Raw genomic sequence first — 144179 nt, 5'->3', positions numbered from 1 at the left:
AACAAAATTCTGTTTCAAATTCTTTGAGTAATGTCCAAAATGTTATTGAACAACTTACAATTTATGAAGCACGGACATTTCGTTGAGTTGTCGTATCCGTGTATCGGACACATTTCAGACACAACACTCATCGACACTCGCTCGTCCGATACGCGTGTCTGCCGTGTCCAACCGTGTCTTAATAAAAGATAAAAAATTCTTCTCCAGACATACTTGGACACACCTAAATACCATCACGTGTCCGTGTGTCCAGCCTTATTCTTAACATGTATTGTTGAAATGAGTTTAGAAATAATATATATTATTATTTATTAAAACAAAAAATATTTTAGATACTTTTATATAGTTAAAAAAAGACATTACAAATAGTTACAAAATTATTTTATATTTTAACAGTAATAAAATATCAAAAATTCATTGTAATTTATCTAAAAACTACTTTATATTTTACAAATATGCAGTATCCCTGTGTCTTATAAGATTTTAAAATTCGTGTGTCTGCGTGTCTTGTGCGTGTCATGTCCGGTATCCGTGTTAGTGTCTGTGCATCATAGCTTACAATACAACCCGTGACACAACTTGTTGAGTAAGATATTCAATCACGTGTCCAAAATAACAAGAACTGAAATAAAACAAATAAATATTGATACATTGATGTATGATCTTGGAAAGCGTCTACAAATTTAGAATTATCCTATCAATCAACAAGATGAAATCAGCAAGGCATATATAAAATTTAGACCATATCAATTTATCATGGATGAGTACTCTCTTTCTGACCTTGAAAGTCATCTTCGTCATTTCAAAACTCATTAGTTTAAGAGTTTTTCTTGACTAGAATATTCGTCAGAAGTGGATGCTACATTTTGTCTTCCATGTTATTTATTTTCTAAAAAATCAAGTCCATTCACAGGAGGATTTTACAATTGGAAAAAAGTGAATAATAGAAAGAATTCTGCATTTTTTTCTCATGTGGATAAATCTCTTAATTATCCTCGTAATATTGTTGTTAAGTCTTACAAAGATTTGCTTAACCAATTATGCCACATTGACAAAGTATTGGCTAAGTCAAGCTCACAACAAGTTTTAAGTAAGGTTGCGAGAATCGGACCGGTCATCGAACCGGTCGAGTGACTGGTTTAATGGTTCAATGGTTCAACCAGAGTCGAACCATGGTTAAACCAGTTTAATTAAATATAGAATAAAATTATAAAAAAATTCAATATATAATATATAATCTCAGAATAACAACTATAGCAAAATTCAAAATTCAGATTGACAGCAAAATAAAAACTCAGCCATTACAACAACTATAGCAAACTTCAGAATGACACCAAATTCATACAGCATTCAATATAATTAAATTCAACAATTCATACCCCTAATTCACCAAAATTCAATACACCAGAATTCAAAATAGCAAAATTAAACTTATATAAAAAAAAATTCAATATAGAAAAATTCAAAATCTAGAGTCCCAAAATTAAACTTATATCAAATTTATATCCAATAAAATTTAGAATTACAGAATGATTAATCTATATAATTAATAAAATAAAAAAATTAAAAAGCAGAAGAAGAACTGCATCTAAACTCAAATATGGACTAAATTTCTCATTGAATAAAAAATTAATTGAAAAATACAAAAACCCAAGAACTCAAGATGCCCGTTGACAGAAGCCCACGACCAGGCCGACAAGCCATTACAAATTACTGAATTAAACAATTACATCAAAATTCAGACTCCAAAATTGAATTACATACAGGAATACAGTAACCATTACAAGTTTACAACAAGTACAGCAAAATTCAGAATCCAAAATTGAATTACATACAGGCATACAGCAGTCATAACAAGTTTACAACAATTACAGCAAAATTCAGAATCCAAAATTGAATTACATAAGAAATAGAAGAACTGAATCAACCAAATAAAGAACTCTGCATTAATTCATATAATTAACTAAATAAAAAAATTAACTAAATTTAAATCAGTAGAAGTTTACATCAATTCATATAATTACCCAAATAGAGAACTCTGCATCAATTCATATAGTTAATTAATAAAATAAAAAAATAACTAAAACTCACGGCGGCAAAGAGGTAGAACAGATGCAGAGAATGCGTCTAGTTTACAGCGGCAGAACAAAACCCCATCGATGTTGACAGAGAAGCTTCTGACGATCAGACGAGCAGACGATGCCGACCAGGAAGCTTCGGAGTTCAGACGACCAACCAACGACACCGCTGACAGCAGCTTCGATCCGCAAGGGTGATTTCCTTCCGCCCATTGGAGATCCTTCTGCCTGGTGATAGCAGCTCTGAGCCGGCGTCAATTGTGGTTGACTGGTAAGGATGGTGGCCTTTGATGGACTTCGATGAAGACTGGAATTTAGAGGCAAAAATTAGGGTTCAGGTGCTGTGTAGTGGCTAGTGAGTGTATTGGGGATTTGGGATGAGGTCTTCGCATAAGGGGTTGGGGTTACCGGGTCGGGTACTGGGTTGAGTGGGTCCGTTAAGTTTGTTTGTTTTTTTACATCAAAATGACGCCGTTTCAGACCAATAACAAAAAATTGGTCTTTGAAAAAACCCGACCAATTTAGCCGGTTTACCGATTTGACCGATTTTTTGTAAGCTAGTTTTGGAGGTCAACTAGACCAGCCAGATGATTGATTCCCGGTTAATCCAGTTGAACACTTGAACCGGCCAGTTCAGTCTAATTTTCAAAACATTGGTTTTAAGCAATAGATTGCATCTTAAAGCCTCTATTGATACCGTCAGATGGTTAATATTTTAAGCTTGTGCTTTTAGGAGACATGATGAGAGGCATGAGTCTCATAATCGAAATTTTTTTTTGAAGTGTTGAAATTTTTGGCTTCTTATAATAAAGAAGTGGATGTTGTTGTCTTGAAGACTGCTCTTCAAAATGCAATGTACACATTGTCTTCTATTCAAAAGGAAATTCTAACATTTTTTTGCTAGAAAGATACAAAATAAAATTCTCAATAAGATTGGTGATGCAAAGTTTTGTTTGATGGTTGATGGAGTTAGAGATGAATCTAAAAGAGAACAAATGGCACTTGTCATCAGATTTATGATAAACATGAATTTGTCAAGGAAAGGCTAATATATATTTGTTTTGCATTATCTCATCACGATATCAACATTCAAAATGTTTGAGATCAAAGATACGATGGGGCTAGTAATTTGCATGGAGAATGGAAAGGGTTACAAGCTTTAATTATTCAAGAATGTCCTTATGCATATTATGTTCATTGCTTTGCTCATCAGTTACAGCTAGCTCTTGTTACTGCGACTAAAAAAATTGTTGATATTCATAATTTTTTTCCAAAGTTTGAGTAATATTGTCAATGTTGTGTGTTCTTCTTGCAAATGCAATAATTAATTACAATCTGTTTATCCAATTGAAATTTCTCACTTATTTACAACTAATCAAATTAAAACAGGAAGGGGAGCTAACCAAATTGGCACATTCAAAAGGTCTGGATATACCAGGTGGAGCTCTCACTTCAACTCAATTTATAGCCTTTTACGTATGTTCAGAACAACAATTTCAGTTCTTGAAGATTTGGCTACTAATAAATATACATATTCTCAACGTAGTGATGCTACTTGTAACACTCTCATTATCAGAATATCATGCTTCCGGCTGCGTCACTCTGATAGCTTGAATACTACGTCGACTTTAAACATATTTAATACTAAGATAGAAGCTTATTAAAACTTAAAACCGTATAATCTTTCCAAAAGGGACTTTTTAGTTGAAAACATAAATATGCACATATAGACCAGATACAATACTTACAAATCATATATATACATAATATTAATTTACAAGCATTGCATATCACAATTCCTATCCCTGTTACAAGATTATAATAATAAAGGCAAGAGAAACATAATATCTAAAACAATACAAAATATCGTGTAAACAGAAAATGAAATAAACTCTTCATGACTTATTCGTCCATATCCTGAAAAGATAGAGCTGTAGAGGAATGAGAACATCGTTCTTACTGGTTCTCACTATAGAGTTAGAGAATTACTATAATAAGATATGTAAAATAAAAATGTGTTCAAGGTACAATGATTGTTGCTCGTCTTATATATCCTTTCCAAAGCCAAAGGTTTACATTCAAAATCTTTTTTAAAAGAGAAATCAGTTATTTCTTCAAAGTCTAAAGCCTTTTCCTTTCTTATAAAATCTTAAAAGTTTTCCTAGATAGTATGAATGACCAACCTCTTTAATGAGCGGATAATTTATGCACTTTTTGCCATTATTTTTAGGTAGTTTTTAGCATGTTTTATTTATTTTTTATTATATTTTCATTAGTTTTTATGAAAAAAATCACATTTCTGGACTTTACTATGAGTTTGTGTGTTTTTCTGTAATTTCAGGTATTTTCTGGCTGAAATTGAGGGACCTGAGCAAAAGTCTGATTCAAAGGTTGAGAAAGGACTGCAGATGCTGTTGGATTCTGACCCTCCTGAACTCGAAGTAAATTTTATGGAGTTACAGAAGCCCAATTGGCGCGTTCTCAATTGCGTTGGAAAATAGACATCTTGGGCTTTCCATCAATGTATAATAGTTCATACTTTGCTTGAGATTTGATGGCCCAAACTGGTGTTAAAATGGCCATCAAAGAATCTTTTCTGGCGTAAAACGCTGGAACTGGCACCAAAACTAGAATTAATTGCCCAAATTGGTATCCGAGCTGGCGTTTAACTCCAGAAAAGGCCTATGCACGTGTAAATCTCAATGCTCAGCCCAAGCACACTCCAAGTGGACCCCAGAAGTGGATTTCTGCACTATCTGCACTTAGTTACTTATTTTCTGTAATCCTTAGTAACTAGTTTAGTATAAATAGCACTTTTTACTATTGTATTTCATCTTTGGATTATCTTTTGATCTTTTGATCAAATTTATGCTTGGCTGGCCTCACGGCCATGCCTAGGCTATTTTCTCTTATGTATTTTCCAACGGTGGAGTTTCTACACCTCATAGATTAAGGTGCGGAGCTCTGTTGTTTTTCATGAATTAATGCAAGTTCTATTGTTTCTCTTTCAATTCATGCTTACTTCTTCTCCAAGATATACTCTCGTACTTAATTCAGTTAAGTCAGAATGAATGGGTGATCCGTGACAATCACCCACTATCTTCGTTACTCGCTTAACTAAGATCCGCGTGCCTGACAACCACAAGTGGTCTACATAATGTTAAACGTAGTCATTGGACGACAGCCGAAGTATAGTCTTTTGGTCTCTGATCCACGGACCGAGTCCATGAGGTTAGAACCTTCGTGGTATAGGCTAGAACCAATTGGCAGCATTCCTGAGATCCGAAAAGTCTAAACCTTGTCTGTGGTATTCCGAGTAGGATCTGGGACGGGATGACTGTGACGAGCTTCAAACTCACGACTGTTGGGCACACTGACAGTGTGCAAAAGGATAAAGAGATCCTATTCTGACACAAGTAAGAACCGACAGATGATTAGCCATGCGGTAGCTGTGCCTGGTATTTTTCATCCGAGACGAGAAATCCGACATTTGATTAGCCGTACAGAAACCGTAGCTGGACCATTTTCACTGAGAGGATGGATGGTACCCATTGACAACGGTGATCCACCAACATACAGTTTGCTATGGAAGGAAGCACGCATGATTGGATGAAGATAATAGGAAAGTAGAGGTTCAGAAGCAACAAAGCATCTCCAAACGCTTATCTGAAATTCCCACCAATGAATTACATAAGTATCTTTATTTTAATTTGCATTTTATTTATCTTTCAATTATCAAAACTCATAACCAATTGAATCCGCCTGACTAAGATTTACAGGATGACCATAGCTTGCTTCAAGCCGGCAATCTCCGTGGGATTGACCCTTACTCACGTAAGGTTTTATTACTTGGACGACCCAGTGCACTTGCTTGTTAGTTGTACTGGAGTTGTAAAAAGTGTGAATCACAATTCCGTGCACCAATTTTTTGGTGTCGTTACCGGAGATTGTTCGAGTTTGGACAATTGACGGTTCATCTTGTTGCTTAGATTAGGTAACCTTTTTTCTTGTTTCAACCTTTATTTTCTTTTCAAAAATTTTTTGAAAAAAAAAATATTTAATAAAATCATGAAAACCAAAAAAAAAATTTGTGTTTCTTGTTTGAGTCTTGTGTCAAATTTTAAGTTTGGTGTCAATTGCATGCTTTAATTTTTCTTAATTTTTGAAAATATATGCATTGTGTTCATCTTGATCTTCAAGTTGTTCTTGATGATTTTCCTTTTTTGATCTTTAAATTTTCTTATTTTGTGTCTTTTCTTATTTTTCTTGTGCATTTTCGAATTGTTAGTGTCCCTAGTACAAAATTTCTAAGTTTGATGTCTTGCATGTCTTTCTTTTGTTAAAAAATTTTCAAAAATATGTTCTTGATGTTCATCATGATCTTCAAAGTGTTCTTGGTGTTCATCTTGACATTCAAAGTGTTCTTGCATGCATTATTTGTTTTGATCTTAAAATTTTATGTTTTGTTTCATTTTATTTTTTTCTCTCTCCTTATTAAAAATTCAAAAGTAAAAAAATATCTTTTCCTTTTTTTTCTCATAATTTTTGAAATTTTGAGTTGAGTTGGTAAAAAATTTTTAAAATTTAGTTGTTTCTTGTTAGTCAAGTCAAAATTTCAAATTAAAAAAAATAAATATAAAATTTTTTTATATCTTTTTAGTAAATAATACAAAGAAATGAAGGATCAGAATATAAAGTAGAGGAATCACAGAGAAAAAGAGTTTACTGGCGTTAAAACGCCAGTAAAGAGGAATTTTGTGCGTTAAATGCTAGAATGGCTATCATTCTGGGCGTTTAACGCCAGTAAAGGTATCATTCTGGGCGTTAAACACCAGAATGGGCAGCATTTTGGGCGTTTAACGCCAGAAATGACAGCATTCTGGGCGTTTAGAAAAACGCCCAGTAAAGAAGGATTCTTGGCGTTTAACGCCAGCCAGGGTATCTGGCTGGACGTTAAACGCCCAAAGAGGCAGTCAAGTGGGCGTTTAACGCCAGTATGACACAAGGGAGGTAATTTTGTTTCCAATTCAATTTTTTTCAAATTTTCATGTTTTAATTCATAATTTTGGATGGCTATCTTTTTCATCCCTTTTAAATTTTAAAATCTTATCTTTTTCATATCATCTTTCATCAATCATATCTTTCTATCTTATCTTTTTCATTTTTCTTTTAATGTTTTCGAAAATTTTAAAACTAATTTTTCAAAAATCCCTTTTCTTAATTTTATTTCATATTTTCGAAAATCCTTGCTAACAATTAATATTTTGATTCAAAAATTTCAAGTTTGTTACTTTCTTATTAAGAAAAGTTCAATCTTTAAATTCTAGAATCATATCTTTTAGTTTCTTGTTAGTCAAGTCATCAACTTTAATTTTAAAAATTCAAATCTTTTTAAATTCTTTTTCAATTCTTTTTCAAAATAAATCTCAATCATATCTTTTTAAAATTTTAATTTCAAAATCTTTTTCTAACTTCTTATCTTTTCAAAATTATTTTCAAATCATTTTCAACTAACTATTTGACTTGTTTGTTTTAATTTCAAAGGAGCTTACTATTTCTTATCTTTTTCAAAACCACCTAACTAATTCTTCCACTTCTAATTTTCGAAAATCACCCACCACTTTTTCAAAATTCTTTTTAATTAACTAATTGTTTTAAATTCTAATTTTATTTTGTTTCTTTTAATATTTTCGAAACCAACTTAATTAATTAAATAAAAATAAAAATATTTTTCTTTTTCCTCTTTTAAAATTCGAATACTCTCTCTCATCTCTTTCTATTTATTTGCTAACACTTCTCTTCTACTCATAATTCAAACCCCTCTCTCTTCTCTCTGTTTGAATTACTCATCTCCTCTTTCTTCTATTCTTCTATTCTTATACTCACATAAAGGAATCTCTATACTGTGACATAGAGGATTCCACTACTCTCTTTGTTCTTTTCTTTTTCATATGAGTAGAAACAAGGATAAGGACATTCTTGTTAAAGCTGATCCTGAACCTGAAAGGACTCTGAAGAGGAAGCTAAGAGAAGTTAAAGCACAACACTCAAGAGAGGACCTTACAGAAAATCTTGAAAAAAAAAGTAGACATGGCAGCCGAACCCAACAACAATGCTAGAGATGTAAGGAAGATGCTCGGTGACTATACTGCACCAACTTCCAACTTCTATGGAAGAAGCATCTCAATTCCTGCCATTGGAGTAAACAACTTTGAGCTTAAGCCTCAATTAGTTTCTCTAATACAGCAGAATTACAAGTTTCATGGACTTTCATCGGAAGATCCTTATTAGTTCTTAGCTAAATTCTTGTAGATCTGTGATACTATTAAGACTAATGGGGTTGATCCTGAGGTCTACAGACTTATGCTTTTCCTCTTTGCTGTAAGAGACAGAGCTAGGATATAGTTGGACTCACAACCTAGAGAAAGCCTGAACTCTTGGGATAAGTTGGTCACTGCTTTCTTGGCCAAGTTCTTTCCACCTCAAAAGCTGAGCAAGGTTAGAGTGGACGTCCAAACCTTCAGACAGAAAGAAGGTGAGTCGCTCTATGAAGCTTGGGAAAGATATAAGCAATTGATCAGAAGATGTCCTTCTGACATACTTTCAGAATGGAGCATCTTGGATATATTCTATGATGGTCTGTCTGAATTGTCCAAGATGTCATTGGACCACTCTTCTGGTGGATCTCTTCATCTGAAAAAACCCTTGCTGAAGCTCAGGAACTCATTGATGTGGTTGCAAATAATCAGTTCATGTACACTTCTGAAAGAAATCCTGTGAATAATGGAATGACTCAGAAGAAAGGAGTTTTTGAGATTGATACTCTGAATGCCATATTGGCTCAGAACAAAATATTGACTCATCAAGTCAATATGATTTCTCAGAATCTGACTGGATTGCAAGCTGTACCCGGCAGTACTAAAGAAGCTTCCTCTGAAGGAGAAGCTTATGACCCTGAGAATCCTGCAATGGAAGAGGTGAATTACATGGGAGAATCCTATGGAAACACCTATAATTCTTCATGGAGAAATCATCCAAATTTCTCATGGAAGGATCAACAGAAGCCTCAACAAGGCTTCAATAATAATAATGGTAGGAGAAATAGATTTGGTAATAGCAAGCCTTTTCCATCATCTTCCCAGCAACAGATAGAGAATTCTGAGTAGAGCCCCTCTGGCTTAGCAAACATAGTCTCTGATATATCTAAGGCCACTCTCATTTTTATGACTGAAACAAGGTCCTCCATCAGAAATTCGGAGGCACAAGTGGGTCAGCTGAGTAAAAGAGTTACTGAAATCCCTCCTAGTACTCTCCCAAGCAATACAGAAGAGAATCCAAAGAGAGAGTGCAAGGCCATCAATATAACCAAAATGGCCGAACCTATAGAGGAGGAAGAGGCAGTGATTTCCAGTGAAGAAGACCTCAATGGATGCCCACTAGCCAATAAGGAAGTCCCTAATGAGGAACCAAAGAAATCTGAGACTCATATAGAGACCATAGAGATTCCACTGAACTTCCTATTACCATTCATGAGCTCTGATGAGTATTCTTCCTCTAAAGAAGATGAAGATATTGTTGAATAGCATGTTGCTCAATACCTAGGAGCAATCATAAAGCTAAATGCCAAGTTATTTGGTAATGAGACTTGGGAAAATGAATCTCCATTGCTCATAAGTGAATTGAATGCCTGGGTTCAGTAGACATTACCTCAAAAGAAACTGAATCCTGGAAGGTTCTTAATACCTTGTACCATAGGTACCATGACCTTTGAGAAGGCTCTATGTGACTTGGGGTCAGGTATAAACCTCATGACACTCTTTTTAATGGAGAAACTAGGGATCTTTGAGGTACAAGCTGCAAGAATCTCACTAGAAATGGCAGACAAATCAATGAAATAGGCTTATGGACTTGTAGAGGATGTCTTGGTGAAAGTTGAAGGCCTTTACATCCCTGCTGACTTCATAATCCTAGACACTGGGAAGGATGAGGATGAATCCATTATCCTTGGAAGACCCTTCCTAGCCATAGTGATGAGTCCATATTTGATGAGATATTTTGGCTTGATTTGAGTGGATTTCATCACATCAACCTACACTTAAGCACCAAAATAGCATACTTTTGTGTTTGATCCCTAAATAGAACCCAAATATGAAAACATGCATTTTTGTGCTTAAATAGAGCAATTTAATTCCACTTTTATTCCATTTGATACCATGACATGTTTGTTGAGTGATTTCAGAACTTAGAGGCAAGAATGGATGGACAAAAGTGGAAGGAAGCATGTACAAGGGAGAACACATGAAAAAAAAAGGAAAAGCACACACAACAACGTGTGCGTGCGTACGCACAGGAGGATTTTCAGCTAAGTGTGCAGACGCACACATCTGTGCGTCCGCACAGGTCCCTGCACGTGGATTCATTAATGAAACATGTGCTGCACGATTTTAGGGGCCTTTGGCCCAATTTTGGAAGGCTTGGATGCTGAAATCAAGTGCTATATGAAGGGAACTTCATGCCATATGAAGAGAGCCATCTTAGAATAGAAAAACACATTTTAGGAGTAGTTGTAGGGTAGTATAGAAAATTCTCTCTTAGGTTTAATTAGGGTTTGTATCATTTTATACTTCAAGTCTTGCTTTTGGATTTTGCAATTTACATTGTAAGTATTTCTTTAATTGTCTCTTTCAATTACGTTACTTGTTCTACACTTTCTTATATTTCCATTTCTCGTGTCAATATTTACATAGTCTTGCGATTTTGGATTCCTAGTTGTTTAATTTGATGGTTGATGGCTTTTATATGTTTGTTGAGTTGCTTTTATTGATTTTGATTATTTATGGTTCATAGCTTTTACCATTTTTCTAATTTTGCCATGTTTTATGTTTATGCCCTCTATGTGTTTGATGAAATGCCAATTTGGATTATGGGGTAATTTCCACCCCTTGACTTGGGGAAAATGAGTCTATGGATTACTAGAGCCATAATGTCCAACATTTAGTGATAATTATTGGGTTGTTACTTGTTATTGTTTCCACTAACGCTAGCTTTTTACTAAGGTAATTAATAAGTTAGCTAGGATTTGTGGATTAATAACAACTATGCTCACTTGACTTATCCTTCGATGTTAAGGGTTGACTTAGTGAGATTAATCCATCATAATTATCATAGTTGTGGTTATGGCAAGGAACGGATTCCATAACTCATCCCAAGTCAAGGTTTCATTTATGTTTTAAATCACATTTTCATCACTTTATAGTCCTACTTGTTTATATTCCATACATAGTTCTTTTATTCTTTTATTAGTTTATTAATTGTAATTTTGTCTTGTTCTTTTATCCTTTTATTGCTTACTTCTTCATTGAAAACACCCCTTACTTTCCACAACCAAAATTGTATGCGCTCATAGTCACTAGTTCCTAGGGAGAATGACTTGGGAGTTGAATACTCTCGGTTTACATTTGCTTTGAATTGTGACATCCTTTGAATTGAATTTGATATTGGTCAATTGTTGGGCTTGGAACTATACTTACAACGCCAATCTTATTTTGAGATAAATTTTGAACCCGCTCTAGGCCTCTCATCACACAGCAAGGGTTGTGATTGATGTGGATAGAGGAGAGTTAGTCCTTCAGTTGAATGAGGAATACCTTGTGTTTAAGACTCAAGGATCTTCTTCTGTAAACATGGAGAAAAAGTATGAAAAGCTTCATCCAATTCTCTCCATACAGAGTCAAGCAGAGCCCCCACATTCAAACTCTAAGTTTGGTGTTGGGAGGCCATAATCATGCTTTGAGTATCTGTGAAGCTCTGTAAAAGCTTACTGTCAAGCTATTGACATTAAAGAAGTGCTTATTAGGAGGCAACCTAATCTTATTTATCTATGTTAATTACATTTTCATTGCATTTTCCATTGTTAGTTCATGTTTTCTTTAGGATTATGATCATGTGGAGTCAAAAAAATAGCTGCAGAATTAAATCAGAATAAAAAACAGCATAAAAAATAGCACACCCTGGAGGACGGGCTTACTGGCATTTAAACGCCAGTAAGGATAGCAGAATGGGTGTTTAACGCCTAGTTTGGCAGCATTCTGGGTGTTAAACGCCAGAATGGGCAGACAGACTGGTGTTTAATGCCAGAAAAGGGTGTCTGGTGTCTGGCTGGCGTTAAACGCCAGAAAGAGGCATCAGCCTGGCGTTTAATGCCAGAATGGGCAGCTGAACTGGCGTTAAACGCCAGAAATGGCACACAGAGGGTGTTTAAACACCAGAAATGGCACACATAGGGTGTTTAAATGCCAGAAAGGTGCAGGGATGAGAAATCCTTGACACCTCAGGATCTGTGGATCCCACGATCCCCACCTACCCCAACTCCCTCTCTCTCATCTTCACACCTTTCCATAACACTCTTCCCCAAACACCATTCACCTATCAAATCCTACCCTCTTCCCCATAATCTCTTCACCACTCCCATCCATCCACTATTCCCCAAAAACCCCATCTACCTTACCATTCAAATTCAAAATATTTCTCTCCTAAACCCACCCCTTTTCACACGGATGCCCTCTCTCTCTTACCCTATAAATACCCCTCCTCACTCCTTCATTTTCACACATCATAACCACCTAAAACCCCCCTTGGCCGAACCATAAACACACTTTCATCTCCTCAATCTCTTCTTTATCTAATCCCTTCTTTCTTCTTTTGCTCGAGGACGAGCAAACCTTTTAAGTTTGGTGTGGGAAAAAGCTCTGTTTTTTGTTTTTCCATAACCATTAATGGCACCTAAGGCCGGAGAAACCTCTAGAAAGAGGAAAGGGAAGGCAGTTGCTTCCAATTCTGAGTCATGGAAGATGGAAAGATTCATCTCAAAAGCCCATCACTAGAAAAAGGATGGAGCAAACAAGAGAGCCCACTCATGGACCTCAACAAGAGCATGAGGAAGTCCCTCATCAAGAAATCCCTGAGATGCCTCAAGGGATGCATTTTCCTCCACACAACTATTAGGAGCAACTCAACACCTCTTTAGGAGAATTGAGTTCTAACATGGAGCAAATGAGGATGGAGCACCAAGAGCACTCCATTATCCTCCATGAAATCAGAGAGGACCAAAGAGCCATGAGGGAGGAGCAACAAAGGCAAGGAAGAGATATTGAGGAGCTTAAGCACTCCATAGGTTCTTCAAGAAGAAGAAGAAGCCACCATCACGAAGGTGGACCCATTCTTTAAGCTCCTTAATTATTTTCTTTTCTGTTTTTGGTTTTTATGCTTTATGTTTTGACTATGTTTGTGTCTTCATTACATGATCATTAGTGTTTAGTGTCTATGTCTTAAAGATATGAATGTTCCATGAATCTTTCACCTTTTTTAAATGAAAAATATTTTCTGAAAAAGAAAAAAAAGTACATGAATTTTGAATTCTATCTTGAAAATAGTTTAATTATTTTGATGTGGTGGCAATACTTTTTGTTTTCTGAATGAATGCTTAAACAGTGCATATTTTTTATAGTGAAGTTTATGAATGTTAAAATTGTTGGCTCTTGAAAGAATAATGATATAAGAGAAATGTTATTGATAATCTGAAAAATCATAAAATTGATTCTTGAAGCAAGAAAAAGCAGTGAAAAACACAAAGCTTGCGAAAAAAATGGCAAAAAATAAAGAAAAAGAAAGAAAAAGAAAAAGCAAGCAGAAAAAGCCAATAGCTCTTTAAACCAAAAGGCAATAGCAAAAAGCCAGTAACCCTTTAAACTAAAAGACAAGGGTAAAAAGGATCCAAGGCTTTGAGCATTAATGGAAAGGAGGGCCCAAAGGAATAAAATCCTGGCCTAAGCGGCTAAATCAACCTGTCCCTAACCATGTGCTTGTGTCATGAAAGTCCAAGTGAAATGTTTGAGACTGAGTGGTTAAATTCATGATCCAAAGTAAAAGAGTGTGCTTAAGAACTCTGGGCACCTCTAACTCGGGACTCTAGCAAAGCTGAGTCACAATCTGGAAATGTTCACCCAGTTATGTGTCCGTGGCATTTATGTATCCAGTGGTAATACTGGAAAACAAAATGCTTAGGGTCACGACCAAGACTCATAAAGTAGCTGTGTTCAAGAATCAACATGCTAAACTAGGAGAATCAATAACACTATCTAAATTCTGAGTTCCTATGAATGCCAATCATTTTGAACTTCAAAGGATAAAATGAGATGCCAAAACTGTTCAGAAGCAAAAAGCTACTAGTCCTGCTCATCTAATTGGAACTAAACTTCATTGATATTTTGAAATTTATTGTATTTTCTCTTTTTTTATTCTATTTTGTTTTTAGTTACTTAGGTACAAGCAACAATTTAAGTTTGGTGTTGTGATGAGCAGATAATTTATACGCTTTTTGGCGTTGTTTTTTGATAGTTTTTAGCATGTTTTATTCATTTTTATTATATTTTCATTAGTTTTTATGCAAAGAATTATATTTTTGGACTTTACTATGAGTTTGTGTGTTTTTCTGTAATTTCAGGTATTTTCTGGCTGAAATTGAGGGACCTGAGCAAAAGTCTGATTCAAAGGCTGAGAAAGGACTGCACATGCTGTTGGATTCTGACCCTCCTGCACTCGAAGTGAATTTTCTAGAACTACAGAAGCCTAATTGGCGTGCTCTCAATTGCGTTGGAAAGTAGACATCTTGGTCTTTCCAGAAATGTATAATAGTTCATACTTTGCCCGAGATTTGATGGCCCAAACTGGCGTTAAAACGCCCACTAGAGACCCTTTTCTGGCGTAAAACACTAGAACTGGCATCAAAACTAGAGTTAAACGCCCAAACTGGTATCTGAGCTGGCGTTTAACTCCAGAAAAGGCCTATGCACGTGTAAAGCTCAATGCTCAGCCCAAGCACACCCCAAGTGGGCCCCGGAAGTGGATTTATGCACTATCTGCACTTAGTTACTTATTTTCTGTAATCCCTACTAACTAGTTTAGTATAAATAGCACTTTTGATCAACTTTATGCTTGGCTGGCCTCACGGCGATGCCTAGGCTATTTTTTCTTATGTATTTTCCAATGGTGGAGTTTCTACACCTCATAGATTAAGGTGCGGAGCTCTGCTATTCTTCATGAATTAATGCAAGTACTATTGTTTCTCTTTCAATTCACACTTACTTCTTCTCCAAGATATACTCTCGTACTTAATTCAGTTAAGTCAGAATGAAGGGGTGATCTGTGACAATCACCCACTATCTTCGTTATTCGCTTAGCCAAGATCCGTGTGCCTGACAACCACAAGCGGTCTACATGATGTTCAACGTAGTCATTGGACGACAATCAGAGTATAGTCTCTTGGGTCTCTGATCCACAGACCGAGTCCGTGAGGTTAGAACCTTCGTGGTATAGGCTAGAACCAATTGGCAGCATTCTTGAGATCCGAAAAGTCTAAACCTTGTCTGTGGTATTCGGAGTAGGATCTGGGACGGGATGACTATGACGAGCTTCAAACTCACGACTGTTGGGCGCAGTGACAGTGTGGAAAAGGATAGAGAGATCCTATTTTGACACAAGTGAAAACCGACAGATGATTAGCCGTGCGGTAGCTGTGCCTGGTATTTTTCATCTGAGATGAGAAATCTGACAGTTGATTAGCCATACAGAAACTGTAGCTGGACCATTTTCACTGAGAGGACGGATGGTAGCCATTGATAACGATGATCCACCATTATACAGCTTGCCATGGAAGGGGACACACATGATTGGATGAAGACAATAGGAAAGCAAAGGTTCAGAAGCAACAAAGCATCTCCAAACGCTTATCTGAAATTCCCACCAATGAATTACATAAGTATCATTATTTAATTTGCATTTTATTTATCTTTCAATTATCAAGAATCATAACCAATTGAATCCGCCTGACTAAGATTTACAGGATGACCATAGCTTGCTTCAGGCCAGCAGTCTCCGTGGGATCGACGCTTACTCACGTAAGGTTTTATTACTTGGACGACCCAGTGCACTTGCTGGTTAGTTGTACCGGTGTTGTGAAAAGTGTGAATCACAATTCTGTGCACCACTGTTCCAATTATAGGTTCATTAAGTCTATGCTGAACCAATTTGATTTTTCATACTTTACTAAACCACAACGCAAACCAATCACGGCCTCCGATCCATCACATAATCAATCACGGCCTCAGGTCCAAACAGCTCAATCAACAATCAATTTACCACAATTCAACCAATTTCAGACACAAACACCAGTAATGAGATTCAAACACAATCAAAGCAGTTACATCAAGTATAGCAATTAGCAGTTAAACGTAATTATACACATAGGCAAACCAATTACAATATACACACCCAAATAATATCATATAGATGCATATGATGTATGCTTGTCCTACAGCTGATGATATCATTTGTCGGTTATACAGCCAACCCAACATGTCCTGGTAGCTAACCATGGACAGAACACCAAACACAGAGCAAGTAGGACAATGCCGCAACCCTTGCATCTTACCCGTGTACTCGGAGCAAGGGGACTACCTCACCCTTGCCTCTTACCCAGGTGGTGTTACAGTTCTCAATCCGGAGCAAACGGTGACAAACTCAACCCTTGCATCTTACTTGAAGTCTCGAAATCTTATCCGGAGTAAGTGGATAACACTACTCCATCTTACCCGGTCACATATATCTCAATAAAAATTCAATTTCATTTTCAAATCCATCCTCAAAATCATTCAATCCAATTTCATAATTCAGACTCAGTTTTCACCATTCTTATTCCTCATCTCTTTCCCAGAGCAAGTGGATAATGCCACTGCCTCTTACCCGAGGTCACACGTCTCATTCATTTACAAATAATCTTTATTGCACTTTCTCAACCACAATTAATTATTTTTTTAAGAAATAAAGCTCAATCATAATTTTCTTCTCGATAATTCAATTCAAAATATAATTCATTATTTTCTTAAATAATTCAAGTAAATAATATAATTCTTAAATTCATAATTTTCTAAATAACCTTTCAAACAAAGTATCAGATTTTATAGAAATTTTGGCAACACCTCCCCTAAAATTTGGATTTTGCCACCCTTTTAGGGTCCCAACCAAACCATTCCGCAACCCTTTTCAACAGGTTCAAAACCAAATCAATTCAAAATCAAGTTGATTCCACAAATTTATATAATTTTCATATCTCATGGAAACCAATTCAAAATCAAATCATTTTCATTGAATCAAACTCATTTCTAAAACTTTAAAGAAACAATTTAGCAACCGTCCAATTAGCAAAACCAAACAACAATCCATTCAAATAAACAATCATATTCATCCAAAATAGTCAGACAATACATAAGACTTATACAATCACTAAAAAGTGTATTTCTCACATCAATATCCATTTATAACAATTCCAAGTTATAAAATTGAGTTTTTAGAAAAACACCCCTACCTCAAAAAGTCGAACACATAAACCAACGCCTTAAAGAAAACATTTTCTCTCGGCTCGCGATTAGCAGCAACCGCAACCTCAAAAACATAAAAGTGACATGTAACAACCTGAACTCGACCCTATATTACCAAATCTCAGAGTCTTTTACCAAATATAACAGAACATTGATTCTTAAGGGTTTCAAAATGAGATTTCTTACCACAACTAAAGAAGAACAACGAAGCCGAATAGCAGCGATTCTGAGTAGAAGCGGCAGCAGCGAAATGGTTGCTCCCATGGTGGCGTACGATAGAAAACTCATAGTAACAATATTCCTAGCACAAACAACCTCAGAAACACTTTCACAGTAACAACAAACTTAACGGACAAGGAAGATCTGAAGCAAGGTTAGAGCTTACCAAGACAGAGAATTCAGTGGTGGTTTCCAGCGGCAGAAGCTCGGCCACGGCGGCGCAACTTCCAGCAGTAGCGACGGCGACGAAAAAGCACCAAAGGCAGCAACAGACGTAGGTTCTCCCTCTCCTATCCTTGACCAAGCTTAACGACAGAGGACGCTGGCAGCGACGGCGACGACGCAACTGATGGCGATGGCTTTACGGACAGCGACTGGCCTTGGCGGCGGTGGGCTCATAGCAGTGACACGATGCTCCTTGTGGAGCCTTCCTCCCTCGCACGCCTCTATTCCTTAGCGATGGAAATGGCGACATGACGGTGGGCTCGACGGCAATAGCGGCGTAGGCGGTAGTGAGACCCAGTGGTGCCGGCATAACCTCCATCTTCTCCCTCGGCTCTCTCTTCTTCTCAGCCCTCCCTTTCTTTCTTTCTTCGAGCTCCCCCTCTGATTCTCTTTTCTTTCTTTTTTGAAGGGTGGTAAGGGTTTCTTTGGGTAAAGGGGAAATTTATGTGTTAATTAGGGTTAGGATTTGTGTATGGAATTGAAAATTTTGGGTTAATTTGAGAACTAATTGAATCCTTAAAATTACCTTAAAATCTTATTTGTTGTATCAAATTACTATTTGGTTTTCACTCAAATACTCTAATTGAAAATATAATTAATTTTCTTTATTCATAAAACTTAAAGTATTTAATTATAAAAATATTATCATATAAAAATTTTATTATTTTACAACTACTAATTTTATAATTTAAATATAGAAAATAATTCAATAATTATAAAATTGGATAAAAATTTTAATTTAAATAGTCAAACCTCATAAATGTCGAATTTCTAAAACTTTAAGTTGTAAATAGAAAAATACTCAATAATTATAGAGTTTGGATAAAAACCTTAATTTATTTCAAATTCAATTAATCAAAATTGCTTCTAATTATCTTTAATAAAATAATTTCTAAAATTAGAGCTGTAAATAAACAAATGATTTGAAATTAGTTCATAATAAAATTTTTCAAAAATTTTGGGTCTTATACTACTTATGCTCTTAAATAAATCTTTTTATCATTTGATTTTGGTTTCTTTTTGCATATGATGGAAAGAAATTATGGAAATCATGGATAAACTTTGTCAAATATTACAACAAAAGGCTCAAGGCTCAAGACATTTTGACACAGGAGCAAATAGAGTTAGTAGGTTAATTATATTAATTAATTATAATAAGGGAATACAAGTCACATATTATTTAGGATAGTGAATTTTGTATTATGTATTATGTAACACCCTACCATACAGAGTCTTATACTTAAGTCATAATTCAGAGATGGCAAGGTATTACGACCTCTAAAATAAAAAAATTAGTACGTATAGTAGTATGAATGATTGATTATAACTAGGAGCCTTTGTAGAAAAAGGGGTAAACAAAAATCGCAACTCGAAAGCACAACACTCCGATCGATAACGTAATGAACAAGGATAACCAACGCGAGATTATATACATACAAAGGAGTGTCAAAAACAGGAATATCAAGACTCAAAATCCGGCTGCGAAGATAACCGGTCTGAGCATAGCAACATATACATATGATAAAATAAGGAAACCCCAAAGAAAACGCAAAGGGACACAAAAACAGAAACCTAATCTCCAAAATCTCCCATAAGAGGAGTCATCATAGTCTGTATTATTTAGTGGAGATAAAAGTATCTAAGCAAAACATATAAACCAAAACATATCCCCGAGAATAAAGGATCTTTGCAAATCCAGAAGTCTCTAGCAGGCTTCAGTGAGAAACCTCACGTCCTGCATCTGAAAACCACAAAATTCGCATGGGTGAGAACCAGAGGTCCCCAGCATGGTAACAGCTTCCACATATATAATACATAATAATAGAGGAAAGCCAAAGGCAATCCTAGAACTTCCTCTAGATAATTCAAAAGCTTATAAACAAGCTAAACCATAAAGGGCATCTGACTAAAGATTCTTCAGTCTAACTAATACTTCCCTTTCCAATTCCTTCAGACCTCCCATCCACCAGCAGGAGTATAATATAGCAAACACAGTTATATCAAACAAGAAATATACAAATAGGAACAATTAAGGCATTTAGACAATTAGCAAATAATATGCAGTCAATTAGGCAATCTCAAACAATTCATATAGTATGCATATGATGAATGCCTGTCCCTAGTGGCTGATGATATCATCTGTCGGTTATAGAGCCAACCCGACAAGTCCTGGCAGTTAACCATTGGATTGTCCCTCTGCCGTGTCTCCCCAACTCGAGTTATACTCAATATAAACTTGATCATAATCATGATCCATATCCATCACCCTCACTGGTGAATATTTGTGGGGGTGAGCTCATCCGGGGCTTTCACAGTGCCTGGCCACCCTGACGACATAGGGTCAAAAGAACTTCAAGTCTCAACCTGGAGCACGTGGTGGCTAGCCACTGCTTTATCCCAGGGAAACTCTCATCTCCGATAATGGAAGTGCAACATTCACAATTCATTCAACATCATATATGCATTTATGCTAGCCATAATCATGGCTTCGCCGTAACACGGCAATAATCTAGCCATCCGGCTCACGGTTAAATCCATAACCAGCCGTTTTATTAACAATCACGACCTTTCGGCCCATGGCATAACAAGCACTTCCACCACCATCCTCCGCCTCTCACGTAATCATCTTTGATCCTCATTGATCATTCATTTTTTTTTGCTTCACTCGCAAGTTACCACATCCCCTAGCTCCTTTTCTAATAGCCAGGCATATCAACATGATTTAAGACATAAGTGGTGAGATCGGAGGCTTAGAAGTATGAGATTTGGCTTTTAAAACTCAAAAATCAACTTTGGAATGAAAACAGGGCCACGCGTACGTGCACTCCACGCGCACGCGCAGATGGCCACAATAACTCATCAGCGCGTAGGCGCCCTTCACGCGGAAGCGCACATTCAAAAATTAGTCAGCGGCGCGCACGCGTCAACCATGTGTACGCGTGGGTACTCTTGTGCCCCAGGCACAAAACTGGCACAACTCTGGCACAACTCTTTGGAAAATAGCTGGGCATTGGGTGCAGCGCATCGGTGCACCCGCGCACATCATGCGCACGCGTGGATGGCGATTTTTAGAAGAACGGCGCGTACGCGCCAAGTGCGCCTATGCGCAGGGGGTCATTCTGCTAAAAATTTTCTAAGTTAAAAACTGCAGAATCCACAGATTCAACCCCCAATCTTTCGACGGACATAACTTTCTCATTTTAAATCGTTTTTCACCCGTTCTTTGAACGGCATGGACATCCCGGATCCAATTTCATTTCTAAACAGATTTGGCACAAAACAGAGATTCGTAGTCCATGTTATGTCCCGTCAAAGTATGCCCAAAAACCATATTTTTCATACAAAACCACAAAGTGCCATTTTCAAAACAAATCATTTTCAATTCTTTTCAAAACCAATCAAAACATGCCAATTTCATCCCCTTTTCATTGAAATAAATCAAAATATGTTAAAGTTAACATCAAGGCTCCTCAACACACACATTGACACTTTATCACAAATCACAAAATCACTATCCCATCCCTTTAACCCACTTCACCCAAGTGGCTCAAACTCAAACACATGGACATATCATATACTCTTTCTCATGCCAATTTTCAACAATATCAATTCCAATAAATCATCATTTTACACAATCAATATCATACTCACCATCAACATGGCTCCACCCACAATTCAACCATAATCAACCATCAAGCATATATCACAACATGCATATTTCTCATACCTCATACCATTAAGGCATCAATAATCATCATCACATATATGACCACATCATATATATCAACCATTCAACAACACCAATAATTCAATGCCTATCTTAGGGCCTCTAGCCTAAGTATTTCCTACCACATTACATATTAGATACGAGAAACTGAGACCATACTTTAGCCGATTTCCCAAGCTCAACCGGAGCACTTCCAAATCACTTATCCACAAGCTCTCAAGGCCTCAACACCTCCAAGAACAGATTTTTCACCACCAAATCCCTTTTTAAGCTTTCCAAAATCACCAATCAAGCTCCAATATTCACACATACACAACCTAAGCCACAATCATCATACCCATACACAACATCTCAATACCCAAATATCATAGAACAACAAATTACACTAGGGTTGAGAATCTTACCACACCCAAGGTCCAAGGAGACAAGATTAACCTTCTCCTTCAAGAGAGTTGGGTCCTATAACATCAAAGAGCCCAAAATCTCAACATTTTTGCTCATAAAACTCGAAAACAAGGCTGGAATTTCGAAGAACAAAACGTGACTTACCTCAAGATTAATTGTATGGGTTTTGTAGAGCTCTCCGCGGTGAACACGTGGCCACAAACGGTGCGGCAATCGGAGCTCTAGATCAAAAGTTATGGTGGTTTGAAGATCAACCAAGGGAGAAAACTTGAGAGAGTGTTCTTCCCTCTTGTGCCTCCAATTTCAGCATGTGAGTGTGTTTAGTGAGGAGAGAGAATGCTGAAAACTAGGGTTTTGGTTTAGTTATGTTGGGCAAAGGGCCCACTTTGGGTCAAGTTGGCCCGGTTTGGCCCGTTCGGTCCAATCTAGGTCCGAATTCTATAAAATTGATATCGAAATTCTCGTCTCAACCTCCTCTATCACATTTAGCCATAAAAATCACATTTTGGGCTTTCTAGAATAAATTCTCATTTATGGGTTAATTAGCCGTTAATTAACCAGATTTTACATTCTACCCACCTAATTGGGAATTTCACCCACAAAATTCAAATGCAATTACCTGAGAATAAATGCGGATAATCCGTTCGCATCTCCGACTCAAGTTCCCAAGTGTGTTCTTCGACACCGCCTCGACTCCATGCCACTTTGACTAATGAAACCTCTTTTCCACCCAACCGTTTGATACTAGTATCATCAATTCTAGCCGGAGCCACTGGAAGCGTCAAATCTTCCCTTAACTGAACCGATTCAGGTTCCAACACGTGGCTAGCATCAGGAGTGTACTTCCGAAGCTGCGACACGTGAAACACGTCATGCAGATTCGAAAGATGAGGTGGTAGAGCTATCCAATACGCCACCGGTCCAATCCTCTCCAGAATCTGGAATGGACCAATGTATCGAGGATTCAACTTCTTTGCCTTAATCGCCCTACCTACTCCCGTGGTCGGAGTAACCTTAAGGAAAACATAGTCTCCTTCCTCAAATTCTAAGGGCTTTCACCTCTGATTGGCGTAACTCTTTTGATGACTCTGCGCCGTAAGCATCCTGTCACGGATTTTCTTAACTCGTTCAGTAGTCTCAGCTATCATTTCCGGCCCCAACAAGCTTTTCTCTCCATCTTCATACCAACATAGCGGAGATTGACATTTCCTCCCATACAAGGCCTCATACCGGGTCATTCCGATGCTCGCATGATACTATTATTGTATGCAAACTCCACTAATGGCATATACCGATCCCAACTTGCCGGTTGGTCCAAAACACAAGCTCTTAACATATCCTCTAGTGTTTGGATCGTCCTCTCGGATTAACCATCTGTTTGAGGATGGTAAGCTGTGCTCAAGCTTAATCGAGTTCCAAAAGCTTTCTAAAATGCACCCCAAAACCTTGAAGTGAAACGAGGATCTCTATCAGAGATTATAGTAGCAGGTACACCATGAAGTCTCACAATCTCCTTTATGTATAACCGTGCTAGCTCTTCGAGGGTGTAAGTCATACGAATGAGTAAAAAGTGAGCTGACTTCGTCAGTCGGTCCACAATCACCCAAATAGCATCAAAACCAGCCCTAGTCCTTGGCAATCCCGACACAAAGTCCATTGTAATACTTTCCCACTTCCATTGTGGAATCTCTAAAGGTTGCAACATCCCGGAAGGTCTTTGATGTTCAATCTTTACCCTTTGACAAGTTAGGAACTTTGAAACATATTCCGCCACATCATTCTTCATACCCGGCCACTAGAACATCGCCTTTAAATCATGGTACATCTTAGTACTTCCCGGGTGAATGGAGAATCCGCTTTTGTGTGCCTCCTTTAAAATATCTTGCCTCAAAGTGCTAACATCCGGCACAATAATCCTACCCTTGAACCTCCATAACCCATCTTTTTCTTACGACACTCTCCAATGTTTTCCTTGCTCAATAGCCGGTAACACCTTCCATAACGCTTCATCATTCTGATGAGCCTTTAGGAGTTCGGACTTAAAGTCACTTGAGATTTCTAATCGGCTCAAACACAAGGTTCCGGATACTTTTCGAGCACCAATTTTTAGACTCTCGAATCCCGTGAGTAACTTCTCCTCTTGGAGCGTCATCCAAGCCGCATATAATGACTTCGACTAAACTTATCCGCCATTACATTCGCCTTTCCCGGATGGTAATTCAACTTAAAGTCGTAGTCCTTCAATAATTCCATCCACCTTCTCTGCCTCATATTAAACTCTTTCTGATCAAGGAGATATTTCAAACTCTTGTGATCGGAGAAGAATTGGAACTTAACCCCATAGAGATAATGCCTTCACACCTTCAAGGCAAACACAACCGCAGCAAGCTCCAAATCGTGCGTAGGATCATTAACTTCATGCGATCTTAACTGCCGTGAGGCATACGCCACCACATTATGATGCTGCATTAGCACGCACCCTAAACCCTTTAATGAGGCATCACAGTACACCTCAAATGGCTCGTTCGGCTCAGGTAACACTAACACAGGTGCAGTGGTCAACTTTTTCTTCAACGTCTGAAAGCTCTCCTCGCATTCAGGAGTCCAAACAAATGGAGTGTCTTTGCGGGTTAACTTTGTCATTGGCAAAGCTATCTGTGAAAAGCCCTTGATAAACCTTCGGTAATAGCCAGCTAAGCCCAGAAAACTCCTTATCTCTGTTACGGTGGTTGGTTGCTTCCAATCCATCACAGCCTCCACCTTAGTTGGATCTACGGCTATTCCCTCCTTACTCACCACGTGATCCAAAAACTTCACCTCACTCTTCCAAAACTCACACTTAGACAGTTTTGCATAGAGTTTCTTCTCCTTTAGAATCTGCAACACGGTCCTCAAGTGTTCCGCATGCTCTTCTTCTGTCTTAGAATAAATCAGTATGTCATCAATGAAGACAACAACGAATTTATCCAGAAACGGACGGAAAACTCTATTCATGTAATCCATAAACATTGCAGGAGCGTTCGTCAACCAAAAAGACATTACAGTGTACTCGTAATGACCATAACGAGTCCTGAAAGCGGTCTTAGGGATATCCTCACCCCTCACCCTTATCTGGTGATAACCGGATCGCAAATCGATCTTGGAGAAAACTCCAGCTCATTGCAACTGATACATGAGATCATCAATCCTCGGCAATGGGTACTTATTCTTTATTGTAACCTTGTTCAGCTGCCTGTAATCTACACAGAGCCGCATACTCCCATCTTTCTTCTTTACCAGTAGCACTGGCGCACCCCATGGGGAGACACTTGGTCGGATAAAATTCTTACCCAACAAATCCTCTAACTGAGACTTTAGCTCGTTCATCTCTAACGGTGACATCCTATAAGGAGCACTTGAGATTGGTCCTGCCCCAGGCACCAGCTCAATAGCAAACTCAACCTCTCGGTTAGGTGGAAACTCATCAATATCATCGGGAAACACTTCCGGAAACTCACACACAACCAGAATCTGCTCTAACCTTTGATCATCACCCGAAACGCCCGCGGTTAACAACAGGATACCCTAACATTCGATCCCAGAACAGTTCACCATCATCGAATTCAGGTAATAATTATTCACCACGACCAGTCTTTCTGTATCCTCCAGCATAAAGTACACCGACTTTGTAGAACAATCAAGCAGAACATGGTTCTTAGATAACCAATCCAATCCCAAGATAAGATCAAGACCGATCATCGGCAAGCAAACTAAATTATGAACAAAATCACACTGCTTGAACCTAAAAGAAACTTCCGGGCATCCTAGCCTAGTTACCATGGCTTCATGGGTAGCATTATACACTTTTAGGTCATAACCTAAGGTTACAATATTCAATCCTAACTCATGGGCTTTCTCAAATGCAATGAATGAATGCGATGCTCTCGAATCAAATAAAGCATTTAAAGTTTGACCAGTCATTTCACAGTTATCTCGGATGAGTGTCTCGGATCCCACGACACCTATAGCTGAGGTGGTGAACATCCGACCAGTCTGTTGTGCTTTCCCAGCACCTTGTTTCCGCTTCTCTGGACAGTTTGGGACCTTATGTCCCGCCTTACTACAGTAATAGCACAAACCCCATCCGGCCATACATGGGGCTCCCGGATGGTGACTTCCACATCTAGCACAAGCTTGCTCATTCTGTGGTTGCTTCCCAAACCTTTTCCCTTGGGAGTTGTTGTTGTTGGGCCTCCTGAAAGAACTTCCCCACTTGAAAGGCAGACCTCTAGGTGCAAAGTTCTTCCCTCGGTTCTGTGGGAATGGTCCCTTGTGATTTCTTTTCTCAGCGGCTGCCTTTTTCACACACTCTTCAGCAATCCTACTCTTGTTTACCATCACAGAGAAAGTTCTGACCTCTACTGGTCCTTGAGCTCTATTTCTATTGTTGCCATGATTGTTTATCCGTTGCCCAAGAGCTTCAGCAATGGCTTGCATCGCAGCAGCCATGTTTTCCAACGTAGTCATAAGGTTCACCGGGTCATTAGGGTTAACCTCCGGTGCATGAGCATTAGTACGACCTCTACCACGGCCTCTACCACGGCCTCTACCGCGTCCACGAGGTGCCATCTAGTTCCTATACACGCCAAACAATTGATATTAAGTTGATCAGTCTCAATATCGGAAGTTCAGTGCTTCAAGTCCCAAATGCATGCTCATGAACTTTTATGCCAATTATATCAAGCAGATATACTAATAGCACATAACACACACATAGAGAATACACATAAGCATAGTCAGTCCATCCCTCAGGCTCTACAGGAACGAACTGCTCTAATACCATAATGTAACACCCTACCATACAGAGTCTTATGCTTAAGTCATAATTCAGAGATGGCAAGGTATTACGACCTCTAAAATAAAAAAAATAGTACGTATAGTAGTATGAATGATTGATTATAACTAGGAGCCTTTGTAGAAAAAGGGGTAAACAAAAATCGCAACTCGAAAGCGCAACACTCCGATCGATAACGTAACGAACAAGGATAACCAACGCGAGATTATATACATACAAAGGAGTGTCAAAAATAGGAATATCAAGACTCAAAATCCGGCTGCGAAGATAACTGGTCTGAGCATAGCAACATATACATATGATAAAATAAGGAAACCCCAAAGAAAACCCAAAGGGACACAAAAACAGAAACCTAATCTCCAAAATCTCCCATAAGAGGAGTCATCATAGTCTGTATTATTTAGTGGAGATAAAAGTATCTAAGCAAAACATATAAACCAAAACATATCCCCGAGAATAAAGGATCTTCGCAAATCCAGAAGTCTCTAGCAGGCCTCAGCGAGAAACCTCACGTCCTACATCTGAAGACCACAAAATTCGCATGGGTGAGAACCAGAGGTCCCCAGCATGGTAACAGCTTTCACATATATAATAAATAATAATAGAGGAAAGCAAAAGGCAATCCTAGAACTTCCTCCAGATAATTCAAAAGCTTATAAACAAGCTAAACCATAAAGGGCATCTGACTAAAGATTCTTCAGTCTAACTAATACTTCCCTTTCCAATTTCTTCAGACCTCCTATCCACCAGCAGGAGTATAATATAGCAAACACAATTATATCAAACAAGAAATATACAAATAGGAACAATTAAGGCATTTAGACAATTAGCAAATAATATGCAGTCAATTAGGCAATCTCAAACAATTCATATAGTATGCATATGATGAATGCCTGTCCCTAGTGGCTGATGATATCATCTGTCGGTTATAGAGCCAACCCGACAAGTCCTGGCAGTTAACCATTGGACTGTCCCTCTGTCATGTCTCCCCAACTCGAGTTATACTCAATATAAACTTGATCATAATCATGATCCATATCCATCACCCTCACTGGATAATATTTGTGGGGGTGAGCTCATCCGGGGCTTTCATAGTGCCGGGCCACCCTGATGACATAGGGTCAAAAGAGCTTCAAGTCTCAACCTGGAGCACGTGGTGGCTAGCCACTGCTTTATCCAAGGGAAACTCTCATCTCCGATAATGGAAGTGTAACATTCACAATTCATTCAACAGCATATATGCATTTATGCTAGCCATAATCATGGCTCCGCCGTAACACGGCAATAATCTAGCCATCCGGCTCATGGTTAAATCCATAACCAGCCGTTTCATTAACAATTACGACCTTTTGGCCCATGGCATAACAAGCACTTCCACCACCATCCTCTGCCTCTCACGTAATCATCTTTGATCCTCATTGATCATTCATTTTTTTTCTTGCTTCACTCGCAAGTTACCACATCCCCTAGCTCCTTTTCTAATAGCTAGGCATTTCAACATGATTTAAGACATAAGTGGTGAGATCGGAGGCTTAGAAGTATGAGATTTGGCTTTTAAAACTCAAAAATCAACTTTGGGATGAAAACAGGGCCATACGTACGCGCACTCCACGCGCATGCACAGATGGCCACAAAAACTCATCGGCGCATAGGCGCCCTTCACGCGGTTCAAAAATTAGTCAACGGCGCACACGCGTCAACCACGTGTACGCGTGGGTACTCTTGTGCCCCAGGCACAAAACTGGCACAACTCTGGCACAACTCTCTGGAAAATAGCTGGGCATTGGGTGCAGCCCATCAGCGCGCCCGCGCACATCACGCGCACGCGTGGATGGCACTTCCTAGAAAAACGGCGCGTACGCGCCAAGTGCGCCTATGCGCAGGGGGTCATTCTGCTAAAAATTTTCTAAGTTAAAAACTGCAGAATTCACAAATTCAACCCCAAATCTTCCGAAGGACATAACTTTCTCATTTTAAATCGTTTTTCACCCGTTCTTCGAACGGCATGGACATCCCGGATCTAATTTCATTTCTAAACAGATTTGGCACAAAATAGAGATCCATAGTCCAAGTTATGTCCCGTCAAAGTATGCCCAAAAATCATGTTTTTCATACAAAACCACAAAGTGCCCTTTTCAAAACAAACCATTTTCAACTCTTTTCAAAACCAATCAAAACATGCCAATTTCATCCCCTTTTCATTGAAATAAATCAAAATATGTTAAAGTTAACATCAAGCCTCCTCAACTCACACATTGACACTTTATCACAAATCACAAAATCACTATCCCATCCTTTTAACCCACTTCACCCAAGTGGCTCAAACTCAAACACATGGACATATCATATACTCTTTCTCATGCCAATTTTCAACAATACCAATTCCAATAAATCATCATTTTACACAATCAATATCATACTCACCATCAACATGGCTTCACCCACAATTCAACCATAATCAACCATCAAGCATATATCACAACATGCATATTTCTCATTCCTCATACCATTAAGGCATCAATAATCATCATCACATATATGACCACATCATATATATCAACCATTCAACAACACCAACAATTCAATGCCTATCTTAGGGCCTCTAGCCTAAGTATTTCCTACCACATTACATATTAGATACGGGAAACCGAGACCATACCTTAGCCGATTTCCCAAGCTCAACCGGAGCACTTCCAAATCACTTATCCACAAGCTCTCAAGGCCTCAAAACCTCCAAGAACAGATTTTTCACCACCAAATCCCTTTTTAAGCTTTCCAAAATCACCAATCAAGCTCCAATATTCACACATACACAACCTAAGCCACAATCATCATACCCATACACAAGATCTCAATACCCAAATATCATAGAACAACAAATTACACTAGGGTTGAGAATCTTACCACACCCAAGGTCCAAGGAGACAAGATTAACCTTCTCCTTCAAGAGAGTTGGGTCCTATAACATCAAAGAGCCCAAAATCTCAACATTTTTGCTCATAAAACTCGAAAAAAGCTGGAATTTCGAAGAGCAAAACGTGGCTTACCTCAAAATTAATTGTATGGGTTTTGTAGAGCTTTCCGCGGTGAACGCGTGGCCACAAACGGTGCGGCAATCGGAGCTCTAGATCAAAAGTTATGGTAGTTTGAAGATCAACCAAGGGAGAGAACTTGAGAGAGTGTTCTTCCCTCTTGTGCCTCCAATTTCAGCATGTGAGTGTGTTTAGTGAGGAGAGAGAATGCTGAAAACTAGGATTTTGGTTTAGTTATGTTGGGTCAAGGGCCCACTTTGGGTCATATTGGCCCGGTTTGGCCCGTTCGGTCCAATCTAGGTCCGAATTCTATAAAATTGGTACCGAAATTCTCGTCTCAACCTCCTCTATCACATTTAGCCATAAAAATCACATTTTGGGCTTTCTAGAATAAATTCTCATTTATGGGTTAATTAGCCGTTAATTAACCGGGTTTTACATATTAGTCCCACATCGTCCACGTTATGAAGGCTTTTCCTTCTCCCACTAGTATAAAAAACTCATGTACCTTTTATTTATGAAATAGAGTTGAAGTTTATTTGAATATGAAATAAGTTGTGTGCTTATTTTTCTCTAGACTCTTTGAGAGTAAGAGGTGCATCCTTACCTTGGCCAACCAAGGTGGGTTTATGGCTATTTTCACCATAATGGGGTTGTTAACCTCGCCAAGATTGGTGGCCCAAGCGACGTCCCGACGTCACATTTTGAATGCTATGCATCTAGTTTCTAGTACAAAGTCATTAATTCAATAGTTAAGAAATGATAGTTGAAAGGTACTTTTAGAAAAAGTTAGCTCTTTCTGCAATGATTATGCTATTCAGATACCTGATATGAGTATTTCTTTTAGTGACATAATTCGATTTCGTCATAAAAAGGATGTTATCACTATTGAACAGCACTACTGTGTTGACATTTTTACTAGCGTAATAGATTTTCAATTGAAAGAGCTAAATAATAGATTTAGTGAGCAAACAACCAAGCTCTTCATATTGAGTACATTTTTGGATCCTAAAGATACTTTCAAGTCATTTATTAGTGTTTGCAATATATGCAATCTTGCAAAGAATTTTTATTCTTTAGATTTTTTTGAGCAAGAGAAGATCCACTTAGATGATGAGTTACAACATTATGAACTTGATGTGGTTAATGTTCCAGATTTTTAAAATTTGTTTACCATTGCTGAATTGCGTCAAAAATTGACGAAACAGAAAAATCAAATATCTATCCTTTAATTGATAGATTAATTCGTCTTGTTTTGACTCTCCTTGACAACAATAACAACTGAATGCGCTTTTTCAGCTATGAAGATTATTAAAGTAAGAATTCGAAACAAAATGGAAGACAAATTTTTAACAAATTATATGATTGTATATATTAAAAAGGAAATTGCTTCAAAATTCATTTCAAAGATGATAATTGATTATTTTAATTCCACAAAGCATCATTGAACAAATTTAAAAATACCAAAATCTTAAAATATGTAATTAGATGTTTATTTTTATATAATTTAATTATTCTTTTAATATATATATATATATCATAAATTATAATTTATTAATTTTTTGTTATATTATATTTTAATTTATTTTGTATTTAATTTAGCGCTCTCTTATGAAACTTCTGATTTCGCTACTGATTAGCAAAACCAGAAGTCCACACTAATCCAAGAACAAAGACACCAACTCAATCCAAAACAGCAAGCATCCCATAGCCTATACACGTAGCAATCAATCATAATTGGTAGCATTGGACTGTAGTTGAAGGCAAAGGTCTATGGATTTGGATATCATGATTCATGATCATGTGATCTGATCCAGCAATTTCAACAACCTGATTAGGGGGATTGTGCTCAATTATCAGAAATTGTTAGATCTTTTTCGGACACAACAAAGACACAATTTACAGAACCATATTTTGTGTGACAGAGTTAGTACTTTTGTTATATTTTCGTTGCTGAATAGTCTCAATGGTTTTAACAACGTTGTTGCTAGATTCCAATCCTATAAACACAAATTGAATAGTTATTTTTATTCTTGTCGTTTTTCAATGTTAGTAAAACTAATAATAAGGGCATGCACAATCAAAATTATACAAATAAAAAATTAAAAATGCAAATAATTAAATAAGAATAGACTTTTTAATTATGTTTTTTTAAATAGAATATTTTCGTTAAAATTTTATAATTATTAGATTATTTAATGGAGGTATAATTAAGATATTATTTATCATGTACCGTAAAAATAGATGTATATCAACAATGTAATTGAAGATATAAATTTATCATTTCTTATCTTGACAAAATCTATTTATATTCCTATAAATATTTATATTTAAACAAAAAATATTATGCGTATAACTTTTATATAAAAGTGATTGATAATAAATGAGAGATGATAAAATGTTAAAAAATGAAGATGTAAAAAATTTATATAGAAAAAGTAATGCAAATATCGTTTCTCTGTACACCTATTTTTATAATATTTTTTCGTTATAAATTATTAAAAATAATTATTTTTTAAAAATCTAGTTTTCATCTTTATTTATAGGAATGTCTGTTTTTTTTAGTAATTAGGACAAGTTTTCCGTATCTCCGGCAAACTCTATATTTTTTATTGAATTCGTCATATTCCCGACAAACTCTATATATATTATAGAGTTTGCCGCACTCCCCGGCGAACTCTATGTAAAATTCGGTGCATTATAAACTTGAAGTGGGACTATTGTCCCCTGTCCTTTTCTTTCCAAATCTTCACCCAATTTTTATTCTATTAGAATTTTCTGTATTCCGGCGTTCGAGAGATTCGTTATTCACAGCATCAGTAGTTTGAGGTTAGTGATTAAAATGTTAGTTTGAGTTATTTTTCTCAGATTAGTTAGAGTTACGTATTATTTCTTAGTTAGTGGTTACATGCTAGTTATAGTTAGAGTTACTGTTTACTTATTTCATGTTATTCGGTGGTTGTTGATTGTTTTTAACATGTTTATTAGTATAAGTTGTTAGTCTATTTCTTAGTTAGTTTAATAAGAAAAATTGGTTTAAGTTGTTAGTCAAATCTTAATAAAATTAAGTTAGAATGTGAGACTAAGTGAGTAATAGGGTAGGGTTGCCTAGGGTTTTACTAAAAGTGAGGTAGATAAGTAGTATTTATCAATACGTTTGTTTACAAATCCCGTTATTGTAAAACAAATGCTGATAACTACATGTTATTTTGTTTAAATTCGTTGTGGTTAGATGGAGCAGCAGTTATTGGGATATGAGGGGACCCTGTACAGATTAGATCAGGTTGAGCACATTGCTAACAGATTTGATCAAGTGGTATGATGATATCCTTGTCGTCTAGCTGTCTTTAATTATGAAATAGTGAATGATGAGTGAGAATTTACGTTGATCTAGAATTTCTCAAAATAAGATCATTTCGTTGCAAGTATAGCTAAATCAACAACCAACTCTCAACATCAAAGTTTAGATATTCAAATACAAAACATAAATTCAGAGTCATACAACCTCGGGTTGTCTTCCCAAGGAGTTGCAATGAAGTGTACAATTATTGGCTATGAGAGAACAAGGGGGATCGATTGACAAGAGAGGCAAGAAGTGTAAATGGCAAGAGAATAAAAAGGCAAGAAAGTAAATAGGCATGCAAGTAATTAAATGAGAAAGCAACTAAAGCAATGGAAATGGAAATTTAGATTGTAAAAAGAGCTCTTGGTGAGAATTGGGTAATTAAGGCTTGCTATCATAGTTGTGGACCACAAACATGGTAATTGTGTGTGGATTAATCCCAATTAGTCAACCCTACATCGTGGATAAGTCAACTAGGCATAATTAATCTCAATCCCTAAGTCCTAAGTCAACACTATTTATGGGTCACTTAGAGTCAAAGGAAACCAAATTAATTAACAATCCTCACACAATGTGGAATGGACATCCACCACTGAAGTTCACCCAAACCACACAATCTAACCTGAATTTCTCCCCCCTTTACATGGAGTGAGGCCTTCTTTGATATAGCAATAATCAGCTTCAGAATGTCCCAAAACTGGGCTCTAGAGGTCCAGAAATTGCCCCCAGCGTTTTCCATTAAGTGAGTCACATGCTGGGACTTGTGCGTACGCACACTTGCTGATTTTCTTCTTGTGCACATGGCTTTGTGGTTATGGTGCGTACGCACAGTGGGTTGTGCGCACGCACACTCTAGTGTGTACTTCTCCTTTATTTTCTTCATGTTTTCTTCCAATTCCATACTTTTCTTCCACTCTTATCAAGCCATTCCAACCTATTACACTTGAAATCACTCATCAAGCCATCAAGGTATCGAATGGGATAAAAGTAGGATAAAAGTGATTAAAATAAGCACAAAATAGCATGTTTTCATAATTAAGCTCAATTAAGGGAGAGAACACAAAAGTATGCTATTTGGATGAATAAATGTGGGTTTAAGTGATGAAATCCACTCAAATCAAACCAAAATATATCGTCAAATATGGATTATTGTGCTATTTAGAGATGACGCTGTTTTTTTGTTTGTTTTGTTTTTAATATTATCTTTCCATTTGGTAGGCACCTCAGATCTTGTGCACCAGACGGAATTTGATGACTAGGCCACCGGAGGTGATTAGGTGATGAGCAGATATTTTATACGCTTTTTGGGCGTAATTTAATGTAGTTTTTAGTATGTTTTAGTTAGTTTTTAGTATATTTTTATTAGTTTTTAGGCAAAATTCATATTTCTGGACTTTACTATGAGTTTTTGTGTTTTTCTGTGATTTAAAGTATTTTCTGGCTGAAATTGAGGGAGCTGAGCAAAAATCTGATTCAGGCTGAAAAAGGACTGCTGATGCTATTGGATTCTGACCTCCCTGCACTCGGAATGGACTTTTTGGAGCTATAGAAGTCCAATTGGCGCACTCTTAATTGTGTTGGAAAGTAGACATCCAGGGCTTTTCAGCAATATATAATAGTCCATACTTTGCTCGAAGATAAATGACGTAAACTAGCATTTAACGCCAGTTCCATGTTCCATTTTGGCGTTATACGCCAGAAACAGGTTACCAGTTGGAGTTAAACGCCCAAAACAGGTTACAACCTATTGTTTAACTCTAGAAACAGCCCAGGCACGTGAAAAGCTCAACTCTCAGCCCCAGCACACACCAAGGGGGCCCTAGAAGTGGATTTCTGCACTATCTATCTTAGTTTACTCACTTTCTGTAAACATAGGTTACTAATTTAGTATTTAAACAACTTTTAGAGATTTATTTTGTACCTCATGACATTTTATATCTGAACTTTGTACTTTTTAACGGGCATGAGTATCTAAACTCCATTGTTGGGGGTGAGGAGCTCTGCAGCGTCTCGATGAATTAATGCAATTATTTCTGTTTTCTATTCAAACACGCTTATTTCTATCTAAGATGTTCATTCGCACTTTAATATGATGAATGTGATGATCCGTGACACTTATCACCATTCTCAATCTATGAACGAGTGCTTGACAACCACCTCCATTCTACCTTCGATTGAATGAGTATTTCTTGGATTCATTAATCAGAATCTTCGTAGTATAAGCTAGAATCCATTGGCAGCATTCTTGAGAATCCGGAAACTCTAAACCTTGTCTGTGGTATTCTTCCGAGTAGGATTCAGGGATTGAATGATTGTGACGAGCTTCAAACTCACAAGGGTTGGGCGTAGTGATAGACGCAAAAGGATCAATGGATCCTATTCCAGCATGAGTGAGAACCGACAGATGATTAGCCGTGCGGTGACATCGCACCTGGACCATTTTCACTGAGAGGACGGATGGTAGCTATTGATAACGGTGATCCACCAACACACAGCTTGCCATAGGAGGAACCTTGCGTGCGTGAAGAAGAAGACATGGGGAAAGCAGAGATTCAGAGGACAAAACATCTCCAAAACTCCAATATATTCTCCATTACTACATATAAAGTATTATTTAATCCATGCTCTCTTGTTCATTTGCAAGTCAATTGATAATTATAATTGATATCCTGACTAAGAGTTACAAGATAACCATAGCTTGCTTCAAGCCAACAATCTCTGTGGGATCAACCCTTACTCACGTAAGGTATTACTTGGACGACCCAGTGCAATTGCTGGTTAGTGGTACGAATTGTGAAAAGTGTGATTTACAATTTCGTGCATCAAGTTTTTGGCGCCGTTGCCGGGGATTGTTCGAGTTTGAACAACTGACGGTTTATCTTGTTACTTAGATTAGGAAAAATTTGTCTTTTTGGTTTAGAGTGACTAGGATTGCATCTTCTATTATTCCTTTCAAAAAAAATTTTCAAAAATGTTATTTTTCTTTATTAGTTTTTAAATTTTTCTTGGAGTCTTTTGTTTGAGTTTAGTTTCATATCTTAAGTTTGGTGTCCATTGCATGTTTTTGTTTTTCCTTAAAAAAGACCTTTTTAAAACACGTTACATTTATAGCTCAGTTGGCTAGAGCATTGTGCTTGTGTTATTGGTAATTCGGTATCTTCTTTTTAAAAATTTTTTAAAAATAATTTTTTTGATTAAATCCTGTGCCAAACTTTAAGTTTGGTGTTCTCTTGTTAATTTTTCTTTAATTTTTGAAAATTTTATTTTGGTTTTCTAAAAATTTTAAGTTTGGTGTTCTATTTTCATGTTCTTGTTGTTCTTGTGAGTCTTCAAAGTGTTCTTGAGTCTTCCTTGTGTTTTGATCTAAAAATTTTTAAGTTCGGTATTCCTTGGTGTTTTTCCTCCAAAATTTTCGAAAACAAGGAGCATTAGTTTTAAAAATTTTAAGTCTTGTGTCTTTTATGTGTTTTTCTCTTTCATCATAAAATTCAAAAATAAAAAAATATATTTTCTAATGCAAATATTTCGAAATTTTCCATAAAAATTCATATTTTAATTTTAAAATTTTATCTTATCATATCTTAGTTGTCAAGTTTTCAAAAAAATCATATCTTTTTTAAATCATATCCTTTTTAAAATTTTTTTAAAATCATATCTTTTTCAAAACTTCCTAACCACTTTTTCTCTCTCTTCATTTTTTGAAAATCCTCATAAAATATTTTCAAATTTTTTTATTTTTATTTTAGTTTTTATTTTATTTTATTATTTCAAAATTTTTTTATTAAATATAATAAAATAAATAAAATAAATCCACGTCATCTCCCTTTCTCCATGGACCTAAGTGGAAATGAACAGTCCAGAAGGACTCTAGGGTCATATGCTAACCCCACTACTGCTTCATATGGGAGTAGTATCTGTATAGCCTCCATCAGAGTCAGTAGTTTTGAGTTGAATCCTCAGCTCATTATCATGGTGCAGCAAAGTTGCCAGTATTCCAGTCTTCCACAGGAAGAACCTACAGAGTTTCTGGCACAGTTTTTACAAATTACTGACATAGTACATGATAGGGAGGTAGATCAAGATGTTTACAGATTATTACTGTTTCCATTTGCTGTAAAAGACCAAGCTAAGAGGTGGTTAAATAACCAACCTAAGGCTAGCATAAGGACATGGAAACAGCTGTCAGAAAAATTTTTGAATCAATATTTCCCTCCAAAACGGATGACATAGCTAAGGCTAAACATCCAAGGCTTTAAACAAGGAGATAATGAATCTCTTTATGATGCCTGGGAGAGATACAGAGAGATGCTAAGAAAATGCCCCTCTAAAATATTTTCAGAGTGGGTGCAGTTAGACATCTTCTATTATGGGCTTACAGAAAAATCTCAGATGTCTTTGGACCACTCAGCTGGTGGATCTATACACATGAGAAAGACAATTGAAGAAGCTCAAGAGCTCATTGATACAGTTGCCAGAAATCAGCATCTGTACCTAAGTAGTGAACCTTCCATGAAAGAAGAGGCTAAAACAGTGACTGCTGAACTCAGTCCTGCAGAACAAGTTACTGAATTCAATCAGCAATTAGATTTTCTAACAAAATAGCTAGCCGAATTCAAGGAGATACTACAAGACACAAAATGGCTAATCTGAATATGGAAGTACAGTTGAAGCAAACAGAACAGCAGTTATCAAAACAAATAACAGAAGAGTGCCAAGCAGTTTAATTAAGAAGTGGGAAAATATTAAATACCTCACTTCAAGGCAGCAGGAAGCCAAGAAATGAACAAACTGCTACCCAAAATCCCTCTAAGGACAGTAAGAGCCCAGAGAGGAATAATTCTGGCGCTCAAATGCCAGAAAAGGGTGGAGAGCTGGCATTAAACGCCCAACCCATGCTCAGTTCTGGCGTTCAAATGCCACAAACAGGCAAGGAGTTGGCATTAAACGCCCAAAGGAAGCTCAGTTCTGGCGTTCAAACGCCAGAAACAAGTAAGGAGTTGGCATCCAATGCTAATCCAGCTTCTAACCCTGGCATTCAAATGCCAGTGAGGGATCAGACACATACAAGTGTTGATAGAAACCCCTCTAAAAAGGCTTCTCCAACCACATCTGTAGGAAATAAACTTGCAGCAACTAAGGTTGAGGAATACAAAGCCAAAATGCCTTATCCTCAGAAACTCCACCAAGCAGAATAGGATAAGCAATTTGCCCGCTTTGCAGACTATCTTAGGACTCTTGAAATAAAGATTCTGTTTACAGAGGCACTTGAGCAAATACCCTCTTATGCTAAGTTCATGAAAGAGATCTTAAGTCATAAGAAGGATTGGAGGGAAACTGAAAAAGTTTACCTCACTGAAGAATGCAGTGCAGTCATTCTGAAAAGCTTACCTGAGAAGCTTAAGGATCCTGAAAGCTTTATGATACCATGCACATTAGAGGGTACTTGTACCAAGAAAGCTCTATGTGATCTTGGAGCAAGTATCAACCTAATACCTGCATCCACTATCAAAAATCTTGGCTTGACTGAAGAAGTCAAACCAACCCGGATATGTCTCCAAATTGGTGATGGCTCCATTTAATACCCATCAGGCGTGATTGAAGACATGATTGTCAAGGTTGGGCCATTCGCCTTTCCCACTGACTTTGTGGTGCTGGAAATGGAGGAGCACAAGAGTGCAACTCTCATTCTAGGAAGACCTTTCCTAGCAACTGGACGAACCATCATTGATGTCCAAAAAGGGAAATTAACTCTGAGAGTCAATGAGAAAGAGTTTAAATTGAATGTTGTCAAAGGTATGCAACATCCAGACACCCCAAACGACTGCATGAGCATTGACATTATTGACTCTCTGGTGGAAGAGGTCAATATGACTGAGAGTCTCGAATCAGAGCTAGATGATATCTTTAAAGATGTTCTGCCTGATCTGGAGGAACCAGAGAGAATAATAGAACCTCTGAAAATCCCTCAGGAAGAGGAGAAACCTCCTAAACCCGAGCTCAAACCATTACCACCATCCCTAAAATATGCATTTCTGGGAGAAGGTGACACTTTTCCTGTAATCATAAGCTCTATCTTAGAGCCACAAGAAGAGGAAGCACTAATTCAAGTACTGAGGACACACAAGACAGCTCTTGGGTGGTCCATCAGTGATCTTAAGGGCATTAGCCTAGCCAGATGCATGCACAAGATCCTATTGGAGGATGACGCTAAGCCAGTGGTTCAACCACAGAGGCGGCTGAATCCAGCCATGAAGGAGGTGGTGTAGAAGGAGGTCACTAAATTACTAGAGGCTGGGATGACAGTCGTCCCTAAGAAGGGTGGCATGACAGTGGTTCATAATGAAAAAAATGAACGGGTTCCTACAAGAATAGTTACAGGGTGGCGTATGTGTATTGATTACAGAAGGCTCAATACAGCTACCAAAAAGGATCATTTTCCTTTACCATTCATAGACCAGATGCTAGAAAGACTAGCAGGTCATGATTACTACTGCTTTCTAGATGGATATTCAGGTTATAATCAAATTGCAGTAGATCCCCAAGATCAAGAGAAAATAGCATTCACATGTCCATCTGGAGTATTTACATACAGAAGGATGCCATTTGGTCTATGCAATGCACCTGCAACCTTTCAAAGATGCATGCTCTCTATTTTCTCTGATATGGTGAAAAAATTTCTAGAAGTCTTCATGGATGATTTTTTAGTATTTGGAGACTCATTCAGCTCCTGTCTTGACCATCTAGCACTTGTTCTAAAGAGGTGCCAAGAGACTAACCTGGTTTTAAACTGGGAGAAATGTCATTTTATGGTGACTGAAAGAATTGTCCTTGGGCACAAAATTTCGAACAAGGGAATAGAGGTGGATCAATCTAAGGTAGAGGTAATTGAAAAATTACCACCACCTGCCAATGTTAAGGCAATCAGAAGCTTTCTGGGGCATGCAGGATTCTATAGGAGGTTTATAAAAGATTTTTCAAAAATTGCAAAACCTTTGAGTAATCTGCTGGCTGTTGACACGCCATTTATCTTTCATAAGGAGTGTCTGCAGGCGTTTGAGACTCTGAAAGCTAAGCTGGTCACAGCACCAGTCATCTCTGCATCAGACTGGACATTACTATTTGAACTAATGTGTGATGCCAGTGACCATGCCATTGGTGCAGTGTTGGGATAAAGGCATGACAAGCTTCTGCACGTCATTTATTATGCCAGTCGTGTTTTAAATGATGCACAGAAGAACTACACAACCACAGAAAAAGAGTTACTTGCAGTGGTTTACGCCATTGATAAGTTCAGATCTTATTTAGTAGGATCAAAAGTGATTATGTACACTGACCATGCTGCTCTTAAATATCTACTCACAAAGCAGGATTCAAAACCCAGACTCAAAAGATGGGTGTTGCTTCTGCAAGAGTTTGATATAGAAATAAGAGACAAAAAAGGGACAGAGAACCAAGTAGCAGATCACCTGTCCCGAATAGAACCAGTAAAAGGGGCGTCCCTCCCTCTTACTGAGATCTCTGAAAACTTTCCAGATGAGCAACTCTTCGCCATCCAGGAAGTACCATCGTTTGCAGACATTGCAAACTACAAGGCTGTAAGATTCATACCCAAAGAGTATAGTGATAAACCCCATTTGTAGGGTTTATCTTGTATTGATTTTAGGAGAGTTTAATACCTTTTTCCCACATTTATTCAATGAATTAGCATGATTTTGTGATTCTCTCCTTATTTGTGCTTAGATGTGAAAACATGCTTTTTTTGGCCTTTAACTTGATGATTTTAATCTCCCTTTGATTCCACTAGATGCCTTGATGTGTTTGTTAGTGATTTCAGATTGAAAAGGCTAGGAATGGATCAAAGAAGTGAGGAGGAAAGCATGCAAAGGGGAGAAATCATGAAAAGCCAAAGAATTGAACTCGCCCATGGACGCGCGCGCGCACCTGGCGCTTACGCGCACTCTGCGAAATGGCCCATGGACGCGTACGCATTCTGTGCGTGTACGCGTCGATTCTGATACTTGATTTTTAAGTGAATATGCACCTAACAAATTCTCAAAGGTTGTGGGGCCCAATCTCAACCAACTTTGGCGTCAAAAATGCTATTTAAAGCCAAGGATTGAAGAGCAAAGGGAGATTCCATTCATTCACACTCATTAGGATTAGTTTAGAGTTAGTTTTAGAGAGAGAAGCTCTCACTTCTCTCTAGTATTAGAATTAGGATTAGGTTTAGTTCTTAGATCTAGATTTAAATTTATGCTTTCTTCTACTTCTACTTCTCAATTCTTTGTTGTTACATTCATCTTCCTCTATTCTTTTGTTGTAATCTCCTTTATGTTGTTTCTATGTTTTGTTGTAGATCTACTCTTGTCTCTTCTATTTTCTTTCCATTAAATTCAAGGTAATTCATAATAATTGTGTTTCTTTTGATTGTTGTTGTTAATTCCTTGTAATAATTGTTGTTAGATTCTATTCTTGTTGTCAATTTGCTTTGCTTTTCTTTTGTACCTTTCAAGTGTTTGATGAAATGCTTGGTTGGATTTTAGTATAGATTTTGTTCCTCTTGGCCTAGGTAGAGTAATTAGTGACTCTTGAGTTATCTAATTCCTTTGTTGATTGATAATTAGAAGTTGCTAATTGATTTGAATGCCTCTAAAGCTAGTTTCTCCTTTAGGAGTTGATTAGGACTTGAGGAATCAAATTGATTCATCCACTTGACTTTCCTCCATGGTTAGAGGTTAACTAAGTGAGAGCAATGGACAATTTGTTGTCACAATTGAAGAGGATAACTAGGATAGGACTTCTAATTCTCATATCTTACCAAGAGCTTTGTTAGTTGTTAGTTTATTTCCTTGCCATTTATAATTCTTGTCTAAAATCTTAAAAACCCCAAATATAACTCACAACCAATAACAAGACACTTCATTAAAATTCCTAGGGAGAACGACCCGAGGTTCAATACTTCAGTTTATAAATTTAGAGGTTTGTTACTTGTGACAAACAATCTTTTATATGAAAGGATTATTGCTTGGTTTAGGAACTATACTTGCAACGAGAATTCATTTGTGAAATTCTAAACTATCAAAAATCTAATCATCAAAATGGCGCCGTTGGCGGGGAATTGCAATGGTGTTATGTTATTGGTTATTGTATATATGTGAATATTGTGAATAGCTTGATTTTTGGATTGCTTGCTAGTTTAGGATTTTGTTTCATTATTTCTTAGTAGTTTTTTTATTTTCTCTTTTCACCATGAATTCTCATTTTGGCTATGAGTGTGATTACAATTATGTTGTAGGTGATGGGAGCTAGAATGAAGATGTGTATCAAGGATGGGACAACCAAAGGTGGGAGGAGCCATATGCATGTGATCAATCCTCATGGCAACAACCTCCACCAATGCACTATGAAGAAGAGTCATTCTATGATGCATATCAATCCAATGGCTATGGTGAATCTCCTTGTGATTTTCAAGAACCATCACCATATGCCTATGAGTTATATCCTCAACATGAACCTCAACCACACTCACAAGCCTATTTTCAACAAACACCTCTATATGACCATGATCCTTACCCACCATACCAACGTCCTTTTGAACCATATAAGCCATACATGGAACCACAATTCCAATATTACTACTCCCAAGAACCACCTCAATATACATCACCATACCCTTACCAAGAAGAACCATCTTCCTATTATGAACCCATTCTCCAAGGCATTGAACCCTCATATCCATCCCAATCCTCAATGGATGAGATCCTTAGCCTTATACTCCAAGGGCAAGGAGAAATGCAAAGGGAGACACTAGAATTTATGGCTACTTTGACCAAGGTAGTAAGCACCTTAGCCTCCCAATGCTTGAGTACTCAAAGAACTCCCATGGTCACATGTGGAGAATTAATTGAAGAGCATAGCATGAAGGAGAGATTGGAAACTCCGGTGGAGAAGAAGGAATGTTATTTTGTATTAGAGCAATTGGAGAAGCCTATGATTATTGAAGAAAAGGAAGAAGTGGTTGAAGACTTAGGAGATGCGGAACCTCTTTGGAAAGCTAAAATCATAGAGAATTCTTCCAAGAAGATTGAATTTGATGTTGAGGAGGAATGTGCACAACCTCCAAAACAAATTTTGAACGAAGACCTGGAGGGAGTGAAGCAAGAATTGAGTTCCCTTGATGATGAAGATCATGCATCCAATTTTCTTGGTGAAGAATCCTTTGAATTTGAAGAACTTTCTCCTAATGAATTTGAAAGTGATGTGGAGGTAGATTTCTCTCAACCTCCCATTTATGACTTGAGTGATGGAGAAGAGTTAGATGAAGTTGATGCACAAAGGATTGAGAATGAAGAAGTTCATGAAGAGGTGGAGATTGACAAGGAAGCAAATAAGGGAGTAGAGCTTGCAAGGACATTGGAGATACCTCTCCCCAAGCCACCACCATCCATTCTCTCATTCAAGTGGGTAAATTCCTTATACTTAAGCTTTATTATTCCCCTTGAATATGGTTTACTTAAGACGGATGGTCAACTTAGACATATTTGTGGCTTTAAGAGTAAAAGGGAGATGGTTAGTGGTTGGAAACATCATTCTAGGTTCATTTTAGGTGGGAGACACCCCACCATGGTAATATCTTTTCATTTTCTCTTTTGTAAATATTTGGTAGAATTAGTCTAATTTCATGTTTAGATTAGTTGGTTGAGTATAATTGATAGTTTAGTATGTTAAATAAGGTTTTATAGTGCTTTGGTAGCTGTTTGAATGTTTGGAACGCTTGGATTGGTGCAAAAACATAGAAAACTTTTGAAAACAGAGCACCATCCACGCACACGCGCATCTGATGCGTACGTGTAATCCAGCATTTTTGACCATCCACGCACACGTTAACCGTACGCGTATGCGTGGATGCCAAAAATTCCCACCCCAGCCAAAAACCCGAGAGTTAGGCTTGCACTGTGCGAAAATTGGGCCTAAAGCACAAACCAATTTGCGCGTATGCACACCTAGTGCGTACGCGCCGTTTTTGGCAACTTTCGGGTTGACGCGCAAGTGCACCATGCGTGCGCGCGCCGATAGTGCCACCTGCCCTCCTGGTACATTTTCCAGAGAGTTATGCCCACGCTTCGCCAACGTTGTGCCTTTGGCACAAAACCACTCGCGCGTACGCGCACATGCCGCGTACGCACCACTCTCGGAATAATCCATCGATGTGGACGCGCCATGTACGCGTACGCGTCACGTCCATTACACCACCATCCGCGCGCGCGCGCCATGTGCGCGTACGCGTGGATGCCCTTCCTTCCATCCACTTCTTTTCTTTTCCTCTTTCTATTTCCTTCCTTCTCCTTTCTTCTTCCCTTCTTCTACCCCTCATCCAACACTCCCAAACACCATTGATAACCATTTATTTTAGTTAACTAGTTAGTTAGTTAGTTAGTTAGTTGATTAGTTAGTTTTAGTTAGTTTTTATTTCATTTTCTCTTTTCCATTGTAAGTGTTGGATTGTTATTCTTGTTTACCATTAATTTATGCTGAGTATTAAAAAGGGATGTTATCTCAACATCATTATGTTTATAATCTTTGTTGGAATCTATTGTTGAGGTTATATTTTGCTACTTGGTTTTGAGTTTTTCATGTTTACCTTTTGAAAAATACCAAGTGATGAGAATTGCCTTCGAGCTTGTAACTCTTCTTGAATTACATGATTTGGCCACATTGTGATTTGAGCCTTATTCTGTGATTAGGCAACCTCTTGATGGATGATGTTGTGCATTTACCTTAATGCATTGTGCTTCTTGTTCATATGCATCCATATGTTTTTAGCTTGAATGCTTTCATGCCTCTTTACTGCTTGTTTTACCTTACAAGTTTACTTAAAGCATTTCAAGCACACTAGAATGAGTAAAGTGCATGCTTCTTTTGTGACATAGCTTTTTATGTTAATGTGTGTTCTACAAGGCGTCCAATCTAGAATTCACACACATAATATTTCTTAATGTCACACTAATTTATTCACTCATTTCTAGTGATTTACCTCATTCCAACAATGTATGCTTCCTTGCTTTTGTCTCTTCTTATCTTATGGTGTTATTTTCTATTTTTCATGAACAATGCACCACAAGCAATAACGGAAGCAAGACTAAAAACACGCAGCACCGGTTGACCTACCAGCTGAAGGTAGCAATTCGGAAAGTCGCCGTACCCCCTTGCCCATCTTTGAGTGCACCGAGGACGGTGCAAACTTTTAAGTGTAGGGAGGTCGTCCGATCGGTCGGCAATTTTAGGTGACAAGTTTCTAATTCCAGCACTTTTGCATTTCATTTTAGGTTTTTAGGATTTTTACTTGCATTTTCTTATTTTTGCATATGTATACACAATAAGCTTAGTCAAAATAATGAAATTTTTCAAGATTTCTATCTATAGGGCATCTCGACTGATTTGAGTGAAAACTTTTTCATAGAACTTGCTTGAATTATATATCTTGTGAATCATGTTTTGAGCTAAGAACACAAGCTTGTGAGATTTGAGCCTAATGGTGTGGTTACATCTTATAACCACTTATTTTTCCTTCTTGTGTGCATTATTCTCTTTCTATGATTGTAATCTTTGATTTGTTTGATTCTTTATGTCCATTATTTTGTGTATTCATGCATTTATATGATTGAGGCAATTGTTTCATTAGCTCACTTACCCAAATAGCCTTACCTTTTATCTTCTATTGTTAGCCAATTTGAGCCTACGCTTAACCCACTTGTTCTTTAATTTAGCACATTACAAGCCCTAAAGCGAAAAAACAATAAATGTCCTTATTTGGATATTTGATTAGCTTAGGCTAGTGTGTGTGAGTATCATTCAAGTGTGGGAATCTTGGGACATTGGAGGAATAAAAGGGTAGTTTTGTATTTTTATTAAAATTATTAGGAATTGGGTACATGCTCATGTATTGATAAAATGTATAGACCTTATGCATTGATGTTCTTGTATATAATTTGAAAGAAAGAAAAAAAATGAGAAAAACAAAAGAAAAGAAAAAAATAGAAAAAGAAAGAAACAAAGAAAAAGAAGAAAAACAGTAAAAAGGGGACAAAATGCCCCAAAGCGAAGCTCAATAAAATCAATGCATAAGTGTTGTGAAATGAAAAGGGATACATGAGTATGTGAAAAAGTGAAAAATGGGTAGTTATGTTAGAACTTAATTGTATAGGATGTCATAGGCTAGGTGGAAAGTCTAAGCTTATCAAAGATTCAAATTCCAACCTCACTTAACCATATATGCATCCTACCTTGACCCTAGCCCCATTACAACCAATGAAAAGACCTCATGATAATTGTATGCATGCATAGAATATATGTTGATTGTTAGAAGAAGAACAAATCTTAGAAAGCATGAAATAGAGGAGAATTGAGTGAATCAACCCTAAACACTTGAGCGAATAGAGTGCAAACACTACCGGTGAGGGTTCGATTGCTCAATTACATGTTTCCACCTATAAGTGTCACTTTTCATGCAAGTTTGTAAAAATATTTAATAGCTCAATTCAATTGTGGTTTGGCATGGTTGTTAATACCTTTGGCCCTTGTGCATATATGCTTCTTGGGAATTGATTCATTTTGACCAAGCAATTGCATTCATTTAGATAGTTGCATTTAGATAGGTTACATATAGTTTAGTTCCATTGAATAAATGCCATACCTTTACTTCATTCTTGGTTTAAGAATGAGGACATGCTTGGTTTAAGTGTGGGGAGGTTGATAAACCCCATTTGTAGGGTTTATCTTGTATTGATTTTGGGAGAGTTTAATACCTTTTACCCACATTTATTCAATGAATTAGCATGATTTTGTGATTGTCTCTTTCATTGTGCTTAGATGTGAAAACATGCTTTTTTGGCCTTTAACTTGATGATTTTAATCTCTCTTTGATTCCACTAGATACGTTGATGTGTTTGTTAGTGATTTTAGATTGAAAAGGCTAGGAATGGATCAAAGGAGTAAGGAGGAAAGCATGCAACATGGAGAAATCATGAAAAGCCAAAGAATTGAACTCGCCCATGGACGCGTGCGCACTCTGCGAAATGGCCCATGGACGCGTACGCATTCTGTGCACGTACGCATCGATACTGATACTTGATTTTTAAGTGAATTCACACCTAACGAATTCTCAAGGGTTGTGGGGCCCGATCTCAACCAATTTTGGTGCCAAAAATGCTATTTAAAGCCAAGGATTGAAGAGCAAAGGGGGATTCATTCATTCACACTCATTAGGATTAGTTTATAGTTAGTTTTAGAGAGAGAAGCTCTCACTTCTCTCTAGAATTAGGATTAGGATTAGGTTTAGTTCTTAGATCTAGATTTAAATTCATGCTTTCTTCTACTTCTACTTCTCAATTCTTTGTTGTTACATTCATCTTCCTCTGTTCTTTTGTTGTAATCTCCTTTATGTTGTTTCTATGTTTTGTTGTAGATCTACTCTTGTCTCTTCTATTTTCTTTCCATTCAATTCAAGGTAATTCATAATAATTGTGTTTCTTTTGATTATTGTTGTTAATTCCTTGTAATAATTGTTGTTAGATTCTATTCTTGTTGTCAATTTTCTTTGCTTTTCTTTTGTACCTTCCAAGTGTTTGATGAAATGTTTGGTTGGATTTTAGTATAGATTTTGTTCTTCTTGGCCCAGGTAGAGTAATTAGTGACTCTTGAGTTATCTAATTCCTTTGTTGATTGATGATTAGAAGTTGCTAATTGATTTGAATGCCTCTAAAGCTAGTCTCTCCTTTAGGAGTTGATTAGGACTTGAGAAATCAAATTGATTCATCCACTTGAATTTCCTCCATGGTTAGAGGTTAACTAAGTGGGAGCAATGGACAATTTGTTGTCACAATTGAAGAGGATAACTAGAATAGGACTTCTAATTCTCATATCTTACCAAGAGCTTTGTTAGTTGTTAGTTTATTTTCTTGCCATTTATAATTCTTGTCTAAAATCTTAAAAACCCTAAATATAACTCACAACCAATAACAAGACACTTCATTACAATTCCTAGGGAGAACGACCTGAGGTTCAATACTTCGGTTTATAAATTTAGGGGTTTGTTACTTGTGACAAACAATCTTTTGTATGAAAGGATTATTGCTTGGTTTAGGAACTATACTTGCAACGAGAATTCATTTGTGAAATTCTAAACCATCAAAAATCTAATCATCATATAGTAGGCAACAATCAAAGAAATTGATCTCGGATGCAAAGTACTATCTATGGGATGAACCATATCTCTTCAAGAGATGTACAGACGGAGTAATTCGTAGATGTGTGCCTAAAGAAGAAGCACAGAAGATCCTCTGGCATTGCCATGGATCACAGTATGGAGGACATTTTGGAAGTGAGCGAACAGTCACAAGAGTTCTCTAATGTGGCTTCTACTGGCCTACTCTCTATAAAGACTCCCGAGAGTTTGTACGTAATTGTGACAGTTGCTAAAGATCTGGCAATTTGCCTCACGGTTATGCCATGCCTCAACAAGGGATCTTGGAGATTGAGTTATTTGATGTATGGGGTATTGACTTCATGGGGCCTTTTCCACCATCATACTCAAACACTTATATTATGGTGGCAGTGGATTATATATCCAAATGGGTAAAAGCTATTGCAACACCCACTAATGATACTAAGACAGTGCTGAAATTCCTCCAGAAACACATATTCAATAGATTTGGTGTCCCCAAAGTACTAATCAGTGATGTGGGTGCTCATTTCTGCAATAAACAGCTTTACTCTGCTATGGTTCGATATGGAGTTAGCCACAGAGTGGCAACTCCATATCATCCACAGAGAAATGGGTAAGCTGAAGTCTTTAATAGAGAACTTAAAAGAATTCTAGAACGGACTGTGATTAACCGTAGAAGGGATTGGGCAAGAAGCTTGGATGATGCTCTGTGGGCATACAGAACAGCATTCAAGACTCCTATAGGGACCTCTTCATACCATCTCGTGTATGGAAAAGCCTGTCACTTGCCAGTGGAACTGGAACACAAGGCCTACTGGGCAACCAGATTCCTAAACCTTGATGCCAAGTTAGCTGGAGAGAAAAGATTACTCCAGTTAAATGAGCTAGAGAAATTCAGACTCAATACTTTCGAAAATGCAAAAATTTACGAAGAGAAAGCAAAAAGATGGCATGATAAGAAGCTGTCATCTAGAGTCTTTGAGCCAGAGCAGAAAGTTCTGCTGTTTAATTCTAGGCTCAGATTATTCCCCGGGAAATTGAAATCCCGGTGGAGAGGACCATATGTGATTACAAGTGTGTCACCATATGGATACGTAGAGCTTTAGGATAATGATTCTGACAAAAAGTTCATTGTTAATGGACAAAGAGTCAAACATTATCTTGAAAGCAATTTTGAGCAAGAATGCTCAAAACTGAGACTTGATTAAAGCTCAGTAATAGTCCAGCTAAAGATAATAGAGAAGCGCTTGTTGGGAGGCAACCCAGCCATTAACAAAGCTTTTTTTTTAATTAAATGATAATTTTACAGGTTCATATTAATTATCTTCAAGGTAAAATAGCAATTGCATAAATTCACAGAGTTACAGCAGGATTCAAAGGATAAAACAGCAAAAAGAAGCTCACTGGTGCGAAAAAGCCAGTAAGAGCTGTTTTGGGCGTTAAACACCCAAAAGAAGCATCTACTGGGCATTTAACACCAGTAGAGATAGCCATCTGGGTGTTAAACCCAGAAAGAAGCAGCTTCTGGGCGTTTAATGCTAGACTTACAACGTCCTGGGCGTTCAGAAAAATGCCTAGTGTTAAACACCCAGACCAAGCACCAACTGGGCATTAAACACCCAAAACATGCAGCAGTGGGCGTTTAACGCCAGGATTGTGGAAGGGAGGAAGTTTTTGTTCCCAACTTGATTTTTTTCAAATTTTCATGTTTCCATCCATAATTTCTTGCATAAACATATTACAAATACTAATTTTTCAAATCCTTTTTCAAAGATATCAAATGTATCTTTATTCTAAGCATAAATCTTTTTTTAAATCCTTTTCAACTTCTTTTCAAATCTTTTTCAAAACAAATCTATCTCTTTTCCCTCTCAAATCCTTTCAACTCATTAATATCTTTTTCAAATCTTCACAATATCTTTTTCAAAACAAATCTATCTTTTTCAAATATCTTTCATATTATTTATATCTTTTAAATTTTAAAGTGCATCTTTTTCCTATCATACTTAGCTTTTACAAATCATATCTTCTATCATATCTTCTTCAAAATTTTCAAAAACCCACCCCTTCCCTTTAAATCCTAGTTCGGCCTCCCCCCCACCTCCACAATTCAGACTTGGCTCTCCTCATATCCCTTTTCTTTCCTTTCTTTTTCTTGAAGACAAGCAAACCTCTAAGTTTGGTGTGTTTATCCGTGATCATTAAACCAATACCCACTAAGATCATGGCTCCTAAGGGAAAACAAACCACTCCAAGAGGCAAGAAAGAGAATATTCCAAAACCACTTTGGAATCAAGGGAAGTTCTTAACCAAAGAACATTCAAACCATTACTACAAAATAATAGGTCTTAGGTCAGTGATCCCGGAAGTTAAATTCGATCTGAAAGAAGATGAATATCTGGAGATCCAAGAGCAAATTTGAAACAGGAGCTGGGAAATCCTAGCTAATCTTGAAACAAAGGTGTGAAGAAACATGGTTCAGGAATTCTATTCTAATCTGTGGCAAACAGACAGGCAGAGATTAGCTGGAACCGCCTTCTATGACTATCGAACTCCGGTCAGAGGGAAGATTGTTCACCTCTATCCTGACAAAATAAGAGAGATCTTCAAGCTGCTTCAACTGCAAGATGACCTAGACTCCTTTAATAGGAGAATGATGAGAACAAATAAGGGTGTGAACTGAAGGAACTGAAGTGTCAGAAGCTATCTCTTGAAGGGCCAAGCACCACACAGACTAAAGGAGCATCCACCTCCCAAAATAAAGGTTGTTGAGTCCTAATCTTAGCCTAAACTCTGTGATAATTGTTCTTATTAGGAATTTACCTTAGAATTTATATATAAGTAGTAATAATTAGTATCTTTATTTTAATTTTATCTCCAATTAAGCTATAATTTATTTTTCTCATCATCATCAAACATGAATAAAATAGCAGATTTTTAGAATTAGGGGGAAATATTTTTTGAGTTTTTAATAAGGAAAATTCTAATTATTTATATGTGGTGGCAATACTTTTTGTCTTCTGAATGAATGTCTGAACAGTGCATATTTTTTATATTGAATTTTATGGAAGTTAAAATTGTTGGCTCTTGAAAGAATGATGAACAAGAGAAATGTTATTGATGATCTGAAAAATCATGAAATTGATTCTTGAAGCAAGAAAAAGTAGTGAAAAAAAAGAATTAGAAAAAGCCAATAGCCCTTTAAACCAAAAGGCAAGGGCCAAAAAGGATCCAAGGCTTTGAGCATCAATTGAAAGGAGGGCCTAAAGGAATAAAATTCTGGCTTAAGCAGCTAAATCAAGCTGTCCCTAACCATGTGCTTGTGTCATGAAGGTCCAGGTAAAAATCTTGAGACTGAGTGGTTAAAGTCGTGATCCAAAGCAAAAGAGTGTGCTTAAGAACTCTGGACACCTTTAATTGGGGACTTTAGCAAAGCTAAGTCACAATCTGAAAAGGTTCACCCAGTTATGTGTATGTGGCATTTATGTATCTGGTGGTAATACTGGAAAACAAAGTGCTTAGGGCCACGGCCAAGACTCATAAAGTAATTGTGTTCAAGAATCAACATACTAAACTAGGAGATTCAATAACGCTATCTGAATTCTGAGTTCCTATGGATGCCAATCATTCTGAATTATAATCTGAGCTAAAACTGTTCGGAAGCAAAAAGCTACTAGTCTCGCGAATCTGAGCTTCACTTAAAACCCTGAGATATTATTGCTTCTTGATTTCTTTTTATCCTATTTTATTTATCTAGTTACTTGGGGACAAGCAACAGTTTAAGTTTGGTGTTGTGATGAGCGAATATTTTATACGCTTTTTGGGGGTAATTTCTTGTAGTTTTTAGTATGTTTTAGTTAGTTTTTAGTATATTTTTAATAGTTTTTAGGAAAAATTCATATTTCTGGACTTTACTATGATTTTGTGTGTTTTTCTATTATTTCAGGTATTTTCTGGCTAAAATTGAGGGAGCTGAGCAAAAATCTAATTCAGGCTGAAAAAGGACTGCTGATGTTGTTAGATTCTGACCTCCCTGCACTCGGAATGGACTTTTTCGGAGCTACAGAAGACCAATTGGCGATCTCTCAATTGGGTTGGAAAGTAGATATTCAGGACTTTCCAGAAATATATAATAGTCTATACTTTGCTCGAAGATAAACGACGTAAACTAGCGTTTAATGCCAGTTCCATGTTCCATTCTGGCGTTAAACGCCAGAAACAGGTTACCAGTTGGAGTTAAATTCCCAAAACAGGTTACAACCTGTTATTTAACTCCAAAAACAACCCAGGCACATGAAAAGCTCTAGTCTCAGCCCCAGCACACACCAAGTGGGTCCCAGAAGTGGATTTCTGCACTATCTATCTTAGTTTACTCATTTTCTATAAACCTAGGTTACCAGTTTAGTATTTAAACAACTTTTAGAAATTTATTTTGTACCTCATGACATTTTAGATCTGAACTTTGCACTTTTTGACGGCATGAGTCTCTAAACTCCATTGTTGGGGGTAAGGAGCTCTGCAGCGTCTCAATGAACTAATGCAATTATTTCTGTTTTCTATTCAAACACGCTTGTTTCTATCTAAGATGTTCATTCGCACTTCAATATGATGAATGTGATGATCCGTAACACTCATCACCATTCTCAATCTATGAACGAGTGCCTGACAACCACCTCCGTTCTACCTTCGATTAAATGAGTATCTCTTGGATTCATTAATCAAAATATTCGTGGTATAAGCTAGAATCCATTGGCAGCATTCTTGAGAATTCAGAAAGTCTAAACCTTGTCTGCGGTATTCCGAGTAGGATTCAGAGATTGAATGACTGTGACGAGCTTCAAACTCACAAGGGTTGGGCATAATGACAGACGCAAAAGGATCAATGGATCCTATTCCAGCATGAGTGAGAACCGACAGATGATTAGCCGTGCAGTGACAGCGCACCTGGACCATTTTTACTGAGAGGGTGGATGTTAGCCATTAACAACGGTGATCCACTGACACACATCTTGCCATAGGAAAAACCTTGCGTGCGTGAAGAAGAAAACAGGGGGAAAGCAGAGATCAGAAGACAAAGCATCTCCAAAACTCCAACATATTCTCCATTACTGCATAACAAGTATTATTTAATCCATGCTCTCTGTTCATTTGCAAGTCAACTGATAATTATAATTGATATCCTGACTAAGAGTTACAAGATAACCATAGCTTGCTTCAAGCCAACAATCTCTGTGGGATCAACCCTTACTCACGTAAGGTATTACTTGGACGACCCAGTGCACTTGCTGGTTAGTCGTACGAATTGTAAAAAGTGTGATTTACAATTTCGTACACCATTAGGCCATATCTCAGACGAGCCGGGTTTGAGTATGTGGCCTACATGGTTGAGTTCGAGCATGAATGGCCACTCGTCTCGGCATTGTTAGAGAGGTGGAGGCCTGAGTCCCACACCTTTCATCTAGCATGTGGGAAGATGACCATCACGCTGCATGATGTGGCATATCAGCTGGGACTCAGGATCGATGGTGATCCTATGAGCGGATGCATAAGTAGTTGGGAGCAGCACCACCAAGGACGGACCATTGAGGACTTTTGTCAGTAGTTACTGGGTGTTGTTCCTGGTGCAGAGGACAAACAGTCACAGACGAAGTGGACTGTCAAGCTGACTTGGTTCCTGAACACTGTCTGCGGAGAGTTGGAGAAAGACGCCACTGAGGAGCGCCTATTGAGGTAAACGAAAGGCTACATTATGAAGCTGATAGGGGGTATTCTATTTCCAGATGTATCTGACCCTCAGGTGCATATCAGGTGGCTCCCCTTGCTGGAGGACCTCGATGCATGTGGGAGGTTGTCGTGGGGATCTGTTGTATTGGCTTGGATGTACCCCCAGATATGCCGCGCCATAGAGCATGGTGTGCGCAACCTGGGTGGTTGCATTAGTCTGCTATTGTCATGTGCCTACCACCGTATTTCCCTGCTATGTCCGGATGGATTTGATACCCATCGGTTTCCGCTTGTTGAGAGGTATAATTTTTTTATTTTCTACAATAGTCCTCTGTTTATTTACTAAAGTGTTTAATATAATATAACTGAGTTGTGATGTTACCTCTTCCGCAGAATTGTAGGTGGGTTCAGCATAGATCGGACAATGACAGAGGTGAGGGGCGCCTTAGGCATTACAGGCGTGTCCTGAACGGCATTGGCATGCTTGCCATAGGTCATAGATATTTATGCATACCCAGTTCAATTTATGTAATGTTTTTTGCATATGAAAATTCAATAATAACACCAAATTGTGTCTTGAAAATAGGTTGAGTGGACACCATACGCAGACCCACAGTTGGAGGCTCTAGTTTCGCATGCGATTGCTGAGGCTGTCCACATGGCGGCTGTTGTCTGCCCGCTGCTCTGCTTTGCCATTGTTGAGTGGCATCAGGTGGACCGAGTCGTGCGGCAGTTTGGTGGCCTACAGCACATCCCGACCAAGCCATTAGACATCGACAGCATGCACGGTATGATGGTCAATTTGGAAGCGGTAAGTGGTTCCCGCACTTGCTGAGGGGATGGCATGATTTATGGGATCATCGGGCCGACCATCGTCTGCACATCCATCATCATATACACCTGCGTCCTTCACTATCGTATATGACTTGGTACCTTTAATAGGCACACACGGAGTTATTTGGTCAGGGTGACCAACACCTAGTGCCGGTGGGGGTAGTGCCAGAAGACCTGCCTCTATACCATCCACCTGCTCCAGAGTTACATCAGCCTGAGGATGGTCACCTCCCTGAGCTGCGACTTCTTGTTGGGAGAGGGAGAGGTAGGGGACGAGGGAGAGCAAGAGGCAGAGGTAGACGTGGTGGAGGTGGAGGGAGGGAGCAGGGAGATGAGCTTCACTGGGACAGGGACCCAGTCAACCCCCCAGGTAGTGGGCCAAAGGGAGTTGGTGGGCATACCTGTCCCTCCAACCCCCTGGGTCATATCACTCTGACGCCGGTTCTAGCCACCAGGCTGAAGTTCCAGAGGTTGGGACTAGCTAGCATTAGCAGCGGGCAGTGCATGGGGATGTCGTACCCAGTTCCATCTACCATTCAGCCCTAGTGATCTCGGATAGCATTCGGACTACCAGCCCATATTGGACATGTAGGACTTGCTCGATGTGACGATCTTGGTCCCTGAGTAGATGTCTGGGTTGATTGATGAGCGGATAATTTATACACTTTTTGGCATTGTTTTTAGGTAGTTTTTAGTAGGATCTAGCTACTTTTAGGGATGTTTTTATTAGTTTTCATGCAAAATTCACATTTCTGGACTTTACTATAAGTTTATGTGTTTTTCTATGATTTCAGGTATTTTCTGGCTGAAATTGAGGGACCTGAGCAAAACTCTGATCCAGGCTGACAAAGGACTGCTGATGCTGTTGGATTCTGACCTCCCTGCACTCGAAATGGATTTTCTGGAGCTACAGAACTCCAAATTGCGCGCTCTCAACGGCGATGGAAAGTATACATCCAGAGCTTTCCAGCAATATATAATAGTCTATACTTTATTCGAGTTTAGATGACGCAAACTGGCATTCAATGCCAGTTCCATGCTGCATTCTGGAGTAAAACGCCAGAAACACGTCACAAACCAGAGTTAAACACCAAAAACACGGTACAATTGGCGTTTAACTCCAAGGGAAGCCTCTGCACGTGTAAAGCTCAAGCTCAGCCCAAGCACACACCAAAGTGGGCCCCGGAAGTAGATTTCTGCACTAAGACTTATTTCTGTAAACCCTAGTAGCTAGTTTAGTATAAATAGAACTTTTTTACTATTATACTAGAGGTCCTTGGGCCTATTTTCAAATTCATATGTCTTTTGTGGAGGCTGGCCATTTGGCCATGCCTGGACCATCACTTATGTATTTTCAACAGTGGAGTTTCTACACACCATAGATTAAGGGTGTGGAGATCTGCTATACCTCGAGTTTTAATGCAATTACTACTATTTTCTATTCAATTCAGCTTATTCTTGTTCTAAGATATTCGTTGCACTTCAACCTGATGGATGTGATGATCCGTGACACTCATCATTATCCATCCTTATGAACGCGTGACTGATAACCACTTCCGTTCTACCTTAGACCGAGCGCATATCTCTTGGGTTCCTTAACCAGAATCTTCGTGGTATAAGCTAGAACCCTTTGGCGGCCATTATTGAGAATCCGAAAAATATAAACCTTGTCTGTGGTATTCTGAGTAGGATTCAGGAATTGAATAACTGTGATGAGATTCAAACTCACGATTGTTGGGCATGGTGACAGACGCAAAAGAATCAATGGATTCTATTCCGACATGATCGAGAACCGACAGATGATTAGCCGTGCTGTGACAAGAGCATTTGGACCATTTTCACTGAGAGGATGGAAAGTAGCCATTGACAACGGTGATGCCCTACATACAGCTTGCCATGGAAAGGAGTATGAAGGATTGGATGAAAGCAGTAGAAAAGTAGAAATTCAGAAGGGACAAGCATCTCCATACACTTATCTGAAAGTCTCATCAATGAATTACATAAGTATCTCTATCTTTATTTTATGCTTTATTTATTATTATTTTCGAAACCTTTATAACCATTTGAATCCGCCTAACTGAGATTTACAAGATGACCATAGCTTGCTTCATATCAACAATCTCCGTGGGATCAACCCTTACTCACGTAAGGTTTATTACTTGGACGACCCAGTGCACTTGCTGGTTAGTTGTGCGAAGTTGTGACAAAGTGTGATTCACGTTTGAGAGTGCTACCAAGTTTTTGGCGCCATTGTTGATGATCACAATTTCGTGCACCAAGTTTTTGGCACCGTTGTCGGGGATTGTTCGAGTTTGGACAATTGACGGTTCATCTTGTTGCTCAGATTAGGTAATTTTCTTTTCAAAATGTTTTCAAAAATTTTTCAAAACTTTTCTTCTTTTTCGTTTTTTTTTCCAAAATTAATTTTCAAAAAAAAATCCAAATTTTTTTTATAAAATCATAAAAATCAAAAATATTTTGTGTTTCTTGTTTGAGTCTAGAGTCAATTTTTAAGTTTGGTGTCAATTTCATGTTTTAAAAACCTTTGCATTTTTCGAAAATTCATGCATGTGTTCTTCATGATCTTCAAGTTGTTCTTGGTATGTCTTCTTGTTTGATCTTCATATTTTCTTGTTTTGTGTCTTTTGTTGTTTTTCATGTGCATTCTTGCATTCATAGTGTCTAAGCATTAAAGATTTCTAAGTTTGGTGTCTTGCATGTTTTTCTTTTCTTGAAAATATTCAAAAATAAGTCTTGATGTTCATCTTGATCTTCAAAGTGTTCTTGGTGTTCATCTTGACATTCATAGTGTTCTTGCATGCATCTTGTGTTTTGATTCATAATTTTCATTTTGTGAGTCATTTTTATGTTTTTCTCTCTCATCATTAAAAATTCAAAAAAATATCTTCCCCTTATTTCTCTCAAAATTTGAAAATTTGAGTTGACTTAGTCAAAAATTTTTAAAACTTAGTTATTTCTTATAAGTCAAGTAAAATTTTCAATTTTAAAAATCCTATCTTTTCAAAATCTTTTTCAAAAAATCAAATCTTTTTCATTTTTCTTTTACAATTTTTGAAATTTAAAATTATTTTTCAAAATCTTTTTCTTATCTTTATTTCAAAATTTCGAAAACTTTACTAACAATTAATGTGATTGATTCAAAAAAAAATTTGAAGTTTGTTACTTTCTTGTTAAGAAAGGTTCAGTCTTTAAATTCTAGAATCATATCTTTTAGTTTCTTGTTAGTCAAGTAATCAATTTTAATTTTAAAAATTAAATCTTTTTCAAAATATCTTTTTCAATCATATCTTTTTAAAAATATCTTTTTCAAATCATATCTTTTTCAAAAATTTGATTTGAAAATATCTTTTCTAACTTCATATCTTTTCAGAATTGATTTTCAAATCTTTTTCAACTAACTAATTAACTTTTTGTTTATTTCTTATCTTTTTCAAAACCACCTAACTTCTTTCCTCTCTCCAATTTTCGAAAATTACCTCCCTCTTTTTCAAAGTTCTTTTAATTAACTAATTGTTTCAAATTTTAATTTTAACTGTTTCTCTTCTCTTAATTTTCGAAAATCACTAACCCTTTTTCAAAATTTATTTTCGAATTTCTCCCTCTCTCATCTCTTTCTATTTATTTATTCATTTACTAATACTTCTCTTCATCTTAAAATTTGAACCCACTCTTCCTCTCTGAGTTCGAATTTTCCTCTTTTCCTTCTTCTATTCTTTTCTTCTTCTACTAACATAAAGGAATCTCTCTACTATGGTAAAGAGGATCCCTATTATTATTTTCTGTTCTCTTCTTTTTCATATGAGCAGGAGCAAGGACAAGAAAATTCTTGTTGAAGAAGATCCTGAACCTGAAAGGACTCTGAAGAGGAAACTAAGAGAAGCTAAATTACAACAATCCAGAGACAACCTTACAGAAACTTTCAAAAAGGAAGAGGAAATGGCAACCGAAAATAATAATGCAAGGAGGATGCTTGGTGACTATACTACACCCACTTCCAAGTTTGATGGAAGAAGCATCTCAATCTCTGCCATTGGAGTAAACAATTTTGAGCTGAGACCTCAACTTGTTACTCTAACGCAACAGAACTACAAGTTCCATGGACTTCCATCAGAAGATCCCTATCAGTTTTTAACTGAATTCTTGCAGATCTGTGAGACTGTTAAGACTAATGGAGTAGATCCTGAAGTCTACAGGATCATGTTTTTCCCTTTTGCTGTAAGAGACAGGGCTAGAACATGGTTGGACTCTCAACCTAAAGATAGCCTGGACTCTTGTGATAAGCTGGTCACGACCTTCTTGGCTAAGTTCTTTCCTCCTTAAAAGCTAAGCAAGCTTAGAGTAGATGTTCAGACCTTCAAACAAAAAGATGGTGAATCCCTCTATGAAGCTTGGGAAAGATACAAGCAGATGACCAAAAGGTGTCCTTCTGACATGCTTTCAGAGTGGACCATTTTGGATATATTCTATTATGGTCTATCTGAGTTCTCTAAGATGTCACTGGACCATTCTGCAGGTGGATCCATTCACCTAAAGAAAATGCCTGCAGAAGCTCAAGAACTCATTGACATGGTTGCAAATAACCAATTCATGTACCCCTCTGAGATGAATTCTGTGAGTAATGGGATGCCTCAGAGGAAGGAAGTTCTTAAAATTGATGCTCTGAATGCCATATTGGCTCAGAACAAAATGTTGACTCAGCAAGTCAACATGATTTCTCAAAGTCTGAATGGATGGCAAAATGCATCCAACAGTACTAAAGAGGCATCTTCTGAAGAAGAAGCTTATGATCCTGAAAACCCTGTAATGGCAGAGGTGAATTACATGGGTGAACCCTATGGGAACACCTATAACTCCTCATGGAGAAATCATCCAAATTTCTCATGGAAGGATCAACAAAAGCCCCAACAAGGCTTTAATAATGGTGGAAGAAACAGGCTTAGCAATAAAGCCTTTTCCATCATCTTCTCAGCAACAGACAGAGCATTCTGAGCAGAGCTCGTCTAGCTTAGCAAACATAGTCTCTGATCTATCTAAGGCCACTTTAAGTTTCATGAGTGAAATAAGGTCATCCATCAGAAATTTGGAGGCACAAGTGGGCCAGCTGAGTAAGAAAATCACTAAAACTCCTCCTAGTACTCTCCCAAGCAATACTGAAGAGAATCCAAAAAGAGAGTGCAAGGCCATTGACATAATCAAAATGGCCGAACCTAGAGAGGAAGGGGAGGACGTGAATCCCAATGAGAAAGACCTCATAGCACGTCTCCCAGACAAGAAGAAGTTCCCTATTGAGGACCTAAAGGAATCTGAGGCTTATATAGAGACTATAGAGATTCTTTTAAACCTCCTTCTGCCATTCATGAGCTCTGAGAACTATTCTTCCTTTGAAGAGGATGAAGATGTAACTGGAGAGCAAGTTGCTCAATATCTAGGAGCTATCATGAAGCTGAATGCAAAGTTATTTGGTAATGAGACTTGGGAAGATGCACCTCCCTTGCTCATTAGTGAACTAGATACATGGGTTCAGCAAACTTTACCTCAAAAGAAATAAGATCCTAGTAAATTCTTAATATCCTGTACCATAGGCACCATGACCTTTGAGAAGGCTCTGTGTGACCTAGGATCAGGTATAAATCTATGTCACTCTCTGTAATGGAGAAGCTGGGGATGTTTGAGGTACAGGCTGCCACATTCTCATTACAGATGGCAAACAAGTCAATAAGACAAGCTTATGGATTGGTAGAGGACGTGTTATTAAAGGTTAAAGGCCTTTACATCCCTGCTGATTTCATAATCCTAGACACTAGGAAGGAAGAGGATGAATGCATCATCCTTGGAGGACCCTTCCTAGCCATAGCAGGAGCTGTGATTGATGTTAACAGAGGAGAATTAGTCCTTCAATTGAATGGGACTACCTTGTGTTTAAGGCCCAAGGGTATCCCTCTGCAAACATGAAAAAGAGGCACGATAAGCTTCTCTCAATTCAGAGTCAAACTGAGCCCCCACAATCAAACTCTAAGTTTGGTGTTGGGAGGCCACAACCAAACTCTATGTTTGGTGTTGAACCCCCACATTCAAACTCTAAGTTTGGTGTTGGGAGGTCCCAACAATGCTCTGAACATATGTGAAGCTCAATGAGAGCTCACTGTCAAGCTATTGACATTAAAGAAGCGCTTATTGGGAGGCAACCCAATTTTTATTTATCTATATTTTTATTGTTCTTTTATGCCTTATTAGGTTCATGATCATGTGGAGTCACAAAAAAAATACTAAAATTAAAAATAGAATAAAAAACAGCAGAAGAAACAGCACACCCTGGATGAAGAGCTTACTGGTGTTTAAACGCCAGTAAGGAGCATCTGGCTAGCGTTCAATGCCAGAACAGAGCATGAATTTGGCGTTGAACGCCAGAAATAAGTAGCAGTCTAGCGTTTAAACGCCAGGATTACACCCTGAGGAGAGCTGGCGTTAAACGCCAGAAACAAGCATGGAACTGGCGTTCAATGCCAGAAACATGCTGCAGACTGGCGTTGAACACCCAAAACAAGCATGGAAGTGGCGTTTAACGCCAGAAACATGCTGCAGTTTGGCGTTAAATGCCAGGATTGCACTCAGATGGTGTTTTACACGCCTAATTGATGCAGGGATGTTAAATCCTTGACACCTCAGGATCTGTAGATCCCACAGGATCACCTCAGAATCTGTGGACCCCACAGGATCTCCACCTACCTCAACTCACCTTCTCTCCTCTTCACACAACCCAATAATACTCTTCCCCAAAAATCCTTCGCCAATCACCTCAATCTCTCTTCCCCATCACCTCTTCACCACTCACATCCGTCCATTCTTCCCCATAAACCCCACCTACCTTTAAATTCAAAATCTCTTTCCCACCCAAACCCACCCTAAATGACCGAACCTACTACCCTCTCCCTCCACTATATAAACTCCTCCATCCTTCTTCAGTTTCACACAACACAACCCTCTCTTCTCCCCCTTGACCGAAACACAAACCTCTCTCCCTCTACTCCATATCTTCTTCCTCTTCTTCTATTCTTTCTTTTCTTTGCTCGAGGGTGAGCAAAATTCTATGTTTGGTGTGGTAAAAGCATAGATTTTTTGTTTTTCCATAACTATCTATTGCACCTAAGGCCAGAGAAACCTCCAGAAAGACGAAAGGGAAGACAAAAGCTTCCACCTCCGAGTCATGAGAGATGGAGAGATTCATCTCAAAGGTCCATCAAGACCACTTCTATGAAGTTGTGGCCAAAAAGAAGGTGATCCCTAAGGTCCCTTTCATGCTCAAGAAAAATGAGTATCCGGAGAGATCCGACATGAGATCCAAAGAAGAGGTTGGGAAGTTCTGACCAAACCCATTCAACAAGTCAGAATCTTAATGGTTCAAGAGTTCTATGCCAATGCATGGATCACTAGGAACCATGATCAAAGTATGGACCCGAATCCAAAGAATTATCTTACAATGGTTCGGGGAAAATACTTAGATTTCAGTCCGGAAAATGTAAGGTTAGCATTCAAGTTGCCTATGATGCAAGAAGATGCACGCCCTTACACTAGAAGGGTCAACTTTGATCAAAGGTTGGACCAAGTCCTTATGGACATATGTGTTGAAGGAGCTCAATGGAAAAGAGACTCAGAAGGCAAGCCGGTTTAATTGAGAAGACTAGACCTTAAGCCTGTGGCTAGAGGATGGTTGGAGTTCATCCAATGCTCCATCATCCCCACTAGCAACCGATCCGAAGTTACTATGATCCATAGCATCATGATTGGAGAGGAAGTAAAAGTTCATGAAGTCATCTCTCTTGAATTATACAAAGTAGCCGAAAAGTCCTCCACCATGGCAAGGCTAGCTTTTCCTCATCTTATCTGCCATCTATGCTACTCAGCTGGAGTTGTCATAGAAGGAGACACCCTCATTGAAGAGGACAAGCCCCTCACTAAGAAGAGGATGAAGCAAACAAGAGAGGTCATCCATGGATCTCAAGAGACGCATGAGGAAGCTCATCATCAAGAAATCCCTGAGATGCCTCAAGGAATGCACTTTTCTCCAAACAACTATTGGAAATAACTCAACACTTCTCTAGAAGGATTGAGTCATGATATGAACCAATTAAGGGTGGAACACCAAGAACACTCCATCATTCTCCATGAGATTAGAGAAGATCAAAGAGCAATGAGGGAGGAGCAACAAAGGCAAGGAAGAGACATAGAAGAGCTCAAGGACATCATTGGTCCTTTAAGAAGAAGACACCACCATCACTAAGGTGGACTCATTCCTTAACTTCCTTGTTCTTATCTCTCTGTTTTTCGGTTTTTAAGCTTCATGTTTGTCTATGTTTGTGTCTTTATTACATGATCATTAGTATTTAGTAACTATGTCTTAAGGTTATGAATAATTCCATGAATCCTTCACCTCTCTTAAATGAAAAATGTTTTTAATACAAAAGAACAAGAAGTACACGAGTTTCGAATTTATCCTTGAAATTAGTTTAATTATATTGATGTAGTGACAATACTTTTTGTTTTCTGAAAGAATGCTTGAATAGTGCATATTTTTTATCTTGTTGTCTATGAATGTTAAAATTATTAGCTCTTGAAAGAATGATGAACAAGAGAAATGTTATTGATAATCTGAAAAATCATAAAATTGATTCTTGAAGCAAGAAAAAGCAGTAAAGAACAATAGCTTGCGGAAAAAAAATGGCGAAAAAAAATAAAAATAAAAATAAAAAAATAAAAAAGCAAGCAGAAAAAGCCAATAGCCCTTAAAACCAAAAGGTAAGGGTAAAAAGGATCCAAGGCTTTGAGCATCAATGGATAGGAGGGCCCAAGGAAATAAATTCAGGCCTAAGCGGCTAAATCAAGCTGTCCCTAACCATGTGCTTGTGGCATGCAGGTCCAAGTGAAAAGCTTGAGACTGAGTGGTTAAAGTCGTGATCCAAAGCAAAAAGAGTGTGCTTAAGAGCTCTGGACACCTCTAACTGGGGACTTTAGCAAAGCTGAGTCACAATCTAAAAAGGTTCACCCAGTCATGTGTCTGTGGCATTTATGTATCTAGTGGTAATACTGGAAAATAAAGTGCTTAGGGCCACGGCCAAAACTCATAAAAGTAGCTGTGTTCAAGAATCAACACACTTAACTAGGAGAATCAATCACACTATCTGAACTCTGAGTTCCCATAGATGCCAATCATTCTAAACTTCAAAGGATAAAGTGAGATGTCAAAACTGTTCAAAAGCAAAAAGCTACAAGTCCCGCTCATCTAATTAGAACTAATATTCATTGATATTTTGAGATTTATAGTATATTCTCTTCTTTTTATCCTATTTGATTTTTAGTTGTTTGGGGACAAGCAACAATTTAAGTTTGGTGTTGTGATGAGCGGATAATTTATACCCTTTTTGGCATTGTTTTTAGGTAGTTTTTAGTAGGATCTAGCTACTTTTAGGGATGTTTTTATTAGTTTTCATGCAAAATTCATATTTCTAGACTTTACTATGAGTTTGTGTATTTTTCTGTGATTTCAGGTATTTTCTGGCTGAAATTGAGGGACCTGAGCAAAAATCTGATCTAGGCTGACAAAGGACTGCTGATGTTGTTGGATTCTGACCTCCCTGTACTCGAAATGAATTTTATGGAGCTACAGAACTCCAAATGGCACGCTCTCAACAGCGTTGAAAATTAGACATCCAGAGCTTTCCAAAAATATATAATAGTCCATACTTTATTCGAGTTTAGATGACACAAACTGGCATTCAACGCCAGTTTCATGCTGCATTCTGGAGTAAAACGCCAGAAACACGTCACAAACTAGAGTTAAATGCCAAAAACACGTTACAACTTGGTGTTTAACTCCAAGAGAAGCCTCTGCACGTGTAAAGCTCAAGCTCAACCCAAGCACACACCAAAGTGGACCCCAGACGTTGATTTCTGCACTAAGACTTATTTCTGTAAACCCTAGTAGCTAGTTTAGTATAAATAGAACTTTTTACTATTGTACTAAAGGTCCTTGGCCCTATTTTCGAATTCATATGTTTTTTGTGGAGGCTGGCCATTCAGCCATGCCTGGACCATCACTTATGTATTTTCAACGGTGGAGATTCTATACACTATAGATTAAGGGTGTGGAGCTCTACTGTACCTCGAGTTTTAATGCAATTACTACTATTTTCTATTCAATTCAGCTTATTCTTGTTCTAAGATATTCGTTGCACTTCAACCTGATGGATGTGATGATCCGTGACACTCATCATCATCCATCCTTATGAACGCGTGACTGACAACCACTTGTGTTCTACCTTAGACCGAGCGCATATCTCTTAGGTTCCTTAACCAGAATCTTCGTGGTATAAGCTAGAACCCTTTGGCGGCCATTCTTGAGAATCTGAAAAGTCTAAACCTTGTCTGTGGTATTCCGATTAGGATTTAGGGATTGAATGACTGTGACGAGCTTCAAACTCGCGATTATTGGGTGTGGTGACTGATGCAAAAGAATCAATAGATTCTATTTCGACATGATCGAGAACCGACAGATGATTAGCCGTGCTATGACAAGAGCATTTGGACCATTTTCATTGAGAGGATGGGAAGTAGCCATTGACAACGGTGATGCCCTACATACAGCTTACCATGGAAAGGAGTATGAAGGATTGGATGAAAGCAGTAGGAAAGTAGAGATTCAAAAGGGACAAGCATCTCCATACACTTATCTGAAAGTCTCATCAATGAATTATATAAGTATCTCTATCTTTATTTTATGCTTTATTTATTATTATTTTCGAAACCTTTATAACCATTTGAATCCGCCTAACTGAGATTTACAAGATGACCATAGCTTGCTTCATACCAACAATCTCCGTGGGATCGACCCTTACTCACGTAAGGTTTATTACTTGGACGACCCAGTGCACTTGCTAGTTAGTTGTGCGAAGTTGTGACAAAGTGTAATTCACGTTTGAGAGCGCTACCAAGTTTTTGGCACCATTGTTGATGATCACAATTTCGTGCACCATTGATGCAGGGAGGTGATGGCGGGTTGGCGGATATCGGGACACATCCACAGCAGGCACAACCATTCTCCTAGATGCACACATCTCCTCCTCAGTCAGCCTACCAACCACGACATGTTAATGACCCGTCCAGCGGGTCGTCCCCCACTGCAGACTACGCCACACTGAGGGAGCAGCTTGTCACTCATCCGCCTAACCCTGATCCTCAGCTCGGTCGAGCTCAGCGTGATATTTGACCACCTGCCTGTGGCACAGGTGGGTATCTGGATCTGAGGCCTCACGGACGGCGTCCTCCGCATGGAGGCAGGAGAGGGAGGGCATAGTAGATATTTGTATGGTTCCTTATCAATAAAGTATATATAGACTTAGAGTTGAACAAATATATTATATATATCTATCCATGTTTAGATGTTTGTTGAACATATATATTTCATATAGTTATCCGTGTTTTTGGTATCACTGCATTAAAATTTAACTTCCATATATGTTTAATTTCATTAATATTTCTAGCGATGAAAGTTACACGAAAGTCAATTACAATCGTAACCGTTATACAAACCCACCCCTCTTACTAACGTCGACTGGACGATGCACCTGCATTGTCAATAGCGTACACGTCTTCCGCGTGTGACCAGTTTGACGACACAAGCGGCACCTTTTCTCCCCGGTATGCTCGACATCATCCATATTGTTTCGGTTTCTTGAGCTGACTGGTTGACCTTTCTTCATTCTCATCATCCTAAGTTTGGGTCGAATGCAGGGCCTATTATAGGATTGCCAATCATCTTCATGTCCAATCGGACGAAACTCAACCCTATATATGTTAAAGATGGACTCCATGCGATACACTGGATGCACAAACCCCTTCTAATAAGTTCTTGCATGGGAGCATGCTGCGAGGACATGGAGACATGAAAGATGAAGCGCCTGAAAATACCCACAGTCACACTTGCCTTTGTCGAGCAAAACCTGGTAGTTTTGTTATCTGGAGCCAGAGACTGCCGCTAACTCTTCAACCGTGTAGCTTGTTCGTGAATGGTCAAACTGGTAAATATTCATGGTGTTGATGTGCTTCGAGTTGAACTCGATGGCCTTCATCAGAGTCTGCGAGAACTCGGCACCGACTTGGGGTTGGGCAAGGGCCTCGGAACCCTTCCTAGCAAAAAGTTCTCCTAACTGGAAATAAGTTGACTTAACCAGAGCTGTGATTGGCAAATTCCGAGAACCCTTCATCACTGCGTTTATGCACTCAGAGATATTCGTCGTCATGTGCCCGAATCTATGACCCTCATCCACATACTGTGCCCACTTTGATCGTGGCATCTCCTCTAGCCAATTCGTGATCGCCTCATTCTCGCCCCTCAGATGCCTGAAGTAATGAGCGAACTCCCGTTGCGAATTTGAATATGCTACATTAATCAGAACCTTCTTCAAATCCTTGTCCTTGAAGTGAGTCATGAAGTTGGAAGCAATTCGTCATGTACAAAATGCCTGTAAAGCATGAGGTGGTTTCTGATGCGTGAGCATCTTCTCTATCTTTTCCTAGTGAATTTGCACTTGAATTGCTAAGTTTAATCAAGATTTAATATATTTTAGCTACTATGAACGCTACTTTGAGTTATGTGCAATTATGTTTATTTCAGGTAGTAGTTTGGACGAATTTCACAGAATTTAAGTCAAGGCTAGAGAATAGTGAGAGTGAAGAAATGTTTGCTGCCTCCCCTACACTGAACTTGAAGTTATTCAACTTCAGCGCCAGCATCAACACCTCCCAGAATAGTTGCGCGTGGCCTCCCCGCTGAACTTGACAATGGTCAAGTTCAGCGCAAGTTCAGTGCAAGCTTGAAGAAGTTCCAAGGGAAATTGCTCTGCCTCCTCCACGCTAAACTTGGCTCCTTCCAAGTTCAGCACCAGTTCAAAGCTCTAAAGGGGTTAGAAATTCTCAAGTTCAGCGTGGACCTTATTGAATCAAGTGGTCCCTAATTCGTTCAAAGGCTGCACGTATCAATTTAAAATAATTTTGATTTAAACTTTTATTTTATTTGTAATTAGAAAAAGATATTATTTAGTTTTTAGAAAATATATTTTACATTTATTAGGATTAAATATAAAAGGGAAAAGAATCAGCCCTTCGGGCTAATCTCTTCTCTTCTACCTCATTCCGCAATTTATAATTTTTACCTGAATTCTAGTTTTCTCTCTGAAGCATGAGCAACTAAACCTCCACTGTTAAGATTAGGAGCTCTGTCTATTGTATGGATTGATACTATTATTTTTCTATTTTAATTCATGTATTGATTTATATTTAAAGAATTGTTTTCGTTCTTTATCTTATGAACTTGGGTGGAACGGAAGTATGACCCTTGTTCTAATTGAGTTCTTGTATAACTTGGAAAAAGTCTTTACTCGAACGACAACTTAAAAACATATTCTCCTAAATTTCTAATTATCTAAACTTAACGGGATACGTGGCATATAATCCTCTTATATTTGGGTAATTAGGGTTTTTGTGGTATATAAACTAGAATTAAACTTCACCCTCTAATTTGAATTAAGTGACCAAGGAATTGGCAGTTGATGAATTTTAGAGGAGACTAAAAAGGTCCAAGGAATTAGGGTTTAGTCACATATAGTTTGCCATGAATTAAATCTTGCATGATTAAAATAGTTAGTAAGAAAAGTCAATCCGAAAAATAGATAACTCTAAAGCCTTAACTGTTTCTCCATATATTATTCACAACTTATTTACTACTTGCTTTCTGATATTCTAAAATTATTGTTAATGCTTTTGAACCTTTAACCACCATTTTCTGTTTGCCTGACTAAGTAAATCACTTAACCATTGTTGCTTAATCCATCAATCCTCGTGGGATCGAACCTCATTCACCTGAGGTACTACTTGGTACGACCCGGTGCACTTGCTGGTTAGTTTGTGGGTTATAAATTCCGCACCAAATTTTTGGCGCCGTTGCCGGGGATTGACTGTGATTAGCAACTATTAGTTGTTTGATTGCTTAAATTAGGCGTTTTAGTTTAAATTTTATTTAATAGTTGCTTTATTATTTTCGAAAATTAATACTAGTATTTTTCCTTAATTTCTGAAATTAAGTTTGGTGTTACCTAATTAATTTTATTTTAATTTTTTTGTTTAATTTTCCTGATATTTTTAAATTTTTTTCAGCTTTCTATTGATCATTACTTTCAAATTTTTTTTGCATTAAGTAGTAAATATTTTATTTTATTTCGTTATACAAGTTATCTCACTGTGAATTCTCTGCACTCTGACATAGAGAGTCCCATCTTTTCTTGTCTTCTGTCTGTTTATGAGCAGGAACAAGGACAAAGAACCTCTGTTATACTTTGATCCTGAACCTGAAAGGACTTTTAGGCGGCATTTACAATAAGCAAGACTTTATAAGGCTGTAATATGGATCATAATAATGCTGCTAATGCCAATATGACAAATCCAAATGGGAATGAAGTACCCAGAAGAGTGCTTGGGACTTACACTTCTCCCAATGTAGATCTTTATAGAAAAAGCATTGTGATACCTCCTATAGCTGCGAATAATTTTGAACTCAAGCCTCAGCTTGTCACTCTTGTGTAACAAAATTGCCAGTATCATAGACTTTCTCATGAAGATCCAAATCAATTTATCTCTGACTTTCTGCAGATTTGTGATACTGTGAAGATCAATGGAGTGAATCCTGAGGTGTATAAACTCATGCTCTTCCCATTTGCTGTGAGGGATAGAGCAAAGCTGTGTTTATATTCTCAACCTAGGGAGAGTTTGGATACTTGGAACAAGGTGGTCACTGGATTTCTGACTAGATGTTTTCCACCACAAAAGCTTACTAAGCTGAGGGTGAAAGTTCAGACTTTCAGCCAGAAAGAGGGTGAGAACCTTTATGAAGCTTGGGAGAGATTCAAGCTACTGACTAGACAATGCCCTCCAGACATGTTCTCTAAGTGGACTCAGCTGGATATCTTTTATGAGGGCTTAGGCGAAATGTCCAAAACGAGTTTAGATCATTTTGCAGGTGGTTTATTACACATGAAGAAGACGCCAAAGGAAACTACTGAGCTCATTGAGTTGGTTGCTAACAACCAATTTTTATACACTTCTAACAGGAATCCTGTGAACTCTAAAACCCCTCAGAAGAGAGGCATTTTGGAAGTGGAAGCTGTTAATGCTCTTCTTGCTTAGAACAAGCTTATATCTCAGCAAATAAATCTACTTACTCAATAGTTGAATGGAATGCAAGTTTTAGCTGTTAACACTCAGAATGCACCTCAAGAGGTCCCTTATGACATGTCAGGTAATTTTATGCAAAATGAGAATTATGTTTATGCTCAATCTTCTACTGAACAGGTTAATTACATGGGGAATGCTCCTAGAAACCCAAATAATGATCCTTATGCCAAGACCTATAATCAAGGGTGGAGAAATCACCCAAATTTAGGGTGGAGAGAGAAACCTCAGAGGCCACAGAATTTTAATAATAATTCTCAGGGTAGTTTTCAACAGAATAATTTTAATAACCATCAATTTCAGTCATCTCAACGAGCAACTCCTCAGTCTCAGAAGACTACTGATTTGGAAGCACTCATGGCAAGTTTTATACAAGAAACCAGAGTCTCCATCAAGAACTAGGAGATTCAGATGGGTCAATTAGCCATAAAATTTAATGAAATTGATTAGAGGACCACTAATAGCCTTCCCGGTAACACAATTCCAAATCTAAGAGAGGAATGCAAGGCTATTACCTTGATAAGTGGACAAGTGGCAAGTATGGAAGTACAAGTTACCAAGGAACCTGTTGAAAAAGAAGCACCAGAGGAGAAGAAAGAAGAGGTGGAGCACGTCCCTCCTAGGCGTGCAGATAATCCATTCCCAGTCTCTCTTGACACTCATCCTACATTGCCTAAGGTGCCCGAGTACAAGCCTAAAATGCCATATCCTCAGAAAATTCAAAAGGAGACCAACGACAAGCAGTTTTCAAAGTTCTTGGAAGTTTTTAGAAAGTTGCAAATCAATATTCCTTTTGCTGAGGTTTTGGAGCAAATGCCTCTCTATGTCAAATTCATGAAGGAGTTATTGTCAAAGAAGAGGCCTTTAAAGGGTGATGAGATAGTGGTCCTGACTAAGGAATGTAGTGCTATCATTCAGAATAACTTGCCAAGGAAGATGCCAGATCCATGGAGCTTTCAAATTCCATGCAACATTGGGAGCACAACCTTTGAGAAAGCGTTATGTGATTTGGGAGCAAGTATAAATTTAATGCCCTTGTCTGTGATAAAGAAGTTGCAAATTCAAGAGGCACAACCCACAAGGATAGCATTACAAATGGAAGACAAATCTATAAAGCCTGCATACGGATTAGTGGAGAATATCTTGGTCAAACTGGGTAAGTTCTTCCTCCCAGCAGATTTTGTGATTCTTGACACAGGGGAGGATGCAAATGCCTCTATAATTCTAGGAAGACCATTCCTAGCCACTGGAAGAGCTTAATTGATGTAGAAGTGGGTGAATTAGTGCTTAGAGTGCATAATGAGCAACTAGTCTTTCATGTCTTCAAAGATATGCATTTAGCAGGTAAAGAAGAAAGGTGCATGCAGACTGAGCTTATTGATCCAAACCTTCAAGAACCCCCTGATGATACACAATAGAATATGTAGCTCAAACCTCCTTTGGTGACAATCAACAAAATTTTTCCTGACATCAAACCTAAGTTTGGTGTCGGGAATACATCATTCACCAAGGCAGAAGTTCCCAAAAAGAAGAAAGTACCCAGGGGATGGAGAAATAAAAAGATTCCCACTAAGAACTTCTCCCTCGGAATGAAGGCGGTGTTGACTAGCAATCTATTGTTCACTTATACAGTAAATAGAATCTTCTCTCTGGAGCATATTGAGCTACTTTATGGAGACACAGGGAGAAGATTCACAGTGAGGGGTGAAGAGCTGAGCTTCTATGATCCTCCTCCTTAGAGGAGCTGACCGTCAAGCTAGTGACGGTAAAGAAGCACTTGTCAAGAGGCAACCCGATGTTTTCATATCCTTAGTTTATTTTATGTTGCGTTGGTTTTATTATTTATTTGATTTTTTATTGAGTTTTACTGTTTTTTCTTTGTTTTTTACGTGTGTTTTTGATCTTGCAGAAATTTTAGAACAGGAACCGAACAGTTAGAAAAATTTTGCCCACTCTGGAGAAGGTTGATTCGGTCAGGTTGACGCCAAACTTGGAATTTCCAAGTTCGACGCCGATTATAGCGTGCAAAAGAGGGATTGGGCTCTGCCAGGTCCACGCTGAACTTGGAAAATCCCAAGTTCAACGTGGTAAACGACGTAAATAGTGTGCAATTGATGGAAGGCCCACGCTGAACTTGGAAAACCTCAAGTTCAACGTGAGAACGACGTGAAAGTAGCGTAAAAGTGAGCCAAGAGTCCACGCTAAACTTGGAAAATCCCAAGTTCAGCGTGGTTAACGACGTAAAAAGAGAGCAAATAGGCCAAGCCTCCACGCCTAACTTACTCCCCTCGAGTTCAGCGTGGAATGTGCGTATAAAAAGAGAAAAATTCTCTACCAGAGTGACGCCGAACTTGGCTACCTTGGCATTCAAAAAAAAAATATAGCTCACGCCGAACATGAGCTATACCAAATTCAGCGTGGAGAGCAGCTACTAACGCATAAGTCACGGCGCCGAACTTCCATCCCCTAAAGTTCGGCGCCAAATCTTTCTTTTCCCCAATTCCACACGCAATCAGCAAGAATCATGCACCCAATCCCATGCTCTTGGTCCCCACCCCTCCTCTCGATTCTCTTCCTTTCTTACCCGTAACCCTCTATATATACATATATATATATATATATAAAATAAATAAATCAAATCAAATCAAATAAAAAAATAAACAATGAAACAATACAAAAAATATATGTATATATATTTTAATTCTGTTAACCTCTATTGTCCTTTTATCACTTTATTCTTCTTTGGCATTAATATTTATTTTTACTCCTCCATACGTCTTTTTATGTCCCTCCCTGTTTTCAGTTTTTCTTTGCTTGGGGACAAGCAAACTTTTAAGTTTGGTGTTGTTTCTTCGGTTGTGGATTTTCTGTTTATTTTGGTGGTACCAAAGGGAGGCGAATCATCTGCACGGAGGAGCACAGCCTGAAGAATGAAGGGTCACTATGATAACTGAAGTGGTTGAGTTCCTTTCATTCTATATTCCTTCCCATTCTTACTATGTTATGTTTCGATTTTTTGCTATTTTGTTTTAATTATTGCATGATGATTTGTTATTTCAATTCCTAGGTCTAGTTTAATTTACTATTTTTTTATTTAATATTTGATTTTGATTCTGAAAGAGTGTCTCATGTATTGCTCACTGAGTTTGAAATCAAAAGAAAAGAAAGAAGAAAAAGATGTAATGCATGAGTAAGAGAGTTTATAACTAAAAGTAGTCTCATTTAATCAAATTTGGTGGTGTTCTCTGGGATTCTGAATGTATGACATGAATCGTGCATGTTTAAATTTAAAGCAAGGAATGTTGATGTATAAGGAAAAGGAATCTAGAGAACTACTATGAATTTTTTGAAATTGGTGAAAGTTGATCCTTGAAGCAAAAGAAACAATAAAGGAAGAATAAAAAGCAAGTTCCATGGCTCTGAGCATCAATGACTAGGGAGGTCAGACATGATTAAAAGCTCAAAGAGTTGTTTCCCTTGTCATATTCTTGTGGTGTTCTTGTGTCAAGTAATCTTTGAGATAGAACATTTAGAGTCGAAGCCAATTACATTTAGCAGAGTATGCCAAAGACTTTGAGAACCACTCTCTGGGAGTAGCTGAAAGAAAAATTAGAACTTAAAGAGAGCTCCCCAGTCAAGTGCTTGTGGTGTTCTTGTGTCAGTTAACCCTTGAGACAGAACATTTAAAGTCACGGGTAGACTTAAGGTGCAAAGCACCAATTCATTGAGAAGTAAAGGATATCTGCTGTGTTCAAGGATTAAATGGAAGTATAAAGATCAGAGAACTCATAATATGATCCGGATTCTAATTCCAAATGACAATGACATTCCTCTGATTCAAAGGAGAGTGAGATGCCAAAACTGTTCAGAATTACAATAGATAAACCCCATTTTAAGAAGAGACATGAGCATAACTGAACTCCAGCTTCTCATGCAAATTGACATCTTGATCATGTACTAATTTTGGTTGCTTGAGGACAAGCAACAATTCAATTTTGGTGTTGTGATGTGTGAGCATCCACTACTAGAAAATAGTAGATTACAGACAGATTTTTCCGACAGAATTTTACTGTCAAAAATAACGAAGGATTTTCGACGGATTTTCCGTCGGTAAAAAAGGAAAAAAATTTTCACAAAATTTACCGACAAATTTTAATATCCCTCGGTAACTTTTTCGATAAAATTGAAATTGAAATTTGAAACTGTCACCAATAACGAAATCCCTCGGTAACATCTATTAAATCCCTCGCAAATTTAAAATAAGTTAAACCCTGATGAAGCACACCATGATGAAACTTCTTTCAACACAAATCACTGTTCTTCTTCTCCGATCCTTCCCTTTAAGCTTGCTCTTCTCTTCTCTCTTTGATTCGAGTTGAAAATAGGACAAGTGTGACTTCTCTGTCACTTCTGCTTTGTCGCCACATGCGTCGCACGAGCTCCCTCTGTCACTGCTTGCTTGCACGAGCTCCCTCCGCCGCCGCTCGTTCGCATGAGCTCCCTACTCTGCCGCCTCTCAGCTTATGTCTCTCTCTGTCTCGTGCCATCCATCCTCGTCGTTCACAGCCTCGTCGAGTCATCGTGTCACCAGATCTGAAACCTACCTGTACGTCTTTATCTATTTTAGATTTTGAAATTGCTATTAATCTATATCTTTTTGTTGAATTCAAATGTTCATACGTTATTGTTGCATCTAAAACTCGATCTGTTCCACTTTTGTTTTATGGTTTAGATTTTTGTTCTTGAATCTTCTTCAAGGTTCGAATTTGGTTTTGAAAGTAGCTCCATTAATTGTTATGGCTAAAAGTTTTGCGTTGAAGATAATGTATTGTGCCTTCTACAGTTCTGCTTCTGAGGTAAAATGGAGAGATTACCATAGTCTTAAATTGGAAAAAGGAATTAGAAGATTTGTTGTTTGAATTTTACATTTGAAGGAACTATAAATACCAGTTCATGAAATGCAATATGCTAAGTACATTGATTGAAATTATTCTGTGACTAATTAAAATGAGATTAACAACAATAATTTTGTGCCCTATCAATATTGTAAACCATCTCATAAATCTAATTACTTTGGCAAATATAAGTTGATGTTAATAAACTGTGTTCTTTGTTTCAACTTGCTCTAGGTGCTGTAAATTCAGAGGTTCTTCTTGGAAGGTATGAGCTTTAAAATATTTACATTATTTTCATATGCAGTAATGTGCTATTTTTCAGGCCTGGTGTGTGGGGAAATGGTGGTCAAGTGTAGCAAAATTATTTCCTCATCAAACTATTCATTTCATATGGTTAATGGAATTATTCAAGATCAGATCAAGAGAAAGCTTATATAAATAGCATATGAAACAACTAGCTCAAGTTCTTGGAAGGTCCTTCTTTCTCAATCTTAATGCCTAATTTGCTTCTTTTTTCTTTCTTCCTATTTTGATTTTTGAGTTTTCTGCTAACTATGTAATGAGGAAAAGGCTATGAAGAAGATATACTCTGTTTCTACTACTAGGCGCCCTCATTTTCGAAGAGCTTTGTTACAAAGTTAAAGGTAGGTTTTACCGCTACATTCTTTCTAATTCCGCTTCCCATCAATTCTTGTCTTTTATTAATGTTGATGCTTATTAGATTTGTTTTCATTTCTTGCATGTGTTAAATTTTGATTTGCAAAGCATTTTTTATATCACAATTGCTTTGTATTTAAAAGACTCCTCAACACTCTTATTTCTTGATGAACCAACAAGTGGACTTGACAGTGCTGCTTCTTACTATTTCATGAAAAGAATTAAATTCCTTGATCATAAAGATGCCATTCAAAGGACAGTTATTGCACCAATCTATCAGCCTAGTGCTGAAGTTTTTTAATTCTTTGATAATCTCTGTTTGCTCTCTGTTGGCAAAACAGTTTACTTTGGACTTACTTCTGCTGTAATTCAGGTTAATATACAACTAAGATTAAAAAAAAGCAAAAGTGAAGGTAGAAACCCCCTGGACTAGTTAATTACAACTTTTAGATAAGATTAAAAAAAAAGCAAAAACAAAAGATGGATAGTGTCATGCAATGAAAAAGGTAGAAACTTTTTGGACTAGTTAATTACAACTTTAACACAAGCTAACGGAATCACATTCGAGAATGGTTCAAATAATAATACAAGAGTTTCATCTTATCATTTAATTTCTATCTCTATCTCTCTCTTTTTCATGATAATTTTGATACAATTTTAATTTCTTATATGTATTTTTCTGGTGAGTGTGAGTATGTGAGTGGGTTTTTCCTTTTTCAGGTATTGATGAAGAGAGGAAGAGCAACTATTTAGAGAAGCAGGCATGCAACATCAAAAAAAGCAAAACAGGTTCAATTTCTTAAACTTTAATATCTATCACCTTGGACCATACCATTCCCAAACCCCAAACCCCTCCAAATTGGTAAAAGATAAAATGAATTTTTGAATACAGCTTTTTAGTGCTGCCAACATTTCTTACTGAGAAATTTTTTGCAATTTCTTTTTGGCTTCAGGTTTCAAGAAATTGTATTATTTAATGATACAAATACTTTATTTAATGGGGCTTCAGGATTGTGCAGACACTGTGTGATTGGGAACTGGCACTTGAGAGGGATAAATGGTGAAAAAAAGAGAAGGGTTAGCATTGCCTTGGAGATCTTGATGAGGCCTAGATTGCTCTTCCTTGATGAACCTACAAGTGGACTTGACAGGTTCACATACCCTTAGTTTTACTTCTTGTTGGGATCCAATTGTGCTTGTTTTTATGCTTAATATTGGGTTTCTAAATTTGTCAAAAAATTTACTAAAAATAGTCAATATTTGATTTAAAAGATACAAAAACTAATAAATGTTTTAGTATTTGACATTTGTTTTAAAAAGTAAGTTTGGTCAGTTCAATACCAAAATAAAAGACAACAGAGAATTGGCTTATTATATGAATTTTATAAATAAAGTTTACCTTTATTTTCACCCTCTAATCAAATAGACAGTATAAAAATATATTATTAGTGAATACTGATTTAGAGTCCGTTTGGGAAGTAGCAGAAGCTACTTTTTTTAACTTTTGGATTATGAAAAGTCATAATCTATGTGTTTGGCATTATTTAAAAAAAAAGCTTTTAACTTCCCGAAAAGTTAATTTGCAACTTTTTGAAGAAGTAGAAATATATGACTTCTTGCTTCTCGAGAAGTCATTCTACCACTTACTTAAAAAAAAATTTACTTTCCTTCTTGACTCTATGAAAAATACTGACTCTTCATCACCATTTTCACACAAAGTCTGCTAGAAGCATTGGCCTTTCACCATTATTCTCACGCAATGTTTCAAGTCTCACCATTTTTACGTAATGAAACATCTGATGGAAGTATTGATCCTCCACCACATTTTCAGACAATATTACATCTGAACAACTTACTGCATATATTCCTTCTAAATATTTTTTTATCATTTTATCACTATTTTTTATTATTAAATTTGTATTCAAGTGTGGTATGAAATTTCAGTTTTAATTTTATTTTTTTCATATGTAATTTTATAGCTTATTATTATTTTCATAGTTAATTATAACAAATTCTTGACCTCAATAAAGGAGAAGAGAGTTCTAATAGGAATAAAAATAAAAAAGAAAAAAAAACAGCAATAAAATATACATTGACACACATTTTATATTTATTTTTTATTTTCACCTACCATAACATACACAATATTAGTGATTAGGTTACGTAAAATCAACATTTAATATTGAAAAGTATTTGTTATCATCGTTATTTTAATATTCATTCTCTTTTGTAAAAAAAATTATCTTTTGAGTTATTTATCTAAACGCTACAACTTTAAAATAAGTACTTTTATAACTAAAAATCCAAACACAAAATAACTTATTTATAAGCTGCTATTAATAAAAGTCCTTATGTTTAAAACTCCTTTTCCAAAACAACTTATTTAAGTTATTTACCCAAATTGGGCCTTAATACATGGTAAGTATACCTTTCTTATGGGAAGGTCTATTCCTCCAAATTCATGGAGAAACAATTTAATGTCTTTAGTCAAATAAGTCATTTATAGTTTCTACCTACTTTAGTCTGAGTGATTAATTAGGTGTCAGATTCGTATTTATATTGTAGGTAAGTAACATTACGTGATCCAGTTGATGTATTATGAAGTACAATTGTTCAAATCATGCTCCCTTAATGGGAATTTTGTGCTTTGTGGCAGTGCATCAGCTTTCTTTGTGACTCAAACATTATGTGCCTTGGCAAGGGATGGAAAAACCATGATAGCTTCTATTCATCAACCAAGCAGTGAAGTTTTCGAACTATTTGATCAATTGTACTTGCTTTCGGGGGGTAAAACTGTCTATTTTGGCCACGCTTTTGCAGAATATGAGGCAAGAAACTTAAACTCTGCCTCAGTATCCACTCTTGTATTTTTTAACTTTTTTTTCCCTAATAAGGTTTCGCTAATAATAATAATAAAATAAGTATATCTGCAGTTCTTTGCACAAGCTGGATTTCCATGCCCTGCTTTGAGGAACCCATCAGATCACTTCCTTAGGTGCATCAATTTTGACTTTGACAAAGTCAAGGCCACTCTTAAAGGCTCCATGAAACTCAGGGTATTCATTCACTTTATTTACACCATAAGATTGGTAGACTAAAAGATACTGAAAATACTTTTTAATATGTCTTTTTTTAATTAGTTAAATGTGTATAATAATAAAATCAGGATGATAAATACTTTGATCTCTCATCTCTTGTCAAAAATTTTTAAGAATAACAAAGTACTTTATATATATATCCATAAAGGCATATTTTTGGAGTACTTTAATTAGTTTTACTTCTTGTTGGGATCCAATTGTACTTATTTTCATGCCAATTCTCTACCAGTGGGTCAATTCTCCACCTGGTAGGTTTCTAAGCTATTGAATATCCTTCATGATGTTAGTATCTCTGGCTACCACCGCTTTAATTTACACTATTGATTGTTATTATTATTACCTTTATTATTTAAGCTTTTTGTACTTATTATTGGTTTTGGGGCACTTAACATTGCCCAAATATCTGTTATTTCCATTCCCTAACCTACTCTTGATGCTGAATGAGTAACATAGAAATCAAAGAAATATTGATGATCAAAACATAGATGGGCTAAAGAATTTTGATTTGCAGGTACTAAGGAGACTATTGGACTTTGACAAGAAACTTCCTTCTCCTGATGCTCTTCTCATCAATGGGCAAAGAGATTCTGCTGTCTTTACCGATCAAGCAGGTAATAACTAATTATTAATTAACCATCTCTCTATCTCCATTAATATTCACTATTTGAAACTAAATAAAAATTAAATCAACTATATTTATTTGCAAGGAAGACTTACAAATTCAGAGTGTCCAATGTTAGGTTAACAACATCAATCAACTTCAGGATTCAAGGCCACTCATTGGAATTGATTGAAGTTGAAGGTGCTCACACATTACAGGACACATATGAGTCTCTTGATATTCATGTGGGTCAACTAGTGGTATAGTTGAACAATACACTTTGAGTTTATGTTTTGAATTATAATTGATGTATCAATCACACTTTGATGTATGGTTGTTACTTATTATTATAGTTGATGTATCAATATATTTTGTTTATATTTTGAATTATATTGACTTGCTTGTGTATAGTACTTTTCTTTTAGTTTGACAATACGATGAATTTGTTCATTTTTTGAAATATTATAAATATTCGAGTAAAAATTAGATAAAAATTTGTATAAAATTTATATTTATTTTGTATGAAAATAAGTTTATTTTGCAATTAGAAAAATAAAAAAAATTCTATTTTATCTTACTGACAAATTTATAGATGGATTTTCTGTTTGTAATCAGAACGTAGGATGATTTTCCAAAGTTCAAATTATAGACGGAAAATCTGTCGGAAAATCCGTCTATAATTACAGACAAAAAATCTGTCGAAAAATTCGTCTATAATTACAGACGGAAAATCCGTTGAAAAATCAACCTGTAATTACAGACAGAAAATTCGTCGGAAAATCCGTCTGTAATTACAGACAGAAAATCTGTCTAAAAATCCGTCTGTAATTACAGACGAAAAATCAATCGGAAAGTTCGTTGCCTTTGGGAAATGGATAGAAAATTTACAGAGGGAAAATCTGTCGGTAACTGGTAAAAATTCGTCTGTAATTTTCCGACGGAAAAAAATCCGTCGGTAAATAATTTTCGACGAGACTTTTATAGAGGGACAAAATCCGTCGGTAATTTTGTCGGTAACCAAAAATCCGTCTGTAATAAAGACTAAATCCGTCTGTAAATCTGTCTGTATTTATCAATTTTCTAATTGTGATCTTCTCTATCTTTTCCTAGTGAATTTGCACTTGAATTGCTGAGTTTAATCAAGATTTAATATATTTTAGCCACAATGAACACTACTTTGAGTTGTGTGCAATTCTGTTTATTTCAGGTAGTAGTTTGGACGAATTTCACAGAATTTAAGTTAAGGCTAGAGAATGGAAAGAGTGAAGAAATGTTTGCTGCCTCCCCCACGCTGAACTTGAACTTCAAGTTCAGCGCTAGCATCAACACCTCCTAGAAGAATTGCGCGTGACCTCCATGCCAAGTTCAGCGCCAGTTCAAAGCTCCAAATGGGTTAGATACGTACACTACTCCACGCTGAACTTGAGAATTTCCAAGTTCAGCGTGGACCTTAATGAATCAAGTGGTCCCTAATTTGTTCAAAGGCTGCACGGATCAATTTAAAATAATTTTTATTTAAACTTTTATTTTATTTATAATTAGAAAAAGATATTATTTAGTTTTTAGAAAATATATTTTACATTTATTAGGATTAAATATAAAAGGAAAAAGAATATGCACTTCGGGCTAATCTCTTCTCTCCTACCTCATTCCGTAATTTATAGTTTTTACCTGAATTCTAGTTTTCTCTCTGAACCATGAGCAACTAAACCTCCACTGTTAAGGTTAGGAGCTATGTCTATTGTATGGATTGATACTATTATTTTTCTATTTTAATTCATGTATTGGTTTATATTTAAAGAATTATTTTCGTTCTTTATCTTATGAACTTGGGTAGAACGGAAGTATAACCCTTGTTCTAATTGAGTTCTTGTATAACTTGGAAAAACTCTTTACTCGAACAATAACTTAAAAACATATTCTCCTAAATTTCTAATTATCTGAACTTAATGGGATACATGACATATAATCCTCTTATATTTGTGTAATTAGGGTTTTTGTGGCATATAAAGTAGAATTAAACTTCACCCTCTAATTGGAATTAAGTGACCAAGGAATTGGCGGTTGATGAATTTTAGAGGAGATTAAAAAGGTCTAAGGAATTAGGGTTTAGTCACATATAGTTTGCCATGAATTAAATCCTGCATGATTAAAATTGTTAGTAAGAAAAGTCAATCCGGAAAATAGATAACTTTGAAGCCTTAACTGTTTCTCCATATATTGTTCACAACTTATTTACTGCTTGCTTTCTGATATTCTAAAATTACTGTTAATGCTTTTGAACCTTTAAACACCATTTTCTATTTGCCTGACTAAGTAAATCACTTAACCATTGTTGCTTAATCCATCAATCCTCGTGGGATCGACCCTCATTCACCTGTGGTACTACTTGGTACGACCTGGTGCACTTGCCGATTAGTTTGTGGGTTATAAATTCCGCACCAGTTTCCATAAACTATCATCGGCATTCATTACAGCATCAATTAATTCGTGCCTATCTGAAATCACTAAGACACTAGGTTGTGGAGTCACATGATGACGCAGATAGGATAGAAAGAACGAACATACCTCATTTGTCTAACCCTCGACCGCGGCAAATGCAATAGGCAAAATGTTTGCATTGCCATCCTGAGCTATGGCCATCAGCAGCGTGCCATCGTATTTACCATATAAGTGTGCTCCATGAATGAAGATTAGTGGCTTACAATGCTTGAAAGTCTCGATGCATGGTGGAAATGTCTAAAACACCCATTGAAACATGACGGTATCCGCAGCACCAGGCCAAGGCTGAGTGACAAGTTGCATCCAAGTACCTACAAACGAATTCTCAATAAGTATATTGTATACCGTTATTGTCTAATTAACATATAACCACAACGAATAAATCCTTACCAGGCAAGTACATTTGCATAGCGAAGAACCAACAAGGAAGCATGTTGTATAACTCCTCCCAATCCTCATATATGCTAGCAATCACTCTCTGCTTTGCGAGCCAAACTTTGCTGTAGGATGCCTTGTAGCCGAAGTGTTTCTCTACACTTCCTTGCAGAACCCTAATACTTATTGTTGGATCCGCTTTTACCATTGTGGAAATGTGTTGCGCAATCACCTTCGAATCCAACCGATGATGGTCTTGCCCCCATCGAAGTTTGCTTGCTCTGTAAGGACTTGTGTATCTCCTCATCTCCCACTTTTCTACCTTACAAAGATATGATATGTGTATGCTCCAATTACAACCCGGTCCGAACTGGACACACTGTGCATTATACCTCCACTTGTCACTATTTACTATTTTGTACTCCACATCCCTCCTGATGTTGTACGTCTTAACAACCAACATGACTTCTTCCTTGTTTTGAAAATGTTGTCCAACCTCAAACTCATTCCTTGGATCATCTTCAGGGCCTCCCTAGGTAAAAGACCAATCCGACGTCATTGCCTCAAGATTCAGCCTAGAGAAGTGGTCCGGGCGATCATATGGTTGCAAAATAGCGGGCTGTGTCAGGCCAATTTGTGTGTCACCGTAAAATTTTATCTCTTCTTCATCGTCACCATCATCAGGAATTTCGGCTGGTTCTTCTTCTGCATCGTCTCCATCATCGGGGTTAGCTTCATACTGATCCATCATCGGATCCCTCACAGTGGAACCATCGGGACTTTTAGCGCCGTCATCCAACTCAGCATTGTCCACTCCAACATTAGACCCTTCTTGACTACCTTTAGGAGGCATATTCAGAGCCACCATTGTCCGCCTGATATTTCGTCTTACAGGCCCACTCAACGGACTTTCGTCAACAATATCCGCAGACAATCCTCGGCCTCAACCACCCAAATCAACGAGGAACACAGCTAACTCTAACAAATGAACATTTGTCCAGCGGTTGTCCCAAGATCGTATAAGACGAACGTCTTCGTCATTGCGCAGACGATACCTGATTCAAAATAACATAACGTTTTCATCACAAGGGTGTTCACACAAACATACCAACAGCATAAACTACACAGTTGTGACATATCTTTCATAAATTAAAGTACCATCTATTTCGGTTGGATATCTGTAGTAGATTTTCTTCTCCTTCTTTGTCTCTTGCTTCCCCACAGAAAGTAATACCAGATTTTTTAACAACTCTAAACAATTGATTTTTGCTGTCAAATGGGTAAATATTGGTTGGTTCGATCTAAAAATGATAGAACATTCTTCATCATACACCATATATGCATCGTAATGAATGGATAACAGTGGATTTTTTGCCATTGTAAAAAAAATGAGATATTGAACAACCAAAATGATTGTTGAGAACAAATTTTGGTGCTCAACTTCGTTGTGCTACGATCATTTATTGAGAAAAATTTGCGTATAGTTCGTCGGGGGTGCGGCGAACTCTATATATATTATAGAGTTCGCCGGGGATACGGCGAACTCCATAAAAAATATGAAGCTCGCCAGGGTGTACGGCGAACTTATCCTAATTACAAAAAAAAAACAGACATTCCTGTAAATAAAGATGAAAACTGGGTTTCAAAAAAATAATTTATAACGGAAAAAATCTCTTATTTTTATTATATATTTTTTAATAGTAAAAATAAAGGTAATTTACACGTATGAATATCTTAAATTAAATTAGGTTACATTCATTTCTCATTTAAATTTATATTATTTACATGTGAAATGAATCGATTTGATTCTATTTATCATATATATATATATATATATATATATATATATATATATATATATATATATATATATATATATATATATATATATATATATATATATATATTGTACCAGTAATAAATTGAATTAAAATATATAATTTGAAAAATAATTAAAATATAATATTCATAAAATTATTATTTAATTTGTAAAATTAAATGTAGAACAGACATCATGCATTATTCCTTATTCTAGAAAATTTAAAGTGTAAAATAGATGTCCAGAATCAAAGGTAACACATAACTATTTGTATAAAGTTTCAGTAATGATTCTTTATATGCTAAAGAGTTAAAAGGATAATTTTTAATGAATTTTTAGAAATCATTTATTATTCTATTTTAAATTCATAAGTTTGTAAAAATTTAGATTTTTTGAAATTTGAATTAAAATATAAAATTTAGATTTCTATTCTTATTCGTTTTTATTTTTTTATATTTTTTTTGAATCCAAATTGAAATATTTTTTATTGATATTTATATTTTAAAGTTAATAAATGAAAATGTCAATGTTTTATGTAGGTGTGTATGAATTGTACAATAATAAATCATTATATATTGTAGGTTTAATTACTCTATTGGTCCCTATAGTTTCGCAAAATTTTTAATTAGGTCCCTATACTTTTTTTCTTTTAATTAGGTCCTTGCACCAAATTTTTTTTCAATTAAATCCCTCTTGACAGTAATTGGCTTAATTTTATAGGGACCCAACTAAAAAAAACTGGTGCAGGGGCTCAAATAAAAGGAAAAAAAGTGTAGGAGTAACACCTTACCACACTGAGCTTCACGCTTAAGCAGTAAAATAAAGGTGGTGTGGTATTATGACCTCTACAATATAATGTATACATATAATGGCAGAAAGATTATAATATACTAGGAGCCTTGAAGAGTAGATGAAATAAAAATCGCAAAATAAAAGTGCAACGCTCAAGAAACGAGTTAACTTACGTGCTAAGAAAACTATAACTATCAAATATAAGATAATAAAAGTAGGAATAGAGTACTAAAGATACAAAATAACAACACTACAAAAAAAAGGGATTAAAATGGCGGTTTTTTAAGGTAATTACGGCGGTTACAACCGCCATTATTACCGAAAATGGCGCCCCCAAGAAATGCCGAAATTCTGGGCGCCATTCTGGTTATTACGGCGGTTTTTCTGAAAATCGCCGTAATAACCAGTGAATAATACGGCGGTTTTTTGGCGGTTAAAATGGTGGTTTTAACCGCCATTTTAGCCAAATAAAACGGCGGTTTATTATTGTTTAAAAATGGCGGTTTGTAACCGCCGTATTTACCTGGGTTTAATGGCATCTCCTTGTTTAAAATGGCAGTTTCAACCGCCGTTTTTACCTGTGTTTAATGGCATCCTCCTCATTTAACATGGCGTTTATAACCGCCGTTTTTACCTGGGTTTAATGGAATCCTCCTCGTTTAAAATGGCGTTTTTAACCGCCGTTTTTACCAGGGTTTAATGGCATCCTTTTCAATTAAAATTGCGTTTTTAACCGCCGTTTTTACCATGATATAATGGCACCATTTTTGTTTAAAATGGCGTTTTTAGCCGTCGATTTTACCTAATTGCAATTTTATACTTTTTAAAATGAAATTGAAACTATGTATTTAAAGTGACATTTTTAGAACTCAAACTTTAAAATCTCATAATAACCAAAAAGCATAACCTTAAATCAAACATCATAACAAGATTTTTAATTCATACACAGTCTCCAAAAATAAAAAATCATAATCCAAAAACATATTTCAATAATTTGTCTTAACATATATCTATAATACTTAATACATAAAATCTGTATCATACAAGATCATGCTTCTTTATTGCTCGCTCCAGAAGACCTACTTCCTAACTCTCTTGGTGATGGAATCTCACTCTCTTGATCCAATCCCTACAACAAAAATATAATTATGAGCACAATAAAAAAGGATATCAAACTGAATCTGAAACTATTAATATAAAATTATTCAATCAAAAAAGAAAACTCACATACACTAACTATTTGCACAATAAATTCTCTGTTTTCTGGGAATTAGGAAAAAGAAACTCACACTAATTTAACTATATTTCAACCATCAATCTCTCTCTGTTTTGTCAAATAAATATCTATGTAGCTACCCTCCAAATTATATCTTATCTTAAAACTGCCATATACCACATGCACCATCACCACCACCACTTTCACTCTACATATATATAACACAAACTGCACTTTTATACAGTACTACTTGAATTCAGAGCTACTACTTCATTCTACTCTTTATCATAATCCTAATGGCCAAGTTAAGTGCTAGAAGCATGACGAAGAGTGCTACTAGTAACAGTTTCAGGTTTGTGGTGGAGAAACTACTTTATAAGAGTTTGTTAATGGAGAGCAACAACAACAATAATGTTACTATAATATAAAACATGTGTACTACTTACGCTGTGTGTTACTAGCTACTACTTCAATCTAATTTTGGTTATTATAATATTAACTTAGCTTCTTTAAAACGTTTCTTAGCTTTCTTGCTTGCACCTTTTAATTTGTTATATGTATATCAATTTTTCATAGGAATCAATTAGTCTTTTTCATAGGAATCAATTGTTGGTAGGATTTTAATTAACAAAGTTAAAGCTAGCTTCCAAAGTCAAATTTTAAAATTGACCCAAATTCCCTTAAGAGTCCAAATATTACACATGGAATAAGGTATTAAGAACATAAATTGTATTTGTACCTGTGAAATTTTTTGAGTAGGGAACATTCCAGCCAATTCCACTAGAATTTTACCTCCTTCCTTAGAAGCAATGTAGGAGACTAATGCTTGCAACTGCGCTTTAACAGTATCTAAGTCTTCTTGCACACTGGGACCACAAGTAGATGATGTACCAGCATCATTTGAAGAACCTAAGTTCATCTGACTAATTCTTGTGGTGTTGTTCTTGAAAGCAACAGTTGGAACAGCTCCCATGCCTAAACCTCGAACACGACCAGGGTGCTCTTTCCCAAGAACTACTCCAAGAGCATCAAGAGGAGAATTAACGGTTGATTCCACCGCTTGTTGACTGCTATATTCTTCAATCTTCTCCTACATATATAAAAAGAAAGGGAAATAATCAAACATAATATTATCTTATAAAAAAGAAAGAAAAGAAAATACAAACAAGTTGCTTATTGTACTTTAGTCTTACCGCTATTTCTTTAGCCTTTTCATTAACATAACTTCCATCTATTTTCTTGTGAGTGATATCCCACATTTGAACCCTAATAACTTCTTTTCCCGTCTCTTCCGTCTAAAATTCATGAAAAGTAGAAAGACTCAATCAAGAAATATATCATTCAAGAAAAGATATGCATAAAATTAACTAACAGCAATAATATAACAACTGAGATGCATAAAAAGATTGGTGGTACCACTTTCCAATTTTTAATTTCCAAGGTTTCTTTCACTATAAAAAAGAGAAAGGAACAAATTGCAGAATGTGTATATCATGTTTTTTCACCAAAATGAAAAACAAGTACAAAAAGGATATGTTATAATAACAAACAACTAAGCAAAATTAGAGACAGAAACATAATGGAAATGAAAATGAAATTGAGCTGGATAAGGTGGTGAGTGAGGCCCCAAGTTAAGTTAGTAGGCATGTGAATGATGAATTTGTTAGGTACCAGCTCTGAGAGACACTGACAAGCTAGCCCACATGCCTAATCAAATATTAAACCGCATCTTAAGTCTTAATCATAACTTTAATGTTCTCATAGCTATAATTAATGAACCTAACTATTCGTACCCATTAGTCCTGCACTCTTGCTTGTAAAGTTAGCAAAACCTTAATAGAACACTAATAATTTTGTATGAAATTCAAGCTTGTTTGACTCTCATATCCTGATTATTATATATAAAAGATTATGTTTTGGGGGGTTCAGCGAGATAAATGGAATTAATCTATGAGAAATTATTTAGCACATAGAAATAATTACCAATTCAGCCCTTCTTCTTGCAATTGATTTAGCACCTGAAGTATGAGGAATTATTTGTTTTTGCCGAATTTCTTGATTCCTCTTACAAAGATTCTGCAAGATAAATTTGGACACAATTAAATAAACAGGAATTACATGCAGTTTGGTTCTTGAAATCTCATAAGAAAAAGTTTATATTATTAAGCATTTGATTAGTTTATTAATGATTATGAATGATGTAGATGGAACACTGGACTGTCTGTGAACTGTGATAAACGCCACATACTTGTTCAGTCATTATGCCTAATTCATAAACCTAAATTCTTCCGTCTCCCATTCTTTTTTCTATTACATCAATCAACCCTAGAAATGATAACCATCTGTGTGTGTATGTATGTATATGAGTGTCTTTCCTCAAACAAGTTCAAAATTAAACAGTGTCAACACAAGCAAAATCTGAGATCTAACCAAACAATTGAACAATCAGTTGACCATGGTGGATAAGCAAAAGATGAATTCATTCAAGGCAAGATGCAAGCAAGCACAGAAGTTATGTTTGTGAAAATAAAATAAAACAGAATAAGAAATAATCTTAGAATAATATCATACCAGGTTTACACTCAAAATAGAATAAGCAAAGTTTGGAATCTAGTTGCAAGTTTCATTACTAAACTCATATCAGAGCCCAATTTCTTAAATTTCCACCATCACCAACACCAGGAAGTAAAACACAACACAAAAAGAAAGTTACCTAATAATGAAGAATATATGAACCTTGAGTGCAGAATTCTACAAAATTGAGTTAAATATAGTTGGATAACACAAACTGCAACATACTACACAAACTACAACATAATCACTCATATTTCAACAACTCATGACAAAATTGAGTAGCAAAACATATCAACTTTAGAAGAAAAAACACACACAATTTGAATAACACCTTTACACTACTTGAGTTGCTTCCTTTTGCTTGAGAAATAAAGAGAACTAAATAGAAGTAAGCAAAACAAAGCAAACAGAGTTCAGTTATTGCCTCATAAACTAGTTCCCAAACTGCAAAACAAAATGGTTCCAAGTGCCTAAGAAGCAAGTCCAAAATCAAAGAAACAGCTCAACCAGTGTCCAATACACACATCAAAATAACAAAAAAGTGGTGAATTTTTTCTCAAAGAAAAAATCTTCTTTTACATATAAACCACGACCATCCATAATCAATTTTTTTCTAACTAATCTAATTTTACATGAAAACCAATGAAAAGTATAACATTATCATCACCATCGTCCGAATCGAACCCATTGTTTTTCTTTTTCTTCTAAGTAACTCTCACTTCTTCTATTATTATTATTATTTTTATTTTTTCTGAAAAATGTTCTCCAAAATTACATATTATCTTTCTTTCTTTCTTTTTTTGGTGGTGAAAGGATGAAACTAAAATATTGTACTGTTGAGAAGAATGATAAAAACGGAAAGTAATAAGCGAGGGAAAAAAATGAAGAAATAAACTATTATTTGGAAACTAAAGGATGAAAAAGAAGGAAAGAGAGAAGATTAAAAAGAATGAGTAATGATTAACGATCACAAATCTTTTGCAGAGAGTGGTGAAGGTGGCTAAATGGCGAAAAGAGCGCTCTCCCTCTTTTTTGCTTTCAAAACTCAACCAGCAACTATTACAAATATTTAAAAAAATTAACTAGAGTAATAACAAAAGTCAACAGCCATTCCAATAACAAGACTCAATAGCCATTCCACTAAAATTGTTCAAAAATAAATATAAACAAAAGGAAGCCCAAGATAGCCAGCCTAAAAGAAGCAGAAGGAATAAAATAAAGCAAGGACTACAACATGTTAATCAAATATAAGTGCAAGGACATGTTAATCAAATAATGAGCTGCACTACATGTTTGATGTTGATGACATGAGACTGAAATGAAACAAGGACTACAGCATACACTAATGTATCTAAGTGCTTCTTTTCACTGCTATTTTAGGGCTTTAATTAAATATTGAACAGAGCTAATGTAAAAACATTGAACAGATCAATGGCAACAGAGCTAAACAACTACAGAGATTACTCATTTATAGCTTTGCTTAAAAGAACCAAAAAAGAACCAAAGAGGCAAATTGAGAAATTGAGATTGGAGCAGTTTTTTCTGAGATCTGAGATCTGAGATCTGAGATCGGAGATCAAAGAAACTCCTTAATAGAAGTAAGCAATAGAAGATCTGAGTTCAGAGAGAGAGAGAGAGATAAACACCTTAATAGAAGTAAGCGAAAGAAGACCTGAGATCGTCGTCAATCACCCCCGCACCAACGTCAATCCAATGCTTCAACGGAAGACCCAAAAATCCCTAACAGAGCTATAGAGAAATAAAAACCCCAAAAATCAGCACCAAAATCAATTTTGAAATCTAACCCAAACAAAAACAAGAAATCGGTGCCTTATGGAATCGAAATGCTGAGGTCAGTAGCCACCAGAGCCTTGCCTCTCGTCGGAATCTTCGTCTCCATAGCACAAAAGAAAAAACAAAATAAAACAGCATCAGTTTCGATTTCGGCTTCTCTATGTATGAAAACAGCATTTCGGTTTCGGTTTCAGTTTAACTTGAGAGGAAGAGGTACCTGGAGAGATCGTAATCGGCAGAGAGAGGAGAAGCCCTAGAAGGAAGAAGGCGTTGTCGGAGAGCTTCTTTACACTGAGGAAATGAGAGTGTTGTATGTTCAGAGAGGATAGAAGCCCTAGCTAGAAGGAAGAACGGCGTTGAATATGAGCTAGGGATTGCAATTTTTTTCTTTTTATATGCGTGTGAAAATGGCGGTTCAAAACTGCCATAATCACCAGAACCGCCAAAATATATAAAGCTAATTACGACAGCAGAAAAAATTGCCATAATGACTTGATAATATGGCGGTTCTTTAAAACCGCCTTAATCTCCATGCCATTTTAATCCTTTTTTTTTTGTAGTGCAAGCTTCTAACTCAGCCCGCGAAGTCAAGGCTGCCCAGAGAATATTTACACACACACACACACACACAGATATATATATATATATATATATATATATATATATATATATCCAAAACCCAAATATACATAAACAAAATCTTGTCTCTCCATAAACCTCTAAGAGGATCAAAAAGAACAAGTTATGCAGAGATAAAGCTAAGTACACACACACACACACACACACACACACACACACACACACACACACACACACACACACATATATATCACTATACAACAAAATAACACAGTAACCACTTCGCTTCAGAAGTCCAGACGCCTAACGAGATGCCTCTCGACCTGCATCTGAAAAATAACATCATAGTATGGGGTGAGAACCAGAGGTTCTTAGTATAGTAAAGGTGCCACACACATAATATATAAGGTCCTGAGAATGCTAGAGGCAATCTAAGAACACCAACACTCAGATTATAGAGCTTAAAGTATTAAACAGAAGCCATAAACGGTGGTTTTCTAAGAGTATCTAAGCCTAACTTAACTTAATCTTAAATCTGAGTCCCATACTGCTATTCTTCCATACCTCCATCTCTATCGGCATTTCACAGACAAATAAATAGATAAAAGCAAACACAAAAAGGTTACAAGTAATGCAGGTAGCAAATATACACTTAACATAGTAAATGCACTCACTACAAAAAAACAGGGTTAAAACGCCGGTTATTTTTTGTAATTACGGCGGTTAGAACTGCCATTATTACCGAAAATGGCGCCCCCAAGAAACGCCATTATTCTGGGCGCCATTATGGTTATTACGGTGGTTTTCAGAAAATCGCCACATTTACCTGAGATTAATACAGCGGTTTTTTTAGGGTTAAAATGGCGGTTTGTAACTGCCATTATTTCTGTATAAAATGGCGGTTTCTGAATTGGTTAAAATGGCGGCTATAACCGCCAGTTTTAACCTGACAGAGTAGCGTTTTGGTTGGTTAAAACGGAATTTTTGGATAGGTTAAAACGGCGGTTTGAACCGCCATTATTACCCTGACAGAGTGGCATTTTGATTGGTTAAAACGGCAGTTTTTGGATAGGTTAAAACGACGGTTTGAACCGCCATTATTACCCTGACAGAGTAGCATTTTTGTGGTTAAAATGGCATTTTTGAACCGCCGTTTTTACCTTGACAGAGTGACTCTTAGTTGGTTAAAATGGCATTTTTGAAATGCCATTTTTACCCTAATAGTACCATTTTTATTTGTTAAAATGGCATTTCATGTTGTTTAAAATGACAGTTACAAATTGCCCTTTTTACGGAATAAAAATGACATTTTTAATCGTTTAAAAAGATAATTTTTACCGTGTTAAACAAATAATTTTTTTATTTAAAATTTCACAATAACAAGAAATCATAACTCATCAACAAAATATTACATAACTCATAAATAAAATATTAAACATAATATATAATTTTTTTAGTATTGGAAATAAAAAATAATAACTCCTATACAAATAAAGTATTGAAAGTCTTAATATGTAACTCTTAATACATCAAGTCTCTATCATAAAAAAATCACCCTTCTCTATTATTCGCTTCAAAATATCTACTTTCTAACTCTTTTGGCGATGGAATCTCACTCTCTTGATCCAATTCCTACAACAAAAATATAATTTGAAAACAAAATAAAAAGTAAATAAATAAATAAACCATTAACTTGGACATCACAAAATAAATTTAAACAAAAAATGAGAATTAAGAACAGCCAAACAGTAATCTTGTTTATATATCCATGTATATAACATAGTGGCCAGTGAAAGAAATCAAAGGATTTGATCTGCAGGAGCAATATGATTATGCATATATATCCGTATATAAAATCTAACAGTTGACAATATAAAAAGGGGAAATGGGAAAAGAAAAAATGCATATATCCATATTTCCAGGCACACTTCCATCAGCTTGCCTCTCAAAAACATGAGTTATATGGCTCACCTAATCACTTCTAGTAATTTGCTTTGATACATGTTGCCAAGTACCTGTAAATGTAGAATTAATTTTAGTTTAAATCCTACTTTCTTTCAGAAAACTAAAGAGGATTAATTAGCATACAATCTTTGTTCTCATATGATCAACCCAACAATTTAATACACACTGCATATATCCCCACTCATCTTTTTATCACATATAAATCCATAGTGACTAATCTTATACGTGAACTCATTATTTTTGTATAACAATTCAGAATATTAGTGGTATTAATTCATTATTTGTCCTTAATAATTGATATCTGTAAAAAATATGATTCAATTGTAGTTATTAATTCAAAAAGATATTGGTATCCTATAAAAGAACTCAAATTCTAAATGTTTTATATATGCTAATGGCCTAATTGTTAACGGATAGATAAGACCTCCTTGTTGATGGTGAGTTTATGTAAAACATTATGTCTTCAAATGTAAATTAATTAAAAACTATGCACTAACCTGAAGAAGCCGCCGCTCTATCTATAATTTTCACTGTCCGATACATCTGCATTAAAATTTGTGCATCATGCAACAACATTATTAGACACAATAATAATACCACTATATCTATATCAATTCTGTACTTCATATGCAACCCTTCTATATCATTTCTGAACGAATAGCTTTCGGGAGTAATTCAATAATCTCTTGCTGCTGCAACCCTTCTATATCAGTTCTGTACTTCATATGCAAATGTGCAATCATCTGTTCTTGCATGAGAACAGGCAACTTATTTCGTTTGGCAAAACTTGTCACAGCTTAAATTGTGTCTCTCTGAAATGCACAACATGTAGCCAAGAAAACCAAATATCAGAAGTACAATCAAATTAGCAATGAACCTCTTAAGAAGATAATGATCTAGAATCACAATAAATTCAAGAAATAAGTACGCGATTCATAAATCAAATTTCATAAATCAAATTTCATTATTAATAAAAGAATTTTCTTTACAGGAACCATGATCCTTGGAAATAAATAATATATAATGTCTAAAACCTTCACAGAGACCTTTCAAAACACCCTCTTCTCAAAAAATTAGATCTTTAGTTTGCATGGCATATCAGGACCACTAAAACTGTAACACCTGCAAGCCAGAAGGCGAAAAAAAAGCATTAGAAAGGAAATTTGAGTAATGATTTCTTTCTTTGGTCTTGCCAAACCTACTTTATATAATTAGATACAATTTTTCAAATTATCCTTTTAATTCATCTATTTGTTGATGTTTTCATGATAAACTTAGATAATGGTCCTAAATTTCACCTATAAGCATGGATCGGTATAACACAGGTTCATAGACTAATAATGAAGTTCACTGTTATAAGCAAAGACATTTCTATCTCTAGTATCTAAGAAGAAAATTAGTTTGTGAATCTACTATCTAATCTCAAGAATGACTTGTGCACAAGACAAAAACTGTCTAAACGAATTATATCTAAATTTACATAATTCAACTCCTAATCCTAAATAACTAATTCAGTTTGTATAAATATTAAAGAAAAATAACTAATTTGTTACGCAAAGTAAAATACATACCTTAAATGTTTCCAATCAACATAGTGACAAGAAGAAGGCCACTAGTTAATACATTATGTAATAGCTATATCTCTAATATAATTCATTAGATAGATTTTCATAAACTGATCATCATTAATGACTATATATTCTAAAGTAATTACTAATTAATGAATTGGATTTTACATTTAAGATATCTTCTTTTATTTTAAAAGAAAGAAACAGTTAGCTCCATGAAAAAAATAATCAAATCTAAGGTGCTGTTATGTACAAAGTACAAATATATATACGTCATTAGTCCTGTCTTTTTCTCCAATAAAGAATGAATGACCATTTTAGCGCGTTGGTCAACTAACGCACACAGTTGTACATGGATTAAATTTTTTCCAATTTCCTTTTGTGATATTTGATTAACATTTTCTAAATGTTGTAGGGAATGAATGCTTTAGTTTTTTTATTTTAATTAATCTTGTCAAGTGTGACTTTTTATTTCAATTAAATATCAAGTATCTCTTCACAGGCAGAGTTCACAGTGTTTAAACTCCTCTTGAAGTCTTCAGCATGCATCAAGTGGAAAAAAAATAAAGTGAAGTGAAACAAGAAAAACCAAATTGAAAACAAATTCAGACAAAACACCTTGAGAATAAGCAAACCTGAGTTCCAAACTGAATCTTGAAAGAGAACACTCTTAATTTTGCCTCCACTCTTGGCACTTTCATCAACTCCAAAAAATGCCAAAGCATAACAAGAACATGAAAATATTACACAGGCTGGTCCTTAGCTTGAACTAACAAATACCAAAATAGCCTTTTTTATAAATCAATTTTTGAAGACACAAACACTTGAATCAATTAGCTTATCAATTAGAAGAGGAACCTCTTATAAGTTCAATATATGTTCCCCTCATAATGAACAATTTTCTTTTCACCATTACTCTATATAAAGAAAACAAAGAAAGCATGTTCTTTCTGGAAGCTAAGCTAGTTTTAAATTTCAAAATTTCACAATGATGAACATGCAGTAGTTATAATAATAAGCACCAAAGAATCATCATCTATAACAGAAAACAAGTTCTAATCTTTTTCATCTCTCTCAGGAAATTCATCAACCACGTGGCAAGCATAACAATATTGAACTGAAATACAGTTAGAAAATAAGCAACTGAGAATGAACAAGAAGAGAAAGAGAATACAAATAGAAATTGAGAATGAACAGAAACACACTACGAGCAATGTTGAGTGGATTGAAGAACAAGAGAATGCAGAAGTGAGAACGTACCGGCGCCGCTGGCAGAGGAGACACATTAATGAAATAGGTGCTTCACTCAATCTCATAAGCTATGGCGTAGTGACCAGATTTGGAAACGCGTCGATAGAGGCGCCTTCACTCGAACGCAGAAGGTTGATGGAAGCGGCTGAAATGAGATGAATGGTGGTGACGATGGCGGCGACAAGCTCTAGGGTTTGAGATGAACTCACTCTCGTTCTCCTTTCCCTCTCCCTCCGATGTGCGATCTCAGATTATACCTAGAAGGAAAAAAAATTAACCAAGAGAATTATACTTAGAGAGCTATTGAGACGAAAGCCTTACAAAACTCAGATTCAACCAATCAGGACCACCATTGAAGGGGAAAAAGAAAATAAAGGCTCTATAAAAGCTTATCCAAATTAGAATTAAGAAAATTTAAGATCAACTAAGATGCACAAAACTAGATAGCAGAAGCTCCACCGAGGACAGCAATAATGGTGTTGCTTCTGGTGACGAGGAGGTGAGCGGTGGCACAACGAACCCTCAAATCGAAGCCAGAAAACCTAACCAAAGAAGAGTGCTCCTTCGAAGGCAGCAAGAATGACATTGCCGCCAGAGGAGAGCATCGTGGATGAGATCGCAGATCTCATGTCCTTGGTTCTCACATTGTGATGGAGGTTCGATTGAATAGCATAGCCTTTATTAGTGAAATGGAATAGGCTTTTTACTAGTGAAGCAGGAGCAAGTAATGGCGTTTAAAACCGCCTAAATCACCAAAAAACTACCACTTTCTACAAATAAATTATGGCAGCTGCATAAACCGCCTCACTTTATGAAAATAACGGCGGTTTTATATAACCGCCATTATATTGATGCCATTTTATATCCATTTTTTTGTAGTGACTTAGGCAAACCCAGTTAGAGCACAAACAAGTAATTCAAGTAGTATGCACATAATGCATGCCTGTTCTATGGCTAATGAGCTCATCTGTCAGTTATACAGCCAGCCCGACAAGTCCGGTTTGCTAAACCATGGATTGTCCCCCGACGTGCATCCCTAAGGGTCTATGCATAGCTTTTACTCATAGATATATCAAATTGCTCAATGGGGGTACATTTCCGGGAATTTATAAGTGTCCGGTCACCCTTATGTCATAGGGTCAACAGAGTATCGAGTTTTCAACCTGGTATACGTGGTGGCACGCCATAGTACTTTATCTAGGGAATCTCGTATCTTAGATCATTTAATCATTCAAGCCAAGTATCATACATGATCATTCATTTGATTATCAAGCCAAATATCATACATGATCATCCCTAACATTTCATAATCAAATTCATCACTTTTCAGCTTTACTTCACCTCCAAGTTATCCCCTTTTCCTAACTTCATCTAATTATAAGGTTTAATTCTATTATTCATGACTAAAGGAATGAAAACGAAGGTTTAGAAGTTTGAAATATAGTTTAAAATGCTGAAAACCATGTTTGCTGAAATTGGGGCCACGCGTACGCGTGGCTTACGTGTACTCGTGGGAGTGTAAAAATGCAGCTCGCGCGCGCGTTCCCTTGTTATGCGTACGCGTAGACGAGATTTTCATGTCACGCGTATGCGTGGGTCATGCGTACGTGTGAACATGCTTACTAGCTCATTACGCGTACACTGGGACCAATCGCGTACGCATCGCCGAAAATCCATGCCACGCATACGCGTGGACGTACGTTCTCCAAAAAAGGGGATCAACCAGAAACCTGCACAATCAGGAAATGTCACCTGCATAATTACATATTCCACACCAAAATTTCCAACAAGCATAACTCAATCGTTTTAAATCGTTTTTCTTCCGTTCTTCGAACGGCATAAACTTCACGAACCCAATTTTCATTTAAAACAAGTTGAAATTAGTTTGGGATTCCGGAAGCCAAGTTATAGCCTGCCGAAGTTCAGCCCAAAACCAATGTTCTACAAACCTCATAAACCTCATTTCATTCAAAAATCTCAATTTTCATTCATTATCATACCTACAATTCTCAACATAACAAATCCTTCTTTATCATAAAAATAACCACCATAACAATCTATTCCTTAAATCAACAATAATACACATTCATTTCCTAAAATCCATCAAACATCACCAACCAACAAGCATCAAACCATAATAATTCATCAAATCACCAATTATCCAGCAAACACCAAATCAAACATGTCCATTGCCAAGATGCTAAACATTAAAGATACACCTGCATTCCAACTTATCCTATAGTCATCTAGCCTAAGTTTTTACAAAACATTATATATTAAATGCAAGAAACCTAAACCATATCTTGGCCGATTCACACGTAGCGACCAAAGCAATTCACCCAACACAAACACAGTCCTAAAGCTCAACAAAATACTAATGCCCAGCCTCTACCGAAATTCCAACGTCCACAATTTCAAGCTCCAATTATTTATCCACAACCTAATACACATTCCTAACACATATATACCCAATTTAATACTCAAAACACAAATTCAGTAATTTAAATCAAATTTATGGTATCCTCACCTTACCCAAGCTTCATATAAGCAAGAGTGAATGTTTTCCTCAAGCTAATTGGATCCTAAAACATCAAAAAGTAAAGAAATTCAATACCCCTACAATATTTTCAAAAATTGGGAGAAAATAGTGGCTAAAAGTGATTAGTGGCTTACCTATGAAATTGTTTCGGTAGAAAGGTAGAGCTCAACGCAGTGGACACGTGGATGCAAACGGTGCAGCAATCGAAACTCGGACGGAGAAGTTACGACAATTTGAATTTACCGTAAGGGTTCCAGATGGCTTCTCTTCTCCTTCCGCCCCCTATTGTGTTTCAGCGCTGTTTATTGCTGAATTGGGGATATGAGAAGCCTGGGTTCATTTTAAGTGCTGGTCCGGTTGGGCCCACGGGTCCGGTTTGGATTCGATTCAACTAGTTCGGTCCGTTCGGTACAATCTTGGGCTGAATTATTCAAAATTAGTGTCAAAATTCTCGTTTCGATGAGCTCTATTCTAATTTGATATAATATTCACATTTTTAATATTTTTTTATTAAAAATTAATTTATTGACTAATTACTTACTAATTTAACGGAGTTTACAGTAAGGACCCAATTAAAAAAAAAAAATTTTGGTGCAAGGACTCAATTAAAAAGAAAAAAAGTACAGAGGCCTAATTAAAAATTCCACAGAACTATAAGAACTGATAGAGTAATTAAACTTATATTGTATTAGTCATAAATCAAATCAACTTAATTCGATTTACTACTAATTCAATATATATAAATAATTTAATTTTCTATTAATACAATATATACACATACAACATATACACATGTAAATCAAATTTACTTAATTTAATTTATTACTAATATAATATATACATGAAAAATCAAATCAATTTAATTCAATTTACATATAATAATATAAATTTAATTAGATTCTATTTACATAAAACTATAAACCCAATATGCATATAACTCCCATCCATTCTGTCTAGGACATTGTTGTGAATTACCCTAAAAATAATGCTAGTATCCGAGACACCTCCAATACTAATAGTTAAACTCTAACGCCCTAGATAGGAGATTTAAACACCATCGATATGAGACTTGGAATCTTTGTCCAAGCCACGTGATTTATTATTGTAGCAGTTTGGCTTTGCTATAATGTATTCAAATTCTGGGTATTCAAGACCTTGAATCTTGATGCATTGCTTAATTTAATCTCAAAGAAAGTTCTACCATGTTGAAACCTATTTCTTTTTTCATTTGCAGAATTATAGAAGCTCATTTTTAATTGTAACATGTATTTATAGAAAGCACCGACTTTTGCAAGATTTAGCACAGAATCTCTAAAATGTTACAAATAGGATGGATAAAGATAGATGCTTATTTATGACGGCTCAATTTTTCTATGCTGAAAGGAGCAAATTCTCATGACAAAGTTTAATTAATGAAGTTTGAAAAGTTGAATTTGTTTGTCTATAAAAGTATGAACGAGACAAAAAGAATATACATAAGCAATAAAAATAATTCTTCCTCTTTTGCTATATTACAACTATTCTGAATATTTCTCTCTCTCACTCTTTATAATATTAGTAAATACATATATAAATTACTGTTATAAATCTAATTATATAAATACTAGAGTCTTCTATTTACATATCTTTATTTTATATATCTTCCTTATTTATTTTACAACACGTTATCAGTGATGAGCGGATAATTTATACGCTTTTTGGCATTAATTTTAGGTAGTTTTTAGTATGATCTAGCTACTTTTAGGGATGTTTTTATTAGTTTTTATGCAAAATTCACATTTCTGGACTTTACTATGAGTTTTTGTGTTTTTCGTTGATTTCAGATATTTTCTGGCTGAAATTGAAGGACCTGAGCAAAAATCTGATAGGAGGCTGAAAAAAGACTATAGATGTTGTTAGATTCTGACCTCCCTGCACTCGAAATGGATTTTCTGGAGCTACATAACTTCAAATGGCGCGCTCTCAATTGCGTTGGAAAGTAGACATCCAGGCTTTCCAGCAATATATAATAGTTTATACTTTATTCAAGCTTAGATGACGCAAACTGGCGTTCAACGCCAATTCCATGCTGCATTCTGGAGTAAAACGCCAGAAACACGTCACAAACCAGAGTTAAACGCCAAAAACACGTTACAACTTGGTGTTTAACCCCAAGAGAAGCCTCTGCACGTGTAAAGCTCAAGCTCAGCCCAAGCACACACCAAAGTGGGTCCCGGAAGTGGATTTCTGCACTAAAACTTATTTCTGTAAACCCTAGTAACTAGTCTAGTATAAATAGGACTTTTTACTATTGTATTTTCATCTTTGGATTATCTTTTGATCATTTGATCACGTTTTGAGGGCTGGCCTCATGGCCATGCCTGGACCTTTATCACTTATATATTTTCAACGATGGAGTTTCTACACACCATAGATTAAGGTGTGGAGCTCTGCTGTTCCTCGAGTATTAATGTAAAGTACTATTATTTTTCTATTCAAATTCATGCTTATTCTTATTCTAAGATATTTGCTGCACTTCAATATAATAAATGTGATGATCCGTAACACTCATCACTATTCTCAACCTATGAACGCGTGCCTGACAACCACTTCCGTTCTACCTTAGATCGAGCGTGTATCTCTTAGCCTCCATTCCGAAAGATCGGAGTCTTCGTGGTATAAGTTAGAATTATTGGCGGCCATTTCTACGATCTGGAAAGTCTAAACCTTGTTTGTGGTATTCCGAGTAGGATTTGAGATGGAATGACTGTGACGAGCTTCAAACTCGCGAGTGTTGGGCGTAGTGACAGATGCAAAAGGATCAATGGATCCTATTCCAACATGATCGAGAACCGATAGATGATTAGCCGTGATGTGACAGCGCATTTGGACCATTTTCACTGAGAGGATGGGAAGTAGCCATTGACAACGGTGACGCCTTACATACAGCTTGCCATAGAAAGAAGTAAGAATGATTGGATGAAAGTAGTAGGAAAGCAGAGATTCAGAAGGAACACAGCATCTTCATGCGCTTATCTGAAATTCCCACCAATGAATTACATAAGTATCTCTATCTCTATTTTATGCTTTATTTATCTTTATATTCGAAAACCATTATAACCATTAGAATCCGCCTGACTGAGATTTACAAGATGACCATAGCTTGCTTCATACCAACAATCTCCGTAGGATCAACCCTTACTCACGTAAGGTTTATTACTTGGACGACCCAGTGCACTTGCTGGTTAGTTGTGCGAAGTTGTGAAAAAGAGTGATATTACAATTGTGTGTACCAAGTTGTTGGCGCCATTGAGATCACAATTTTGTGCACCAATCAGCACGAGACTCTGATCAAATTTTTAGGAAGACTCAGGTAACAAATTTTCATTATATCAAAACTTTCTCATCTTGAATTCAAATTTTCTTGATATATCTGAAAACAACTATTTATCATAGATACTAGATGCTGAAATCCATCTTGATTCAATAGATCTTGGAGATACCATTAAGGCTGAAAATAATGCATCCTAGAAGGATAAAGCCAAAGCCATGATTTTTCTTTGTCGTCATCTTGACGAAGGATTGAAAAATGAATATCTCACATTAAAAGTTCCTACAGATCTTTGGAAAGACCTTGAAGAAAGGTATAATCATAAAAAGACAGTGATACTTCCTCAATCCCGATATGAATGGACGCACTTGCGTCTACAGGATTTTAAATCCATAAATGAATATAATTCTGCAATGTTTCGAATCACTTCACGAATGAAATTATGTGTGGAAAAGATATCTGATAATGATATGTTAGAGAAAACTTTCTCAACCTTTCATGCCTCGAATGTGCTCCTACATCAGCAGTTTCGAGAAAAAGGATTTAAAAAATATTCTGAGTTAATTTCTTGCCTTCTTGTTACTGAACGCAACAATGAGTTACTTTTAAAGAATCATGAAGCCGCTAGCGCCACCCCATTTCCTGAAGTAAATGTGGCAAATTACCCCAGAAGAGGTAAATGGCAAGGTTTTAGTAACAAGAAAAATTATGGAAGGAAAAGGAATTATGTTCAAAAGAGAGGATCTCACCAAAAGTGGGATAAAGAAAAAATATTGGGTAAAATAAATCAATAGAGGATAAGTGTTTCCATTGTGGTGGAAAGGGTCATTGGTCATGTACCTGTCGTACCCCAAGGTACCTAGTCGATCTTTACCAGACATCTTTGAAAAAGGATGACAAAGGAAAGGAAACAAATTTTGTTTCAAATGATGCTGAAAATTTCACCACTCATATGTATCTGATTTCTTTAAGGATCCTAAAGGAAATATTGGTCATTTGATCAATGATGGAATAGTTTAATATGTGAGATTGTTAAGTATTTATGTAAATAAATAATGTAAAGAACTTATTGTTAAGTTTTATTCTCTATGTATTTAAGTTTCAAATATGATGTATATAAATAATGAAATATTAATGTTCATGAATTTTGAAATCATTAAATGTGTCAAGTTTTAAAATAAAATTTCAAGTATATGACATTATTTTTATTTACAGTGTTTCTTAGAAAAATAATTTTGATCAAGTATTCAATTTAACTGTGCATACTACTCATTTTATTATTATTATATGTCTTTGAAAAAAATGGTAAGGATATATAATGAAGATGTATGCCTTGCGGATAGTACAAGTTCGCACACTATTCTCAAAAGTGATATATATTTTACCCATCTTGTGCCAAAAGAAGAATGTGTTAATACTATTATTGACTCAGGCAATGTGATAGAAGGCTCTGGAAGAGCTATAATTTTGTTTCCTGGAGGAACAAAATTTATAATAAATAATGCACTATTATCTACCAAGTCTCTGAGAAACTTGTTGCGTTTCAAAGATATTCGCCGAAATGGATATCATATTGAAACAATGAATAAGGAAAATCATGAGTATTTATGTATCACAACTCATGATTTAAATAAAAAGGTTATATTAGAAAAGTTATCCTCACTTTCATCTGGGTTGTATTATACCAAGATTAGTGCAATTGAATCATATGCCATTGTAAACCAGAAGTTTACTAGCCTAAATGAATTAATAACTTGGTATGATAGATTGGGTCATCCGGGAACAACCACGATGAGGAGAATTATTGAAAACTCCCATGGACATTTACTAAAGAACCAGAAGATTCTTAAAACTAGTGAATTTTGTTGTGCTGCATGTTCTCAGGGAAAGTTAATTTTAAGGCCATCACCAGTAAAGATTGGATTTGAGTCCCCTGAACTCCTAGAAAGGATTCATTGTGATATATGTGGACCTATTCATCCACCATGTGAATCTTTTAGATATTTTACGGTTCTGATAGACGCATCTTCAAGATGGTCACATGTGTGCTTATTGTCTTCTCGCAACCTGGCGTTTGCGAGATTAATAGCTCAAATTATTCGATTAAAAGCACAATTTTCAGAAAATCCAATCAAAGCAATTTGTCTTAATAATGCTGGTGAATTTACTTTCCAAGCTTTTGATGCTTATTGTATGGCTAATGGAATAAGTGTTGAACATCTAGTAGCTTATGTTCACACACAAAATGGATTAGCAGAATCACTTATTAAGCGCCTCCGATTAGTTGCTAGACCCTTACTTATGAGAATAAATCTCCCAACCTCGGTTTGGGGGCATGCTATTTTACATGCTGTAACACTTATTCGTTTGAGACCAACGAGTTACCATCAGTTCTCTCCTATGCAATTAGCTTTTGGCCAGCATCCAAATGTTTCCCATTTAAGAATATTTGGGTGTGCGATATATGTTCCCATTGTACCACCTAATCGCACCAAAATGGGACCCCAACTAAAATTAGGGATATATGTTGGATATGATTTCCCCTCTATAGTGAGGTATCTTGAGATACAAACAGGAGATGTATTTAAAGCCTAATTTGCGGATTGTCATTTTGATGAATCAAAATTTCCAACATTAGGGGGAGAGAATGAGCTTCCTGAAAAGGAACTTAATTGGAATGCATCAGCGTTGATGCATTTAGATCATCGATCAAGGAAATGTGAACTAGAAGTTTAAAAGATTAAACATTTGCAAAGAATAGCAAATGAATTGCCTGATACATTTTCTGATACAAAGAGGATAACCAAGTCGTATATACCAGCGAAAAATACTCCAATTCGAATTGATGTCCCAATTGAACAAATTGCCACTGAAGCAAATACACGCCAGAAGCGTGGCAGGCCTGTCGGTTCCAAAGACAAAAATCCTCGAAAGAGAAAAAAGGTAAATACTATTCCTGTTGGAAAAGACATAGTAGAGACACCTGCAGTTGTCCAAAATTCTGATATAATTTTAACCCCAGAAGACGTTCAGGTACTTGAAAATTGTGAAAATGACAAGATCTTGATAAATTATGTCTTTACAGGAGAGAAATGAGACCGGAATAAGACAATTGTCAATAAAATATTTGCATATAATGTGGCATTAAATATCATGCATGAAAGTAAGGATCTTGAGCCAAGATCAGTCGAAGAATGTCGACAAAGGAATGATTGGCCAAAATGGAAAGAAGCCATGAAGGCTGAATTAGACTCACTTGCAAAAAGTGAAGTCTTTGGACCTGTAGTCCGTACACCAGAAGATGTAAAACCTGTTGGATACAGATGGGTATTTGTGAGAAAACGAAATGAAAAAAATGAAGTTGTGCGCTACAAAGCCCGACTTGTGGCACAAGGTTTTTCACAAAGGCCCCGGTATTGATTATGAAGAAACGTATTCCCCTGTAGTGAATGCGATAACATTGCGTTATTTGGTCAGTTTATCTGCGTATCATAAACTGCCAGGGACGGACCCAAGCACAATAATGAGGAGGCACTTGCCCCACGGTGTTTTTAATTTTTGTTTTAAAAAATATAGTTATATATAATATGTCCCCATTTTAAATTTTAAATAACCCTACTATAAATAAAATAAACCTAATCAAATTTAATTATTGTACCGTTACTCTTTTATTCTCTTAAATCCTCTTCTTATTTTTATATTTTTAACCTTCTTTTTTTATTCTTTGTCTAGTGGTCATCTTCTCTTCATCAAAAAGTAAATTTTAAATTCTTCAATTTTTTTATATAGCTCTCCATGGCTCTATGTATCTTTCATTTTCATTATTTCTCTTTTTGATATTTTCAATTATAGTTTTTAATTCAAACAATTATAGTTTAGGTATTAATTTAATATTTTATTTTTTCGTGACTTTATATATTTTATTTTATTCTCGATTTATTCATCCTTATTATTTATTTTTTATCTTTTATTCTATTATATATACCTATATTGCATATAAAATTTTAAAATGAACTGATTAATTTACTAATTTAGAATATATTTTTTATTTTTAAAAATAATGATAAAAAATATTTTAATTACAATATATAATTAAACAAATGCATAAAATCTTTTATCTAACATTATATCAAAATTAAATTAAAAATATATAACAAATTTAATTATTTTAAAAAGAAATAAAGAAATTATAAATTATGTTTCTATTATTTTATATAAACATACTTTTCATATAAAGATTTAATTTTTCTAGTATTTATTTATAATTTTAATTTCAAATTATAAATACTAATGTATCATTAAGCACTAATATGCCAGTTAATTCAGTCTTTTATTATTAAATGTAAATAAAAAAATTAGTTAGAATAATAAGTTATCTATAGTTTAATTAAAATATTTTAATTTTAAGTTTTAGAAATAAAAAAATATTTTTTTATAAATTATATATAATGAATAGTATTTCAAGAATAAAAGTGTTCACTAACTCTTTTTAATTTTTATATCTCGATAAAATTAATAATATTTAACAAAACTTATTTAACATATATATTTTTGCCCCCACTCCTAAAATTTTCTGGGTTCGTCAGTGTAAACTGCATATGCATTTAATGGATGTGGTAACAACCTATTTATACGGCTCATTAGTTCGGGATATCTATATGAAAGTCCCTGAAGGACTAAAGATATCTAAACCATCCAATGAATATTCGCAAGGGTTATACTGAGTCAAATTGCAAAGACCTTTATATGGTCTAAAGCAATCTGGACGAATGTGGTATAATCGTCTTACTGAGTATCTGGCCAAAAATGGATTCAAGAAAGATGATATATGTCCATGTGTTTTCATAAAGAAATCTGCATCTGGATTCATTATAATTAATGTGTACGTTGATGATTTAAAAGAAGAGTTTGAGATGAAAGATCTTGGAAGGACTAAATTTTTTCTCGGCCTGCAGATCGAGCATATAAAAAATGGGATCTTTATTTATCAAACAACATACACAGAGAAGATATTGAAAAAATTTTATATGGATAAGTCACATCCCTTGAGTATCCCAATGATCGTAAGATCTTTGAATGTGGAAAATGATCGATTCCGTCCTAAAGAAGAAAATAAAGATATTCTTGGTCCTCAGGTACCATATCTTAGTGCCATTGGGGTGCTAATGTATCTTGCTAATAATACGTGACCTGATATATCATTTGCTGTGAATTTACTAGCAAGATATAGTTCCTCTCCAACTAGAAGATTTTGGAGTAGAATCAAACAAAACTTTCGATATCTTCATGGGACAGCTAATATGGGATTGTTTTATTCCCATGGATCCAAGTCAAAACTAATTAGCTATGTAGATGCTAGATACTTGTCTGATCCACACAAAGGGAGATCATAAACAGGATACCTGTTCACATATAGTGGTACAGCTATATCATGGAGGTCCACGAAATAGACGATTGCAGCAACATCCTCTAATCATGCTGAAATACTAGCGATACATGAAGCTAGTCGCGAGTGTTTTTGGCTGAGGAGTTTGATCCAATATATCCTATCATCATGTGGACTGATTGATCATAAGATAGCTCCAACTGTCCTGTTTGAAGATAATACAGCATGCATTGCTCAACTTAAAGGCGGATACATCAAAGGTGATAGAACAAAGTATATTTCTCCCAAATTCTTCTTCACTCATGATCTTCAAACTCAAAAGATAATTGATGTCCAACAAATCCGCTCAAGTGACAATCTGGCAGATTTATTTATAAAGTCACTCCCAAAATCCTCCTTTGAAAGATTGGTACATGAGATTGGGATGCGCCGATTTCGAGACATTAAATGATGTCGACAAGAGGAGGAGATGATACGTCAGCATCTTTCTTATCTTTCCCTAGTGAATTTACATTTAAATTGTTGAGTTTAATCAAGAATTAATTATCTTTTAGCCACTATGGATGCAACTTTGAGTCTCGTGCAATTTTGATTATTTTAGGTAGCATTTGCTTGGATTTGATGGAGAAGAAGCTTGCACAAATGGAAGGAGCACAAGAATTAAAGAAGATGATCAGCGAGGAGCGACACGTGCGCGTACCTAACGCGTGCGCGTGATTTGGAGATTTGTGCAGCGACACGTGCGCGTACCAAACGCGTACGGTGACACGCGAAGAAGACCATCGATGCGTACACGTGACTGACGTGTACGTGTGACATGCGCCACGTGCAGAAAATGCAGAAAACACTGGGGGCGATTTTTGGGCCCCATTTTGGCACTCAAGTAAGGCGTAACTCTCTGCCAAGTTAGGCGCGGATCTAGTGAAGCTAAGTGGTCCCCACATTACAAGGCACGGATTATTTAATTAATTCTGATTTAAATTTAAATTTTAAAAAATAAGAAAAGATATTATTTTAATTTAAGAAATTTAGATTTTAAATTAATTAGGATTAGATATAAAAGAGAAAAGAAACTTCTCTTCTGGGGGGGATTCCATTCAATTCCATCTCATTCCAAAATTTACAGTTTACCAGAATCCTAGTCTTGACTCTTTTCCAAGATCAACTAAACCTCCAGTGTTAAGGTTAGGAGCTATGTCTATTGTATGGATTGATTCTATTATTTTTCTATTTTAATTTATGTACTGATTTATAAATTTAAGAATTGTTTTCGTTCTTTATCTTATGAAATTTGGGTGGAACGGAAGTATGAACCTCTTTCTAATTGAGTTCTTGTATAACTTGAAAAAGCTCTTTACCTGAACAACAGCTTGAAAACATATTCTGCTAAATTTCTAATTATCTGGACTTAACGGGATACGTGACATATAATCCTCTTATATTTAGGTAATTAGGACTTTTGTGGCATATAAACTAGAAATTAAACTTCACCCTCTAATTGGAATTAATTGACCAAGAATTGGCCGTTGATGAATTTTAGAGGAGACTAGAAAGGTCTAAGAAATTAGGGTCTAATCACATATAGTGTGCCGTGAATTAAATCTTGCATGATTAAAATAAATTAATAAGAAAAATCAATCCGAAAAATAGATAACTTTGAAATCTTAACTGTCTTCTTTGTATTGTTTCTCCCATCTTATTTACTGCTTGCTTTCTGATATTCTCTTAATGGCTGTTTAATGATTTTGAACACTCAAACACTATTTTCTGCTTGCCCAACTAAGTAAATTAATCAACCATCATTGCTTAGTCCATCAATCCTCGTGGGATTGACCCTCACTCACCTAAGGTATTATTTGGTACGACCCGGTGCACTTGCCGGTTAGTTTGTGGGTTATAAATTCTGCACCAAGTTTTTGGCGCCGTTGCCGGGGATTGATAGTGATTAACAACTATTAGTTGTTTGATTGCTTAGATTAGGCGTTTTATTTTTAATTTTATTTAAATTTTGCTTTAAATATTTTTGAAATAAATAAAAAAATAGAACTAATATTTTTCTTAATTTCTGAATTTAAGTTTGGTGTTACCTAGCTATTTTTTATTTTAATTTTTCTTATTTATTTTTTTGTTATTTTCGATTTTTTTTGCCTTAATTCCACTCAGAATTTTCAAAATTTATTTATTTATTTTATTTAGTATTTTTATTTTATTTCTTTACACAGGTTACCTCACTTGGAATTCTCTGCACTCTGACGTAGAGAGTTCCATCTTTCCTTGTCTTCTGTTTGTTTATACACAGGAACAGAGACAAAGAACATCTCTTAGACTTTGATCCTGAACCTGAAAGAACTTTCAGGCAACGTTTGTAACAAGCAAGACTTTACAAGGCTGTAGAATCCACTATGGATCCTAACAATGCTGCTAATGCCAATGTGGCAAACCCAAATGGGAATGAACAACAAAGGAGAGTACTTGGCTCTTACTCTACCCCTACTGCAGATCTTTATGGAAAAAGAATTGTGGTGCCTCCTATAGCTCCGAACAACTTTGAGTTGAAGCCACAATTGGTCACCCTGGTGCAACAAAACTGCCAATACCATGGTCTTCCCCACGAAGACCCAAATCAATTTATTTCTAATTTTTTGCAGATTTGTGATAATGTAAAGACAAATGGAGTGAACCCGGAGGTGTACAAACTCATGCTCTTCCCGTTTGCTCTGAGGGATGGAGGAAAGTTATGGCTAGATTCCCAATCCAAGGAGAGTTTGGATACTTGGGACAAGGTTGTTACTGAGTTTCTTACTAAAGTTTTCCTACCAAAGAAGCTGACTAAGTTTAGGGTGGAGGTTCAGACCTTCAGACAGAAGGATGGTGAAACTCTTTATGAAACTTGGAAGAGATACAAGCTACTAACTAGGCAATGCCCTCCGGACATGTTCTCCAAATGGACCCAACTAGATATCTTTTATGAAGGTTTGGGTGAAATGTCCAAGATGTGCTTAGATAATTCTGCAGGTGGTTCACTACATAAGAAGAAGACACCGGAGGAGACTATTGAGCTTATTGAATTGGTTGCTAGCAACCAATATTTATACTCATCTAATAGAAATTCTGTGAACTCTAAGACTCCTCAAAAGAAGGGTGTTATGGAAGTAGAAGCTCTTAATGCTATTCTTACTCAAAACAAGCTTATGTCTCAACAAATAAGTCTACTTACTCAACATATGAGTGGCATGCAAGTCTCAGCTATCAACACCCAAAATCCACCATAAGAGGCCTCTTATGACATGACAGGTAATTTTGTGCAAAATGATAATTATGATTATGCTCAATCCTCTTCTAAACAGGTCAATTTCATGGGGAGTGGTTCTAGAAATCCCAATAATGATCCATATTCTAAGACATACAATCTTGGATGGATGGACCAACCTCAGAGATCTCAGAATTTCAACAATAATTCTCATGGCGGTTTCCAACAGAACAATCATAATTACTGCCAATTTCAGTCTCATCAACAACAACCACCTCAGCAGGCACATTCTCAATCCCAACAAGATTCTAATTGGGAGATTATGAGGAGTTTTATGCAGGAAATCAGAGCCTCCATTAGAAACTTATAGGTACAAATGGGCCAACTAAACAAGTAAATATCTGAGAGGTTTGCAAATACAATTCAAAACTTGGAGATTCATATGGGTCAATTAGCCACAAAAGTTAATGAAATTGATAAGAGGACCATTAATAGCCTTCCTGGTAACACAATTTCAAATCCAAGAGAGGAATGCAAGGCTATCACCTGGATAAATGGACAAGTGGCAAGTATGGAAGCACAAGTTAATGAGGAGCCAGTTGAAAAAGAAGCTCCAGAGAAGAAGAAGGAAGAAGTAGAGCACGTCCCTCCAAAGCGTGCAGACAACCCATTCCCAGATTCTCTTGACACTTATCCTACATTGCCAAAGGCTCCTGAGTACAAGCTTAAAATGCCATATCCTCAGAGACTTCAAAAAGAGACCAAGGACAAGCAGTTTTCAAAGTTCTTGGAAGTCTTCAGAAAGTTGCAAATCAATATTCCTTTTGCTGAGGTTTTGGAGCAAATGCCTCTCTATGTCAAATTTATGAAGGAATTATTGTAAAAGAAGAAGCCTTTAAAGGGAGATGAGACAATGGTTCTGACTAAGGAATGTAGTGCCATCATTTAGAATAACTTGCCAAAGAAGATGCCAGATCTAGGGAGCTTTCAAATTCCATGCACCATTAGGAGCACAACCTTTGAGAAAGCGTTATGTGATCTGGGAGCAAGCATCAATTTAACGCCCTTGTCTGTAATGAAGAAGCTGCAAATCTAAGAGGCACAACCCACAAGGATTGCATTACAGATGGCAAACAAATCTATAAAGCTTGCATATGGATTAGTAGAGAATATCTTGGTCAAAGTGGGTAAATTCTTCCTCCCAACAGATTTTGTGATTCTTTACACAGGGGAGGATGAGAATGCCTCTATAATTCTAGGAAGACCATTCCTAGCCACTGGAAGAGCTCTGATTGATGTAGAAGTGGGTGAATTAGTGCTTAGAGTGTATGATGAACAACTAGACTTTCATGTCTTCAAAGATATACATTCAGTAGGTAAAGAAGAGAGTTGCATGCAAACTGATCTTATTAATCCAAACCTTCAAGAACCCCCTGATGATGCACAGCAGAATTTGCAGCTCAAACCTCCTTTGGTGACAATCAATAAAATTCCTCCTGACATCAAACCTAAGTTTGGTGTCGGAAATGCATCATCCATCAAGGAGGAGGTTCCCAAAAAGAAGAAAGTACCCAGAGGATGGAGAAAAAAAAGATCCCCACTGAAGGTTTCTCCCCAGGAATAAAAGTGGTGTTGACTAACAATCCAGTATGGATTTATACATTAAATAGAATCCTCTCTCTGGAGCATATTGAGCTACTTTATGGAGACACAGGAAAGAAGTTCAAAGTAAGGGGTGAAGAGCTGAGCCCCTATGATCCTCCTCCTTAAAGGAGCTTACCGTCAAGCTAGTGACGGTAAAGAAGCGCTTGTCAGGAGGCAACCCGATAATTTCGTATCCTTAGTTATTTTTCGTAGTAGTGCTTTTCTTATTTATTTGATTTTTATTGAGTTTGTACTGTTTTTCTTTCATTTTACGTGTGTTCTGATCATGCAGCTATTTTAGAACAGGAACTGAACAATCCAAAAAAAGAGAAAAAAGAAGAGAGAAGAGAAAATAGGCCGTAAGTGGCACTGGAGTTGTGCAGGAACTATGCATCGCGCACCAGCTTATCCACGCGTACGCGTACCTCTGGTTCACGGACCACCCATGCAAGCGCGTGCCTGATGCACACACGTGCCTTGAAAAAATCGACATAAATAGGTGCATGGCCGAAAGTTATGCTGGTCTCGCGCTGGTACTATGCTAGCCGCGCAACTCAACCCATGCGTCCGCGTCCCTGACGCGTACGCGTCGGTCGCGCCGCATCACTTACCCAGCGTGCCACCCTATTTTCATTCTCTCTCTTTCCAAATACTAATTCTCTCTCGTTCTTTTCCCCTTTTATCATTCTTTTATCATATTAATTGTTTTTATGTCCCTCTCTATTTTCAGTTCTTCTTTGCTTGAGGACAAGCAAACCTTTAAGTTTGATGTTGACGCTTCACTTATGGCTTCTCTGTTTAGCACCAAAGGGAGATGAATGTTCTTCATGTAGGAATGAGATGGCCACCAGCATAACTGAGGTGGTTGACTTTCTTTCATTCTATTTCTCTTCCGTTCTCATTTTGTTGTCTTCTGTTTTCTGTTGCTTTGATTGCTTGCATTTTTTATAGTGATTTTATCTTTAAAAAAAATTATATATATCTGTCTCATGTATCGCTCACTGAGCTTGAATTCAAAAAAAAAAAGAAGTGATGTATTGCATGAGAAATTGAGTTTATATTTAAGAGTAGTCTTATTTACTTAAATGTGGTAGCATTATTTGTGATTTTGAATGCATGACATGAACAGTGTGTATTTGAATTTGAATCAAATGATGTTGATGTATAAGGAACAGGAATTTAGAGAATTATTATGACTTCTCTGAAATAAACAAAAATTTAATCCTTGAAGTAAAAGAAACAGCAAAAGAAAAAAAACTATAAATGCAAGGTCCAAGGTTCTGAGCATCAATGACTATGGAGGTCAGACATTATTAAAATCTCAAAGAGTTGTTTCCCTAGTCATATGCTTGTGGTGTGATTATGTCAAGTAATCCTTGTGACAGAACACTTAGAGTCGAGACCAAGTGCGTTTAACAGAGTATGCCAAAGGCTTTGAGCACCACTGTCTGGGAGTAACTGCAAGAAAAATCAGAACTTAAACAGAGTCCCCCAGTTAAGTGCTTGTGGTGTTTCTGTGTCAAGTAACCCTTGAGACAAAACATTTTAAGTCACGGCTAGGCTCAAGGAGCAAAGCACCAAAGAAAAATAAATTAAAGTAAATTTTGTTGTGTTCAAGGATTAAACTTGAGTATAAAGATCAGAGAATTTATAATATGATCCGGATTCTAATTCCGAATGACACTGACGTTCCTCTAATTCAAAGGAGAGTGAGATGCCAAAACTGCTCAAAATTACAATGAATAAACTCCAATTTTAAGAATAGACTTAAGCATGACTAAACTCTCACTTCTCATGCAAATTCACATCTTAATCATGCACTTATTTTGGTTGCTTGAGGACAAGAAACAATTCAAGTTTGGTGTTGTGATGCGTGAGCATCTTTCTTATCTTTTCCTAGTGAATTTGCATTTAAATTGTTGAGTTTAATCAAGAATTAATTATCTTTTAGCCAATATGGATGCTACTTTGAGTCTCGTGCAATTTTGTTTATTTTAGGTAACATTTGGCTGGATTTGATGGAGAAGAAGCTTGCACAAATGGAAGGAGCACAAGAATTAAAGGAGATGATTAGTGAGGAGCGACGCGTGCGCGTACCTGACGCGTACGCGTGACACGCGAAGAAGACCATCGACACGTACGCGTGACATGCGCTACGTGAAAAAAATGCAGAAAATGTTGGGGACGATTTTTGGTCCCCATTTTGGCACTCAAGTAAGGCACAGCTCTCTGCCATGTTAGGCGCGGATCCAGTGAAGCTGAGTGGTCCCCACGTTACAAGGCGCGGATTATTTAATTAATTCTGATTTAAATTTAAATTTTAAAAAATAGAAAAATATATTATTTTAATTTTAGAAATTAGATTTTAAATTAATTAGGATTAGATATAATAGAGAAAAGAAACTTCTCTTCTGGGGGGGATTCCATTCAATTGCATCTCATTCCAAAATTTACAGTTTACCAGAATCCTAGTCTTGACTCTTTTCCATGAGCAACTAAACCTCCACTGTTAAGGTTAGAAGCTCTGTCTATTGTATGGATTAATTCTATTGTTTTTCTATTTTAATTTATGTACTAATTTATAAATTTAAGAATTGTTTTCGTTCTTTATCTTATGAAATTGGGTGGAACGGAAGTATGACCCTCTTTCTAATTGAGTTCTTGTATAACTTGGAAAAGCTCTTTACCTGCAACAGCTTGAAAATATATTCTCCTAAATTTCTAATTATCTGGACTTAACGGGATACGTGACATATAATCCTCTTATATTTGGATAATTAGGACTTTTGTGCCATATAAATTAGAAATTAAACTTCACCCTCTAATTGGAATTAATTGACCAAAAAATTGGCAATTGATGAATTTTAGAGGAGACTAGAAAGGTCTAAGGAATTAGGGTCTAATCACATATAGTTTGCCGTAAATTAAATCTTGCATGATTAAAATAAATTAATAAGAAAAATCAATTCGAAAAATAGATAACTCTAAAATCTTAACTGCCTTCTTCGTATTGTTTCTCCCATTTTATTTACTGCTTGCTTTCTGATATTCTCTTAATTACTGTTTAATGCTTTTTGTACACTCAAACACTATTTTCTGCTTGCCTAACTAAGTAAATTAATCAACCATCGTTGCTTAGTCCATAAATCCTCGTGGGATCGACCCTCACTCACCTGAGGTATTACTTGGTACGACCTGTTACACTTGCCGGTTAGTTTGTGAGTTATAAATTCCACACCAGGAGACTGTACTCTTTTTCCCTTTGTCAGTTTTTGTTCCATTGGGTTTTTCTTGACAGGTTTTTAATGAGGCAGTCCCCGTCACAAAGGATATTATTAAATTAAATATAAGGTAAAGTTAAAATCTAATTATATAAATTATTGTTATAAATCTAATTATATAAATACTAGAGTCACATATCTTTATTTCATATATCTTCCTTATTTATTTTTTTTCTTTTGAAATACTGTTATTTTTTATATATTATTAAATTAAATATAATTATTTATTAATAACTATATTTAAAATCTGATTAATTTTTAAAATCTGATTAATTGTAAAACGTCATTTATTGTTGGAAATATCCAACAGAAAGTAGCTGTAATTGTGAGTGCATTGTTGTAGGTGATAATATTAAGACAAAGCCTTATGTGTAGATTGAAAAAAGACATCTATATGTATAAATTATTGCTAGAGGAATATTAGATGGACAAGTATTCCTTGGAAAGACAATGTTTATGGTGAGAGCAGATGTTATATGCCGCTGCTGTCTCGCTAATCGATCACGTGTGTTTTCTATGTTATGGGTAAAAATTATCATTATTTTGATTAATTAAGGTAAAGTTTAATTAAGTATTTTTTGGACTTTTTTGTGAATTGTCATTTTTCTGGACGAAGTTGAGTTAACAGACTTGTCATTTTGTCCTCATTCTCCATCTGTTTGTATCAAAATGATAATCCAAAAGAAAGTGAACTTGTTTCTTATTGTTCTAGCTTACAATTGAGTTAGTCCAATTGTGTGGCTGTGTTGCTTAAACTAAGAGACTCCACATTGGAGAGAGTTTAGTCGCCCAAGTATTGTGATGATTTTTGGTTGATTGTCCCATTGTATAGAGAGAGGTTGTTATCTTTTCGTTCGTTAGTTTTCATCTTCTACGTCATTTACTACTATTACTACTACTACTACTACTACTACTACTAATAATAATAATAATAATAATAATAATAATAATAATAATAATAATAATAATAATAATAATAATAATAATCACAACAACATTAATAAAAATATTAAAACCTAAAAAATAACAGACAAAACATTTAACAATAGTAAATTTCACAATAGTAACCAAATTCTTGAAATTATAATAATTATATTGAATAGTATTACGAAACCGAAAAAACAAAAACATAAATACTTATATTATTAACGTCTTTTTTCAATTAGGGATATAAGTAAATTTTTTTTATAAATTTTTATTTTCAATTGATATTAAAAAAAATTTTAATTTTAGCAAAATGTAAAGATTACATATAAAATAACACAAAATTTTAAATCTCAGTAATGAACAAAAAATTTCCTCCTAAAAATTAACTCCAATAATTAAGAACTTATTTTTCAAAGGTACAATAAATTAAGAATTTATTTCAAAATTATAATAAAATTAAAATAAAAGAGTATATAAAATAGACCAACAAAAACTAACTTTTTTGTTTTAAAATGCTTTACAGGAAATAAACCCAGAAAACATATCAAATCCATGTACTATGAAATGGCCCAAATAAATACTTAATAGAAGATATTTTAATTATCCAATCGTCTTCCTTTAATCTTATAAATTGCACGTGCTTGACACTGTAAACTACTGCTACAAGTACGGGAAGTAGCTGCTGCGACGCAGAAGTTGTCCCTTCAAGAGACGCTTGTCTATTCAGCCCTCCTCCAGCAAAATATAGATGTCTATGCAATATCTATACTTAAAAATTTGCCTAACACTACTAATAGTAGAAAAAAAAAAATTTCTTCTTTGAGCCTAGTTCGTAATTGTATTAATTTTTTTATAATTATTTATTGTAGCTTGTATATTGGGTTCTCTTATAGATTTTCTTTTAATATAAAATAAAAAGAAAAATTCTATGGTGCTTACATTCAAAATCAATATGTGATGCGATGCTGATAAGAGGTGGTACATTATTAGGTTGCTGCGTGTGTGAAAAATGAAACAGTTTCTGATACGACGTTTATAGCCGCATTGTGATGGAGGTTAAAGAGTCCTATTTCTATTATTTTTAGGGTATTTAATTAGATAATTAGTTGTTGCATAATGAAAGTAGATTAGGCCCGCAAAATACCGTAGAAATTGGGACTTTTGTTTCTCGGTGAAAGACTATTAGAAAATCTGCTAAAATTATTACTTGGCTTCTGAATTAGTACAAACAACGTAGTACTAAAATAATAAATTTTTTAAAATCTATTTTCTTTACTCTTAATATATATGTTTAATCATTTCTTATTATGTGAGTCTCCAACCGAAAATCAGATAGCAATAATATTAATATAGAGATTGTTATTATTATGGAGAGAGATCATGAATAAATATTTATTTCTTTTAAATTATCAATTTTTTATTTCTATTTTTATCCATTTATTTGGTTTTATGTTCCTTTTTATTTTTTCAAATTTTCTTTGTATACTTTCAAAACTTACAAGTATAAAATAGCAAATTATTAACTTCTAAGCCCAAAAAATAGAATTTTTTTTCCAGCGTCATAACCAAATCCTAAATGAACCACAATTATTTGACACATAATAATTGATGTTATTAAAACATTAAAATGGAAATAAAGTTTTTTATTTTTACATAAATTTTACTTCTGAGTTAATCACTTAATTGGTGCACAATTAATGGGCTCAGGTATGTAATGTTGATCGAAGATAAATAAAAAATAAAGAGGGTCAAAAAAAATAAAGAAGGTTCCTAAAAATTCCAAAGGGCTACACGAGAGACATAAACTGAAAATCCTAATCTGGGTGTATGTTTCTTCTGGTGATTCTAGTGGATCTACTGCACCCAGAGCTATGTCACCCCGTCGCCCCCAGTTTGTCGCGCGTCGTCGCTGCGAGTGATGTAGCTGGGGCCGGTTGTCATCACTGATATCTTCGTCACAGTATCAAACTCAGACACCGCCTCCGATACGCATTTTCGCTGCGGTGTTCATCTCCAGCAAAAGTGGCAGCAAGTTCCGGTGGGTTGTTGGTGTCGTATTGTTGCCTCGAGCGTCGCGATCAGCTTTGTCCTCGCCATTAACTTCCAACGCGCAACCCGATTTGGTGAGTTTTAAGAAATTTTCGTGTTCTTTCTGTTTCAATTTGGTTGATATCATTCATCACTGCACTCTGATATTTTTATTGAAAGTTGAATGGGTTAGTGAAATTAGTTTGATTAAATTAGTTTGTTACTGAAGAAATTTGGTATTGATTGAAAGTTGAGTTTATTGTCGTATTGCTGAATAATCAGTTATTTAATATTATTTGCTGTGAAACACCATGGCTGAAGATTGAATATATTGTTGTGTTGCTAAAATAGTGACTAAGCTAATTTCTTGTTTATGTAAATATGTAAATCATGTTTCTTTGTTGAAAATGATTAAAGTTGAATTTGGTTGATTATGATGGCAAAATTTTTATGGTGTTCATAAGTGAAGATTGAATCCATTGTTGATTGCTAAAATAAACACTAAGCTAAAATAATCACTAAATCTAATTTTTGGAAGAAAAAATCAGGGTTGGATGCACATTTTGGGGGCTTCTTTGGTTTAGTGTTTGGAGCATCAAATAAAGTCTAATATCATTTATTTATTTTTATAGAATTCTTTTAATTTTATGTTTATATGAATTTTTTACCTATTAATCATTTTTGTATGGAAATATTTTTTTCTTGTATTATAATTCTATTAATTCTATCAGAGTACTAAAGAGTATTGTGAGTACAAGAAAAAAGAGTATTAATATTTATATAACTACCTAAAATAAGATTACAAAATAATATAGAAAATTTATTTAAATTTATGTCCTTTTCAATATATTTGTATCGAAATGTTATTTTGAATAATATGATATGAACAACACTTAATTCACTATAATTTGTTTTAGTATAAAAATTGTCAAACATAAACTACGTTAATACTAACTCACTTTTCATAAAAATCAATTTTATAAAATCAATTTTATGGCAACTCCTATTTCTAAATTTTAATTCAAACACACCCAAAAGTATATAATCCCATTGTATCATTGTATTTGGCCTATGCCTAAAGTTTTTAATTTACGTATGATAAAAATGAATGTTATTAAATGTCAATAAAATTAAAAGAGAAGATTTTTTAAAAGTTAATTGAGATAATATTATATACTTTTTATTTTTGTTAATTTGGTTTTGTTCTAGTTATATTTGCATTACTAAATTTTTTTAGGTCCTTCAACTAATGTTGAATGTGAACATTTGAAGTCATGACAAGTAGGTTTTGCTGCAAATTTTTATGTCATTTAAGGATATAATAATTTCAAATTGCGAGCAGATTTTTGGAAAATAATTTGATGGCTGATTTTATTTCGGTATGTGACGTCTGTACAGGGGAGTATGGGGGTTTATTCTTAGCAATGATTAGTGTCATTAATTTGGCAAGTGTTTAAGTTTGCTACAGCACTGGGTTTGTGTTTGAATCCGTTTGGGTATAGAATGTTATTAGAGAAGGTTTTAATATGATAGAAATTTTAGAAATGGCTAATTTGAAGTAGAGAACTTGTTCTTCTCCTAACATTTCGGTGTACTTGATAAACCACTATTTTATGGTTTATATTGTGTTTAATTGTGTGGTTTTATCATGATCTTTACCCACTTATTCATTAATTTAGCATGCATTTATATTTCCTTCCTGAAATTATTACATGATTGAAAACTGCTTCCTAGAGACTTTTAATTATGCATTTTAATTCTCCTTTAGTCCATTCGATATCGTAATCTGTGTGTTAAGTGTTTCAGGCTTTATATGGCATGAATGAGTTGGAGATTGGAAAGGAAGCTAGCGAAAATGGAAGGAACACGAGAAATTGAGGAGATAACCAGCGAGAAGTAACGCGGCCGCATGGCTCACGCGTTCGCGCGAAAGAGGAGAAATTGGAGTGACGCGGCCGCATGGCTCACACGACCGCACGGATTGGAAAAGCACAAGTGACGCGGAAGCATGGACGACGCGAACGCGTGGCAGGGAAAAACGCGAATGACGCGTCCGCATGGATGACGCGATCGCGTGACATGCGCGATCTGCATAATGTGCAGAATTCGCTGGGGGCGATTTTGGACCCTATTTTGACCCAGTTTTTGGCCCAGAATAGCAGACTAGAGCCAGAGAACATGCAGAAACTAGGGACAACAATTCATTCTACACAGTTTTAGTTTTAGATCTAGTTTTTACTCCTCCTCTAAGTTTTTCTCTCTACACATTCATAGTTCTTAGGATTTTATTTTTCTACCACTTTTTGCATTGGGATACTGAGAAGAGTTATTACCTCATCAAGACTTCGTCATTCTAGTTCGTTTTCTTTACTTGGCTTTACTCTTCCATGTCCTTTGCTTTGTTTAATTTTACCATTGGACTATTTTTAGGATTATTTAATACAAGGATTACTTTTATTTTTAATTGATTATTTTGATTTTTATTTACAATGTCTTTCTTTAATTCCTTTTCATATGTTATGAATTTTACATTCACAATGAGTGAGTAGTTCCCTAACTTGATGGGGAGTTGATTGAAAGGAACTCTTGAGTTAGAAAGCTTAAAAGAAAGATTGTAATTGGGTTTATTGTTGGATTGCCCTCTAGTCACTAACACCAATCCCTTTTAATTAAGTGGGTTGCAACTTGTGAACGGACGTAGCATTCCAACTTGTTTGACTTTCCCTTACCTAGTAAGAGATAACAAAACAGGATAACCTTTAATTATCAATTAATCTAGAGAGTAATCCAACAATAATGGGGCTTCCAACTAATCAACTCCCAGTCAAGGCTTTTATTTACGTTATTCAAATTCTCCAATTTTATTTCCTGTTTACTCAACTCAAACCTTTTTGAAAACATCTGATTAATAAAATAGCACACTTTTTCTGCAACTCGTTGGGAGACAACCTGGGATTCATACTTCCAGTATTTTAATTTTAAATTTCTGTGACACATTTCTAAATTGATAAGTGGATTTCTGGCGAGTTAAGAACTATACTTGCAACGTATATATTTTACTAATTTTTAATTCGCCAATTTCTGCCCGCATCAATTTTTGGCGCCGTTGTCGGGGAGTTGCAACAATGTGGTAATTTATTGATTGGTATTTATTTTAATTGCAATTTTTTTCTTTTCATTCTGTCACTATGAGCTGTACGTCTCTTTCGTTAAATGACACGTTCACTTCCTGATCCAAGCTTGCCAGTATTTGACTCTGAAATTAAAAGAACTCTTTCACGTATAAGGCAAGCTCGGCGTCAGCGACTCCTCTTTGAGGACAAACCTGAACCATCATCTAAGGAAGAAACAAGCTCCCCCTCTACTGATCCAGTTCATTTACGTGCAGGTGACATGGCAGCGCCCAGAAGAGTCACTATCCAGGAGGAAGGAGCCCCTGATTTTACGCTCCAACCATTCCAGGCACACCACCCAGCAGTAGTTGTAGATTTTAAAATAAAGTCTTCACTACTCAACTTGATGCCCAAGTTTCATGGCTTACCTGTTCAAGAGCCTATCAAGCATCTTAGGGATTTCCAGACTGCTTGTTCTACTGTTAAGCGTGATGGCACTGATGAAATCTCCATTCTGTTGAAAGCCTTCCCGTTTTCTCTGGAGAGAAAGGCAAGAGAGTGGTACTACATTCAATCCCTAGCAAATGTATCCAACTGGGATACACTCAGAAAAGAATTTTTGGAAAAATTCTTTCCATCTGAAGTTACTGATAAACTGAGGAAAGACATCTCCACGATTGTTTAGGATGACAACGAGACTCTCTTTGAATACTGGGAGCGCTTCAATAATCTTCTGGAAGCATGCCCCCACCATAGGATTGACAAGATAGTGTTACTCAGTTATATCACATAAAGGCATGAGGCCCCAAGATAAGACCACATTGGAAAGTGCTAGCAATGGATCTATGAAGAAGTACAAGACCACTGATCAGGCATGGCAATTGATCAGCGACTTAGCTGAATCTACTAGGAACCACAGGTAGAAACAAGGCCGTTCAAAAGCTGTTGCATAAGTATCCTCTAGCAGAGAGACTGCTGCTCTAGCTTAGAGTATCTGTGAAATGACCAATTTGCTGAAGCAGATACAATTGAATCAACAACAAGTTCAGCAAGCTCAACCTCCTCCACTACAGCAAAGCCAACAGTTAGTCCCACAGAGAGTTTGCAGAGTCTGTGCTGATTATAGCCATTATACCGATGAATGCCCGTAGCTCTAACAGGAAGACAACGTGGTGGCATCCACTCATAACTTCTATGACCGCCCCAACCAAGGGTACAATCAAGGTGGAAATCATAACCATGGATGGCAGGACAATTCTAACCAGAATTGGAGGGACAACAATAACAGAGGAGGCAGAGATAATCAGGGAAATCAGAGGTGGAATAATAACAACAGGCAGCAGAATCAACCTTACAGAGCACCTCACCTGAGGCAATTCCAAGGACCACAGAAAACCCAACAGCAGACCCCTCAATTTATTCATCCTTCTTCATCTCTTAATGAAGAGTTACTACAATCTTTTGAGCGGAGACAACAGACCATGGAAAATAACATTATGAATAGCATTAATGCCAATCTGAATGGTCTGACCTCTACTTTGCAAGCTCTTGTTTCACAGATTGGATCAATGCAAAATTCCAGTAACCAACCTTCAAGCTCCACTGGAATCCCCTTTCAACCATTACCCAATCCAAAGGGGGGCATTAATGCCATCACCCTAAGGTCTGGAACCACACTGCAGGAGAGGAATCAGGAGGAGCCAAGCCTACCAGAACACACCTCAGTTGAAGAGGTAGTAGAAATAGAAGATGTTGAAGAGGAAGAGGACATACAGGACATAGCTGAAGAAGAAGAAGCTCAACCATAGGAGGAAGTACCAAAAGGCGCAGACACTACAGAAAACACCACTCCCATTCCATTTCCACAACTTGCAAGGAAGCCCAGGAAGCAGCTGGAACCCGATCCCAAAATGGTAGAAATATTCAAAAAGGTTGAGGTAACTGTTCCTCTTTTTAATGTTATTCAACAGGTACCTAAATATGCAAAGTTTCTAAAAGAGTTATGTATACATAAAGACAAAATTAATGAATTAGAAACTATTCCTTTAGGTAGTTCCATATCTGCTTTAATGGGAGGATTACCTGAAAAGTGTAGTGACCTAGGTCCTTGTATAGTTAGTTGTACTATTGGTGGTGTAGTAATTTATGATCGCATGTGTGATTTAGGAGCATGTGTTAGTATAATGCCTTTGTCTATATATGATATTTTGAGGCTCCCTCCCTTAAAAAGGTCGGCAGCTCGTTTTGTGTTAGCAGATAAAAGCATTATTACAGTGACTGGAGTTGCTGAAGATGTTTTAGTGAACATTAAAGGGCTCACATTCCCCACTAATTTTTATATCTTGGAGATGCCCCATAATGACTCAGATAAGCCATCATCAATCCTGCTTGGAAGACCATTCCTGAAGACATCAAAATTCAAATTGGATGCTTTTTCAGGAAGATACTCTTTTGAAATAGATGGCCGAATGGTAATCTTCAATCTGAATGGAGTCATAAACAACCCTCCAGAAGATCATTCTATCTTCCAGTGTGATGTCATAGATGAAACTATAGTTGAAATTCACCAGGAAGAGTTGGAAGAAAGGTACACAGGACAAGGTCCAAGTGTGGGGACCCTCTTAACTGACAATAAGGACACTTTGGCATTTTCACAAGCTCCAGACAATCCAGAGCCTGTCCATGATCAGAAGTTAGAGTTAAAACCCCTCCCTCCACATCTCAAATATGTTTATCTTGAAGATGAGCAGAAGTTTCCAGTTATCATTGCAAGGGAACTCACTTCTCAACAAGAAGAGCAGTTACTTGATGTGCTGAGGAGGCATAAGAAGGCAATTGGGTGGAGTTTCGTAGACATAGTAGGCATCAACCCTCAAGTATGTGAGCACAGAATATTTTTAGAAGAGGGAGCAAGACCTGTCCGTCAACTCCAAAGAAGACTGAATCCCACTATCTTGGAAGTTGTCAAAAAGGAAGTGACCGTTGGAAGCAGGTATCATCTATCCCATTTTAGACAGTGAATGGGTTAGCCCAGTACAAGTGGTGCCCAAGAAGTCTAGAGTCACTACAGTGAAGAATGAGCATGGAGAGCTCATAGCAACCAGAGTACAGAACGCTTGGAGAGTCTGCATTGATTACAGGCGTCTCAACCAAACCACCCGTAAGGATCACTACCCACTTCCATTCATTGATCAAATGCTGGATCGCCTGTCAGGTAAATCACATTATTGCTTTTTAGATGGTTACACAGGTTATTTCCAAATTCATATAGCTCCTAAGGATCAAGAAAAGACCACTTTTACATGTCCTTTTGGGACTTATGCTTACAAGAGAATGCCCTTTGGCTTATGCAATGCACCAGCTACTTTCCAGAGGTGCATGATGAGTCTTTTCTCTGATCTTATTGAGGACTGTATGGAGGTTTTTATGGACGATTTTAGCGTTTATGGTTATTCTTTTAGCCTTTGCTTAGATGGATTATCTAGAGTATTAGATAGATGTGTCAATACAAACCTTTTATTAAATTTTGAAAAATGTCACTTTATGGTAAAACAAGGGATTGTACTAGGACATGTTGTATCTAATAATGTTCTGTAGACCCAGCAAAGGTGAATGTTATTTCTAGTTTACCTTACCCCTCCTCTGTGAGGGAAGTCCGTTCGTTCCTTGGCCATGCAGGTTTTTACAAGAGATTTATTAAGGACTTTAGTAAGGTAGCACTTCCCTTATCCAAATTACTGCAGAAGGATATTGAGTTCGAGTTCAGTGAGGATTTCAAACAAGCGTTTGATAAGCTGACGACCGACCTGACTCAAGCTTCAATTGTGAGAGGACCAGACTGGAGCCAGCCGTTTGAAATCATGTGCGATGCTTCCAACCATGCAGTAGGAGCAGCGGTGGCTCAGCGTGAAGGTAAGGATCCTTTTGTTATTGCTTATGCATCTAAGACTTTAGACACTACCCAGTCCAATTATACTACTACTGAGAAAGAGCTTCTTGCTATTGTTTTTGCTCTGGATAAATTTCGGGCTTATTTACTTGGTACTAGAGTAGTAGTGTATTTGGACCATGCAGCTTTAAAATATCTATTAGCTAAAAAGGAGTCCAAACCAAGGCTCATACGTTGGATACTGCTATTACAAGAATTTGATTTAGAAATAAAGGATAGGAGTGGTAACCAGAATCTAGTGGCAGACCACTTGAGTCGCTTTGAGCACATTAAGGATGATTCTACTCCTATAGATGATAATTTTCCATTTGATAACCTGCAAGCAGTATCTGAGGTAGTCCCTTGGTACGCACCTGTAGCTAATTATCTAGTTAGCCGCACATTTCCTCCACACTTTTCTAAGCATCAAAGAGACAAGCTGAAAAGCGAGTCTAAATATTATATATGGGATGACCCATATTTATGGAGATGTGGTGCTGATCAGGTAATTATACGTTGTGTGCCTCAATCAGAATTCCAGTCCATTTTAGAGGCCTGTCACTCATCTGAGAGTGGAGGACATTTTGGCCCTCAAAGAACAGCTAGAAAGATCTTAGACTGTGGATTCTGGTGGCCTACTCTTTTTAGAGACGCTGCTGAGTTTTGTAAATCTTGTCTCCCATGCAAAAAAATTTGGTAATATATCCAGGAGGGATGAGATGCCTCAACAAATTATGCTTTTCTGTGAAATTTTTGATGTTTGGGGCATTGACGTCATGGGTCCATTTCCAAATTCTAATGGTTATTTTTATATATTGTTAGCTGTGGATTACGTTTCCAAATGGGTAGAAGCAATTCCTACCCGTACTGATGATGCTAACACTGTTGTTTCCTTTGTGAGAAACCATATTATTTGCCGCTTTGGATCACCACGAGCAATCGTGAGCGATCAAGGCACCCATTTTTGTAACAGGAGACTAACAGGATTAATGAAGAAGCATGGGATAATTCATAAGGTTGCAATAGCATACCATCCTCAGACCAATGACCAAGTCGAGGTGTCAAACAGAGAGATAAAGCATATCTTGCAGAAGATAGTCAAACCTCATAGAAAAGATTGGAGCACCAGGCTACAAGATGCACTATGGGCATATAGGACAGCATATAAAACACCCATTGGGATGAGTCCTTTCCGCTTAGTTTATGGAAAAGCTTGTCATCTCCCAGTTAAAGTAGAGCACAGAGCCTTTGGGCAGTCAAGGAGTGCAACATGAGAATTGAGAAAGCCGGAGCTGAAAGGAAGTTGCAACTGCAAGAACTGGAGAGCCTTCGCCTAGAAGCTTATGAGAACTCAAGAATATACAAGGAGAAGATGAAGGCTATACATGATCAGCACATCAAGAGAACAGAGTTCCAACCTGGGAATTTAGTCCTCCTTTACAAATCTCGACTGAGACTCATGCCAGGCAAGTTGAGATTAAGATGGGAAGGTCCATAAAGAGTAGAGAAGGCCGAACCATACAGAGTTTATCACCTAAGCCATCCTTCAAGCTCTGAACTTATTAAAGTTAATGGACAACGTCTTGGAAGATCCCCACATAGCAGAAGATTGAGCTAGTGGAGCGTCCAACTTACGGACGTTAAAGCAAAGTGCTAGGTGGGAGACAACCCACCATGGTATGATCGTTCTTTTCTTTTTTTTTTTTTAGTTTTTCCTATTCAATAACTCTTCTCTTTATCAGTACTTTCATGCATCTGCATTTACATACTTTTATTTCTCTAAAAAAAATGCCACGCGACGCGACCGCATCAGCGACGCGTCCGCATCGAAAGGAGAGGGGAGAAAATAAAAACGAACAGAGAGTCACGCTGGAGCGTGGCTGGAGGTGTGCCAATGGCACAAATCGTCCCACGTGACCGCGTCGCTGATGCGTTCGCGTCACATGGGAATAATGGCCTCCCACGCGACCGCGTGCCCCACGCGGCCGCCTGCCCTGATTTTCGACGTAAAAAGGGTGCACAGCGAATTATTGTGCGAGAGTGGTGCTGGACGCACAATCCCTATCACGTGACCGCATCGCCGACGCATCTGCATCATTTCTTTCTGAAGCCCACTCACGCGATCGCATTGCCCCACGCGATCGCGCCACCCCAAATGTGGCAAATATATAAATTCAAACAGAGAGTTGTGCAGGTGCGAGGCTGCACTCGCGCCAAAAGCATATCATGGGTCATGCGACCACGTGATCGACGCGACCGCGTCAACTGAATTAAAGCGCAATCACGCGAACGCGTGCCCCATGCAGCCGCGTCGCTTGCGCTGCACAGCTCAACCTAAATTGCCAAATATCTTATCTTTATCTTCTCCAAATCCTAATTTTTCTTTTCCCTCCTTATTTTTTCCTTCTCCCTTCTTCCTTCTATCTCACCTTTCACTCTCTCTCTCTCACCTCCATTAACAAGGTTTTATTTTCTTCTTCCCTCATTCCTTTTCTATCATTCCTCTTATTTTATATGTTATTTTTTTTTCTTTTCTTTTTCTTTTCATTATCCATATTTTCTTTCTTCTTCTTTCCTTTTTACATGGTGTTAGAAATTTATTTGAGTCATTATTCCTCATTATATGCTTGTGGATTATTGCAAATTGTTTGGCAATTATATATTATTTTCTTTAAAGGGTTGCTTGCATGTTTACTTTAATACTTTCTATACCTTATTTCCCATGCATGCTATGTGTTTGTGAAAAAGCCCATATGGCATTATGCAGTTCTGTATTATACTTTCTACTATTCAATGCTTGCTTTTCATAAACTCCCTTTACTATTGTATTAATTGAATTTAATTGTCAATACAACATGGTGATTTATTACAAGTAATGCTTGGTCTATGCTACTCACGCCCTTTTCTGGCATGCCAATAAACACCTTGCATTCACTTGTCATTATATGCGCTAGCTATTTTCCATCGATGATTTTTCACATGTACTCATGAGCATGTGTTAATGTCAGTTACATCTTAATGTGCATCCATCACCACCTTTTCCGTTCCCTTCCTTGCTATATCTGTTTGAATTTAAATTACTTTCTCTTCCCTTTTTCAGGATGGCCACCAAGAAAGGTAAGGAGAAAGCTACTCCCAAACCCCAGCAAGAAGAGGAACTAAAAGAGCATTAGTGGTAGAATCTTCTTCAACTGCAGTCAAGCCCTCAATAAAAAGAGTTAAGAGGATCATAAAGGTTGATAATCAAAAGGTTGGATCGGCAAGAACAGAAAACGAAGTTAAGAGAGCGCCATAACAACCGCCGATTCAAACACCTCAGGGAGCTACTTAGAGGAGATTGTGGAGACTCAGACACCCCGGAATCCACTTCTTTTACCAGCACAGGGAGCCATGATGGTCCCGACTATGGAGATACTACTACCAGCCCACCCCTATTCCTGACAGATGGCACCGGGGACGGTGCAAAGCCTTAAGTGTGGGGAGGTCGGTCAGTACCTGACTTCCGGAGGTAATTTCTCTTCCCTAGCACCAATAAATTATGATATTTTAGTTAGATTTTCTCTCTTTTATAGAATAGGATAAATTGCATAGTAATAGGTTAGTTGCATGCATGTTCTACTTGATTGAAAAGACAATAAGTTTCTTCTAAGACTCTATCTTTGGAACAAAATTTCACTAATTTTAATTAAAAAATTTTTTATGATAAATCTGCTTGAAGTTGTATTTGGAACATGATTTTTGAGCTAAAGAACACACAACCTGTGAAGATTTGAGCCTTTATGCATGGTTACATTATTTAACCATAATTATTTTATTCTTGTGTGTTTACTTCTCTATGATTGTAATCTATATTTTGTTTCATCCTATATGTCCAATATTTATTATGTTTGTATGCTTGCATATGATTGAGGCCATTATTTGTTTAAATTCACTTATCCAAATTAAGCCTACCCTTTTCAATTACCTTTGTTAACCACTTTGAGTCTTTAAATCCCATTTGTTCTATATTTTACCACATTACTAGCCTTAAGCGGAAAAACAATTGTATATCCCAAATTGAATCTTTGGTTAGCTTAAGATAGAATTGTGTATGCTAATTAAGTATGGAAAATGGTGGGAGCAAAAGTTATTAAGGGAATGTGTCATGATAATACAATGGGAATTTGGATACCTACTCATGTGAAACTATAAGAATTAAAAATCTATGTGCATTGATAAGCTATGTTTATTTTTATGTCTATATTAAAAAAATCAATAAATAAATAAGGGGACAAAATTACCCCAATGCTGAATTGAGAATTCAAAGATCAATGCACATATGATAAAATTAAAAAAAAATTTGATACATGAGTATGGAATGTAAAAGGGAATTCTGGGTAGCTAGGTATGAATTCTAAGGTTATATAAAATATATAGGTTGGGTTAAAGCTTGGGTTAATTAAAGATTCAATTTATAAGCTCACTTAACCATATATGTATCCCTACCCTTACCTTGGCCTCATTACAACCTTGAAAAGACCTCATGATGTTTGCATTGGTATTTAACTGTTGTTGATTGGTTAGGAGAAGAACAAAAGTTAGAGAGCATGATTAGAGAAGGATAGAGTGATTACCCTATACACTAGAGAGATTAGAGCGTACATACATCATCAGTGAGGGTTCAATGCTTGAATTTCCATGTTCCATGCTTTCATGAGCTATCTTCTTGTACTTTTATCTGTCTTACTGTATAATGATAGAATTAGTGGAATTTGATTTGTAATTATTTTGAAGAGCTTATTTACTTTTGATCAAGTGGGAAAGAATCATATAGTTGCATTCATATATATAGGTTGCATTGCATTGCATGAGTTTCTACATGTTCATACTTATTTATCTTATCTCCTTCAATAAAGCATGAGGACATGCTAATGTTTAAGTGTGGGGAGGTTGATAAACCACTATTTTATGGTTTATATTGTGTTTAATTGTGTGGTTTTATCATGATCCTTGCCCACTTATTCATTAATTTAGCATGCATTTATATTTCCTTCCTAAAATTATTACATGATTGAAAACTACTTCCTAGAGACTTTTAATTATGCATTTTAATTCTCCTTTATTCCATTTGATGCCGTAATCTATGTGTTAAGTGTTTCAGTCTTTATAGGGCATGAATGAGTTGGAGATTGGAAAGGAAGCTAGCAAAAATGGAAGGAACACGAGAAATTGAGGAGATAACCAGTGAGAAGTGACGCGGCCGCATGGTTCACGCGTTCGCGCGAAAGAGGAGAAATCGCAGTGACGCGGCCGCATGGCTCACACGACCGCGCGGATTGGAAAAGCACAAGTGACGCGGAAGCGTGGACGACGCGAACGCGTGGCAGGGAAAAACACGAATGACGCGTCCGCATGGATGACGTGCGCGATCTGCATAATCTGTAGAATTTGCTGGGGGCGATTTTGGACCCTATTTTGACCCAGTTTTTGGCCCAGAACAGCAGACTAGAGCCAGAGAACATGCAGAAACCAGGGACAACAATTCATTCTACACAGTTTTAGTTTTAGATCTAATTTTTACTCCTCCTCTAGGTTTCTCTCTCTACACATTCATAGTTCTTAGGATTTTATTTTTCTACCACTTTTTGCATTGGGATACTGAGAAGAGTTATTACCTCATCAAGACTTTGTCATTCTAGTTCGTTTTCTTTACTTGGCTTTACTCTTCCATGTCCTTTGCTTTGTTTAATTTTACCATTGGAATATTTTTAGGATTATTTAATACAAGGACTACTTTTATTTTTAATTGATTATTTTGATTTTTATTTACAATGTCTTTCTTTAATTCCTTTTCATATATTATGAATTTTACATTCACAATGAGCGAGTAGTTCCCTAATTTGATGGGGAGTTGATTGAAAGAAACCCTTGAGTTAGAAAGTTTAAAAGAAAGATTGTAATTGGGTTTATTGTTGGATTGCCCTCTAGTCACTAACACCAATCCCTTTTAATTAAGTGGGTTGCAACTTGTGAACAGACGTAGCATTCTAACTTGTTTGACTTTTCCTTACCTAGTAAGAGATACCTAAACAGGATAACCTTTAATTATCAATTAATCTAGAAAGTAATCAAACAATAATGGGGCTTCCAACTAATCAACTCCCAGTCAAGGCTTTTATTTACATTATTCAAATTCTCCAATTTAATTTCCAGTTTACTCAACTCAAACCTTTTTGAAAACATCTGATTAATAAAATAGCACACTTTTTCTACAACTCGTTGGGAGACGACCTGGGATTCATACTCCCAGTATTTTAATTTTAATTTTCTGTGACACCTTTCTAAATTGATAAGTGGATTTCTGGCGAGTTAAGAACTATACTTGCAACGTATATATTTTACTAATTTTTAATTCGCCAATTTCTGCCCGCATCAGTACTCTAATTGCAAAAGTTTAAGCATGCTACCTAAGTAGGGATGATGGACATTAGAATAGTTTTGTTTGGAAATAGCATTTAGGTGGTTGTTGGTGGCTTCGTTTATTGTCTAATGGGAATATGACTTAAGTGAGATGGGTTGATAGTGTTTTGTTGATTTGTTCTGTCTTGGAATCTATAGATGGGGACCACCAACAACATGTGGGACAACAATGATGCTTGTCAAGAGAATGCCTATACTAGAAATGGATCAAAGAATGTGGATCAGGATACGACTCACAATACTACCGAGAGTGAGTTTTTCTACCGAGACATGGGAGAATTTTGTGACATTGAAGGGATACATATGGAAGACATAATGAAGAAGGTATTTAGGACTGATGAGGACGCGTATGAGTTCTATAAGAAGTTTGGAAAATATCACGGCTTTGGAGTTAGGAAGAGGGATTCCTGGAAGGATGAGGATGGTATTGTCACAAGGTGGAGGTTCTTCTGTAACAGGCAACGTTTGAGAGATGCAATGCACTATAATCGGTTAGATAGGATGAGAGGGTTCACAGACCAGAAACGAGGACTAATTGCGAGGCGAAGTTCTCCATATACCTTGACAAGAGTGCTTCTCTGTGACGAGTAAGGAAGATTGAAAACAAGCACAATCATGACTTGACCCCTAGTTGCATGGTGCATATGATTGCGAAGTAACGGTCACTCACGGATGCCGCCAAAGCTCAGATAGATGAGTTGAACGAGTGTGGAATTTCGACAGACGATATATGGCCGGGATGGCTGGAGGATACTCGTTGGCTGGCTTTTTGAAGAAGGATGCCTATAATCACATTGATAAAAAAAGGCGTGTAACGATTGCGGAGGGTGATGCAGAAGCTGCGCTTGCATGTTTAGAAGGTAAGGCAGAATTGGATCTGATGGCCATGGCATGGTACAGTTTGACCGATGATGGAATGCTAGGCAATATGTTTTGGGCCGATGGGGGCAGTCGAGTCGATTACCAGTACTTCGGGGATGTCCTTGCGTTTGATGCGACATACAAGAAGAACAAGTATAGGTGGCCATTGGTAATCTTCTCATTGGGTGAATGCATATCTGAGGAATAAATTTTGCACCGGGTTTAAGACCACATCTCGATGCAAAGGTATAAACATTGTGGTCAAGAATTTCCTTCAATCGAAGCATACTATTCTTGAGCTTGTGCAGAACCTAGAGCTAATGGTGCGTGATTATCGGAATAATGAGCTTCTAGTTCAGTTCAGAACCATTGACACTTTCTTGGTAATGACGACCAGCCTCGATGCAATAGAGCAGTTCGCTGCGCTGACATATACGAAAGAAGTATTTGCGAAAATAAAACGAGAGATTCAACGAGTTGCAGTTGTTAATTTGGTTCGGGTAAGAAAATCTCTGAACACAAGGGTATACTCATTGGAAGAGTACAGATCTCCTGGGAGACTTATTCTAGTACTGTTTGATCGAAATATGGGAAGGCTGAAGTGTCGGTGTGAGGGTTGGACAAAATACGGATACCCATGTCGCCATCTCTTTTTGTCATGAAGCATGAGTATCTACAACAAATCCTGGAGCAGCTAATTATAAAACGATGGACGAGGAATGCCAAAGCATTGGAGGAATATGTGGAGAAGATAAACGATGGAGGTGACCGTTCCTTCTTGCTTTGACATGGTACATTGCATACTGCATGCCACTGGCTTTTCTTCCTAGGTGCGCAACACTTTCATTTGTTCGGGAAGGCCATGAAGGGAATTCGGGAGCTATGTAGGGATCTCGAATGTGAATGTGGACATGCTGAAGAAGTCAATCACACAAAAGGTAATCAAAAATTTATTCGTGACCCTGTGCGGGTTAGGACAAAAGGGGCACCTAAGGTGTCTAAAGGCAAAAGCAATGGACGGAAGAGGAAATGCACAAAGTATAAAAATAATGGGCATACAAAACGAAAATGCCTGGATGCTTATCGGGTACGGCTAGATGAAATGGAGCAAGATAAACTTTCTGTCTCCCCTTTAGATGAATAGATGTAGCAGATTAAGCAATTGCTTTGCTGGAGGAGTTATGATCACAACCAGAATTAAGTTCCCAGGGGCTTTTTTTCTGTATGCCACAATTGTCTAGCTTCATGAGCAGTTAACCAATGTATTGTATATCTCGTGAAACTTGAATTCATTCGGGATTTTTCCTAGTATAAGGAAATGCAGTCAGGTGATGCAGGTCTGACTGGATGTAACTTTGGGACCATCTCCGATCCTAATAAGACTTGTGCTGACCACGTTGAAGATGGCACTCGCACGGCTTATTACCAAAGGGTGATTGACATGATTTACACCCAAGCATCTGTCATGGAAGGAGGTCGCTTTGACCTGAATGATATGTGAGCTTTCTGTTGCGTTTTTATTATGTTGGGATGCACTTGGTGGTTCCATATTTTTACTCGGTGCTTAAAGCTGATAATTCACAAACATGAAAGATCCCGCTATGATTAAATTTAAGTACAATTCCCATTTAGAAATTAATCAAGGTATTGATCTATAGCCTACCTTGGTACCATTGCAATAATAGACTATTAAAAGTTGCTCTCTTCAACAAACATTATTGGAAGATTAATTTCTAGAACTTGTAGGGATTTGGTTGAAATTTTCTTTTCTAATCTTTTTGAAGTCCAATAAATTTCTTTTGTTTAATTTCTGGTTTCTCTATATTTTGTTTTCTATAGGACTGTGGATTCATGAAGCATTCAAGGGATATAGCATTGGTGAGCATTTAGTAACTATCTGTAGAGAGTATTAGCCTTAGCCCAATTCGTGATAGTAGATTTTTTTCGTTTCACAACTTGATGATTTCATTTGAATTGTCGTTCTAAACTTCTCTTTTGATTTCTTTTTTAATATTTTTAATACTCTTCTGAGGATCATATGAAACATCTTGGTCTGATAATGGAATGGCCTCTTAACAATATCTATTTATGTGGCAGCTGAAGTTGATGGTTTCATTGCTCAAAAGAATAGTCCAAATGTAATGTTGCTTTGATCTTCAATGGACGTGTGTGATCTGGAACAGTTGTTGTGTCATGCAAATTTTTTTCAATTATGCTTGTTTACTATTTTACATGGAACATTTATTGGGTTTAATGTACCTCACATGCACTATCATAGCATATGTTGAATATTGTTATACCTAATGGGACTCTGTTTAATGCACTTACTAACATGGACCACCAAATTGGTCCTCATGTATTGGTAATAGCTTTATTTTTAATTAATGCATATAGAAAATGTCAAATGTCACCACCTTTTATGCTCGTTTGAAGCTTTGGGTCGTAGTTGCCTCATTATGGGCCGATAATATAGGTTATTATCAATTGTGAACGCATTCTCTTCCAATTAGGAGATGTTTGACTATGATGTAATATTACCATTTGCTGGGATTTCCGTATTTTACTAGGTAGTTACATTGTAACGGGTTCCTCATTGTGGGTGTGGGTCATGTTAAGAGCCCATGTTTTCACCCAATAAAGATCACACCAACTATTAGATTAGGATAAAAAATGAATTTTCAGAAAATATTTTTAATTAGAAAGCTACTACCAACAGTTATGATGCAATTACAGCAACTGATGTAAATAAAAATATTGAAGGGTTGGACCTCCCTATGGGCCCAATATAATCACAAAATTAACCCATGTCAATTCATAGTGCAACAAACAGGCCCATAGGGCATATGCAGCTATCCTCAACCCTCTTATATACCATTCATACTATGATTACACACCTTCACATATATAGTGATAGGTGCCACCAAAAGGTTGTCATGATTTCATATAATTCACCCATCTAATTTTGGGTTATAATACACACAAGATAGTATTTACCTAGCACTAGATTACTACTCAAGGCATGCTACAATCGGAGAACGTAAGTAGATAACCCTGAACCAAAATAGTAGTCATAACTCTAGAGGAGTCAAGCGGCTCTAATCTAAAATGACAAGCTGGGGCTTAGGGGTGGATTAGTTGCATTCCGTGTCTTTTTTACTGAAGATCTCACCATCTTATCCCAGCTATCAACCGCCATCCGAGAAATGTCATTGCGGATGACATTATGCCTGACCATGACCAGATCAACAGCCAATCACATTCTTGTTGCATCATTAACTACCTACAGGTACATTAGCAATACGTTACGACAGTTCGTGGTGTCCATGTTGAGTGGAACCTTAATGGAGTTTATCACATTTACCTGCAAATTATAATCTCACCAAAGATGTGATTGAATCATCCACTGTGCAACCCAAATGCCACAGTCAACATTGAAATAATAACCATCACTGTGAGTCATGCTGAAAAAATAATGTGCTATCCAATGAAAACAATAATGGTTATATCACTCACGAATTTGGAGCTTGTTGCCCAATTTTTGGTTCAACAAGGATGTGTGAGGAACACGTAGGATAAAAAGTTTGGCCTTGCTCAGCATCCTTGTAAAACACACTTTCATTCAACATGTTCTCATAAAGAAGGCCTGCACAAAAGGAACCGTTATGCCTTCACCTTACTCACGTAGTGCTTCCTCTGTAGTCACATGCAATCCATAAATATACTCTTACCACATATTTGATCTGATCTAATCGAGCCTTTCTCTTTGCAGCAACATCGGACTTAGCCGAATCAAGGTATACCAGTTCACCGTTACATAAGTCGACAATCATGAGGTACGAATGACCATCTCTAAATAGTGATACATATATCTCCAATTCACACATTTCAACAAATGAAAAAATTAGAGTTGTGTTGGATACACCTAACTTGAAAACATGACAACGTAACTTAGAATTAAGTACCTTCATTAACTTATCTACAAATCCCATGTATTTTCTTTTGATAAAATCCAGTGTCTCAGCGCAGTGGGAAATAGGGCTCAGAGCAATTTACTAACAGCTACCCATACACAATAAAGAACTATATCATTTAAAGTACTCGAAATTTTATATTGGGACACTGCTATAGTTTGTAACTTATGGCAAATGTTGTTGGCAACCACCACTTCATATCCAAATCGTCGAGCCTAGTTTTAGTGCACATGGATGCCACCAAGTTCAGGATCTAACGAAATCAAGTAAAAAAATAGTTCATGTAATTTATTAACTCATTTCAAAACATAAAAAAAACACTCATTGCATCATGATAACACAAGCCATTGTGAATAATATTAAAATTTATATTAACGTACGTCATCTACAACCATTCTTCCCAGAATCAGTGTTTGGAGTGCCTCCCTTGTTCCACTACAATGGTCGTCTGCGACTAGCATCTCTCTACATGATTTAATATTGTAGTAATTAGCAACACTAACACAAGGACAAATGTTAAACCCGAAGCCAGGTAGTGTAAGAAAAAATTTGTTCTCGTGTAACTAACTTTTTGGCAATGTGGCCAAAAAAATGTATGCTGCAACGGCAAGCTCCATTCCAATAAACTACACCCCTGGTAGGGTCGAAACATTAGATCAAAGCACATAAATAATATTTCACCCATGTTCAGTTAAATGTACGGACAACTTTGTTGTGAATTTACGTAAATGTATAACAATCAGTTTACCCCTGGAATCTCAGCACCATTCATGAAGGAAGATAGGTGGGTATAGTAAGTGAATGGGGTTCTCGGACCTTGTTGCTGACATCACTAACGAAGTTGGAGTCATCTGCCGGGTCAAAATCTAACTTTCGCTGAAGAAAAAAATATTTACAATGCTACTCCATCAAACGCACAATGTAGACACTAATAAAGAATGATATCCAATACCCCATTCATACATACCTTCAATGGTTGAGCTGGAATGTTGGAGTTGGAACCCTCTGTGTTCCTTTTACCTTTGCCCTTCTTTGTAGCCTGCTGACCACTTTCGATAACCTTAGCCTTTCCTTTGTTTCTTGCAGTGTTGCATTTTGAGACCTTTGTCCCTTCACATACTTTAGATTTTAGATGAGCACCCATTTGGGGATTTAGGACCTTCTGACCTCCTTTTTTGCGGACTACACTACCTCTTCATATACAACATCAGAAGACTTCCTTTGTTCCCTCAATAATGCTTCGAGAACCTTCCCGTGCCCCATAATGACTTCAGTAAGCTTTTGTATTTGCTCTTCCTGGGACTTTAGAATCGCTTCCATTGTCCTGTCCTCGTGACAAAGATGCTATATTATGAACCCAAAAAGTATGGCCAAAATCTTTCATAAGTTTAAGTGATCGACGAACTGGTTAAAACCACGAGCCAGAAAATGTAATAAAGGATAATTTTTTTCTTACCTCGTTTACGTGACTGAGAAGGTCTAAAAGCCTGTGGTCCATATCATTGGCCGACTTGGTTCCATCATCGGGTACTTCTCTGAATAAAACACATAACAAAGCCGTGTCTATTATACCAAGGGATTTCTAGAATGATTTGAAGATATACTTGGGGTTTTCCATACTTACTTGTCATTGCCCGATTCCATCGCATGCTGCTCATCCGTAGATGGATCCGTTTCAGTTGCTTTGGCATGCTTCGACATCGTGACTTCCATTAGAAACTTCAACTCTTGAGCAAATGTCACAGTGAGGAAGGTACAATACAACTCAATACCTTCCTAACATGTAATCCTTTTTATACACTAATGGGTCTTCATGCATATGACTATGTATTGGGTCCGTGAGAGAGATCGGGCCCAATTAACATTGTGCATTGGTTACAGCATGACACCCACACTCTCACTCAAACGGATATAGCCACGACAAAAAAAAACGGATGTCACCACAAAAGGTCCTTCATGAACATAATCTCACTTACTGAAATTTCAGGACATCTTTCTCAAGCACAAACGTTACCACTCCTCCGAAGATCTGAAATGACTGAGAAGACAACACACTGATCCCTAATCCTTTGATGCCGTCCTCAAAAGTCATAGTGTCTTTTTTGTCAATCATATGTCTAATCCAGTCCTCCATTTCCATATGCAACTGCAACTTTTACTGCACACTTAACAAAGGATTTCTTATATCTCATTGATTTGATAATTTTCTATTGCAGTTGTCATACTTTTATCATGCTTTCTTGTTAATTAAATTTCCAATTATGCCAATTGTTGAATAAATCGTAACTTTATATATCCTATTTTGATCACCTGGTACCATTGTTTTTAAACATAAATAATTCACAGTTAAATTTTATATAAAAGATCACACCCTAAACCAACCCACCTACTTTGGTAGACTATGAAAATACCAATAAATACAAGAAATTAAATTTGAAATCCCATGAATTAATAATGTAAAAGCCAATGTCACCCGTAGTTACTTTATATACTTGTTAACCAACTTTTACAGCCACCATATGGGAAGTCCCCTTATTACTAACCAATCACAAACCCCAATCTGAATCCCCTTTTTGAATTATTTTTACTTTTTAAAGATTCCTAGTATATGGGGTTGAACCCTTCTTCTATCATGCCTCTATACAGAGACACTTATTTTTAAACTATTGCTGAGTACTTTATCAACTCAAATGACACAGATTTAACATAACTAATAATATACATGAAATTACTGTTCAAGATTGTAGCTAAGAAGAAAATAAGTGAGCAACCTTTTCAGGAACAAGATCAAGCTTCACATAGCTAAGCTAATTAGAACATTGGTTAAAAGTCTGAGTAATTGCAACATCCATTAACTTAGACTTGCAGGTTCTAACTAATAAGAAAATAAGTGGACAATCTTTCCAGGAACAAGATCAACCTTCATATAGCTAAGCTAATAACAACGTCGATTAAAACTCTGACTAATTACAAAATCCATCATCAGATAACAATTGAAGGTTTCAACAACTACATACAGAGCACATTACATACAGAGCACACTTCTAACAATGCCATTAACCACCTAATCCATAACTAAATGCAACTAACTCACAACAAACATTTTTTACACCCTGAATAGAAAGAGTCACATCCTAGAGAGATAACTTTGGAGGGCTGAAACCTCTTCCTTAAGTCGTGAGTTCTCCAACTCAAGTTCGCGGACTCGGTTATAGTTGAAGTTGACAACAGTCAATTTAGTCGTTTCCACAATCTTCTTTAGCATCTTTAAAGATGCATCTTGCCTTGCTTTTACTTCGTCAGAGAAGAGAACGACTCAGGCAATAAGTTCCAGTTCGAGGTGGTTATCTGAAATCACCACGATGAAGCCGACAACATTGCCCCCTTCCCTCGTGCATGAATCCCTGCGGTAATAACTCGGTGGAGGAAATGATAGAGACACACACGCCCGCCGCAACATCTCTTCCATGTCCCCCGCGACAACGACGTCCTCTTCCTTTTAAACACACGGTACTGCCAACCCACCTTTGAAATCAACTATAAACAATGGAATCAACGTTACTAACCATTTAGAATTTAATTTTTCAAGGTTACGTCATCACAGAGTACATACCTACAACCTCGGAAGAGCTACTACAACCCCCCAACATTAGAAACACTTTTTTCGCCACTAGTTATGCTCAAACCTCAAAAGTAACTAGATAATGTATGTTTGTTGTCATTGCTTGGTTGGCTGCCTCCTTCACGGTCATTGTCATGTCCCACACTGCTGCCTCCTCCGGAGTGTAACAACTCCACCGCCTCACGCCGCACTTGGAATCCTTTATACTCATTACCCTTGAAACCCGAAACTTGCCTCTCACAATCAACCCACTTCGTGTAAAATCCGGGAACCCTACCCTTCCTCACAACATAATAGTTATACCTACCACCTTTCATTGAGTCTGCACTGAAGCTTCACCTCTCCATAATATAACCTCGTTTCTTCAATAACTACCCTCCTTATATGATATTTTTAATCTTCAGCGAACCCTTTAAACTACTCAGATGGGAGAATATGTCTCGTGTAACATGGCATCCTTAATAAAGATTATTGTATTTCCTATCAAGAGCTAATTTGGATTTAAACTAGTATTTAATTTAGTTATTTTTTTGTTTATGTGATTAGGTATTAAGATTGTTGCACAAATAAAAATAATTAATTGTTATATTTATTAACAGTGATAAAATTAATTCAAAAAAAATTATTTTGATACAGTTGTTTTTTATTTTAATTATCAATCATAATATTAGTATTTACTCCAAATATTTTTAATAAATATCTAAAAAAAATAAAAATATATATTATAAGGATAAACAGTTCTAATTTCAAACTCAATCAAAAAGTAATGAAATATGTACATGACAATAATATATCTTTTTACTTAAATAATATTGTGGCATTATTTTTTTAATTAAATTTACTTATAAATTAAATACATCTAAAGAAAGTCAAATTACATATTGTAAAGATAAATCGTAAAAATTTTAAATTCAATAAAAAAGTGCTGAAATGTGTATATAAGAACAATATATGTTTTATCACACATATTTATCACACATTACAGCAACTGCTAAAATATTTTTTTGGTTGTAACTAGTAAAATTTAAATCCAAAAATTTTAAATAGGAACAGAAAAATTTTTTTTTTTTTGGTAATTAAAGACTTCTATATTTATCATAATAGCACGACAATAGTCTAGTCCCAAAAAAAAAGTAGGGTCGCGGTCAACAGTTGTATGGTTCTACTCACAAAAATGCCCAAACAAGTGGCATTATGGACTTACGAGTTAGTTATAACGTTTTTATACTATTATGGGTTAGGCTTCACTGTGCTTTCATGTGGTAATGGCCTATCTTACTGGGTTCCAACTAAATTGGCCCAATTATCTATAACTAATTGACTTTAAAATTAAGTGAGCTACATGACAAAAAAGGGAGTGAATTATCGAGTAGGTCTTTTTTAATTTTCACGTACGACAACGCGATTTTTTACACAAGAAATACTCACTTCTACCGTTGTCCCTCATTTTCGTGAGACAATGCAGTCTTTTTATGAGTATTGCCGTTAAACCCTAATGAAAATAGCTGATTTGGCACGTTAAACTGATAAGATGGGTGTTAAGTGTCAACGTAGATGGTTAAAAAATAACAAAGACCGATTTATCCAAAACTCAACTTAGTTAAGAATTTATTTCTCCTATTCATTCAGACAAAACGACGTCGTTTTGTCGTCAATTGGTCAAAAGCCTATTTGTCAGAGATCTATTTGTCCTAAAAATTTTGATATAATATTTTTAAAATTTTTTTATTATGTTAATATTTATGATATAATAAGTATAAATAAATTAATAAATTATTTAAACTTAAAAATATTATTTATTATAAATTTAAATAAATATTTTTTAATAAAATTTTTAAATATATAAATAATTAATAAAGTCGAAATACAGTTAACAAATTAGTAACGAGATGTATTATTAGTCTTATGATCGGTTATTTAACATATGTGTCATATATAATAATAAGAATTTCATTTTGATGTACTATCAACATAAATAATTTTATATATGTATATATACAACTATATAATAACATATCAGAAAAAAATTACTTTTTAAATTGACTGTGTGAATAATTATTTAAAAAAACCAATATAATTGTATGATTGTATAAAACACTTTACACTATCAGTTTATCAAAATTAAATTTTAATATTAATGATGATGATGATATTCTTCCTAAACTTTGAGATGCACAAAATTTTTCTTAATAATGTATATGTTTTGGTGACCAAATAAAATAAAATTATATATATAAAATGATCATCTCTTATATTTAATAAAAAAAATCAAATAAATGAAAATTGAATAACAAGGTAAAATCATAAATCTTGTGCACCAACAAAGTGATTAACTCAGAAGTAAATTTATGTAAAAATAAAAAACTTTATTTTTCTTTTAATGTTTTAATAACATCAATTATTATGTGTCAAATAATTGTGGTTCATTTAGGATTTGGTTATGGCGCAGGAAAAAAAATTCAATTGTTAATAATTCGCTATTTTATACTTGTAAGTTTTGAAAGTATACAGAGAAAATTTGGGAAAATAAAAAGGAACATAAAACCAAATAAATGTATAAAAATAGAAATAAAAAATTGATAATTTAAACAAAATAAATATTTATTTATGAGATATAAAAAAGTTTTACAAGTGTCAAAGTTAGGAAGATAATTAGATTTACTATTTAATCCTCTCAATTATTTTTTATTTACTTAATATATATAATAATGTATCAAGTATTATTAATTAGTTTATATTTATTAATTATACCATATAAATAATAATTTATTGAGAAAAAATACTATATTAATATTAGTAACCATGTCACTTGATCTCTCTCCATAATAATAACAATCTCTATATTAATATTATTGCTATCTGATTTTCGGTTGGAGACTCACATAATGAGAAATGATTAAACATATATATTAAGGAGTAAAGAAAATAGATTTTGAAAAAGTTATTATATTAGTACTACGTTGTTGTTTTTTTTGTCATTGTAGTAATTTAGAGGCCAAGTAATAATTTTAGCAGATTTCCCAATGTTATTCCACCGAGAAACAAAAGCCTCAATTCCTACGGTATTTTGCGGGCCTAATCCATTTTCATTATGCAACAACTAATTATCTAATTAACTACCCTAAAAATAACAGAAATATGACTCTTTACTCTTTAGCCTCCATCATAATACGGCTATGAATGCCGTATCAGAATACACACGAGATTTTTCATAGATGTATATACACACGAGACTTTTCATTCAAATAACTTATAAATATTATAAATATACATATCATTAAAATTCTTATCCCTCTTTACAGAAACATAATAATAACAAAAGTAAGGAAAAAACTATAACTAATATATTCAAACAAAATAGCACAACTAAAAACTCAGCAAAAACTTCATAAGCTTCCTTGTTCGTCTTGGAAAGAAAAGTCTGTAGGGGGTGAGAACATCGTCCTCGCAGACTCTTAGTAGAGGTTTTAAGAATTGTCGTAAGAAGATATTTAAAAGAAAACTGTTTTCAAATACAGTGATCGTCGCTCGTCTTATGAATCTTTTTAAAACTAACGAATAATTATTCAAAAACTCCAAATTCACATCTTAAATTTTATAAAAGCCATTCAAACATAATATCAAAAGAGTTTCACTATAGACCAACAGATCATACTACCAAACTTACCACTGTTTCATCCAACCATGGCCTTTGGCCTAAACATAACCAAATCACGGCTCCGGCCCAACACAAGATTAAATCATGGCATCCGTTCAAAGCATAATCAAATCACTACTCAAACCACCATGTTCTGAACTA

The 144179-nt window shown here is 36.2% G+C and overlaps 1 protein-coding gene, 1 long non-coding RNA gene and 3 other non-coding genes across 7 annotated transcripts; 1 reads left to right on the top strand and 4 right to left on the bottom strand.

Annotated features, from left to right (window-relative positions):
• Positions 1–59428: 59428 nt before the first annotated feature.
• On the bottom strand, positions 59429–59536 carry LOC112719327 (small nucleolar RNA R71). Its single transcript, XR_003161632.1, has one exon. It is a non-coding gene; the product is annotated as a small nucleolar RNA R71 (small nucleolar RNA).
• A 10444-nt stretch (positions 59537–69980) lies between these two features.
• LOC112719092 (small nucleolar RNA R71) lies at positions 69981–70086 on the bottom strand. The gene has a single exon (XR_003161409.1). It is a non-coding gene; the product is annotated as a small nucleolar RNA R71 (small nucleolar RNA).
• Positions 70087–76488: 6402 nt separating this feature from the next.
• On the top strand, positions 76489–80016 carry LOC112718219 (ABC transporter G family member 11). The gene is made up of 6 exons (XM_025770072.2): positions 76489–76716; positions 76881–77078; positions 78584–78755; positions 78861–78983; positions 79537–79636; positions 79766–80016. The coding sequence occupies exons 1-6, from the start codon at positions 76691–76693 to the stop codon at positions 79768–79770; spliced, it is 624 nt and encodes a 207-aa protein (XP_025625857.2). The 5' UTR covers positions 76489–76690; the 3' UTR covers positions 79771–80016.
• Positions 80017–92667: 12651 nt separating this feature from the next.
• Positions 92668–96867, bottom strand: LOC112715507 (uncharacterized). 3 transcript variants are annotated; one of them, XR_011866552.1, is made up of 8 exons: positions 96521–96867; positions 96071–96318; positions 95446–95579; positions 94289–94364; positions 93877–94054; positions 93740–93785; positions 93249–93292; positions 92668–92909 (listed from the first exon to the last, which is right to left on the bottom strand). It is a non-coding gene; the product is annotated as an uncharacterized lncRNA (long non-coding RNA). The 3 variants fall into 3 exon arrangements; XR_011866551.1 differs by lacking the exon at positions 95446–95579 and having other exon boundaries at positions 93865–94054; XR_011866553.1 differs by lacking the exon at positions 95446–95579.
• A 25324-nt stretch (positions 96868–122191) lies between these two features.
• On the bottom strand, positions 122192–122298 carry LOC112718693 (small nucleolar RNA R71). The gene has a single exon (XR_003161022.1). It is a non-coding gene; the product is annotated as a small nucleolar RNA R71 (small nucleolar RNA).
• Between the last annotated feature and the right edge of the window lie 21881 nt (positions 122299–144179).

This window comes from Arachis hypogaea, chromosome 10 (genome assembly GCF_003086295.3).
Source record: "Arachis hypogaea cultivar Tifrunner chromosome 10, arahy.Tifrunner.gnm2.J5K5, whole genome shotgun sequence".
Classification (NCBI taxonomy): domain Eukaryota; kingdom Viridiplantae; phylum Streptophyta; class Magnoliopsida; order Fabales; family Fabaceae; genus Arachis; species Arachis hypogaea.
Note: the sequence above shows the minus strand (reverse complement) of the source record. Positions and strands in the feature narration are given on the sequence as shown.

Coding starts and splice junctions, on each gene's coding strand:
- LOC112718219 (XM_025770072.2), top strand. CDS start 76,691: ATGCAACATCAAAAAAAGCAAAACAG. Junction 76,717..76,880: donor CATCAAAAAAAGCAAAACAG/GTTCAATTTCTT, acceptor TTTTGGCTTCAG/GTTTCAAGAAATTGTATTAT. Junction 78,756..78,860: donor ACGCTTTTGCAGAATATGAG/GCAAGAAACTTA, acceptor GTATATCTGCAG/TTCTTTGCACAAGCTGGATT.